This window comes from Equus przewalskii, chromosome X (genome assembly GCF_037783145.1).
Source record: "Equus przewalskii isolate Varuska chromosome X, EquPr2, whole genome shotgun sequence".
Taxonomy (NCBI): Eukaryota; Metazoa; Chordata; class Mammalia; order Perissodactyla; family Equidae; genus Equus; species Equus przewalskii.
This window is the reverse complement of record NC_091863.1, coordinates 42071138-42215316: the sequence shown is the minus strand read 5'-3', so window position 1 is coordinate 42215316 and position 144179 is coordinate 42071138. Positions and strand designations below refer to the sequence as shown.

General features: G+C 38.3%; 1 protein-coding gene across 11 annotated transcripts; it reads right to left on the bottom strand.

Annotated features, from left to right (window-relative positions):
- Nucleotides 1-71133: 71133 nt before the first annotated feature.
- Nucleotides 71134-129599, bottom strand: MAGED1 (MAGE family member D1). Of its 11 annotated transcripts, none has more exons than XM_070605337.1 (15): nt 129323-129383; nt 122839-122903; nt 111917-111998; nt 77173-77246; nt 75711-76433; nt 74408-75076; nt 74219-74282; nt 73914-73993; nt 73651-73742; nt 73344-73423; nt 73200-73242; nt 72882-72944; nt 72183-72297; nt 71549-71938; nt 71134-71344 (listed from the first exon to the last, which is right to left on the bottom strand). In XM_070605337.1, exons 4-14 carry the CDS (start codon nt 77215-77217, stop codon nt 71561-71563), a joined length of 2352 nt encoding a protein of 783 aa, XP_070461438.1. In that variant the 5' UTR covers nt 77218-77246; nt 111917-111998; nt 122839-122903; nt 129323-129383; the 3' UTR covers nt 71134-71344; nt 71549-71560. The 11 variants fall into 11 exon arrangements, with proteins under 11 accessions (XP_070461438.1, XP_070461433.1, XP_070461432.1 ...); XM_070605332.1 differs by having other exon boundaries at nt 71553-71938; XM_070605331.1 differs by lacking the exon at nt 122839-122903 and having other exon boundaries at nt 71553-71938; nt 129323-129596.
- Between the last annotated feature and the right edge of the window lie 14580 nt (nt 129600-144179).

The window sequence follows — 144179 nt, the reverse complement described above, 5'->3', positions numbered from 1 at the left end:
CACCACTGTGCTGGTCCCTAAGTTTACCCTCTTGCAATTTGTTTTCTATTCATGCTGTTTTTCTTCTTTCTCATTTTCCCATTTCATTTTTAGATAAATTGAGAGTTGCTGGTGTTACATTTTATTTCCTCTGTTAAGCTATATAAGCTATAAATCCTTATTATATTATATAGCTAATATAATTATATATACAATATTAATATATGTTAATTAATTATTATATTCTTATATATTATATATTATATATAACTCTTTGAAAATAGAAAAGATAAAAATATACCATGAAAAAAGTAATAAAAGAAGCTGAAGTATCTACACTAATATCAGAAAAAATAGACTTTAGGACAAAAAAATATTACTAGAAACAAGGAAAGATTTTTTTTTAAAGGATTTTATTGTTTTCCTTTTTCTCCCCAAAGCCCCCCGGTACATAGTTGTACATTCTTCGTTGTGGGTTCTTCTAGTTGTGGCATGTGGGACGCTGCCTCAGCGTGGTCTGATGAGCAGTGCCATGTCCACGCCCAGGATTCAAACCAATGAAACACTGGGCCGCCTGCAGCAGAGCGCACAAACTTAACCACTCGGCCACAGGGCCAGCCCCAAGGTAAGATTTTTTGAAGAAGAAGAAGATAGCCCTGAGCTAACTACTGCCAATCCTCCTCTTTTTGCTGAGGAAGACTGGCCCTGAGCTAACACCCATGTCCCTCTTCCTCTACTTTATATGTGGGACGCCTACCACAGCATGGCTTTTGCCAAGCGGTGCCATGTCTGCACCCGGGATCCGAACCTGTGAACCCTGGGCCGCCGAGAAGTAGAACTTGCGAACTTAACTGCTGCGCCACTGGGCCAGCCCAGGAAAGATGTTTTATGATAAAAGGGGCAATTCAGCAGGAAGGTATAACAATTATAAACATATGCACACCTAAAAACGGAAGGTCAAGATACATGAGGCAAACAATGACTGAAATGAAGGGAGAAGTAGATCATTCAACAATAACTTTTGATAACGGAGAGTACAATTAGACAGAAAAGTAATAAAGACATAGATGACTTAAACAACCCTCTTGCTATAGGCTGAAGGTTTGTACGCTCAGCTCCAAATTCATGTTGAAACCTAATCCTCATTATGATGATATTTGGAGGTGGGACTTTGGGAGTTGACTAGGTCGTGAGGATGTAGCCCTCAGCAATGGGATGAGTGCCCTTATAAAAGAGATCCCAAAGGGCAACTTTGCCTCTTCCACTTCATGAGGACACAGTAAGAAGACAGTCGTCTATGAACCAGGAGGCAGGCCCTCATCATACAACCATCTTGGATGTCCCAGTTTCCAAAACTGTGAGACATAAATATTTGTTGTTTAAGCCATCTAGCCCATGGCAGTTTTATTCTAGCAGCCCAAACAAGCTAAGACATCTATCTACCAATGTGACCTAAGGGAAATCTGCTGAACACTCCACCCAAGAACAGCAGATGAAACATTTTTCTCAGGTACACATGAACATTTTCCAGAGTAGGCCATGTGCCAGGCCCCAGAACATGTCTTAATAACTCTAAAAGGAAGGAAATCATACAAAGCAACTTCTACAATCACAATGGAGTTAAAATTAAAAATAAACAAAGGAAGCAATTACAAAAAATCAAACAACCAGATCAAAAAATGGGCAGGAGACATGAACACACATTTCTCCAAAGAAGGTATATAGATGGCCAATAGGCACGTGAAAAGATGTTCATCATCGCTGATCATCAGGGAAATGCAAATCAAAACTACACTAAGTTATCACCTTATACCCATTAGAATGGCAAAAATAACCAAAACAAAAAGTAACAAATGTTGGAGAGGTTGTGGAGAAAAAGGAACCCTCATACACTGCTGGTGGGAGTGCAAACTGTTGCAGCCACTATGGAAAATAGTATGGAGATTTCTCAAAAAATTGGAAATAGAAATACCATATGACCCAGCCATCCCACTGCTGGGTATCTATCCAAAGAGCTTGAAGTCAACAATTCCAAACGTTCCAATGCACCCCAGTGTTCATTGCAGCATTATTTACAATAGCCAAGATGTTGAAGCAACCTAAGTGCCCATCAACAGATGATTGGATAAAGAAGATGTGGTATGCATATACAATGGAATACTACTCAGCCATAAAAAAGGATAAAATCGTCCCATTCACAACAACATAGATGGACCTTGAGGGAACTATGTTAAGTGAAATAAGCCAGATAGAGAAGGACAATCTCTGTATGACTCCACTCATATGAGGAATTTAAACATGTAGACAAAGAGAACAGATTAGTGGTTACCAGGGAAAAGGTGGGGTGGGGGGTGGGCACAAAGGGTGAAGGGGTGCACCTACAACACGACTGACAAATGATAATGTACAACTGAAATTTCACAAGATTGTAAACTATCATAAACTCAATAAAAGTTTTTTAAAAAAGAAGCAATTACAAGTAGAATGGGAACGTATTTTGAGCTGAATAAAAATGAAAACACAGCATATAAAAACTTATGATATAGAGCTAAAGCAGTGTTTATAGATAAATATATGGTTTTCAATGCCTACATTAGAAAAGAAGAAATATCTCAGGTCAAAAATCTCAGATTACACCTCAAAAATCTTAAGACAGCAAATAAACTAAGAGTGTGCATAGGGAAAGAAATAAAAAGTAAAACAGAACCCAATGAAGTAGAAAACAGAAAAAAATGACAGAGAAAATCCATTAAATCAAAATTTGGTTCTTTGAAAATATAAACAAAATACACAAAGTGCTCGGTGGAGTAACCAAAAAGAAAGAGAAAACACAGACCACCACTTAAGAGTGAAAGTGAGACATTATCACTGACCATTCAGAAGCAAAAAGGATTAAAAGAGAACACATGAAAAACTTTAGGATAACAAATTTGACAACTCAGAGAAAATGGATAGATTATTTGAAAGCTAACATTACTAAAACTAACTCTAGAAGGAAAGAATATCTGGATATACCTATAGTAAGTAAGATATTGAATTACATCAATAAAATCTTATATAAATAAAATAAATTTATAAATCTTATATAAAAAATAAATCATACATAAATAAATATAAAATAAATCTTATAGAAATAAAGAAAGACCTTAAATAAATCTTATATGAATAAAATTTTCCCAGAAAATAAAGCCCAGATCCAGGTGGCCAATATGCTACAAACATTTCCAGGAAATGGAGGAGGAAGAAATACATCCCAAATCACTCTGTAAGACCAAATCACCCTGATAGCAAATCCAATCAAAGAGAAAACAAAGAAAAGAATACTTGAGACCAATATTACTCATGAATACAGTTGCAAACATCCTCAATAAAATATTAGCAATATAAATTCAACAGCATATAATAAAGATTATACACCATGACCAGGTAATATTTAACCTAGGAATTCAAGTTTGTTTACATTCAAAAATCGATTGATGTACAGCCCATGTTAATAGAATAAAGGACAAAACCAACTCGATCACCTCACTAGACATACAAGAAGCATTTGGCAAAATCTAACACCCATTCATAAAACGTCCTAGCAATATTTATCTTTCTCTGTCTGGTTTATTTTGTGTAACATCATAACCTCAAGGTCCATGCATGTTGTTGCAAATGGGACGAGTTTGCCTTTTTTATGGCTGAGTAGTATTCCATTGTGTGTGTGTGTGTGTGTGTGTGTGTGTGTGTGTGTGTATAGCACATCTTTTTAAAGATTTTTTATTCTTTTTTTATTGCAGTAACAACGGTTTATAACATTATATAAATTTCAGGAGCACATCGTTATATATTTTGATTTCTGTGTCGATTACATGTTCACCACCCAAAGACTGACTAAAATCCATCACCACACACGAGTCTAATCACCCTTTTTGCCCTACTCCCTCCTCACTTCCCCTCTGGTAACCACAAATCCAGGCTCTGTTTCTATGTGTTTGTTTGTGGTTGTTTTTATCTTCTACTTACGAGTGAGATCATACGGTATTTGACTCTCTCCCTCTGACATATTTCACTTAGCATAATGCCCTCTATGTCCATCCATGTTGTTGCAAATGGCTGAATTTGTTCATTTATTATGACTGAGCAGTATTCCGTTGTGTGCATACACAACATCTTTATCCACTCATCCATAGAAGGGCACTTGGGTTGCTTCTGCATCTTGGCTATTTTGAATAATGCTGTAATGAACATAGAGGTGCATAAATCTCTTTGGAGTGTTGATTTCAAATTCTTCAGATAAATCCCCAGTAGTGGGATAGCTGGATCATATGGTATTTCTATTTATAATTTTTTGAGGAATCTCCATACTGTTTTCCGTAGTGGCTGCACCAGTTTGCATTCCCACCAGCAGTGCATGAGGGTTCCCTCTTCTCCACATCCTCTCCAATATTTGTTAGTTTTTCTCTTGGCAATTATGGCCATTCTGACAGGTGTAAGCTGATATTACACTGTATTTTGATTTGCAGTTCCCTAATAATTAGTGACATTGAACACCTTTTCAAGTGTCTGTTGGCCATCTGTATATCTTCTTTGGAAAAATGTCTGTTCAGATCCTCTGCCCATTTTTTGATTGAGCCTTTTGGTTTTTTCTTGTTGAGATGCATGAGTTCTTTATATATTTTGGACATTAACTCCTTGTCAGATATACGATCTGCGACTATTTTGTCCCAGTTGGTGTGTTGTCTTTTTGTTTTGTTCACGGTTTCCTCTGCCTTGCAGAAGCTTTTTAGTCTGACGTAGTCCCATTTGTTAAATTTTCTTTTGTTTCCCTTGCCTGAGTAGACATGGTATTCGAAAAGATGCTGCTAAGACCAATGTCAAAGAGCGTACTGCTTATATTTTCTTCTAGGAGTTTTATGGTTTCAGGTATTACGTTCAAGTCTTTGATCCATTTTGAGGTAATTTTTGTGTATGGTGCAAGATAATGGTCTACCTTCATTCTTTTGCATGTGACTGTCCAGTTTTCCCAACACCATTTATTGAAGAGACTTTCCTATCTCCATTGTATGTTGATAGCTCCTTTGTCAAAGATTAGCTGTCCCTAGATGTATGGTTTTTATTTCTGGGCTTTCAATTCTGTTCCATTGACCCATGTGTTGGTTTTTGTGCCAACACCATGACATTTTGATTACTATAGCTTTGTAGTATATTTTGAAGTCAGGGATTGTGATGCCTCCAGCTTTGCTTTTTTTTTTTTTTCCTCAGGATTGCTTTGGCTATTCGAGGTCTTATGTTGTTCCATATAAGTTTTAAGGTTCTTTGTTTTATTTCTGTGAAGAATGCCATTGGGATTCTGATGGGATTGCATTGAATCTGTAGATTGCTTTAGGTGATATGGACATTTTAACTATGTTTAATCTTCCAATCCATGAGCATGGAATATCTTTCTATTTCTTTATGTCTTCTTCAATTTCTTTCAATAATGTTTTATAATTTTCAGTGTATCGGTCTGTCACCTCTTTGGTTAAATTTATTCCGAGATATTTTATTCTTTTGGTTGCGATTGCAAATGGGATTGTATTCTTGACTTCTCTTTATGCTAGTTGGTTATTAATGTATAAAAATGCAACTGATTTTTGTAATTTGATTTTGTACCCTGCAACTTTGCTGCAGTTGTTGATTCTTTCTAACAGTTTTCTGATGGATTCCTTAAGATTTTCTATCTATATAATCATGTTCTACAACCAGTGAGTTTCATTTCCTCCTTTCCAATTTGGATTCCTATCATGTCTTTTTCTTACCTGATTGCTCTGGCCAAAACCTACAGTACTATGTTGAATAGGAGAGGCAAGAGTGGGCACACTTGTCGTTTTCCTGTTTTCAGAGCTATGGCTTTTAGATATTCATCACACAGTTTGATGTTGGCTGTGGGTTTGTCATATATGGCCTTTATGTTGTTGAGGTACTTTCCTTCTATACCCATTTTATTGAGATTTTTTTAATCATAAGTCTATGTTGGATCTTGTCAAGTGCTTTCTCTGAGTCTATTGACATGATCATGTGATTTTTATTCCTCATTTTGTTGATGTGGTGTATCACATTGATTGATTTGTGGATGTTGAACCATCCCTGCATCCCTGGTATAAATCCCACTTCATCTTGGTATATGATCCTTTTAATTCATTGCTGTATTTGGTTTGCCAATATTTTGCTGAGGATTTTTGCATCTATGTTCATCAGCGATTTTGGACTGTAGTTTTCCTTCTTTGTGCTGTCTTTGCCCGGTTTTGATATCAGGGTAATGTTGGCCTCATAGAATGAGCTAGGGAGAATTCCATCTTCTTCAATTTTTCAGAATAGTTTGAGAAGGATACATATTAAATCTCTTTGAATGCTTGGTACAATTCTCCAGAGAAGGCTTCTGGTCCTGGACTTTTGTTTTTTGAGAGGTTTTTGATTACTGCTTCAATTTCATTACTTGTGATTGATCTAATCAGATTCTCTATTTCTTCTTGATTCAGTTTTGTGAGGTTATATGAGTCTAAGAATTTATCCATTTCCTCTAGGTTATCCAATTTATGGACATATGGTTTTTCATAGTATTCTCTTATAAGCCTGTGTATTTCTGTGATATCCATTGTAATTTTTCATCTTTCATTTCTAATTTTATTTATTTGAGTCTTCTCTCAAGGTTTGTCCTTTCTACTGTTGTTTTAGTCTCTATTTCATTTATTTCTGCTCTACTTTTTATTATTTCCCTCCTTCTGATGACTTTGGGCTTTGGTTGTTCTTCTTTTTCTAGTTCTGTTAGGTGTAGTTTAAGATTACTTATTTGAGATTTTTCTTGGTTGAGGCGGGACTATATTGCTATGAATTTCCCTCTTATAACTGCTTTTTCCTGCATCCCATAAGAGTTGGTATGTTGCATTTTCATTTTCATTTGTCTCCAGGTATTTTTTAATTTCTCCTCTGATTTCTTCATTGATCCAATGGGTGTTCAGCAGCATGTTTTTTAATCTCCACATATTCGTGACTTTCCCAGCTTTTTTCTTGTAGTTGATTTCTAGTTTCATAGCATTGTGGTCAGAAAAGATACTTGAGATGATTTCAGTCTTCTTAAATTTATTGAAGCTTGCCTTGTTTCTCAATATATGGTTCTTCTTTGAGAATATTCCATGTACTCTTGAGGAGAATGTGTATTCTGCTGTTTTGGGATGGAATGCTCTCTCTATATTTATTAATTACATCCGATCAATTGTTTAATTTAAATCCACTCTTTCCTTGTTGACTTCTGTCTGGATGATCTATCCAGTGATGTAAGTGGGGCGTTGAGGTCCCCTACTATTATTGTGTTGCTGTTAATTTCTCCCTTTAGGTCTGTTAATTGTTGCTTAATATACTTTGGTGCTCCTGTGTTAGTGCATATATATTCATAAGTGTTATGTCCTCTTGGTGGAAAGCCCCTTTTATCCTTCTGTACTGTGCCTCTTTGTCTCTCATCGTCTTTTTTATCTTGAAGTCTGCTTTGTCTAAGTATGGCAACACCTGCTTTCTTTTGTTTGCCATTTGCTTGGAGTATTGTCTTCCATCCCTTCACTCTGAGCTTGTTTGTCCTTAGAGCTGAGATGTGTTTCCTGGAGGCAGCATATTGTTGCATCTTGTTTTTTAATCCATCCAGCTACTCTGTTTCTTCTGATTTGAGAATTAAATCCACTTACATTTAAAGTGATTATTGATATATGAGAGCTTAGTACTGCCATTTCATCTCTTGTTTTCCAGTTGTTCTATATTTCCATTGTTTCTTTTCCTTTGTATTTCTGATTGCCATTTCATTTTGGTCGTTTTCTGTGGTGGTTTTCTCTTCTTTTATGAATTGTGGCTCTGCTCTGATTTTTTGTTTAGTGGTTACCATGAGGTTTGTATAAAAGATCTCATAGATGAGATAGTCCATTTTCTGATGGCCTCTTATGTCCATTAGCCTAAGCAGTTTCCATCATTTTTCTCTTCCACTTCTGAAATATTGTTGTCACAAATTATTCTGTTTACTGTCGTGAGTTTGTGACTAAGTTGAAGTGTTTATAGTTACTTTTGATGCTTTCCTTCCCTTTATCTTTCAAGCAATAATTAAGTATTGGCTTCATGTATTTGTAAGTCTAGTTCCTTCCCTAGGTTTGGAAAGTTCTCAGCTATTATTTCGTTGAACAAGTTCTCCACTCCTTTCTCCCTTTTTTCTCCCTCTGGAATACCTATAAGCCTTACGTTGCTTTTCCTAATTGAGTCAGATATTTCTCAAAGAATTCCTTCATTTAAAAAAAATCTTGGTTCTCTCTGCTCCTCCACCTAAAGCGTTTCTTTATTTCTATCCTCTAGATCACTAATTCTTTCCTCCATAACATCAGCTCTATTTTTTAAGGATTCCAGATAATTTTTTATCTCACTAATTGTGTTCTTCATATCCAGAATTTCTCCTTTTTCTTTTATAGTTTCAACCTCTGTGGCAAAGTATTCCTTCTTCTTCTTAATTTTATTCCTGAGCTCATTCAACTGTCTTTCTTAGTTTTCTTGTAACTCATTGAGTTTCTTTATGACACATATTTTGAATTCTATATCATTTAGTTTGTAAATTTCTGTGACTTCAGGGCTGATTTCTGGAGACTTGTCATTTTCCTTCTGTTCTGAATTATTGCTGTAGCTTCTCATGGTATTTGATGAACTAATCCTTCGCTGGTGCATTTGTGGTATAGTATCAGGTCACTGGGTGGAAGCAGAAGATGTGATTCTGATCCCACTCCACATGGTGGAAGTTGAGGGCGTACAGTGGGCACTTCCACCAGCTAGGAAAATGTTTGCATGTGGGTTCACAGCTGCAGTCATCTCTTTTTACAGTCACACCAGGGCAGGTTCCCACTTGTGGGGCCACAGTGGCACTATGGGTGCTCCTGCTGACTGGGAAAATATTTGTGTGTGCATGCTGATCAGCTGTCACCTCTTCTCATGGTTTCCCCAGCTGCTGTGCTTGGTATGTGGGACTTCTTTGCAGGGTCCAAGCCAGGGACACTCAGGATTGCAGCAGCATAGTGGGCACTTCTACCAGCTGGGAAAGCATTTGCACATAGGCTCAGTGCTGCCACCACCTCTTCTTACAGTCAAGCCAAGGTGCATTCCCATTTTCAGGGCCACAGTGGAACTATAGGCTATCCAGGCAGCCAGAATAGTGTTCTTGCATGTACACAGGGCTGCCAGGGTAGGGTAGAGGAGTGCTCACCTATGTCCACTACTTCCTGGGGGTCAGTCCATCCACCTTCAGATATGTAGCTCCATGGGTCTCTCAGGCATCCTGTTGTGCTGTGTGGGTAACCTCCATTGGTCAACGAATGTCCATTTAGTTGTAGTTCAAAGATGGAGAGATAAAGGGAACAGCTCACTCCATCATGTCACTGATGTCACTTCCTAAAATTTTTTAGGTCCACTAAAGTATAGGAAATTTAAAATTAACTGTCAGTTTCTTCTCAGGGTAGATTGGTAACTGAGTGGGAGTAGGGTGATGGGAGGATTCTTTCCAGCTTCTGGTAAATTGCAATTTTCCTAGCTCAATTCACCATGGTATCTTCTTATATGGGAGCATCCCTAATGGAGCACATGCTTTGTAAAAGCGGAAGTTAATCCCTTTTCTCTGCACTCATCACATGATTTGACAAATTTAAAGAGTTATTTCCTAGCTACCTGGCTGTCAGGAATTCTCCTTCCTTTCCATTAAGCTGTTATTATTGTTTCTATTGTTACCTCTATCAGTAAAAAACTGATTGAGATCTTCACACACACTGTGTAAATGAAATAAAACTTTCTAATGGTTGCTCTGTTCTCCAGCAATCTTATATCTCCATGAAAAGGGCCTACTGGTCCCTTGAACCTGTTCAATGTGCATGAGAATTTATAAAATCTCTTGAGTTTTGTCATATATTGACTTCATTATTTTTTGCCTCAGACTATAAAGGCAAGACAAAAGTTTCATGTATAGACACTTTGGGGTACAGAGAAAACGTAAAGAAATGTATATCATCCATAATGCCACCACTGACAGGTAATCATTTTCAACATTTTTTATATATTCTTATCAACATTTTTCTTTCTATTTTTTGCATACTTGAGATAATATATTATCCAGTATTGAATCCTGAATGATTTTTACTAGAAATTACATAATCAGGGCTTTCTCTTGTAATTGAAATTTCCTTATGAACATCATCTAATGTTTGCCAAATACTACAGTGTATGAATCTGTCATCTCTTGCTTAACAATTCCTTTATTGTTTCTAGTTTTATTTAAATAATATTACAGTGAACTTTTTGCATAAACATCTGGCCACATTTAACACATACTGCTAAATTCCTTTCACTAAGAACATATAATGGTATCATATCTCTGTATTCATGATAGTTTGAATATAAATTTTTAACTGTTGCTCATTTGATAGCTAAAGAATATCTCATTGTTGATTTAAAGAATGTTCAAATATTTATTTGGTTACATTTATATTTAATGCTTTTGTAATTACTTTAAAATTTTACTTTGTGTAATAATGTATATAAAATTCATACAATAAATAATATTGGAAAGAAAATCAAATTAAGAAAGAAATAAGCAGAAGAAAAGTAAAATAAATATTAAGAACTTAAAACACAGAAGGAATGCACTTAAGTGAACTACAGATATGACTCTAAGCTTTCTATCAGCCAACATAAAGAGGAAGATATAATCAATTTTATGGTCTATAGAGACCATAAAGTCACAACAAAACAATTGCTTTTGAGAAGTACAACTGTTCCTGCCTGATATGGTGCCTTTGTTTTGACAGTACAGTATTACAGCAAATGATATCATTAATAACAGTGATATGCTTATAGGTAAAATGGGAATGATTATACCAATGTAACTCATAAGTTTGTCATAAGAACAAAATAAGATAACATATTTAAAAAACTTAGTACAATGCCTGGCACATAGTATACACTCAATAAATATTAGCTACACTATTTTATAGTGCTTAAGAGTACTTTGCCTGGAGACAAACAGTCATGAGTTTGTCATCTCTCGCTTCTACAACTAGTTACATGGCTTTGGCCATGTTACTTTACTCTGATAATCTCCTTAATGTTAACTTGGAAAAAAATAATACATATTTCAAAATCTTAGATGTCGTCTTGAACTCTGGACATTTAGATAATCTTGATGTGTCTCTTTTCCATTTTTCAGTAATTTCTGAAACCATAGGAGAGCTTATTAACTCATGGTACCTTCTCTGAATTTGGCATCCAAGCAAATTGCCTCTGCATATTTTTTATTGTGGTAAAAAAACCTATAACATAAAATTGACCATAATAACCATTTTTAAGTATACAGTAGTGTTAAGTAAATTCACATTGTTGTGAAACAGATCTCCAGAAATTTTTCATCTTGCATAGCTCAAACTCTACATCCATTAAACAATTCTCCTTTCCCCCCTCCACCCAGCCCCTGGTAGCCACCATTCTACATTATGTTTCTATGAATTAGACTACTTTAGATACTTCATATTAGTGGAATCATAGAGTATTTGTCTTTTTGTGACTGACTTATTTGACTTAGCATGATGTCCTCAAGGTGCATCCATGTTGTAGTATGTGACATGACTTCCTTATTTTATGGCTGAATAACACAGTAGACTCCCCTTATCTGAAGTTTTGCTTTTGATGGTTTCAGTTATCCATGGACAGCCATGATCTGAAAATATTAAATGGAAAATTCTAGAAATAAACAATTCATAAGCTTTAAATTGTGCTCAGTTCTGAGAACATGATGAAATCTTGCACTGTCCTGCTCCATCCTGCCTGGGACATGAGCCATCGCTTTGTCCAGCATTTCCGTACTTTATATGCTACCTATCTGTTAGTCACTTAGTAGCCATCTCACTTATCAGATCAATTGTCTTGGTATTGAAGCCCCTGTGTTCAAATACCCCTTATTTTACCTAATAATTGCCCCAATGCACAAGAGTAGTGATGCTGGCAGTTCAAATATGCCAAAGAGAAGCTGTAAAGTGCTTTCTTTAAGTGAAAATGTGAAAGTTCTCAACTTAATAAGGAGAGAAAAAAATCATATGCTGAGGTTGCTAAGATCTACAGTGACTTTTATTACACTACAGTCATGCATCGCTTAACAATGAGGATACATTCTGAGAAATGTGTCATCAGGTGATTTCATTGTTGTGTGAACATCATAGAGTGTACTGAAGGGGAAAAAAATTTGCCGCCCCAAAATACGTCTCTTTAACATGAGGATTATCTTAGGGTGATTATTTTTAAGAAAAAATAGACTCAGAAAGTTTTTCTTATTACCACCTCCTTTAGTGCCTAAAATAATTCAGATTAAAAAACCTGTCTCGGGAAGTAAGCTAAAACCTTTAGCATATCATGAACTAGGTGGTAAATGGGGAGGAATCTAGAAAAGCCTGTTTGTTAGGCTTTGTTTCTGTGTGGCCAAACAAGCATTTGTTTTCCAAACATTTGCTCCTTTTCACCTATCTGTGAATTGCCTTCTTTTTATTCTTCGAAGTCCTTGACACTCCCCACTCCCAATATCTTCTTTTGTCTTTAGCTGAGGATGGTATTTAAGGTGAGAGCTTCAGCCATTTTGCAAGTTACTCAGTTTTCTTGGGTTTCTCCCATATATACATGTTACTAAACTTTTGCTTGTTTTTCTCTTGTTAATCTGTCTCATGTCAATTTAACTCTCAGACTAGTCAGAAGAACCTAGAAAGGTAGGGAAAAATTTCTTCCTCCCCTACAGTACTTACACAACCCTAGATGGTATAGCCTGCTACACACTAGGCTATATGATACAATCTTATGGGATCACCATTGTATATGTGGTCTATCATTGACTGAAACATCATTATGTAGTGCATGACTTTATATTGTTATAATTGCTCTATTTTATTATTAATTATTGTTAATCCCTTATTGTGCTTAATTTATAAATTAAACTTTATCATAGATATGTATGTATAGGAAAAACCCATAGTATATATAGGGTTCAGTACTACCCACAGATCCAGGCAGCCATTGGGGTCTTGGAACATAGCCCCCACAGATAGGGAGGACATACTCCATTCATTTTAAGGAGGAATAATATTTCAAAGTACTTATATATTACGTTGTATTTCTTCAATTATCTATTGATGTATAGCTGGGGTGCTTCTACCTCTTGGCTGTCATGAATAGTGTGGCTATGATCAAGGATGTCCAGAAAATTCTTTAAGACCTTGTTTTCAAATCTTTTGTACATATAGCCAGAAGTGGGAATGCAGGATCATATGGTAGTTCTAGTTTTAATTTTGTGAGGAATCACCATACTGTTTTTCATAGTGGTTGTACCATTTTATAATCCCACCAATAGCACACAAGGGTTTCAATTTTTCCACATCCTCACCAACATGTTATTATCTGTTTTCTTTGATAGGAACCATCGTAATGGGTGTGAGGTGATATCTCATTGTGGTTTTGATTTACATTTCTTAGATGATTGGTGATGTTGAGCATCTTTCAATATGTTTGTTGGTCATTTATATATCATTTTGAAAGAAATGTCTACTCAAGTCCATTGACTATTTCTTAGTCAGGCTATTTGATTTTTTTCTTGTAGGATTTCTTTATATATTCCACTTACTACTCTCCTAGCATATATATATTTGTAACTATTTTCTCCCATTCTGTAGGTTGCCTTTTCACTCTGTTGATTGTGTCCTTTGATTCACAAAAGTTTTTAAGCTTGGTGTGGTTCTGTTTGTCTATTTTTGCTTTTGTGGCCTGTGCTTGTCATATCCAAGAAATTGTTGCCAAATCCAATATCATGGAGCATTTTCCCTATATTTTCTTCTGGGAGTTTTATAGATCTGGGTCTTAAGTTTAGGTCTTTAACCAGTTTTCAGTTAATCAATTTTTATTTGATTAATTTCAGCTAAATTTTTATATGGTGTAAGATAAGGGCCCAATTTCATTTTATGCATGTGGATATCCAGTTTTCCCAATACCATTTGTAGAAGATACTCTCCTTCCCCCATTGAATAACTTTGGCACTCTTGTCAGAGATCATTTGACCATATATGTAAGGGTTTGTTTCTAGACTTTCTATTCTATTTCATTGATCTATGTCTGTCTTTAGGCCAGTATCACACTGTTTTGATCACTGTAGCTTTGTAATAAGTTTTGAAATCAGGAAGTGTGAACCCTCCAATTTTGTTCTTCTTTTTCAGGCTTATTTGGCTATTCAGGGTTTCTTGAGATTCCATATGAATGTTAAGATAATTTTTTCTATTTCTGCAAAAACGTCATTGAGATTTTGATAGGGATTGCATTGACTTTGTAAATCGTTTTGGATATGAATGACATCTTGACAATATTGTCTTCCAATCCATATCCATGGGATGTCTTTTGTTTGTGTCTTCTTTAATTCCTTTCACAATGTTTTGTAGTTTTCAGTGTACAAATCTTTTTCTCCCTTGGTTAGGTGTATTCCTAAATGTGATAGATTTTTGGTGCTCTTGTAAATGGAATTGTTTTCTTAATTTCCTTTTTGGATTGTTCTTTGTTAGTGTATAGAAATGCAACTGATTTTTGTATCCTGCAACTTTGCTTAATTCTTTTATTAGCACTAACAGTTTTTGTGGAATCTTTAGGGCTTACTACATATAAGATCATGTCATCAATGAATAATTTTATTTCTTATTTTTCAATTTGGATGCCTTTTATTTATTTATTTTCTTTTTCTTTTTTTCCTCTCCTCCCACCCCCTGCCAATTTCTCTGTCTAGAACTTGCATTACTCTGTTGAATGTGTCAGTAGTGGGCATCCTTGTCTTATTCTTGATCTTAGAGGAAAAGCTTTCAGTCTTTCACCATTAAGTATGGTGTTAGCTGTAGGCTTTTCATATATGTCTCTTATTATGTTGAGGTAGTTTACTTTTAATCCCACTTTGTTGAGTGTTTTTATCATGAAAGGATGTTGAATCTTGTCAAATGGTATTACTGGATCAATCAAGATGGTCATGTGTTTTTTGTCGTTCATTCTGTTAATGTGGTGTATTGTACCAATTGATTTTCATATTTTAAACCATCCTTGCATTCCAGGAATAAATTCCATTTGGTAATGGTGTATAACCTTTTTAATGTGCTGCTGAATATGCTTTGCTAGTATTTTGTTGGGGATTTTTGCATCAATATTCATCAGAGATATTGGCCTGTGGGTTTTTTTGTTTTTGTTTTTGTTTTTGTTTTTTTTTGGAAATATCTTTGTCTGGCTTTGGTATCAGAGTAATGCTGACCTCACAGAATGAGCTTGGAAGTGTTCCTTCCTCTTCAGTTTTTTGAAAGAGTTTGAGGAGGATTGGTGTTAATTCTTCTTTAAATGTTTGGTAAAAATCCTCTAGTGAAGCCATCTGATCTTGGGTTATTTTTGTTTGTTCACTTGTATTTGTGGAGATGGAGGATGGAGGAGATTTTTGATTACTGTTTCAATCTCCTTACCAGTTATTGGTCTGTGAAGACTTTCTATTCTTGGTGATTCAGTTTGTAGGTAGTTTGTTTCTAGCAATTAAGCTATTTCTTTTAAGTTATCCAATTTGTTAGTATACAATTGATCATAGGACTGTTTTATAAGCCTTTATATTTCTGTGGCATTGGTTGTAATGTCCTCTCTTTCGTTTCTTATTTTCATTGAGTGTTCTCTTTTTTTCCTTAGTCAATCTAACTAAAGATTTGCCAATTTTGTAGATCTTTTCAAAGAACTAACTCTTCATCATTGATTTTTCTCTGTTTTGTCTATTTTATCTCTGCTCAAGTCTTTGTGATTTCTTTCCTTCTGCTAGCTTTGGGTTTAATTTGTTTTTCTTTTTCTTGTTCCTTGAGGTGTAAAGTTAGGTTGTTTATTTAAGATCTTTCTTCTTTTTAAATGTATGCCTTTATAGCTGTAAACTTCCCACTTAGTACTACTTTCACTGCATTCCATAAGTTTTGGTATGTTATATTTTCCTTTTTTTTTTATTTTGGTGAGAAAGGTTGTCCTTGAGCTAACATCTGTCACCAATCTTCCTTTTTTTTCTCTCCCCAAAGCCCCCCAGTACATAGTTGTATATCCTAGTTGTATGTTCTTCTAGTTCCTCTATGTGGGACGCCGCCTCAGCACAGCTCAATGAGTGGTGCTAGGTCCGCACCCAGGATCCGAACCAGCAAACCTCAGACCACCAAAGCAGAATGTGTGAACTTAAGCACTCGGTCATGTGGCTGGCTCCTGGTGTGTTGTGTTTTCATTGTCATTTGTCTCAAGGTAGTTTCTAATTTCCCTCGTGACTTTTTCTTTAACTCATTGGTTGTTGAAGAGTGTGTTTCCACATATTTACGGATTCCAGTTTGCCTTCTTTTATTGGTTTCTAGCTTCTTTCCATTGTGATCAGCAAAGACACTTTGTTTCATTTCAATCTGTTAAGACTTTTTTGCGGCCTAACATGTGGTCTCTCCTGGAGAATGTTTCTCATGCACTTGAGAAGAATGTATATAATGCTGTTGTTGGATGGAGTGTTCTGTATATTGTTGTTAGGTACGATTAGAGTACAGTTTCGTTGAAGTCCTCTATTTCCTTATTGATCTTCTGTCTGATTGTTCTATTATTAAAAATAAGTATTGAGATCTCCTGCTATTATTTCATTGCCATCTATTTCTCCCTTCATTTCTGCATAAGTTTGTTTCATATATTTAGAAGCTCTGATGCTTGGTGTATAAATATTTATAATTGTTATATCTTCTTGGTGAATCGACCCTTTTATCAACATATAATGTCTTTCTTTGTCTCATGTAACAGTTTTTGACTTACAGTCTATTTCATCTGATATTAGTAAAACCACCCCTGATCTATATTGCTTACCATTTGCCTTGAATATCTTTTCCCATTCTTTCAATTTCAGCCTTTGTGTGTCCTTAGATCTAAAGTGAGTCTCTGGTAGACAGCACATAGTTAGATCCTATTATTTTATCCTATTCTGCCAATTGATGTCTTTTGATTGGGGAGTTTAGTTCATTACATTTAAAGTAATTACTGATAGGGAGGGACTTACTATTGCCATGTGGTTACTTGTTTTTTGTATGTCTTGTAGCTTTTCTTTTTACCCTCCTTTTCTTTCTTACTGACATTCTTTGTGTTTCATTGATATTTTCTAGTGACATACTTGGATTCCCTTCTCATTTGTTGTTGTGTGTATTCTACAGTTATTTTCTTTGTGGTTACCATAGGGGGACAGAAAACATCTTAAAGTTATTACAATCTATTTTAAGGTAACAACAGCTTAACTTCAATTGCATATGAAAACTCTATTCCTTTAGGGGCCAGCCTGGTGATATAGTGGTTAAGTTCTTGTGCTCCAGTTTGGTGGCCTGAAGTTCGCAGGTTTGGATCCCAGGTGTGGACCTAGCACTGCTCATCAAACCATGCATTGGTGGCATCTCACATAAAATAGAGGAATATTGCCACAGATGTTATCTCAATGACAATCTTTCTCAAGCAAAAACAGGAAGATTGGCAACAGATGTTAGCTCAGGGCCAATCTTCCTCACACACACACACACACACACACACACAACCTCTACTCCTTTACAGCTCTCTTGCCTCATTTTATGTTATTGATGTCACAAATTTTATCTTTATATATTTTGTACCCATTAACATAGATTTATTCTTATTTTTTATGTTTTTGTCATTTAAATACTATACAAGAATTAAAAGTGAATTTAGGCACTAAAATTGGAATAATACAGGTTACTATATTTGTTTATGTATTTACCTTTACTCGAGAATTTTTTATTTGTGTGTGGCTTCGTGTTGCTTCAAGTATTGTGCTTTTGTTTCAACTTGAAGGATTCCCTTTAGCATTTCTTGTGGAGCAGGGCTAGTGGTAATAAACTCTCTCAGCTTTTGTTTATCTGGGAAACTCTTAATTTTCCTTCATTTCTGAAGGACATTTTTGCCAGATACAGTATTTTTAGTTGATAGGATTCTTTTTATCTTTTAGCACTTTGAATATATCATTCCACTTTCTTCTGAACTGAAAGTTTTCTGCTGAGAAATTTGCTGATAATCTTATGGAACCTCCCTAGCATTTCATAAGCCACTTTATTTTTGCTGCTTTCAAGATTTGCTCTTTGTCTTTGACTTTTGACGGTTTGCTTATAATGTGTCTTGGTGTGGATCTCTTTGGGTTTTTCCTAGTCAGAATTTGTTAAGTTTCTTGAATTTATATGTTTATTTGTTGCCTCGGATTTGGGGATTTTTCAATCATTATTTCTTCAAATAAGCTCTCTCCCCTCTTTTCTCACTCTTCTCCTTATGAGACTCCCATAATGCATATATTGCTCTTACTGATGGTGTCTCATAAGTTTTTTAGACTCTGTTCACTTTTCTTCATTCTTTTTTCTGACTCAATGATTTCAAATGACCTGTCTTCAAGTTCATTAATTCTTTCTTTTGCTTGGTCTATTAAGCTGTTTAATCCCTTTAGTGAAATTTTTTGTTCAATTATTGTATTTTTCAGCTACAGAATTTGTTTTTTTATAGTTTCTATTGCTTTATTAATATTCTTAGGGTGTCCATGTATCACTTTTCTGCTTTTGTTTAGTTGTCATTCTGTGTTCATTTTAGCTCGAGTGCCTTTAAGACAGCTTTAAAAAATTCTTTGTAAGGCAGTTCATAGATCTCTGTTTTTTTAGGGTTGCTTTTTAAAGTTTTATTTTGTTCCTTTGATTGGACTATGTTTCCTTGTTTCTTTGTATGCATTGTGATCTTATATTGAGTTTTAGACATTTGAATAAACAACCATATCTCCCTGTCTTTATATATTTAGTTTTGTTCGGGGGAAGACCTTAACCAGTCAGTCAAGCTATAGATGCAAGGACCTCTCAAGCCTTTTCTGGGGATGTGCCTTCTCTGGGCTGTGTGTGTTCTTAACTGCCTCAAAATCCCTAAGCAGCTTGTCTCTACTTTTTCCCAGAAGCCCATAACCTCTTGCTTCCCCTGGTATTTGCCTGTGGAACTGCAGCTCTAATGTGCTCATTTAGTTTTCTGTGGCTTACAAGCTATACCACCAGTTCTGTCAGTGCTCTGGGTAAGGCAAGAGGGAAATGCATCCCTTGGTCAGTTTCCAGACAAGCCAGAAAATTTGACACATGGTCCATTGTTTTGCTTCCTTCCTAAGGGAGGAGCCCCAGTATGGAATGTTTCTCCTGGTTGTGCCTCATTATGCCAGGTATGGGGAGGGGCACAGATAGACATATAAAATGCTGTGAATTTTCTTACCCTTTTCACTGGAATCCCTTCTTGGCTTTACATTGGCCTGGGTGCTATGGCTTCTCAACTCATCTCTAGAGTTCTCACAAAGATATTGTAGTCCGTATATTGTTGTTAACTTTGTTTCTCTGTAGGGTAATGAGGGCCTGGAGCTTCCTAGTCTGCCATCTTCCTAACATCACTATCAAATTGCCTTTGTTTTGCTTCCTGTCTATTAAACTCACAACTGTGTCCTTTCACACATCCCCCTCCCAACCTCCAAAACATTCACTCAGATCAAACAGTGCATGAGATTTTGTGGAATTTATTAAAGGTCTTGGAATTGAGTGAAAGGAGTTACATCAAGCATCTAGACAGCTTTATATCGTCTCCTTGGCTTCTAGTTTACTTTTTTATCCCTCATTAAGTCTCTACCTTCATGGGACAACAAAATAAAATTCCCTTTGTCTTATGCTCTTCCGGTCCATTACTTATCCCAAGCATTTATTGAGATAGATAACTATAAAGATAAATATATAGATTAAGTAAGTAGTTTTGGAGTGCCCTGTTTGTGCCAGGTCCTTGTTCAATGTTTTCTGGAAACACAAAACAAAACACACAAATATCTCTGCCTTTGTGGACCTTATTTTCTAGTGGGGGAAATAGATTATAAACAATAAATATTAAAAATAACTAAATTACATAATACATTACAAAATAAAAGTTATGGGAAAAAAGAAAAATTGAGCAGAGTAAAGAGGATCTGGAGGGTCTGGAGGTGCTTATTTGAGAAAATTCTTCACTGTGAGGGAATTAGCCATGGAGCTATATTGTAGATGAATATTCCTGGCGCTGGAAACAGCTGACCAAATAGCTAAAGCAGGAGCAAGCAAGCATCCATAAGGAAGTCCATGTGGCATGAATGGAATGAGTGAGGGGGTGAGGCAATGAGATTAGAGAGGAGATGAATGAATCATGCTGGATCTTATAGATCACTCTAAGGATTTTAGTTTTCCTCTAAGTTTGATAAGAGATATGGAAGGGTTGTGAGCAGAGGAGGGGCAAGAAGTTTTAGCAGGATCCTTCTGGATGCTGCATGGAAAGTAGACTGTACGAGATGTGGTGGAAGCAGGGAGACCAGTGAGGATGCTATTGTAATAGTCCATTTGAGAAATGCTGGTGGTTTGAACCAGGGTCGTAACTATAGCACTAGTAAGAAGTGGTCAAATTGCAGACATATATTTTGAAGATAGAACAAAAATAGTTTCCTGACAGATTGGTTGGATGTTGGATGTGGAAAGAAAGAAAGGAGTCACGGATAAATAAACATAAGTGTAAGGAAAATATTTAAAATTATAACAGTGGTTATATTAGTGTGAAATTATATACTACTTTTATTTTGTTCTTTTCTTTCTGTATTTCCCAATTGCTTACACAGATTATGAATTGCCTCTATAGTCAGAAAAGAGTAAAAATATTTTTTAACTAAACAATATTAAATTACCTATTTTTCAAATATGGGCTTGGCAAATTTTTAAAGAGAATAGTGGACAGTGTTGGTGATAATTCAGCGAAACTGGCATTCACACATAGCTGTAGCACTATAAATTGGTACAACCATTCTGGAGAGAAATATACACATGAAAGCCTTGGAAACATCTATATAATTTCCTGAATGGTTCCACTTTTAGGAACTAACATCAAGAAAATAATCAGAGATTTACGTTAATATTCAGGAGCAAAATTACTCACTTTTCATATGCAATAACAAAAATTGGAAAACACCTAATTGTCCAACACTATGAGATTTTTAAAATACATTATGTACAATGCGAATCCACAGTTGGAATACTTTTATGCTGTTTTTGAATAATATTTTCATGGCCTTAGGGAATGGTGAGAGGAATCACTATTTAAGGAGTGACATAAGACATCCTTAGGGTTGACCCCAGAGAGCATCTGCAGATGTGAGAAGCCTGAGGACACTCTTCCCACCAAAGTGGCCAGAGTGTCATGTGGAGAAGGCAGGGCTGCATTGCTATTAAGACCTAATTAGTGACACTGTGTCCTGTGTAAAGAAGAACTGTGTAGGCAGAAGGGGGTGGTCTGCAGGGAATCTGTGGGGTCATCCAAGTAGCAGAGATGTGTCTCTTTGTGTGAAGCAGTCTAGCTATGAGACAGTGACCCAGCTGCTGAAGGAACATTGGAATTTGTGACCAAAAATTCCCTATACAGGCTATGTACACATGAAGAATCCTAACTCAAGGATTCCCGCCACTGAGCTAACCAACCAACTGCCCTTACTCTGATGCTGAAGGCTCCAAGCTGCTTGTAACTATTTTCCTTTATCGAGAGAGAAGGTATACAAGACTGAGCACCAGCCAATCAAAATGAGTCTATGTTAATGTACTGCCTTTGGTTATATATCAGTCTCCTGTGTGTCTGATTGTCATGGGTCAGCCTCTCCAGGCTGGATCTTTGCAGAGGGCCCACAACTTGAAACATGGTGACAAACAGGACTGGCCATAAGGGTAACCAGTCCAAGAAGCCATCTGCCTTTCTGAAATAGATCTCTATGAGGGAACAAGAGCTACACCAAATACGTCCTGAGCATCAAGTCAGCTCTAAGGCTAAGGAAAAGGAAGAACCTGGGGAAAACACACTAACGGGAATGGCAGTTACCTCGGTGACCACCAACTGGCTCCATGTGAGGGAGAGGTTTTGAGAAGGGCACAGCTTGTACATAGTAGCAGAATCTGTGCTGGGGTTTGTCCTCCTCTCACAGCAGCTCTGAGAGGTGGATATTAGCATCCCCATTTACAGATCAGGAAGTTGAGGCACAGATACATTGTATGACCTAGACAAGGCCACAGAGCCAGTAAATGGAAAATGCAAAATGTGGGCCTTGGGCTTCCAGACCCCAAAAGCCATGTTCCACTAGTCCCTGGGGACTGAGGCACCTTCCCCTCTTCAGTTTGAGCGACAGACCTCCCCCACCTCAATTTGGGACACTTGTCTGTCCCAAACAAGCAAAGTTTGTGTTCTCTGAGACCTAAGTTCACGTTCTGCATCAGAGAGGACACAGGTAGAGGCCCCCATCCCTACCCAGTGTCTATTCTACGTGGGTCCATCCAGGTCTGGGACTTGCTCTCTGGGGTCCACTCCCTGATCCATTTGTCAGGCCTCTTCATTGTGAGTCGCACAAACACGCTGCCCCTGAGGCCTTCCTGGTGCCTGCTGGAGCAGCCAGGACAATCAGGCACTTGTGTGTCTGAGCCAAGGCAAGCCCTGATTCAGAGTAAATGTTTGCTCAAGTTCCTTCCAGGGCTGGGGCCTGGGGCTGCTGTGGTCTTGCAGAAAGAAGCTGGGTTGGACTTCATAATTCCTGAGATGGAGTGTCAGGCTTATCTGTCACTAGCTGTGTGAGCCCACTCAGGTCACCGGACATCTCTGAGCCTGGTTTCTCAATTTGCAAAATGGGAAGCACAAGTAGCACTTACTGAGGTCCTACCCAAGGACACAAATGCCGCTAAAATTCCAAGATAACTGGAGAAACTCAAAAAGGCAGAAAATGATATACAGATGTGAGGTGACCCCAAGTGAACTGATACATTTCCAAAACCCAAGGTAGATCTTTGTACATTTCATATTTGTTCTAGCATCAGCTCTTGCCAGGAGTCTGCGTATGAAAGGAAGTCAATGCTGGGAGGAACTGCAGCATTTAGTCCCCGAGGGCCAACATCAACTCTGCCTGGCTGGATGACTTTGCTCATCTGTTGCATAGCAACCTTCCCTGTCAGCTGCATGTTTTTCCTCAGCACTTCCTCTGTAAAGTGTCTGTAGTGGATTGTGAACAGACTCAGGAAAGGAGGCATGAAATACCATTTTATATGCTTTCTTCTCCCAAATCTGTATCTCCAGTCCTAATTTGTCCTATGACTTTTACACCCATAATCCAACTGCATGCCTCACTTCTCCAAGTGGATATCTCCTGGTATTCTCAAAATTGATAAGTCCCAATTGATATTACTGACCTCTTGTAATACATTGTTCTTCTCACAATCATCATGTGTTCCCTCACCTGACTTTCTTATCTCAGTAAGTACCACCAACATGCATTCAGATTCTCAGTCTAGAAACTTATGAGCATCTCATCATCACTATCTTTCTCTCATTTTCTTTCCCATATTTGAACAATCACCGAATCCTGAATGTTCGACCTCAAATATATACCAACTTCTCTCCATTTTCACTATCCTAGACTAGGCCGCTTTTATCTCTATAACCTGGCCTACCGAAGGAGCCTCTTAAGTGCCTTCCCTACTTTGAATCTTTTTCCTACTACAGTCAGTTCTCTACATAGTAACTAGAGTAATCTTCTTAAAATGCGAATCGTATTATGACTTTTTCCCATTGGAGATTGGCTTGAATTGCCCATTGCCTTCCGTTTGCAATTAGAATAAAAGTCAAACTCCCTACCCTGGCCAAGCATTGCCTTGAGCAGGGCTTAATCTTCTCCCTCTTCTGTTTTCTTCATTTCCATTTCCCAGTCACTTCATCCAAATACTAAGAATATTCTTCAACAAAAATTCATGTTTCTTTGTCTCATGTAATATTAGGTTAAAAGCATCTTTAGAAAACAGTGCTATTTTTATTGACCTGCAACATGCAATTCTAAATAAAAATCTTTGTGATTGCTATAAAAATGCAGCTTGGTGACAAGCAGTCTAGTACCAACCCCTTATTCCAACCAAAGAGCCTCATCTAAGCTCCCCTAAATGGAGAAATTCTGGAAACCCCTTCATTCAATTCCTTCCCTGATATGGCTTCTCACTACCTTTGTCTGCAGCCTCAGTCCATGCCACTCTTCCCATCTCTTTCCATTCTCCATCTACTGTGAACTTCTTCATTCTTAGCTCAGGGCTAAAAAGAGAGAGAAAAGGACAAGCGACTCTTTACTCAACTGGCTAAGTTTTTCAGTTCTAATCTACAAGTGACATAACTTTTTTCAAGATCTTAATGAGAATGGGTTGTAACTATACCAATGCCTTATTGATGAGGAGCTCATTCCAGTGCAGATCCCTTAAGTTATTAAAAGTTCCTTGGAAAATTTGGTCACCATTACCCATTGTCCTCTCACTGGTGGCTTTCATATAGCAGTCATTTATTATCTGTGCCTCTTGGCTACCCACCTACATATGGTGGCAGCACTAGAAACACTATAGTCCTCAATCCCAACTTCTCTCAGTCACCGATGCTATAACAGTCCTAAACCCCTCTCTACTATGTAATTATCACAACGCCATCTTTCCCCAATTATCTTTCCCACTACTCAGGTAATACAGGATCAGGTCAATAAGTACATAGGCTAATCAGACATACAACTGAGGAAGGAACTATGTCTCCCACTCTTAAAGGAAATTCTAATTATTACTAATAGTGTTGATTTCTAATTTAATTGTGTATGGCCAGAGAACATACTCTTATTAAACTTTTAATATTTATAAAATCTGTAGTGATGTACACTTTTATTCCTGATATTGGTATTTTGAATTTTCTCTCTCTTTGTTCCTTGATCATTCTCACTAGGAATTTATAAATTTTATTAATCTTTTCAAAGAACAAACTTTGGAATTTATTAGTTTTCTCTATTGTTGGTCTGTTTTCTATTCTAATTGTTTCTGTTCTCTTTACTATTTCCTTCCATCTACTTACTTTGGATTCAATTTGCTCTTCTTTTGCCAGCTTTTAAAGATGGAGATTTAGGTGACTGATTTTTAAGACTTTCTGCTTTTCCAGTACAAGCATTTAAAGCTATAAATTTCCCTTTATGCATAGCTCTAGCTATATCTCACACGTTTTGATATGCTGTGATTACACAAAATTCAATTCAAAATATCTTCTAATTTCCCTTGTGATTTCATCTCTGAATAATACTTTATTTAAGAGTATGTCATTTCATTTGTAAATATTTTCAGGCATTTCTAGATGTCTCCTAGCTATTTCATGACTATTGATTTCTAATAATTATGTTACAGCAAGATAACATACTCTGTAAGATTTCCAACCTTTATTATTTATGGACAAATACGGATATATGTATATATCCAAAATATGTACGGATATTTTATGGCTCATTTTATACCCTGATGAGCATTTAATGTGACCTTGAAAATAAGATGAGTTCTGCAGTTATTAGGTGTAGCGTTTTATAAAATGTCAATTACGTTAAGGTAAATGACACTATTATTGAAATTTTATAAATCCTTACTGATTGTTTGTGCAGTTCTTCTATTAACTACTGAGAGGAGAGTGATAAAAATCATCAGTTATGACTGTGGATCTGTCTTTTTTCTCCCCTTAGAGCTGTGTGTATTCGCCTCATGAATTTTGAAGCTTTGTTTTTAGGTACATACATATTTAGCATTATTACATATCAACCCATTATCTTTATAAAATTTATCACACTAATGTGATTTTTTTTTCCTTGAAGTCCCTTTTGTCTAGTATCTGTATAGCCACAACAGGGTTCTTACGTTTACATTTTGCATGATATATCACTTTCCAGTCTTTTATTTTCAACCTATTTGAGTATTTACATTTAAGTTCATCTCTTTTTGTCAGCAAATAGTTGGGCCTTGCTTTCTTATCCTGTCTAATAATCCCCGCCTTTTTATTGGAGTGTTTAGTCTATCTCTATTTAATGTAATTATATATGTGATCATCTATCATTTGCTATTTGTTTTCTCTTTATCCTGTTCGCTTATTATTTCTCTATTTCACATTTCTAATTCATTGAGAATAATCGAACATTTTTGTATTTCATTTTAATACCTCTTTTTATTTTTAGCTATAACTTTTTGTATTACTTTTAGTAGTTACTCAAGGGTTACAATATGTGTCTTTAACTTACAATCTATTAGAGTTAATATTTACCATTTCACATAAACATAATGCATTTAAAATAGTATAATTCCATCACCCCTCTTCATTGTGTGGTTGTGGTATATATTTTATTTCAACATCCATTATAGACCCCATAGTGAATTTTTTTTGCTTTAAACACTTAGTTCTCCTTTTTATAATTAAGGGAAAATAAAAGATGGTCTTGCTGAGACTAAAAACTGAAGCACTGGTTATTTCCAGATGTAGAACAATAGGTTGCCAAAAACAAGGGACTTTAGTAACCCCGAGGCAGCCCTAGTAGCTCTCCTGTCATCTAATCATGAGATTAAAAAAAAATCTTAGATCATCCAGGAGCCAGGAGCATGGAGATGGAAAGGGATGAGGAAGTGGACTCATCTCTCATCTATTATACACATTGTTCTGCAGGGAACCGATGTCACTTACCTAGTAACTTAACTTATTTTTGCTTACTCCTTTGTATCCTAACACCTCTCACAGAGGATTTAGGAGCCTCAAGAAAACGCAAAAGATTAGAAAGACAACAAGGCCAGAAGAAATTCACATTAGAACAGAAGGACCAGACTGGGAGGCTTTTAGCTTGGAAAGTTCCTGATAAAATCTTCCATGATTGGGGTGTTGCAATGTACCCAGTTTCCCCAAAGTGCGAATATTTAAGGCCAGAGATATAATATTTCTGAAGAGACAGCCCACACAATAAAGTAAGGAAAAGTTCTATTGCTTAGCCCCCAACCCTGCTCAAAGCAGCACTACTTAGTCAGAGGGCTGCCTTTCCTTCTTGACCCAAGAACATTATTCCTCCCCACAGGTTCCAGGGCAAAAAACCAAGGAGCATTGATAATTTAGCACAAGCCAACACCAAACTGCAGCACCTGCAAAGAGGACAGAGCCATTGAAAATAAGGCATGGCCCAGGACCCTTAGGGAATAATGCATCAATGACTTAGAAAAGGATAGAGAGTTCTGTGTTGCCGTGGGTGCCAAGTAAGAGGGCGTGGTGACTCTCAGGAGAATAGGGAGAGAGATGGGACTGCTAGGCGAGTCAAAACATAGGAAGTCTTGAAAACTCACATTCCCAGAAGTTTTATCTTTATCCTGTAGGTGATAGTTGAAAGAACTTTAACAGGGCTGTGTTTTTACAAATATCATGCTAGCAGCAATTATAGGGAATGGGTAAGAGTGGTAGGTGCCCCCTCTCTCATGTAGTAAATAGCATCAACTGCTGCATTTGTCGTTGCTAAAAAAGTTTCTCTCGGGAATATTTTGAATATTTCAGGATGAAGTATCCATTCCCCTTTCTGGGACACAGGGATGTTATCAAATCCTTTCTCTCAGCAAAATTCTCACATCAGTATTTTTAGTTCATTAGATAAAAATAAATCTACTAAATAGGGAACTTACATTCAAGAGTCATGAAAATGTTAGTTTTCTGCTACATGCAAATATTATCAACTATGACAAATAAACACCAAGGTAATCTTGGTGCAAAGATGTAAGATGATGTTATATATTTCTCAAGTTATATGTTGTGTTACAACTCACCATGAGCCAGTATTGTTAGCAAAGGATGATGAGTCTTTTAGCCAAGATTTTCAGTATTCAGACAAACTGAAATGGAAAAATGTCTCCCATTATGAAACCACCTTACTATATCAATCTTAGCTTTATCATGACATCTTCCATTCCCCTTTCCTGAGCATTTATTAGTGAGTACTTAGTGTATGACCATTCCACTAGGGTTCAGATTGAGCGATGGCACCATGTGATATGGGTGTGATCTCAGTTGTGGATTTATTTTGGGATAGCAGAAGAATGCAACTTTAGCAGAGCCTATGGGAACAGAGAATTGATTTTCCAGTGTTGGGGAAACTGTTGTGTAACAGGCAGTTTAGAATGGATTATACAGACTATAGAGCAGACTCCACCTGCTCATGTGGAGGCATATTTGGCAACTGATCACCAAAGAGAAATTTATTTCATCCTATTTTGACTATACTTATATTAATAGTTGATATGAGCCTGTAAGTGTGAGATTTCTGTGCAAGGGAAAATATATATTGGAAAGTGGTAGTGATGTTGCAGGAAAAAACTTAAAATATATAAATTAGTGATGGCTGAAAGGCATTTCTCGATGTGTGTTGTATATTTCAAGGCAATTGTAAAATGCCAGGTATATAAAATAACGTTATGTGTAAGGAAAGACAATGATTAGTTAGATATGTGGGAGTAGTCTCTGGAGAAGTGCTGAAGTGTCCAATTTTGCCTGTAATTGAGACAAGTGAGAAACAGCAGAAACCAGTAAGTTGTCCTGGGATATGTTTGCCAGTTTAAACAATATAAATATCAAGGCCAAACTACTGAGAGATAAAATGATGTCCAAATGAAGACAATCTGTTTATTTTGAGAACAGATTAAGAACCAGAATTTAGGAAGCCTTGACTAGTCCTCACATCAATCAGTTCTCCCATTCAGGTTATCAGTAGATCTGTTTTTGCATCACCATGAACCCTAGGAAGGCAGAAGGGCACAGGTGACATCCTGATATAAACCCAGAAAATGAAAGCTGGTGCCAAAAAGGCCAAGTAGTATAGAATCTCATAAAAAATGAATGGAGAAGAAGCAGAAAAGAGAACAGGGAGGGAATGGTGACTCTGCAAATGGTTGAAACAACTAAGAACTGCAGAAACTTACCTTGTCTTTTCATAAATGGAGTCCACCAACCATGCTGACAAACACCAAGTGCTGACATCTGGATGAGAGCATGGCAACACCTGAGGGACCAACTATTTGAATGGGTACCTGTGACATTTCAATGTGGGTTATGAAATTTGGGTGGGTATGTTTACCATCTGCAGTAGAGTGTGAGGTTCTTGGTGAGAATCTGACAATGTGAGGCTAGAATTTGTCCAGGGTACACGAGAATGACTCAATCCTACCCTACATTGCCACTATGCCTCCTCCCAGGGCTGTCTCTAAAGGATACATGCACACGAGAACTGGAATATCATTCACTGGGCCAGTTCCCAGTACCCCTCAATGTAGAGCCTTCTGCACAGCTAGAAAATTGCTAAGTCAAAATTCAAACCACATGATATTTTTGCTAAATTACATTTTCTAATAGATTATACAATAATGTGTGGCATTTTTAAAAAGTAGCCACCAATACAAAATAACATATCATCGTTAAACAATAAGAAAATTTGGTAAAGTGCAGCATAGATAAAAATGTATGAATATAATGGAGTGCTAATTGTGCCTTCTGGACATCAATGCTGAAGCTAATCAGAAAAGACAGATCAAAGAGGGCAGAAGCACTCAAAAAAAGCAATGAAAGAGGAGGTAACTTCCTGGGAAGGGAACATCATGTGAAGATAGGAAAGTGAGCATGGCCAGTTCATGGGGCAGAAAAAAATAATGTAAAATCTTCTGATTGAGTTCAGTTGAAACACAGGCTTGGGCTCAAGAATAAGGCAGAATCTCTTTGACTCTAATTCTGCATCTTACCACAAGCTGACCCCTAATGTGCAAGGATAACAGAGCTCAAAATCTCCAGTGAGAAGACAGGAAGAGAGAGTAATGTGGCAGCGCCCAGCCTGCACACGCAGGCACTGGCTCAGCTTACCATTTCAGTATCATAAGAGAGAGAAGAGCATGGACATGACCAATGTGCATGGGCGTCACTTGACAGTGCATAGTGGTACTGCTCACAGTGCTCCGTAATCCGTCCCATTAAATCAATCTTCACTCTAAGGGAGGGGTGAGGAAAGGGCTTGGGAGAAGGGGATCTCTCCTGGGATAGGGAGCAGTTGTAAGAGAAACTCCCCACAACCCAGTGACATAGCTCTGTGATGCTTGAAAGAAAGTGATGTGATCATAGATAAATTAGGCTATGCATAAAGATTGATTTTGCTGTTAAAATCTCAAATGTATCAAGTCTGGAAAGTGTCAAAATGTGGACCTGATTACAAAAAAAAAGTGAATTCTCAAAAGTGAAGACAAAGCAGGACATTACATAATGATAAAGGGTCATTCACTGGAAGAAATTATGCTGTTGAATGCGTACGCATCAAACAACAGAGCCTCAAAATATATGAAGGAAAAACTGATAGAAATGAAAGGATAAATAGACAAATTCAAAATTATAATACAGGACTTCAACACCAAACTCTCAGTAATTGATAAAACTATGAGACAGAATATCTACAAGGATATAGAAGACCTGAACAATAGAATCAACTAATATGATGTAATTGATGTATATAGAGAGAAGATTTCACTTAACAACAGCAGAAAACACATTTTTTTCAGGAACCCATAGAACATTCAACAGGATAACCCATAACTTGGAGACTAACCTCAACAACATTAAAAGAATTCACACTACACAGAATATGTTTCCTAACAATAAAGGAATCAAATTAGTAATCAATACAAAAACAACAAAAAATCTACACATACTTACAAATCAAACAATATGCTTCCTCTACATAATCCATGGAACAAAGAACATGGCTCAAAGGAAAATTTTAAAATACATAGAACTGAAAGAGAATGAAAATTCAACACATAAACGTATGTGAGATACTGCTAGACCAGGGAAATTTATAGAACTAAATGCTTACATTAAAAAGAAGAAAGGTCTAAAATCAATGATCTAAATTTCTACCTCAAGAAACTAGAAAAAGAACAAAGTAAACACACACAAGCAGAAGGTAGGAAATAAAGATGAAAGTAGAAAACAATAATATTGAGAAGAGGAAATTTATATAGAAAATCAATGCAACAAAAAGCTGGTTCTTTGAATATATCAATAAAATTGACAAAACTTTAGGAAACCTGACAAAGATAAAAAGAGAGAAGATATATAATTTGTCAATATCAAGAATGAAATAAGAGATAACACTATAGATTCTGCAAGCATTAAAAGGATTACAGGGAATGTGACAAAGAACTGAACACTCATAAAATCCAAAATTTACAAGAAATAGACCAATTTCTCAAAAACTACAAAATATCAAAATTCAACCAAGATGAAAGAGATATATAACTATTAAAGAAAATGATTTGTAATGTAAAAACTCCTGAAAAAGGAAACTATAGGCCCAGAGGGCTTCACATGAGAACATAGCCAAATATTTAAGCAATTAGCATTGATTTTACAAAATCTCTTAAAAATAATAGAAAAATAGGAAACACTTCCAAACTAACTTTATGAGGTCGTATTACCCTGGTACTAAATTCAGACAAAGATAGTACAAAAACAGAAAACTCTACACAAATAACTTTCCTGAGAGTAGAGGCAAAAATTCTCCAAAAATATTATCAAAACAATTCCAGAGATGTATAAAAAGAATTATACGCTATGACCAAGTAGGATTTATTTCAGGTATGCAAGGCTGATGCAACATTCTGAAATCAATCAATGCAACCCATGATATCAAAAGGCTAAAAAAGAGAGAGTGACATCAGCAAGATGATGAACTAAGAATCTCTAGGCTCTCATTCCTCCACAGAAACACTTAATAAAACAAAATATATAAACCAAAATAGCTTTGTGAGAACTCTAGAAACCAATTGAGAAGTAGCAGCTACCAAGCAAACACCTAAACAAGAAAAAAACACAATCAAGATGGTAGGAAGTTACATGAATTTTGTTCACTCTTGCCCTACCTGCTCCTTGGCTCAGCAAGGCATGGTCAGGAGGAAACTGCCCAATTCCCAGTTTCTCCCTTAGGATGGAAGGAAAAGAGTGGAACTTGCTGGCAATATTCTGGCTTGTTTCAGAGACGCACAAGAGACTGGTTTCTGTCTCCTCTGACTCAGGGCACTAACAAGTATGATGACATGGTTTTGATACCAGTTTGGAGGCCACAGAGAGTAGTCGTGGGTACAATGGAGCCAAAGGGGGTCTGCAGACCCACAAACACCAGGGAGCTAGAGATTATGGGCCGAGGAATACAATGGAAAACGAAGCCTGCTGATAAGAAGCAGGGGTGAGACTTTTAATCAAATTAAGCCACTTAAAAGCAGACATATACATTGGGAAGTGGAATAAAAGTACAAGCACAAATCCAGTGAAGACATATCAGAAAAGGCTTGAGAGGACATTGAGCCTTTAAGCCAGGCTAGTCAGTGAAGCTCTTCCCCAGCACAAAGCTAGTCCATAAAGACCTTGAGAGGTGGCTATTTTTTCAAATGTCCAAATATCAACAAAATATCACAAGGCACTAAAAAAAAAAAAAAAAAAAAAAAGGAAAAGATGGCCTGTTCAAAGGGACAAAATAAATCTGTAGAATCAACCTAAAGAAATGCAGGTCTCTCACTTACTTGATAAAGAATTTAAAACAACTGTTTTAAAGATACTCAATGAGGTGAAAGAGAACACAAGACAGACAACTAAACAAAATCAGAAAATGACATCAACAAAATGAGAATATCTACAAGGAGATAAAAATTATAAAAAAGAACCAAACAAATTTTAGAGCAGAAAAATGCAATAACTGAATTGAAAAATTCACTAGAGGGGCTCTACAGCAAATTTGATCAGGCAGAAGAAAGAATCAGTGAAGACAGGTCATTTGAAATCATTGAGTTGGAAAAGCAAAAGTAAAAAGAACAAAGAAAAGTGAAGAGAGCCTAAAAGACTTATGGGAAACTATTGACTGGACAAATATATACATTATGTGAGTCCTAGGAGGAGAAGAAAGAGAGAGTAAGGGGCTGAGAGCTTATTTTTTTTAATTGGCCAAAAACTTTCCACATTGCAGGAAAGAGAGGGATATCCAAATACAAGAAGCTAAATGGGAGATCTTGTCAAGACGCTGGCACAAGTAGACTCCGAACTCATCTCCTTCCCATGAACACAACTAGGTTACAGCTATTTTTGGAAAAATTACCCTGGATAGAAACTGAAAATGGGATAAAAAGAACTTCCACAACAAGGAACAGTCCTGACTAAGGTGGAAGAGGCAGAAATTCCTGCTGGAGAAGAAAAAAGCCACCTTCGGGAGCAGTGGAGTTTCTCAGCTGACCAGACAGGAGCCACCCTAAGGTGTGCAGCCCTCCCTGGAGGATTGAGGTCCGCAGTAGGGGCTGATGCTGCTATAAGCATCTTTCAGACTCAGCACAACTGAGACAAAGGTCTTACTATCTGGTTTTGCTAGCTATTAACTCCAGCAAGGATACCCCCAGAAAACCTATCAGACGAAAGTTGAAAAGACCCAGGTCTTAAAGGGCCCACACACAAACTCACCCATCTCAGCAACCTAAAATCACCAGAGAGAAGGCTAACAGTCCTTTGGTGAAAAAAGACTCACCTGGTGGGTTCTGGGGGCATCTCAGTAAGAGGAGGAACCTCTCTAGAGACTGAAACATTGGTGGGGGCCATTGTTCTGACCTGGTCCAGGTGTGCAGACCCAGGCAGACGCCACTGAGGTTCTTCCTTTGGCCTGTTAGCCCAGGGGTTGGCCACACCCACTAGAGTGCAGATTTAATCCAGTTCAGCCAGGGCAGGCAGCCCACCCTAGGGACTGGCCCTGCCCAACAAGCCCTCAGCCTACTTGTCAGATTGCATTGACTGGATACCTTGATCCTCTACAGGCAGGAAAGGGTGTCTGACTCTGTGGGGCAGGGCCTGTGTGAGGACCAGGTGAACTGTGAGGGGCATTGGTGGAGAAGTGGGGGCCTCTGCAGTGGGATGTCAGGGTATGCTCCAGGGAGTGGAAAGTGCCCTGACCAGGACTGTGTTGACAGTGTGTCTGGTCCTGTGGAGGGTGAGGCTTATCAGCAGCAGAAGACCCATGCTTCACAAATAGCCATAAAAAGGATCAGCCTCACATTCCTGAAACAATTCCTGAAACAAAGCCTGAAACAATTGAGTGCTCCTGTGCCTAGGGCCAGCCCCACTCAGCTGCACTCCTAAGAGAACTGACAACAGTCTTTTAGGCCTGAGGCCTATAACAACTGTAAGCCCCTGAGACTAGCAGCCAGCTACACTGGGTACCTACCCAAGTAAGAGGAAAATTGCAATAGGAGTGTGCTGTTAGACTTTGTAGCCAATGGTGCTGAGGATCCCCAAACTGAATTTACAAACAGCTGGCCAGGGAAGGAAAGACTAGACTACCTGAGTACCTGCGTTAAGAGCAACCCTGCCACAGCAGAAAGACACAAGTAGCCCACAAAGGGGTCACTCCTGGATCATTTGGACTGGTGACGAGAGGGAAGCACACTACTGGGCCTCATAAGACATCTCTTACTTAAGGCCACTTTTCCAAGATCCAGAGACATAGCTGACTCACCTAATACACAGAAATAAGCACAGAAAAAGAGGCATAATGAGGAGACAAAGGAATATATTCCAAGCAAGGGAACAGGACAAAACCCCAGAAAAAGGACTAAATGAAACAGAAATAAGTGACCCACCCAACAAAGAGTTCAAACAAAATCTCCTAAGTATGCTCACAGAGATTGGGAGAAGACTGGATGAACACAGTGAGCTCATCAGCAAAGAACTGGAAAATATAAAAAAGAACCAATCATAAATGAAGAATACAATACTGGAAATGAAAAATTCACTAGAGGGACTCAATAGCAGAGCAGAGGATACAGAAGAACGGACAAGTGAGCTAGATGAATGACTAGAGGAAATCACACAAGCTGAACAGAAAAAAGAAAAAAGAATTAGACAGACTGAGAACAGTCTAAGGGAACTCTGGGACAATATCAAGCATGCTAACATTCGTAAAATAGGTGTCCCAGAAGGAGAAGAGAGACAAAGGGGCAGAAAATTTATTTGAAGAAATAATAGATGAAAATTTTCCTAACCTAAGGAAGGAATCAGACATCCAAGGACAGGATGCACAGAGAGCTCCAAACAAGATAAGCCCAAAGAGGCCAACACCAAGACACATTATAATTAAAATGTCCAAAATTGAAGATAAAGAGAGAATCCTAAAAGCAGCAAGAGAAAGGCAACAAGTGACATACAAAGGAAAGCCCATAAGGCTATCAGTGGACTTCTCAGCCGAAACCCTACAGGCAAGAAGAGAGAAAGAATAAAATACATAGGAATAAACTTAACCAACGAGGTGAAAGATCTGTATACCGAAAACTATAAAACATTGTTGAAAGAAATTGAAGAAGACACAAAGAAATGGAAAGATATTCCATGCTCTTGGATTGGAAGAATTAACATAGTTAAAATGTCCATACTTCCTAAAGCAATCTACAGATTCAATGCAATCCCTATCAAAGTTCCAACAATATTTTTCACAGAAATAAAACAAAGAATCCTAAAATTTATATGGGACAACAGACCCCAAATAGCCAAAGGATTCCTGAGGAAAAGGGACAAAGCTGGAGGTATCACACCCCTGATTTCAAAATATACTACAAAGCCATAGTAACCAAAATAGCATGGTACTAGGGCAAAAAGAGACACACAGATCAATGGAAGAGAATCAAGAGCCCAGAAATAAACCCACACATTTATGGACAGCTAATATTCGACCAGGGAGCCAAGAGCATTCAATGGAGAAAAGAGTCTCTTCAATAAATGGCGTCTGGAAAACTGGACAGCCATATGCAAAAGAATGAAAGTAGACCATTCCCTTACACCATGCACAAAAATCAACTCAAAATGGGTTAAAGACTTCAATGTAAGATCCAAAACCATAAAACTTCCAGAAGAAAACATAGGCAGTATGCTCTTTGACATCAGTCTGAGCAGCATATTTTCAAGTACCATGTCTGACTGGGCAAGGGAAAGAGAAGAAAAAATGAACAAATGGGACTACATCAAACTAAAAGCTTCTGCACAGCAAAGGAAACCATCAACAAAATGAAAAGACAACCTAACAACTTGGAGATGATATTTTCAAACCACATATCAGACAAGGGGTTAATATCCAAAATATGCAAAGAACTCATACAACTCAACAACAACAACAAAAAAAACCAACAATCCAATTAAAAAATGGGCAAAAGATCTGAACAGAGATTTCTCCAAAGAAGATATACGGATGGCCAACAGCCATATGAAAAGATGCTCAACAACATTAGCTATCAGGGAAATGCAAATGAAAACTACAATGAGGTATCACCTCACTCCAGTTCAGAATGGCTATAATTAACAAGACAGGAAACAAGTGTTGGAGAGGATGTGGAGAGAAGGGAACTCTCATACACCACTGGTGGGAGTGCAAACTGGTGCAGCCACTATGGAAAGCAGTGTGGAGTATCCTCAGAAAATTAAGAATAGGTCTACCATATGATCCAGCTATCCCACTGCTGGGTATTTTCCAAAGAACTTGAAAATGCAAAAGCACAAAGACACATGCACGCCTATGTTCATTGCAGCATTATACACAATAGCCAAGACTTGGAAGCAACCTAGGTGCCCATCAGGGGTCGATTGGATAAAGAAGATGTGGTATATATACACAATGGTATACTACTCAGCCATAAGAAATGATGAAATCCGGACATTTGTGAAACATGGACCCTTGAGGGTATTATGCTGAGTGAAGTAAGTCAGAGGGAGGAAGTCAAATACCATATGATCTCACTCATAAGTAGAAGATTAAAACAATGACAAACAAACACATAGCAATGGAGATTGTGTTGGTGATTACCATAGGGGAAGGGGAGGAGGGCAAAAGGAGTGATTAGGCTCACATGTGAGGTATTGGACTATAATTAGCTTTTGGGTGGTGAACATGATGCAATCTACACAGAACTCGAAATATATTAAGATGTACATCTGAAAGCTATATAATTTTATAATCCAATGTTACTGCAATTAAAAAAATAAAATAAAATATAAAAGGCAAAGAAAAAAGAAACTAAATGAACTTCAACTAAGATAACCTCAAAAAGACCCACTGAGACTTATTATAATTAAACTGTTGAAATTCAAAAGCAAAGAGAGAATCTTGAAAGCAGCAAGAAAAAAGTGACTCGTCACATAAAATAGAGCCTCTATAAGGTTATCAGTGGAAATCTCAGCAGAAGCCTTGCAGGCCAGAAAGGAGTGGGTTGATATATTCAAAGTGTTGAAAGAAGAAAACATGTAAGCTAAGAATACTATATCCAGGAAATTGGTCCTTCAAAAATGAAGGAGAAATTAAGACTTTCCCAGATAAACAAAAGCTGGAGTTCATTACCACTAGAAATGCCCTACAAGAAATGCCAAAGTGAATCCTTCAAGTTGAAATGAAAAGAAGCTAGCCAGTAACCTGGAGCCATAAAAAAATATAAAGTACACCAGCAAAGATATATATATTTATCTGTCCATATACGGACAAATATAAAAACCTCTACTATTGTAATTTTGGTTCATGACTTCAGTTTTAATTCTTTTATAGGATTTAAAAGATGAAAGCATAAAAAACAACTATAAACCTACGTTAATGGGTACATTATATGTAAAGATGTAATTTTTGAGATGAATAACATAAAATGAGAGTAGAGTTGTATAGTAGAGTTTTTACCATTGAAGTTAAGAAATTATCAGTTTAAAGAGACAGTTATATTTTTAAGATGTTTATATAATCCCTATGGTAATCACAAAGAAAATATCTATAGAATATACACAAGAGGAGATGAAGGTAACCCAAGAATGCCACTATAAAATATCAATGAAACATGAAGAAAGTCAGTAAGAGAGGAAGGAGAGACAAAAAATCTTCAAGACATACAAAACATAATTGACAAATGGCCAACAAGTACATGAAAAAACACTCAACATCACTAATCATCAGGGAATTGCAAATCAGAACCAAAATGAGGCATCACCTCATACCTGTTAGAATGGCTATTATCAAAAGGACAAAAGATAAAAAATGCTGGTGAGGATGTGGAGAAAAGGGAACCCTTGTGCACTGTTGGTGGGAAGGTAAATTGGTGTAGCTACTATGGAAAACAGCATGGAGGTTCCTCAAAAAATTAAAAATAGAATTACCATATGGTCCAGAAATCCCACCTCTGAGTATATATCCAAAGGAAACAGTCACTATCTCAAAGAGATATCCGTGCTCCCCTGTTCATTGCAGCACTATTCACAGTATCCAAAATGTGGAATCAAACTAAATGCCCATTGATGGATGAATGGATAGAAAAAATACAATGGAATATTATTCAACCTTAAAAAAGAAGGACATTCTGCCATTTGTGACGACATGGATGAACCTGGAGGACATTATGCTAAGTGAAATAAGCCAGACATACAAACACAAATACTGCATGATCACACTTATATGTGGAATTTAAACTAAAACATCAGATTCTTAGTAACAGAGAGTCAAATAGTGGTCACCAGGGCCTGGGGGGTGGGGGATAAGGGAAGTTGTTGAATAGAGGTTACAAACTTTCCATTATAAGATGAATAAGTTCTGGAGACCTAATGTACAGCATGGTGACTAAGGTTAATAATACTGTATAATATACCTCAAATTTCCTAAAAGAGTATATTTCCAGTGTTCTTACCACAAAAAAAGGATAACTATGTGAGGTGATGGGTATGTTAATTAGCCTGTCTGTAGTAATCATTTCACAATGTGTATGTATACCAAAACATCGTGTTGTACAACCTAAATATATATAATTTTTATTTGTCAAGCATACCTCAGTAAAGCTGGGGAAAAAAACACAATGGTCCAAAATAACTGAAGCAATCTTCAAAAAGAAGAATAAAGTTGGAGGACTCACACTTTAAATTTTTAAACTTACTACAAAGCCACAGTAATCAAGACTGTGGTGCTGGCAGAAGGATAGACATATAGATCAACAGAACAGAATTGAATTTATATTCATGTTCAATTGATTTTTTAAACTGTGCCAATACAATTCAATGGGGGAAGAATAATATTTTCAAAAAGTTATGTTTATAGAGCTAGATAGTCATATGAAACAGAATTAAATTGGACCCTTTCTTCATACGAACAAAAATTAACACAAAAAGCATCAAGAACCTAAATGTAAGAGCTGAAACAATAAAATTCTTTGAATAAAATATAAGAGTATATCTTAGTGAACTTGGTTTAGGCAATGGTTTCTTAGATATGACACCAAAACTACGTGACAAATGAAATACATGTAAATTGGGCTTCATGAAAACTGAAGACTTTCGTGCTTCAAAAGGCACCATCAAGAAAGTGAAAATCCAATCCACAGAATGGGATAAAATATTTGCAAATTGTATATCTACTAAGAGACCAGTGTGTGGAATATATAAATAACCCTTACAATTCCAAAACAAAGAAACAAGCAACCAAATTAAAAATGGGCAAAGGATTTGAATGAACATTTCTCCAAAGATGTACAAATTGCCAATAAGCACATGAAAATACGCTTAACATCATTAGTCATTAGGAAGAGCAAGTCAAAACCAAAATGGGATATAATTTTAAAGCCATTAGGATGCGTATAATAAAAAAAAATTATGGGGAATAACAAGGTTTAGTGAAGATGTGGAGAAATTTGAATTCTCATACATCATGGGTAGAAATGTAAAATGATTCATTCACTTTGCATAAAAGTTCATCAGTTCCTCAAAAAGTTAAATATAGAGTTACCATATTAACCGGCAATTCTCCTTCTAGGGATATATAATCATGAAATCTGAAAACTTTTATCCATGCAAAAACTTGTAGTCAAATATTCACAGCAGAATTATTCATAGTAGACAAAAAATGGAAACAATCCAAATGTCAATTAACGATTGAATGGGTAAACAAAATGTGGCAAATCAACACAACGGAATATTATTCAGCCCAAAAAGCAATGAAGTAATGATACGTGCTACAACATGGATGAATCTTAAAAACATTATGCTATGAGAAATAAGCCAGTCAGAAAACAGCACATATTGTATGTATCCGTTTTTATGAAACGTCCAGAATAAAGAAATCCATAAGGCAGAAACTAGTCAAGTGGTTGTCAAGGTTGGAAAGGAAGAAGGAATGGAAAATGACTGCTAATGGGTTTCCTTTTGGGGTGATAAAAATGTTTTGGAGCAAACAGTAGTGATGGATGCACAGCTTTGTGAATATACTAAAAACTACTGAATGGTACCCTATAAAATGGTGAAATGTATTATATGTGAGTTATAATTCAGAAAAATATATCTAAATCTCTAACTACCATATGACTCAGAAATTCCACTCTTGGGCATTTATCTCAGAAAATTGGAAATTTAGGCTCATGCAAAAACCTATGCATGAATCTTCATAGCATCTTTATTCATAATACCTAAAAACTGGATGTGACTCTGATGTCCTTCAATGGGTAAACAAATGGTGATACATCCACACCATGAAATACTACTCAGCAGAAAAGGGAACTAACATATATGAATCTTAAGAGCATTATTCTGAGTTTTTAAAAAGCCAAAAGCAAAATCTCACATACTTTATGAGAATCTACAGTTACCTCAAAATTTAAAAGTTTAGTTTAAAAAGTTCATTGAGGAAGATGGCAACATAAGAGGACTCTGAACTCACCTTCTCCCATGGACACAACAAATTTACAACTACTCTTGTAACAACTACCCCTGAGAGAGAACTGAAACTGGATAAAAAGAACCCCCACAACAAGAGACAGTGCTGACTGAGGTGGAAGAGGCAGAAATTCCTTTCTGGAGAGGAAAAAGCCACATTTTAGCTACAGCACTTTGGCTGGGAGCAATCTTAATGTATGAAGATTTTCCTGGAGGACTGGGGAATCTGAGAGGGAGAGCTTTGCCACAATAAGCAACTTTTGGACTCAGCACAACTGAGACAAATATCATAATATCTGGCTTTGCTAGCTATTAACAACAAGAGGGAGTACCCCCAGAAAAGCTATCAGACATAAGGGGAAAACAGCCTGCTCTTAAAGGGCCTATGCACAAATTCACCTGTTTCAGAAAGGAACTCAAAATTACCAGAAAGAAAGGTACACAGTCCTCTGGTGACGAAAGACTCGATAGGTTCTGGCTGCATCTCAGTGAGAGGTGAAACCTTCCCAGGCTGGGACTACCACCTCAGGGACTGAGATATTGTCAGCAGCCATTATTGTGACCTAGTACAGGTGTCCTGACACAGATGCTGGCAGATGGCATTGGAGTTCTTACTCTGGACTGTTAGCACATGGGTTTTCCCCACCCACTAGAGCACTGATTTAATCCATCTCAACCAGGGGAGGCAGCCCACCCTAGGAACTGGCTCCACCCAACAGCAAGCCCTCAGGCAACTTGTGGGCCCTCATAGGCAGGGTGTGTGGGACCTATGCATCAGGGTGAGTGGGTCTGCCTCTTTGTGGCAGGGCATGCTGAAGGGATAGGACTCTGTAGGTGGAGTGTGTGGGGCAAGTGGGTCCACCCCAATGGATCAGGGCATGTGCACAGGGCAAGAGTGTGTTTGCAGGGATATGGGCCTATGGGTGGTGGGGCTTGTTAGCTGCAGAAGACTCGTGCTTCTTGAATAGCCACAAAAGGGATTGGCCCCACCTTCTAACATCTGAAACAATTGTGTGCTGCCATGCCTGGGGCCAGCCACCACCCCCCCAGCTGGACTCCTGAAAGAGCTGACAACAGCTTTGCAGGCAGGAGGCCTACAGCAATGGTAGGCCTCTGAGCCTAGCAACAAGCTATGCTGAGGGCCTACTCACTTAACAGAAAAACTGCAGCAGGAATGGGTTATTAGACCTTGCAGTCAACTGTGCTGGGGCTCCCCATGCCCGATAAAGTAGCTGAAGGGACTATAGTAGCCGCATCCAGCTGAGTATTACCACCAGCCAGCCAGGGGTACAGCCTAGCCTCCCCATGCACCTGCAGCAAGAGTAACCCTGCCATAACAGAAGGGCACATGAAGACAACACTAGGGACACTCCTGGAACATTTGGAACTAGTGACAAGCACACTGCTGGGCCTCATAAGGCATCTCTTACATAAGGCCACCTCTCCAAGATCGGGAGACATAGCTGATCTACCTAATACGTAGATACAAGCACAGAGAAAGAGGCAATGTGAGGAGACAAAGGCATATGTTCCAAATAAGGGGATAGGAGAAATCCTCAGAAAAAGAACCAAACAAAGCAGAGATAAATAATCCACCTGATAAAAAGTACAAAATTTCAAGGATAAAAGCATAAGGATGCTCATTGATCTTGGGAGAAGAATGGATGAATTCAGTGATAACATCAACAAAGAATTGGAAAATATAAAAAAGAACCAATCAGAAATGAAGACTACAATAATGGAAATAAAAAATTCAATAGAAGGACTCAATAGAAGAGTAGATAATACAGAAGAACGGATCAGTGAGCTGGACAAAGACTAGAGGAAATCACTCAAGATGAACAGATAAAAAAAGAATTAAAAAATGAGGACAGTCTAAGGGAACTATGGGACAATATCAAGCACAGTAACATCTGTGTTATAGGTGTCTTAGAAGAAGAAGGGGAGACAAAGGGGCAGAAAATCTATTTGAAGAAACAATAGCTGCAAACTTTCCTAACCTAAGGAAGGAAACAGCCAGCCAGGTACAGGAAGCACAGAGAGCACCAAACAAGATAAACCCAAAGAGGCCCACACCAAGATATGTTATAATTAAAATGTCCAAAATTAAAGATAGAGAATCCTAAAAGCTGCAAGAGAAAGCCAATAAGTTACATAAAAAGGAAACCCCATAAGGCTATCAGCTGATTTCTCAACAGAAAGCCTACAGGCCAGGAGGGAGTGGCACAATATATTTAAAGTGCTGAAAGGAAAAAACCTACAGCCAAGAATACTCTACCCAGCAGGGTTATCATTCAGAATGGAAGGAGAGGTAAAGAGTTTCCCAGATAAGCAAAAACTAAAGGAGTTTATCACCAAGAAACTACCCTTACAAGAAATGTTAAAGGGACTTAAGTGGAAAAGAGAAGACCACAAATAGGAATAACAAAATTATCAAAAAAGAAAAATCACTAGTAAGGGCAAATACACAGTAAAGGTAGCAGATAAACCACCTATGAAGCTAATATGAAGGTCAAAAGACAAAAGTACTAAAATTATCTTTTTCCATGATAAGAGGGTAATGGATAAACATGCACAAAAAGAGGTTAGATATAATAGCAAAAACATAAAATGTTGGAGGAGGGGAGTAAAAGAGTAGAGCTTTTAGAAAGAGGTCAAACTAAGAGAACATCAACTTAATATAGATTGCTATATACGTAGGTTATTATATATGAACCTCGTGGTAATCACAAACCAGAAACCTATAATAAATACACAAATAATTAAGAGAAAGGAACCCAACAGTAATACTAAAGAAAGGCATCAAACCACAAGGGAAGACAGCAAGAAAGGAAAAGAGAACTACTAAAACACCCAGAAAAAAAGTAACAAAATGGCAATAAATACATTCTCATAAATAGCTACTTTAAATGTCAATGTATTAAATGCTCCAATCAAAAGGCATAGGGTGGCCAATTGGATAGAAAAACAAGACCCATGTATATGCTGCATACAAGAGAAAAACTTCAACCTAAAGACACTCACAAACTGAAAGTGAAAGGATGGAAAAAGATACTCCATGCAAATGGCAGTGAAACAAAGCTGGGGTAGCAATACTTATATCAGACAAAATAGACTTTAAAACACAAACTGTAACATGAGACAAAGAAGGGCACTACATAATGATAAAGAGAACAATCCAACAAGAGGATAGACCACTCATAAATATCTATGCACCCAACATAGGAGCATTGAAATATATAACACAATTATTAACAGACATAAAAAGAGAAATAGAGAGAAACACAATAATTGTAGAGGACATTAACACTCCACTTACACCAAAGGATGGATCATCCAAACAGAAAATCAATGAGGAAACATTGGCCTTAAATGACACATTTGACCAGATGGAGTGAGTAGATATATACAGAACATTCCATTCCAAAACCACAGAATATACATTCTTTTCAAATGCACATGGAACATTCTCCAGGATTGATCACATATTACCCCACAAAACTAGTCTCAATAAATTTAAGAAGATTGAAATAACACCAAGTATCTTTTCTCACCACAATCGTATGAAACTAGAAATCAACTACAGGCAGAAAATCAGAAAAGCCACAAATATGTGGAGATTAAACAAAATGGTAGTGAACAATAATTGTGTCAATGAAGAAATCAAAGGAGAAATAAAAAATTACCTGGAGACAAATGAAAATGAAAATATGACATGCCAAAATTAATGGGATACAGCAAAAATGGTTCTAAGCGGGAAGTTTATAGCTATACAGGCCTACCTCCGCAAACAAGAAAAATCCCAACAATAATAAACAATAATAAACAATACAACAGTGCACCTAAAGGAACTGGAAAAGGAAGAACAAACAAAGCCCAAAATCAGTAGAAGGAAAGAAATAAGAAAAATCAGAGCAGAAATAAATGAAATAGAGACCAAAAAAATAGAAAAAATTAATGAAACAAAGAGCTGGTCCTTTGAAAAGATAAATAGAATTGAAAACCTTTAGCTAGATACACCAAGAAAAAGAGAGAGAAGACTTAAATACATAAAATCAGAAATGAAAGAGGAGAAATTACAATGGACACCTTAGAAATACAAAAGATTATAAGAGACTACTATGAAAAGCTATACACCAACAAATTGGATAATCTAGAAGAAATGGATAAATTCTTAGAATAATGCAACCTTCCAAAACTGAGTCAAGAAGAAATAGAGAATTTGAATAGACCAATCACCAGTAAGAAGATTGAAACAGTCATCAAAAACCTCCCAAAAATTAAGTCCAGGACCAGACGGCTTCCCTGGTGAATTTTACCAACATTGAAAGAAGACTTACTGGCTATCCTTTTCAAACTCCTCCAAAAAAATGAAGAGGAGGAGAAGCTTCCTAACTCATTCCATGAGGCCAACATTACCCTAATACCAAAACTGGATAAGGACAACAACAAAAAAGAAAATTACAGGCAAATATCACAGATGAACATTGATGCAAAAATCGTAAATAAAATAGTAGCAAATTGAATACAACAATACATTACAAAGATCATACACCATGATCAAGTGGCATTTATTCCAGGGATGTAGGGATGGTTTAACATCCACAAATCAATTAACATGATACACCACATTAACAAAATGAAGAGTAAAAACCACATGATCATCTCAATAGATGCAGAGAAAGCATTTGACAAGATACAGCATCCATTTATGATAAAAACTTTGAATGAAATGAGTATAGAAGGAAAGTACCTCACCATAATAAAGGCCGTATGTGACAAATCCACGGCTAATATCATCTTCAACTGAGAAAAACTGAAAGCTATCCCTCTAAGAACAGGAACCAGACAAGGATGTCCACTGTCACCACTCTTATTTAACATAGCACTGGAAGTCCTAGCCCAAGCAATCAGGCAAGAAAAAGAAATAAAAGGGATACAAATTGGAAAGAAAGAAGTGAAACTGACTATTTGCAGATGACATGATTTTATACATAGAAAACCCTAAGGAATCCACCAAAAGCTTTTAGAAATAGTAAATGAATACAGTTAAGTTGCAGGATACAAAATCAACATATAGAAATCAGTTGTGTTTCTATACACTACCAATGAAGTAGCAGAAAGAGAAATTAAGAATATAATTCCATTTACAATTGCAACAAAAAGAATAAAACACCTAGGAATAAACTTAACCAAAGAGGTGAAAGACCTGTACACTGAAAACTATAAAACATTGTTGAAAGAAATTGAAGAAGACACAAAGAAATGAAAGATATTCTGTGCTCTTGGATTGGAAGAATTAACATGGTTAAAATGTCCATACTTCCTAAAGCAATCTACAGATTCAATGCAATTCCTATAAAAATTCCAATGACATTTCTTTCACAGAAATAGAACAAAGAATCCTAAAATTTATATGGAAGAACAAAAAACCCCGAATAGCCAAAGCAATCCTGAGAAAAAAAGAACAAAGCTGGAGGTATCACACTCCCTGATTTCAAAATATACTACAAAGCTATAGTAACCAAAACAGCATGGTACTGGCACAAAAACAGACACACAGATCAATGGAAGAGACTCGAGAGTCCAGAAAAAAATGCACACATCTATGGATAGCTTATTTTTTTAACAAAGGAGCCAAGAACCTACAATGGAGAAAGGAAAACCTCTTCAATAAATGGTGTCGGGAAAACTGGACAGCCATATGCAAAAGAATTAAAGTAGACCACTATTTTACAGCAGACACGAGAATTAACTCAGGGCCAGCCTGGTGGCTGAGTGGTTAGGTTTGCACGCTCTGCTTTGGCAGCCCAGGATTCACTGGTTCAGATCTTGGGCATGGATATGGCACCGCTCATCAAGTCATGCCGAGGTGGCATCTCACATGGCACAAGCAGAGGCACTCACAACTAGAATATACAGCTATATACTGGGGGCCTTTGGGGAGAAGAAGAAAAAAAAGAAGACTGGCAGCAGATGTTAGCTCAGGTGCCAATCTTTAAAAAAAATATTAACTCAAAATGGATTAAAGACTTGAATGCAAGACCTGAAACCATAAAAATTCTAGAAGAAAACATAGACGATACGTTCTTTGACATCAGTCTTAGCAGCATATTTTCAAGTACCATGTCTGAGCAGGCAAAGGAAACAATAGAAAAATAAATAAGTGGGACTACATCAAACTAAAAAGCTTCTGCACAGCAAAGGAAACCATCAGAAAAATGAAAAGACAGCCTAAAAATTGGGAGAAGATATTTTCAAACCATATATCTGATAAGGGGTTAATATCCAAAATATATAAAGAAATCATACCTCTCAACAACAACAAAACTAACAACCCAATTAAAAAATGGGCAAAAGATCTGAACATTTTTCCAAAGAAGATATACAGATGGCCAACAGGCACATGAAAAGATGTTCAAGATCACTAATATTAGGGAAAGGCAAACCAAAAGTACAATGAGATATCACCTTACACCTGTCAGAATGGCTATAATCAACAAGACAAGAAATAACAAGCACTGCAGAGGATGTGTAGAAAAGGGAACACTCCTAGATTGCTGGTGGGAGTGCAAACTGGTTCAATCATTGTGGAAAACAGAATGGAGATTCCTTAAAAAATTAAGAATAGAACTACCATGTGATCCAGCTATTCTACTGCTGGGTATTTATCCAAAGAACATGAAAACATGAATGTGTAAAGATATATGCACCCTTATGTTCATTGCGGCATTATTCACAATAGCCAAGACTTGGAAGCAACCTGGGTGCCCACCAAAGGACAAATGGATAAACAAGATGTGGTATATATATACAGTGCAATACTACTCAGCCATAGAAAAAGATGAAATCTTGCCATTTGTGACAACATGGGGGAACTTGAGGGTATTATGCTAAGCGAAATAAGTCAGAGGGAGGAAGTCAAATACCAAATGATCTCACTCATAAATAGAAGACAACAACAACATCAAACAAACACATAGAGACAGAGACTGCATTGGTAGTTACCAGAGGGGAAGGGGGGAGGAGGGGGGAGGGCCAAAATAGTAATTTGCACATGTGTATCATGATGGATGTTAATTAGTCTTTGTGTGGGGAACATCATGTAATCTACACCGAAATAAAAATATAATGATATACACCTAAAATTTATATAACGTTATAAGCCAATGTTACTTCAATAAAAATATATATAAATAATTCTGTCATACGTATTTCTATTCACTTGTGAAATAAAAGGATAGACTGGTACATGGATAGCTAGAATGAAAAATAACTAGACAGAAAGGAATTTGACAACAATAGGCTTACACCTTACGTGCTATTCAGAATCAAAAGTAATACATTAACGTTTTAGAATATAATAAAATAAATGGAAGTGAAGCAAGAAAGAGGAGAAATTTGTCTAATTATTTCTTCAACTTGGGAGATATTACTTCCTGAAAGAGTCTTCTAAGTTTGAGAAACAAAAGATTTTCAGAAACATTATGGGTTTGAAGCCATTGGATATGAATTTGTATGCTAATGCTCAACGTTTCTCAACTCATTGTGCATACAAACATGGGACTCAGACTGTAGAACATTGTAGATACTTTCATAGTATTCTGCGACCTCTGGCTTGCCCCTCTGATTATTGCTATTATATATTTAGACCAATATTGAATAGCTCCCGTCTACTTTATTTGGGGCTACAACTGAGGTGTAAAATTTTTAAATTATTTTATTTTTAAAATTGTCATACATTAAAATTTATTTTTCCCTTAGCCCTACAAGTTTTAACACACGCACTCATTTATGTAATCACTGCCCCAGTCAGGATAGAGAACAGTTCCATCATCCTCTTGTGTTCCATCATTCTCTTGTGTTATCAACCTTGGCACTATTGACACACTGGGCTGGATAATTCTTTGTTATTGGAGACTGTTCTGTTCGTTGTAGGATGCTTAGAAGCATCCCTGGCCTTCGCCCGAGAGGTGCCAGTAGCAGACCCCCCCCAGTCGTGACAAACAAAATTATCTGGAGTCATTGCCAAATGTTCCCTTGAGAGGAGACAAAATCTCCCCTAGTTACCAACTCCTGCTTTATAGTCACACCCTTTCCCCAGTCCTTGTCCTGACAATGATCATTTTGAGTTCTCTATCACTGTACTTTTATCTTTTTGAGAGTATCACATTGATAGAACAATACACTATGTAACGGAGACTGGCTTCTTTGACTAAGCATGCTTTTGAGACTCATCCAAGTTATCACATCTATCAATAGTTCACTTCTTTTTATTACTGAGTAGGTTCCATTTATTGGTTGTACCCCAAATTTTTAACCCATTTATTGGTTGAAGGACATTTGACTTGTTTCCAGATTTTGAATAGAGGAGGTAGAAACATTCATAAGCAGGTTTCTGTTTAATCGTAAATTAATTTGTCAAGGGTAAATACCCATAAGAGTGACTGCTGGGTTATGTAGCAAATTTATGTTTAACTTTATAAGAAATTTCCAAACTGGTTTACAAATTGTTTTTACTATTTTGCATTTTTATCAGCAATGTGTGAGATTTCCAGTTGCTCCATACTCTCTTCAGCATTTGTTTTTTTCATTAACTTTTTTGAAAGTTTTGAAGTAATTTTTAAATAGTTTGAAATAATTATAGATTCGTAAGAAGTTGCAAAAAATAGTACAGACGGGTATTGTGTACCAGTCACCCAATTTACCCCAATGGTTACATTTTACACACCTATAGTACAATATCAAAACCAGGATACAAAAAAAACTGTGTACACAATATGTGTACAGGAATATGTCATTTTATCACATGTATAGATTCCTGTAACCACCATGGCAATCAAGACACAAAACTATTCTATCACCACAAAGATCTCCTTTATGCAATTATGATAGATCCGTCTTTTCTGCATCTTTGACATTCTAACAGTGAATAGAGGCATCTCATCATGGTTTTGATTTGCATTTATCTAATGACTAACGATGTTGCACATCTTTTCATGTTGTCATCTGTGTATTATCCTTGTTGAAGTGTCTGTTCAAGTCTCTTGCCCATTTTTAAAATGTTTTTGTTTCCTTAGTATTGACTTTTGAGGGTTTTAAAAATACGTTCTGGATACAAGCCCTTTGTTAAATATGTGATTTGTATATTTGCTCCCAGTTTGTAGTCCGTCTTTTAATTCTCTTAACACTATCTTTTGTAAAGCAAATTTTTAAAATTATATTGAAGTCTAATTTATCAAATTTTCTTTTATAAATGATGCTTTTCCTGTTATATCTAAGAACTCTTTGCCTAATTCAAGTAACAATCCTATGTTTTTTCTATTTTACATTTACACTTAGATTTATGATCTATTTTGAGCTAGACATTATATAAGGTGAGTAGTTTAGTTCAAGGTTAATTTCATTTTGCACATGATGTCTAATTGTTCCAACACCATTTATTGAAAATACTGTCCTCTCTTTATCTGTTTTGCACTGTTGTTAAAATCAAACGTCCATATTTGTGTGGATCTATTTCTCAATTTCTGAAATCTGTATTCTGTTTCATTGATCTATGTGTCTACATATTTGCCAAAATCACGCTGTCTTGATTAATAGACTAACTGGTTCTCAGTGGGAGATGATATTGCTCCCAGGGGATATTTAGCAGTATCTGGAGGCACTTTAGTTGTCACAGTTGGAGGGGGGTTGCCGCTGACATCTATTTTGTAGCATCCAGGGATACGATAAATACCCTACAATGCACAGGATAGCCTCCCACAACAAAGAATTATCAGGCCTAAAGTCAATGGTGCTGAGATTGAGAAACCCTGCTCTCTTTATATAGTTATTCTTAAAATCAGGTTGTCTTATTTATCTAACTTCATTCTTTGTTCAAAATTATTTTAGATATTCTAGTCCCTTTCCATATTAATTTAGAATCAGCTTGTCTATTATCTACACAATATCCTGCTAAGATTTTGATAGGAATCACATTAAACCTATAGACTGGTTTGACAATGATATCTTTATTATGCTGTCTTCCAATTCATGAATATGGTTTGTCTTTCCATTAATTCAGGTATTCTTTGTTTTCTTTCATCAGTATTTTGGCATTCTCTGCACACAGATCCTGTACATGTTTTGCTAGATTTATACTTATGTGTATCAGTCAGGGTTCCACCAGGGAAACAGAACCAGCAAGAGATTTATTGCAAGAAATTGGCTTATGTGATTGTGGGGGCTGGCTAAGTGAGTGCAAAATCCACAGGGCAGGTGGTCAGAAATGACAGACTGGACCTCTCAGTACAAGCTGAAACTGCAGTCCACAAGCAATTTTCTTTCCTTCAGGGAAGCCTCAGTCCCGCTCTTTAAGTCTTTCAACTGATTGCATCAAGTCCACCCAGATTATCTAGGATAACCTCCCTTACTTAAAGTAAACTGATTATAGACTTTAACATCATCTACAAAACAACTTCACAGAGAAACTTAGATTAGTATTCGACTGAATAACTGGGGACCATAACCTAGCGATTTGACACATAAAACTGACCATCACACTAAGTACTTCTTTTTATTTTTTGAGCTAATATCAATGGTGATTTTTTAAAGTTTCCAATTATATATTGCTAGCATATAGAACTAGGGTTGATTTTTGTGTGTTTACCTTGTAACCTACAACCTCGATCACCTCATGAATTAGTTATAGGAGCTTAATTATTTTGTCTTTTTTAAAAAGAATTAATTGACATTTTCTACACAGAACAGGAACAGTTTTGTTTTTTCCTTTACAATCTGTATGCCTTTCATTTGCTTTATCGTCTTATTGCACTAGCTGAGGACTTTATAGTATGATGTTGAAAAAGAGTGGTGAGAATGGCCATCCTTGCCTTATACCAGACCTTAGGGGGAAAGCTTTAAGTCTTTAATCATTAAGCATGATGTTAGTTGCAGATTTTTTGCAGATGTCCTTTTCCGAGTTGAAGAACTTCCATTCTATTCTTTGTTTGCTGAGAGTTTTAAATATGAATGGATGTTGAATTTTGTCATGTTATTTTCTGCATATATTAATATGACAATGTTTGTTTTTCTTTTTTTAGACATATTATGGTGGAATACATTGACTGAATTTCTAATATGGATCCAAATTTTACTCTTGTAATAAACTCCAGTTGGTCATGGTATATTATCCTTTAGATGTGTTACTGTATTTGATTTGTTAATATTTAGTTGAAGTTATTTGCCTCTATGTTCATGAGGAACATTGGTGAGCTGCTTTCTATCTTTTTTAACAGTCATTTTCTGGTTTTCGTATCAGGGTAATGATGACCTAATAAAATGAGTTGTGAAGTGTTCTTTCCTATTCTCTTTTCTGCTATATGTTGTTTAAGGTTGGTGTTATTTCTTCTTTAAATGTTTAGTCGAATCGTCCTGTGAAACAATTTGGATGTGGATATTTATTTCTCATAAGATTTCTAACTGTGAATCCAGTTCCTTAATTGTTATAGAACTATTCAAGATTTTTATTTCACCTTGAATGAGTTTTGATAATTGGTGTTTTTTTAAGGAATTACCCTATTTCATCTAAGTTTTTGAATTTATGTTTGTAGAGTTGTTTGTAGTGTTTCCTTGTTATCATGTTACTGTCTGTAGGCTCTGTAGTGATATCCTCTCTTTTATTCCAGCTATTGGTATTTTTTCTTGTCTCTTTTCTCTTACCAGACTTGCTAGAGTTTGGTATTATCATTTTTATTAATCTTCTAAAAGAATGAAGTTTTGACCTCATTTGGTTTTCTCTATTCTTCCTCTTTTTAATTTTATTGATTTCTGCTCTTATTACTATTTATTTCTTTGTGCTTATTTTTGGTTTATTTGTGCCATATATTCTCTGTTCATCTTTTATTGTTTTCTACTTTCTTTTGGATTACTCAAATATATTTCTAATTACATTTTATCACCTTTGTTGGACTTTTTGTTATACTCTTTAGTTTGTTATTTTAGCAGTTGAGTATGGGCTGGAATCATGGCAAATACTACCTTGGCCAAGTGATCACCATCAGTGATAAGTCATGTTGATAGCATGTACCCTTAATTCAATATGATGGAAAAGCCACTTTACCTTTGAGATCTTCCTCCCCAAAACACATAAACCTAGTGTTCCATCACTTATGACCTTATTGAGGGTAGCACCCTCAGTTAGGAATGTCTGCTGCACTTGCCCAGGCACACATCACTCGTAGTCAGCTCCACAAACATTTCTCCCACTGGGGCCCCTATTAATAGTTCGGCCAGCTCTTGTGGTTCTTCTTATGATTGCAGGATGCACTGCAGCAAGGACCCATCAGGGAACTTTGAGGAACAAGAATTATAACTCACAGGTCCTGGAGGGTAAATGGCACACCCAAGGACCACAGGGAGGTCATGGGTAAGGAGAGAGAGAGCACATGGAATTGGGGCTCTGTCTTTATTAGCACCCAAGGGTGGGATGTCTAGAGGTTCACGGGTTCACTCTTTACTGGCTAATTTAAAGTATAAGAGTAGGAATTAGGGCACGGGAAGGAGAAGCACAGTCACTCAAGTGGTCAGTTTTCTAGGTTACCCAGTGCTGTCCGAAAGAGGGGACTTCATGAGTGGGGGTGACCTAATTCCTTGTCTGGTTGTTTTGCTGGTAGCTGTGTCATACAGCTTGAAATATGTTTATTCAAGACTGATGTCTTTTGAAATGGATGATTTGGCAATCAAAAGCTTAATGTGAAGCACTTACACTACAATCAAAAAGCTTAATGTCAGGCATTTATACTACTCCTAGTCTAACCATGAGAAAAGCATCAGACAAACCAAAATTGAAGGACATTCTACAAAATATCTGGCCAGTACTCCTCAAAACTGTCAAGATCATCAAAATCAAGTGTCAGAAACTGTCACAAACCAGAGTAGGCTAAAGAATTATAATGTATCCTGGATGGGATTCAGGAATTAAAAAAAGATATTATGGAAAAGTAGTGCAATCTGAATAAAGTATACAGGTGCGTTAAAAAATAATGCACCAATGTTGATTCCTTAGTTGTGAGAAATGTACTAAAGTAATGTAAGACTAGTTAAACATAGAAAAATATAGGTAAGAGTTATATGGAAATTCTCTGTACTATCATTGTAACTTTTCTGTAAATCTAAAATTATTCTAAAGTAAAAAGCGTATTTAAAAATTAAAGTGATCATGCATCTGATAAGCAATTAATATTCAGAATATATTCAAAACTCCTAAAACTCAGTAACAAAAAAACAAACAACCCCATTCAAAAATGGGCAAAGGACTTGAACAGACATTTCTCCAAATAAGGTATACAAATGACCAATAAGCACATGAAAAGATGCTCAACATCACTAATCATTAGGGAAATGCAAATTAGCAAATATTTTCTCATTTTCTCTGTGAGTTATATTTTCCTCCTCTTGGTAGTATCCCTTAATGCACAAAAGTTTTTAGTTTTGATGAAATCCAATTTATTTACTTTTTCTTTTGTTGTTTGTGCTTGTACTGTAATATCCAAGAAGTCATATCCAATGGCAAAATTATGCAGCCCCTTTGGAAAACAGCTGGGTGTTTCCTCAAAAAGTTAAACATAGAATTATCATATGATCCAGCAATTACACTTCTAGGTATATACCCCCAAAAATTGAAAGCAGAGACTTAAAGAGATATTTGTATATCAATGTTCATAACAGCATTATTCCTGATAGCCAATGTGAAAACACCACACATTTTCACCAACAGATGAATGAATAAACAAATGAGGTATAAACATACAATGGAATATTGTTCAGCCATGAAAAGTCATAAAGTACAGATAAATGCTACAACATGGATGAACCTTGAAAACATTATGTTAAGTTAAAGAAGCCAGACAAAGAATTGTGTTATTGTATTATTGCACCATTCCACTTTTATGAGTACCTATAATAGGCAAATTCATAGAAACGGAAAGCAAAATAGGTTATGAAGTGCCAGGGGAGGGGAGAACCTGGAGTTCAATGGGTACAGAGCTTCTGTTTGGAATGATGAAAAAGTTCTGGAAATGTACAGGCATACCTCAAAGATATTGCAGATTTTGTTCCAGACCACCGCAATAAAAAGAAGATTGCAATAAAGTGAGTCACATGAATTTTCTGGTTTCTCAGTGCATATAAAATTTATGTTTACACTATACTGTAGTCTATTAAGTGTGCAATAGCATTATGTCTAGAAAAATGTGTATACCTTAATTAAAGGTATATTTTACCACAATGAAAAATAATAAACATTTTAAGAAGGAATGAAACATTACCAGGATGTCAAGACATGAGGCTCCTGACTTCCCCTCTTCCCATGGACATACGAAATATACAAATACACATTGATCAACTCCCTCTGAGAGAAATCCAGAAACTAGTTGAGTGACTCCTACACATTGGACAACTGAGAAAGTACCTGCATTGAAATGGGTAGGAAAGGCTAAGACACAATCTAGCCGTATACCTCATCCCCATCATAATGCTTTACAATTGGGAGGGAACCCTTAATTCCCATTTTCTCCTTGAGGAGTGAAGAGTTTGGACGACACACCTAGTGCCCAACTTTTAAGGCCACAGCCCGAGGTACAGGCCCTCAAATCACCTAGCTCTGAAGGTCAACAGGGTTCAGCATTTATGAGTTCCAGAGGATCATAACGAACAAAAAAGTAGTTGTTAAATGGGCATGTGAACACATTCTGCAGCTACCCCCTCTGCAGACTCAGCACAGATGGAGCAAGAAAAAAATGTCAATCTCCCCCTTTTTCCCTGGAATGGGTGTGTGACTGCATACTTTCCTAGCTGCAGCCTGAGAGTCCAGCTTCTAATTAGCCCACATATGAGAGCTGACTGAGCCTGAAAGAGCTGGTGGACACATCCACCACCTTCTCCCTCCAGCTCACTCCAACAATAAAACTAAGTCACTACCTTCTTCCTTGAAGGAGATTGTCCACACATCTAGCACCCCAACTTTTAGCTCTGTCACCCAAGAGTTGGGCCCTCAGATCACCTAGCTTTGATAGCCAATGGGGCTTGGAATTCACGAGTCCTATAGGTCTGTATTAAACAAAGAAGCAGTTTTTGAATAGGTGCATGAGCACTTCCGGCAACTATGTCCCTGAGTTCAGGACAGAGGGAACAGGCAAAAATACCTAATTCGCAGTTTCTCCCTGGAAGAAGTTTGACTACATACTTAACCATGTTACCTAAGAGTCTTATTTCTAATCAGCCTGCGTGTGGGAACTGACTGGATCCTTCTGGGAACCAGAAGGAGCTGGTGGGCATGTCACTCACCTTCTCCTACTGGCTTGCTCCAACAGTAAAACAAAATCTCCAGCTTCTTCCTGGAAGGAACCTGTCCATACATCTAGCACTCTAACTGCTATGGGTGCTACCTGAGGAATGGGCTCCCAAATCACCTATCTCTGGGAGCTGATGGGGCTTGGCGTTCATGAGTCCCCTGGGAACACAGACGCAAAAGAGGTGGTTCTACATGAGTGCATAAGCACTCCAGTGACTATTCCCTCTGGTTCATCAGCACAGAGTGAGTAGGCACAAACAGCCACTCTTATTTTCTCCCTGATAGGGGCCAGACTGCATATCTAAGGTCCTGACTTTTCCACTTGCAGTCTGAAGGTTGAGCTTCCAATTAGTCTGCATCAGGCAGCTGAAGGAGCAGTCAGTTAGTAGTCCTTTGGGAGCCTGAACAGGAGCGTGGGCATTCCCAAGTATTGAGAAACCTATAGGTCTTGGCACATCCTAATCTACTGGGAGCCACTAAGGACAAAGATAGCAACTTGGACAAACACAAAGGTTTGTAAGGTAACCAGGAGCTCGAGCTGGGCTGATTGACAAGGTTCATCTCCTACATGAGGGCAGTCTGTCAAGACTGAGAGAGGCGGTTGTTTTATCTAATGTGCAGAAGCTGACACAGAGAGTCAGGGAAAATAAAGAAGCAGGAAAATACGTTCCAAACAAAAGAACAAGATAAATCTCCAGAAACCAACTTTAATGAAATGGATCTAAATGATTTACCCAACAGAGAATTCAAAATAATGATCACAAATATGCTTACTGAGGTCAGGAGAACAACACATGAACAAAATGAGAATTTAAACAAAGACATAGAAAATATTAAAAAATGACAAACAGAAATCAGAGCTGAAATACAATAACTGAACTGAAAAATTCAATCAAAGGAGTGAACATCTGATTAGATCAAGCAGAAGAAAGAACCAGTGAACTTGAAGATGGGGCAGTGGAAATCTTCGAATCAGCAGAACAAAAAGAAAAAAGAATAAAAAAGAGTGAAGATAGCTTAAGGGACTTATGGGACACTATCAAGTGGCACAATATATGAATTATAGGTTTCTCAGAAGGAGAAGACAGAGGGAAAGGGGCAGAAAGCTTATTTAAACCTGAGGAAAGAAGCAGATCCAGGAAACCCAAAAAATTATAAAAAATATAAATCCAAAGAGACCTACATTGAGAAACATTCTAATTAAATTGTCCAAATTTAAAGAGAAAGAATCTCAGAAGCTGCAAGAGAAAAGTGACTTGTTACATAAAAAAGAACCCCCTTAAGGCTATCAGAGGACTTTTCAGCAGAAAATTTGCAGGCCAAAAGGGAGTTGGGTGATACATACAAAGTGATGAAAGAAAAAAAATGCCAACCATGAATACTTTACCCAGCAAAGTTGTCCTTCAGAATTGAAGGAGAAATAAAGATTTTCACAAACAAAAGCTAAAAGAGTTTATCATTACTAGGCCAGCCTTACAAGAAAGGTTAAAGGGAATTCTTCAAGCTAAAATGAAAGGAAACTAATTAGCATCATAAAAATATATGAAAGTATAAACTCACTGTTAAAGGTAAATATATAGATAAATTCAAAATGGTCTAATATTGTAATGGTGGTATGAAAATCGCTTATAACTGTAGTATAAATGCTATAAGGCAAAAATATTAAAAATAACTATAGCTACAATAATTTGTTAATGGATACACTATATAAAAAAATATAAATGGTGACATCAAACAGAAAATGTGGGGACGGAGAGTAAAATGTAGAGCTTTACTATGCATTCTAAGTTAAGTTGTTAACAGCTTAAAATAGACTGTTATAACTATGAGAAGATTTATGTAAGCCTCATGGTAACTACAAAGCAAAAACCTATAGTAGATACACAAAAAATAAAGAGAAAGGAATCAAAGCATACCACTATTTAAAATCATCAAATCACAGAGGAAGAGAAGAAAAAAGGAACAAAGAAACTACAATACAGCCAGTAAAAATTAAGAAAATGGCAATAATAAGTCCATATCTATCAATAATTACTTTGAATGTAAATGGACTAAATTCTCCAGTCAAAAATACATAGAGTGACTGAATGGATAAAAAGACAAGACCCAGGAGGAGGAGTTCAAGACGGTGGTGTAGGAAGACCTTGAACTCATCTCCTCCCAAGGACACAACAAATTTATAGCTACATATGGAATAATTTTCCTCTGAAAATGACCTGAGAACTGGATGAACAGCGCCTCTACAACAAGAGATTAAAAAAGACACATTGAGAAGGGTATGAGAGGCAGCGACTTGGTCTCACCTGGGACCCCACCTCAGGCACAGTGTCCCACGATCAGGAAGGGATTACAAAAATATGGGCCTTCCCCTTGAGGAGTGAAGGGACTTTGTCACACATCAGGCACTCTGACTCTTGGGTCCAGCACTGGCAAGACAAGCCCCCAAAATGTCTGGTTTTGAAAATCAACAGGGATTAAGTCCAGGGGAAACATAGACCTGTAGGGAATGAAGAACCCACTCTTAAAGGGCTCACATGCAGACCCTCTTGCCCTGAGATCCAGCACAAAAGTAACAGTTTGAAAAGTGCCTAGACTACAAGTGAGGGAGACCCATTTACTAACCCTAAGCATCTGCTGGAGAAGCAGAAACCTGCAGTGAATTTATCCAGGCATGGAAATACTGGTGGGTGCCATTTTTGCAATTTCCTTCTATCCTACCAGTGACAGAGCTGGTGGCCACTGTTTTTTGGTGCACTTCCTCAAGCTTGCCAGCATCACTGGGTGTGCTCTGCAACCAGCTCACCCCATAGAGCAGCCAATAACCTGCTCTTAAAGGACTCATGTACGGACCCACTTACCCTGAGATCCAGTGCAAAAGCAACTGTTTGAAAAGTGCCTAGACCATAAGTGAGGGAGACCCACTTACTAATCCTAAAGAGGCTGCTGGAGAGGCAGGAACCTGCAGTGACTATATCTGGCAGACACCATTTTTGCAATCTCATTCTAACTTACTGGTAATGAAGCTGACAGGCACCATTTTTGGTCCCCTCCCTCTAGCTTGCTAGCTCTGGTGGACATGCTCTGTGCCTTGCCCACCCTGCACAGAGGCAAGAATCTGCTCTTAAAGGGTGCACTTACCAAATCATTTGTCCAGTGATCAAGTGCAAAAGCAACAGTTTGAAAAGTGCCTAGACAATAAGTGAGGGAGACCAGACAGAGCAGCAAAATTTAAAAAGAATTAAAAAATAGAAGATAACTTAAGGAACCCCTGGAACAACATGAAGCAGAGTAACATTTGCATTATAGGAATCTCAGGAGGAGAAGAGAGAAAGAAAGGGCCAGAAAAAGTTTTTGAAGAAATAGTGGCAAAAAGCTTCACTAATCTGGGAAAGGAAATAGACACCCAAGTTCAGGAAGTACAGCGAGTTCCAAAGAAGATGAACCCAAAATCTATAGGACATAGCCAAAGCATTTCTTAAAGGGAAGATCACAGCAGGGCCTACCTCAGGAAACAAGAAAAATCTCAAATAAGCAACCTAATTTTACATATAAAGAAACCAGAAAAGGAAGAATAAACAAAACCTCAAGTTATTAGAAGGAAGGAAATAGTAAAGATCAAAGTGAAAATAAAGGAACTAGAGAGTAAAAATAATAGAAAAGATGAATGAAACTAAGAGGTGGTTCTTTGAAAAGATAAATAAAGCAGATAAACCTTTACCCAGACTCATGGAAAAAAGAGACAGAGAGAGAGCCCAAATAAATAAAATCAGAAATGAAAGAGGAGAAGTTACGATCGATACCAAAGAAATACAAAAGGTCATAAAAGACTACTATGAACAATTATATGCCAATAAATTGGATAATCTAGAAGAAATAGATAAATTTATGGAAACATACAACCTACCAAATTTGAATCATGAAGGAACAGAAAAGCTGAAGGGACCAATAATAACTAAGGAGATTGAATCACTAATCAAAAACTTCTGAACAGAGAAAAGCCCAGGAGCAGGTGGCTTCACAGGTGATTTTTACCAAACATTGAAAGAAGAATTAATACCAATTCTCAAGCTTTTCCAAAAAATTGAAAAGAAGGAAACATTTCCAAACTCACTTTACAAGGCCCGCATTACTCTCCTTTACTGAAGCCAGATAAAGACACTACAAGTAAAGAAAATCATAGGCTAATATCCCTGATGAATATATTTATAAAAATTCTCAACAAAATACTAGCAAACCAAATTCAACAGCACATTCAAACGATCATACACTATGATCAAGTGGAATTTATCCCTGGGATGCAAGGATGGGTCAACATATGCAAATAAACAAATGTGATATACTACATTAATAGAATTAAAGATAAAAATCATATGATCATCTCAACAGATGCAGAAATAGCATTTGATAAAATTCAACATCCTTTTGTAATAAAAACTTTCAACAACTTGTGTATAGAAGGAATGTACCGCAACAAAATAAAGTCCATATATGACAAACCCACAGTTAACATTATACTCAATGTTGAAAATATGAAAGTTTTCCTGCTAAGATCTGTGACAACATAAGGATGCCTACTCTTACCACTCCTATTCAACATGGTACTGGAAGTCCTAGCCAGAGCAATTAGGAAAGAAAAAGAAATAAAAGTCACCCAAATCAGAAAGGAAGAAGTAAAATTGTCTCTGTTTGCAGATGACATGATGGAAAAACCTAAAGACTTCACAGAAAAACCTGTTAGAACAGGTAAATGAATATAGTATAGCTGCAGGATACAAAATCAACATACAAAAATCAGTTGTGTTTCTATACACTAACAAAAAATATCTGAACAATAAATAAAGAAAACAATCTCATTTACAATCCTATCGAAAATAATAAAATACTTAGGAATAAATTTAACCAAGGAGGTGAAAGATCTGTACACTGAATACCATGAAACACTGATAAAAAACATTGAAGACGACACAAACAAATGAAAAGATATTCCATGTTTATGGATGGGAAGAATTTGTATTGTTGAATTGCCCATACTACCTAAGGACATCTATAAATTCAGTGAAATCCACATCAATATTTCAATGGCATTTTTCAGAGAGGTAGAAAAACAATCCTAAAATTTGTATGAAACCACAAAAGACCCCAAGTAGTCAAAGCAATCCTGAGAAAGAAGAACAAAGCTGGAGGCATCACAGTTCATGATTTTGAAGTTTATTACAAAGCTATAGTAAACAAAACCATATGGTACTGGCATAGAAACAGACACATAAACCAAGAGAACAAAATCAAGAGCCCAGAAATATACCCATGCATATGTGGTCAACAAATATTTGATAAGGGAGCCAAGAATATTCAATGGGGAAAAGATAGTCTCTTTAGTAAATGGTGTTGGGAAAACTATATTCACATGCAAAAGAATGAAATTGGACCTCTATTGTACCTCACTCACAAAAATTTACTCAAAATGGATTAAAGACTTAAATGTAGGACCCAAAACTATAAAACTGCTTGAAGAAAACATAAGGAAAAAGCTCCTTGACATTGGTCTTGGCAATAATTTTTTGGATATGACACCAAAAGCACAAGCAAAAAAAGCAAAAATAAACAAATGGGATTGCATGAAACTGAAAAGCTTCCACACAGTAAAAGAAACAATCAGTAAAATGAAAAGGCAAACTACAGAATGAGAGAAAATATTTGCAAACCATCTACCTGATAAGAGGTTAATACCCAAAGTTGTATAAAGAACCTATACAACTTAATAGCAAAAAGACAATCTGATTAAAAAATGGGCAGAGGACTTGAATACACATTTTCCCAAAGAAGACATACAAATGGCCAACAGCTACATGAAAAGATGCTCAACTTCACTAATCATCAGGGAAATGCAAATCAAACCACAGTGAGATCTTACCTCACACCTATTGGAATAGCTGTTATCAAAAAGACAAGAGACAACAAGTGTTGGTGAGAATGTGAAGAAAAGGGAAACTTTGTGCACTGTTGAGGGGAATGTAAATTAGCACAGCCACTATGGAAAGCAGTATGGACGTCCCTCAAAATATTAAAAATAAAAGTAATATATGATCCAGCGATTCCAGCAAATATATACTTCTAGGTATATATCTGAAGTGAATGAAATCACTGTCTCAAAGAGATCTGCACCCTTGTGTTCATTACAGCATCATCCACAATAGCAAAGACATGGAAATAATCTAAGTGTCCATCAACAGATGAATGGATAAAGAAAATGTGATGTATATATGTATATGTATATACATATATATAAATATTATTCAGATCTACAAAAGAAGGAAATCCTGCCATTTGGGACAACATGGATGAAACTGGAGGACATTATACTAAGTGAAATAAGACAGACCCAGAAAAACAAATATTGTATGATCTTACTTATATGTGGAATACAATAAAAAAAATTTTAAAAACCCAAACCCATAGTAACAAAGAGTACAATAGTGGTTACCAGAGGCTGGGGCATGGGGAGTTATTGTTTAATGAGTACAGAGTTTCAGTTTTGCAAGATGAAAAGAGTTCTAGAGATGGATTGTGGTGATGGTTGTACAATATGAATGTACTTAATACCACTGAACTATACCCTTAAAAACTGGGTAAGATAGTAAGTTTTATGTTATGTGTATTTTGCCACAATAAAAAATAATGAAAATAAACAAATAATTTAAAATATTTTAAAAAACAAGTTTCATTTTTACTATGATGAGTGATTTCATATTGACATCTGGAAATTTTGTGTATTTCATGAATAGACTTGATATCTTATTTAAATCTCAAGTTTTAGCAGGCATCCTCCGACACTGCTCCAGTGGTTGAAAGGTGGCACTGCATCATTCCTGTTAGGTAGGAGTGGAAGTTCAGGTTCTCCACTTGGTCTCTGTTGATACCCAGAGTGCAAGAGGGACTCCTTATTACTGCTGTGCAGGGTTGGGAGTTCAGGTTCCCCATTAGGCTTCTGCTGATACCACCCTGGCTGGGAGAGGCAGCAGTGCCTTGTTTCTGCACCCTATGTGGCCTCTACTGACACATTGGGATGGTGGCCTTGTTACTGACAAGGGGTGGTGAAAGTCCCGGCTCTCTACAGGCTTTCTCTGATACAACCCAGAGGGGATGGAGGAGTGCCTCATTATTGTTGGTGGGTGTAGAATCCAGGTTCCTCACAGTGTCTCCATTGATACTGCCAGGTATGGCGGGTGGACTCCTCAGACTAGAGGTGGTGAAATTTCTGACTCTCCACTAGGTATTTCTCTGACACCACCATAATCACTAGGTGGAAGAGCTCCTCATTACTGCTGGATGGGAGTGGAGGTCCGGTCTCTTCACAGGGTCTTCATGACATGGAGATGGGGGTTGGAACTAGTTACTACCTAGATAGGATGAAAGTCCTGGCTCCCTGTGCACCTTTCTCTGACACCACCCTGGCAGGGTCAGAGTCTGGAGTATCCCTTTACACCCATGTGAAGGTAGGAATCTAGGATCTCCACTCCACCTTCACTGGGGGTGGGGGCTCAGGTGCACTGTGGTTTTATCCATGGTGTTTGGCAGTTACTGTCTAAAAGTTTTATTCCTGGAATGAATACAAATATTGTTTATTCCATATTTCTGGAAGCAAGAGTCTCCCAAATGACTTTTGAAAAGTATTTGCATTACGTGCCTTAGGACTAACAACAAAAACCAACTTAAATATTGCACTCTAAGTACTAGTTTTATTGTTGTTTTTGTTGTTGATTTTTCTTCAAGAAGTATTTGTTAAAAATTCTGAAACTAATTCTGTGTAGACTAGTATTGAGCAAAAAATAAATTATATATATAGTGGATACTGGGAGGCAGGTGCTCACTGTCAGAGAAGGGAGTTACAATTATTGAAAAGGAGAAAATTGAAATGAATCCTGTGTTGGAATGGAACTGAAGTAACAGTACAAACTCATGGTTTTTAATATGGATTTACGATAGACCAAAATGTAGACTCACACATACATACACACATATTCATCTCCCAAATCTGTCCTCTGAGAGGGCCTGGGAGCAACGATACCTCAACAGCAGTGAGCACACTTTGCACCAGATCTTGGTTTATAAACACCATTACCCATGGAAAAAAGCCAGGGTTCCATGGTGAAATGTACAATGGCTGCGGCAGGAAACACATGAGTCTGTAATATCTTGCTGTGCCAAAACGTAAGAAATGCTCAAAAACTGATGGGGATGTGTCAAATGGACTCAGGAGTCAACTTGAAGGAGCTCCCACTGACCAAATCTGTAACTATTTGCATATCTAAATAAATAATCTTAGTGAAAAATTATAATGCACTAAGTGAATAATAATCGATGAGTCAACACTGATATACATACATACATACACACATAGCTACTTATATACATTCTTGCATGAGAAGGGAAAGCAATCTCCTTACAGTAGAAAAGTTCAACAGTAGAAATGCAACTTTTAAAAAGCAGAAAGAGTGATGGAAACACAAAGTCATCTCTGGACAATAAGTATGGTAATAACCGAATGAGGCAAGAATCATCAACGGGTACTAAAACTAGTGGGTGAAAATATTGACGTCATGTGCGTGGTTGACTAACACCCCAGAAGAAAGTCTAAGCTGCTCAGGCTGGTCTTTGAAACTTTTCTTCAATCTGGCCCCAATCTACACTTGTTCCTCTTATCACCTTTGGGCTGGGCCCCCAACCCAGTCATCTGTGTCTTTCACTTGCCCCTCTATACACCAAACCAAATTATCAAACTCCACTCCTTCTGCATGTGAGTCCTTTTATAGCTTAGTGCTCTGGCAGAGACAGAGAAAGTTGGGGCCAGGCCCTGGTCTTACAGGCCATCCCAGTCCTTCCCCATTCTCATCCTACTACCACTAGTTCCACCTCCACCGGGACATCTAATTACCCACCCACAGAACCTCCCCCAGGACTCTGCTGGGAACACATTATCTCAAAGATACATGGGCTCTTAGGTGTTGTCCTAGAAGTACACATATCACTTCTATTCATTGGCAGGAAATAGTCATATGACCCCAATGAAACTACAGAGGTGGCTGGGAAATATAGAGGAACGCGTAGAAATTCAGCAAGCACTGGTTTTGGTCAAATACTGTATTTTTCTCAAATACTGCACTTTCATAGATGAGTAAACGAAGACACAGAGAGGAGAAAACACTTGCCCCAAATCAGACCACAGGGAAAGGCAGAATTAGAAGCCAGGGCTCTCTGTTGACAAAATCCAAGTTCTTTCGACAACACCCTGATGCCTCTGCCCTCCTAGAGCTCACGGTATCCCACCTCTTTTCCATGCATTCACAAGTTCTGTCACTTAAGATTTTGATTGTAAGCAATAGTGTGCTGGTAAATTGTTAACAACTGGTTCTCAAAACAAAACAAAAAAATCCCTGATTGGTAGTGCTCAACACTTTTCATGTGATAAATTATCCCACCATGGCCAATCTCAAGTTACCAATTTTACTGAAGTTAAAGGTGGGACAAGTGCACACAGGTGCAAGCTAAGCTGGCCCCAGAACATCATTGATCATAAGCAATAGGAAGTTTTTCTTGCCAATGTGAACAAATGGATTTTATTAGAAAGATGTCAGAGACTTACACAACTGGATAGAGACTGGAGAAAGTAACTTGAGAACTGGATAGGAAGCACAAAGCACAAAGACAAGAATAGTCTGATCAGGATGCTGCCCTGGGGATAAAATCACATAAACCACTTTTTTCCACTCTTGCATCAATCACTTAAGTTTCAAAGTTCAATCAAAGGGCACGTGATTGAGTAAGAGTAGGTTGCATGACTGCCCCTTGGCAATACAAGGAGAGGGAGAGGAAAAATCTGGCTTTCTCCATTTCAATAGGGGGACATGCCATTCCACAAAGACTATGTACTAGTTTTCTGTTAATGTACAACAAATGACCACACTTGAGTGGCTAAAACAATATCCATTTATTATCTCATAGTAATTTTAGGTCAGAAGTCTGGGCACGGCTTGACTGATTTCCCTGTTCAGGTAAGCCTGAAATCAAGGTGTCAGCAGGGCTACATTCTTTTCTGGAGCCTCTGTGGAAGAATCTACTTTCAAGTTCACTCAGATTGTTGGCAGAACTTCTGTCTTTGCAGCTATAGGTCTGAGGTCCTCATTTCTTTGCAGGCCATCAGCTGAAGGCCTCACTTAGTTCATAGATGCCACCCACATTCTTTGCCATATAGCTCCCTCCGTCTTCAAGTCCAGGAATGGAGAATTCCCATGCATCAAATCCCTCTAACTTTTCAAATATCTCTTGCCAGGAAGAGTGCTGTTCCCCCAAAAGTCTCACCCAATTAGGTCAGGCCCACCCAAGATGATCTCCCTATTTTCAGGCAAACTGATTTGAGACCTTACTTACATGTGGCAAATCCCTTCACAGCAGTATCTAGATTAGTGTTTGATTGAATAACTGTGAGAAGGTATACATATATATCAGGAGGTTGGGATCTTGTGGACCATCCTATAGAATTCCATCTACCACAGTTTTGTCTACTACAAAAATGGGGGAACTGTATTATCTTAAAAGGAAATTGAGTGCCATAAGGAAAGATGAATGGATACTGTCAAGACAGATATTCACTACAGTCCATTTGTTCAACATCTACACATACTTCTTGCCATCCCATGCTTTGGAAAAATGACAACATGCAACTATTGTTCGCATAAGCAAAAATGCATTCACTCATCCCCAAAGAGAGACAAACCTAAAGTTTTATCAACCGTAGCATCCAGGTCCAAGTTCAGGGACTTCAGATAGCATCCATTTTTTCTCTAGTTCAATACAAATGCTGTCTCAATATTCTGTAATAAGGTGGATAAATAAAAATTCAACTGCCACCAATTTACCACATATAAAACAGTAGGTAAAAGAAAGAAATAAAAAGGAGTACATTAAAATATGTAAATATATATACATTGTGGCAAAGAATAAAATTTGGGTAATGACCGCAGTCTTCATCTCTAAAATTTGTCACATGGTCAAAGTTAATACAAACTTATTTTCTTCACTCGTCAGGTCACGTCAGCATCTCAGCTGAATGGGTTCTTTACCTAGAGGAAAGATTGAAACATTTATCTACGTGGAGTCTGAGAAATTGGTAGCTTTGCCTTTATGGGGTTGCTGTAGTTGTTTAATAATTTTAACCACTTTGAGACATGATAAGGCACCCTAGAAGATATCCTGTTCTCCAGACACACTCCTTTCTGCCCCCAATTATGTAGCAGCAACACTACTTCCCCTTGAAAATTGAAATCAATCATCTTAGCCAGTACAAAAGCCCCCATTTTTTTCCTATTTGTCCAGGGGCGTGAGGATTCCAAAATCACCAGGTGGCTATCTCAACTTCCAAATCAGTGGAATCATTGTTGAGCAACCTTATAGAAACACGCCTTCCTTGAGTACTAAAAATTCCAAACCAATAGAGTCCAAAGTTTCAGGGACCAGAAACAAACATTTTGTGAAAGGTCTTTAGGAACAATTCTATCTTCCATCATTCAGTTCTTAGACCTAGGAATTCTGGTTAACTAGATATCATCAGCTATATTTGTGGCTGGTTCAGAACATATACCATATATTGTAGAATGACACATCTAAAACACAAAGTGCTGTCTCTCAAGTGGTGGCATAACTGTCCTCAGTACAGTTATCATTCCATTGTATAAGAATAATTGTTTTTCTGAGTCATGAGATGTGTGATAAAACCACTGAATTTCATGGGTATAAGCCAATCACCACACTTTTTTGCTTTTAAAATGAGTCCTTTGATCAGAAGCAATGCTGCACGAAACTTCACAACTGTGGACGAGGCATTCTATAAGATCACAGATGGTGGTGCTGACAGGAGTACTGCAGGCAGGGAAGGCAAATCCATACCCAGAATACTCATTTTTTCCAGAGAAATCATAAAGCCAGCTAACTCCTCCATGATATGATGCGTCCAAATTAATTAACTTACCCCCAGGGACCTGGCTGGTCCCCTTGAGACTGGCACATATCAGCAACTCATATAGTGTTGGCAAGTTGAGCATTCAGCAGTGGGGCTGCTCACATCAGCCTTTATAAAGAGAAGCCATGTTGCTGAGGCCATATGTAGCCTCTGTTCATGCAACTATGAATACTTTGTACAGGTGCCCACTGAGTGAGCACAGGAGTGGCTGAAAAAGAGGCTTGCTGACTTCCACTGAGTGGGTCATATTGCCCACCTGATTACTGAGAGCCTATTAGTGAACATTCACATCTAGGACTAACAGTCTCATACTCCTGAATAGTCCCCAAAAGTACATATACCACTTCCCTAAATCTGTTTTGTGTCCATTTTCCCAAATGTCTTCATTCAAAATGTCTGCTGATTAGGCTGAACCGGTATCCCTGGACTTGGATCTGGATGCAACAACTTATGAGGCTTTAGGTTTTTTCTCTTTGGAGAGGAGTGAATGCACTTTTGTTTGTTTGAAGAATAATTCAACCATGTTACACAGTGTCCTTACTCTGCAGGGTGCAGTGGCAAGAAGTGTGTAGATGTTGGATAAGTAAACTTTAGTGAATATTTGTTAAAATAAAAATAGTTTTTATTTTTTACTTCTTATTCTGATATAATTTAAGACTTACAAAAAAGTTGCAATAGTAAAAAGAATTCCCGTATAGACTTAACCTAGATTCTCCAATGTTAACATTTTACTGTATTTGTTTTATCCTCCTTCTGTCTGTCTGTCTCTTTCTACACACACACGTATACCATTTTTAAAATATTTTGAGAGTAAGTTACAAAAACATTCTCTTACAGAAAACAAAACCAGACTGCTAACATTGATATAATACTATTATCTAATTTATAGACCTTATTCAGTTTTTGCCAACTGTCCAAATTGCACTAGAATTTCGTGAGTAGGGAGAAGACAGACTCAAATCTCCTCTCGGGTGTGGACAGGGCAGATAACGTACTGAAGCCCAGATTAGGGTGCAATCCACAGGGATGGAGCTAAGGGGGCTTCCACAGGCATTGGGACTCTTCTGCCAGCCCAGGCTCCAATGATCCCACCCTCCTCTTTCTTCAGGCTCCTCAGAACTCCCTCGTGACCTTTCACACTGCTGGTGTTGCCATAGCCACATTGTCTAAATGAACTCTTCCTGGAACTGATCACCCTAAGGCAGTGGCCCCAGGACTCTTCCACCACTTCAGCACCTAACATAGCCCAGAGGATCCACAGGGCTCCATCATTATTATATAGATTAGATTGCTATCTCACAGACCACAAGAGTTGGGGGAGGCCCCAGAGATCATCTTCTCTCATCTCCTTCCCATTCCCGACTGAGCAACTGAGGCTCAGAGAACTCAGACTATTAGGGGCAGAGCTAGCAGAACACCCCCTTGGCTCCCCTGAGACTGGGTGTCTTCCCCACACATCACACGGCTGGTCTAAATTCCCCTCCCTACAGGGAAGTCACAATCTGCACACAGTGTGGAGGCGGGTGTGGGTGGTGATGGGTGAGGGAGGAAATGATACCTCAGGGAAGACCTGGACTTACCTTGGGGGCTTACGGATGGATGTGTTGTTCATTTCGACGGCTGCAAAGTGGAGTCCATTTACCTGAACGTGGAGGCTGTAAACACACACCGGGAGAAGCCTGAGGTAGGTGAGGGACTCCGTGACCTAAGCTGGCACATGGTGAAAGCACCCTTCCCCACAGAAAGGCCGCTCCAGTCCCAGAGCTTGTGTGTTTTGCACCAATAGGTAGAATAACCAGCACCCAGAAATGTGGAACTGGAGCCCAGACCCAAGTGAGGCACCATAGAGGTGCAGGGCTAGAGTAACCCCTGCTGAAAAGGCCTCAGACTGATTCACCCCAGACTTGTCTGAGAAGCCGAGAGGGCAAGAGGCAGTGGAAGGGCTGGGGATCCACATTACTGCCTTCTTCCTATTAATCCTGGGCTTTCTCCTCTCAGAATGTGGACATCACCCGAGAACCTGAGGAAGCCCTGGACACTGTCCCTGCTCACTACTGAGGTCTTCCCAGGAGGTTAAATTGCCTTTGCTCTTGCTTTCTTCTACCCCAGGAGCTCCTGCTTCTGCCCTTGCCCACGTGCTTAGGTACCACCAAGTATCTGAGGAAGTTATGGCCTAGGACTAATTTCATCCTCAGTGAGAGAGCTCTGCTTCTAGCAAACACCTCAGCAGTTCAACCGAGGTCCCTGTTCACAGTCACAGCCAAAAGGCTCTCTCTGCATGGAGCTGTTTTCCTTTCTCAATTCTTGTTCTCTAAGCAACAAAGTTTCCTGTTTCTCCCTGCAGGAGGGGAGAAGAGGCCATGGTGAGGCCTCCTTCACTGATCATAAGACCTTGTCTCTGTGTTGAGGCCCTGGTCCTGTGGGGGTGGTAGATGGTGAGGGTTTTCTAGAGGGAAAGGTTCCTGGGCAGCCAGAGATGAGGGGGGTCCATGGGCCTGTCCCTTTATGGGCAACGTAGCTAGGGGCATGAGATCTTCCTTCTCATACAGGAGATTTTGGCACCTGGTTCATAGTGCGCTGTGCTCCTACTCCTGCTCCCATCCTGGAGTTATTTCACTTTCCACAAGGGTAATACAACTGACACCCTGGAGTCCCAGGGACATCATCTCCAAGAGCAGTTATCTTCTCTCCCCTTCAACCACCCGCTCTCTGGACCTCATCATTACCTGGAGTTCTACTTTCTGTCTCCTAAATGCAACTGTCTGACCACCTACAGCCTCTCTCATTACTTCTTCTCTTTCAATGTCACTTCAGGACACCTAGCAGCATATCTATCACATGAGTCACTTAAGTGATATTTATTAAATAAACCATACAAGTTTTGGACCTCATTAACACTCGTGCTAATCAGTCCCTCCTTTGTTTCCCAATTCCTTAGCTGGATCTACCCACATTTCCACCTGTTGAAAGCTGATCTGCCCCTCAGGCTAAAATCGAGACCCTGTCTCTCCCATATAAAACATGTTGATCTCTCCCTAAATCTAGAAAAAACTGGGAGCACATCGAATTCACTTTGCAGTTTCAACGTTTATTTCTGATACCAAAACTCGACAGCACACAAGGGGGAAAAAAAGCAACAGACAAGGAACAGCAAATAAATTTATCTTGCATGCCACTTTCAGTCAACAGGATGTGGCTCTCTAGATAACTGTGTTTAGAAGGAATCTGAGACTTCAGCCTCACTCAGGGGAAAGACTATTGCAACTGATTAGCAATATCTGTGAACATAAGAAAGAAAAAAATGTAAACATCAATGATATATATCAAATAGTAAGGAACAACAATACCAAATAGCGCTTCTCTATTCTTCCCTCATCTCCCCACCGTGGGTTTCCTAGAACTCCCAACTCGTGCACATAATTACATTCCCATGGGCTCTATACCTCCCAGTGACCCTAACTGCCAAATCCAAAGTGACATACCTACCCAACATCTCACTCAACCCAGAAGAAACCAATGGCACCAAAGTTGGCAGCAAAGTTGGCACTGGCTGTGCCACCAGGTCCAATAATGGGGCCAGTGAAGGTCTGAGGAAATCTGGAGCGGGCATTCTGGTGGTATCTGGCCCAGAAGGTAAATGGGATTCTGGACCAGGGATCTCCAAAATCTCCTTCCTCATCCCAGGTCAGCAGCTCAAACTCAATGTCATCCCAGCTCCAGGGCCCAGATACGGCCTCATCTCCAATCCCCATGCGGGTCCTCGCCTCAGCCCGGGCCTCGGCCTCAGCTGCAGCAGCATCCAGAGCATCCAAGGCCTCATCTGCAGCCTCCATGAACTGTGCAGTCCAGTCGCGAGGGTCTCTCTTCTGAACCTGAGATAAGGAATAGAAAATAAAAGAAACCTCATAATAGTATTGGTTAATGTTTATGAAGCACCTGCTGTATATTTAATGCCCCACTTTGTCCTATTGTTTACATAATAACAACAACAAATACCAACAGTACGGTGGTACCTATCATGTGCGATACCTAAGATCTCATTCCTGCTCTGGACTTTTCCCAGCCAGTCATACCTCATCCCTTGACCCGTCAAGTCTAGAGCAGTTCTTTTATTACCTCTGCAATGAATCTCAGCACTTTCATCTTGCTAGTCTCATGGTAGGAACGGAGGCCCCAGAGGAACTCATACTCAGGAGGGTTGCTGTTGGGCACTCGTCTGTAGTCCAGGTATCTCAGAAAGAACAAAAACGTCTTTATTTCTACCCAGAATGCAGAATAATCCTAGATTTTTACACCCCAGATTTCAGGTAGCAACTCCTCCCAGACTGATTCCTAAACATAGATTATTTACTCTCTAATAATCAGGTCTTCAAATTCCTATGTGAGTGCTTCTAGACTAAGCAGTCACCTACAGCTGCAGGGTGGCTTGTGTAGGGTCATAGAAAGGACAACGCTTAATCTCACCCCCCCAGTGTCACAGCTCTAGCTCCAGGTTCTTGTAACCTTGTCACTGAGCCTCAGTGAGCACTGAGTCACTGCAATGATTACACTGCAGTGCCAAAGTCTCAGCCAGGTCCAACCTTGGAAATGTCTACTGTGGGGATAGCAGACAGGCTTCACCTGCAAGATAACTAGACTGCAGAAAAATCCAACCACAAGGAGTATGCTCAATTAATACTCCTGAGTACATATGTATTTCTGAATATATATGTATAGATATAGTCAGTGTAAGAAATGAGCATGGGAAGGGCTTTCTGAGGCTAACCAGCACACAGAACTCATGAGGACCACACAAAGCCCCTAGACATCACTTACTTTTGCTTTACAAACTCATAAGTGAGAAGTTTCCTCAGATCTCCGAGGAGGGGGTGTCTCACCCTGAAAGTAAAGAAAGGAACCCATAATCAGAGGCTATGACATTCCCCAAAGAAAAGAGCTTTCCAGGACAGAGGTCAGAGACAAGAGAACAGGCAGAGTTCAGGACTATTTCCCCATCCACCCAGGTCATATCCTTGGGCTCTGTACCTCCCCAAACTAATCCCCCTAGACCACCAGGTTGATGCAGTCCTGGGACCATCTTCTGTTGCCAAAAGATGATATAAACAGTCAAGAGATGAGAGAGCCCAATCATACCCAGGACGCAGTCCCATCTTGCGTAGTGCCTCCCAGAGGACAGCTGCGAGGGGAGGCAAGGGGAGACAAGGGACGGAAAATGAGCATGGAAATCAGCCTGTAGGTCCGGCTGTAGGTCCCCTAGCTGTAGGTCCGGCCACTCACCTTCACTAGCACGGTTGCCATTCATGAAGATGACGCCCAAAATCACTAAGAGGAGACCCAGCTTGGGTGTGTCTTTGGTCCTAAAGGAGCACAAAAAGAATATATTTTCAGCAGCCATTTGCATGAGACACCCCAGGCAGCTTACCTATCTAGCTTTCTCAGTATTCCTCAGCTATGGGATAATTCTAACCCAGCTCTGCATATGACCTGCTATGTGACCCTGAATCTTGGACTCTGACCTACTTGAAACTCCCAGAAAAAAAGGACCACTCAGAAAAGCATGTTCCACCTCCTTTTCCCATCTTACGTTCCCAGTATGCCAGCCAGGGACTCGGGGGTGCTGATGAGAATGTACAGGTGTTCTTCCTTGTCAATTTCCTTCAGTTGAATCCCAAATTTCTACAGGAAAAAGAATACAGACTATGAAATTACAAAATCTAGTACGAGCTACCCATACTCAGTTGCTCACCTCCCTGTGAGAGTTGCCCCTAAACGCCCAGTAGGAATGCCATGAAACTTTGAAATCAAGACTTTCCCCATCATTCCTGTCCCTCAGGCATGCCTTCTCACCTTCTCCAGGACAAAGCATGCACGTTCAATGATTTCTGGATAAACATCAGTGTATTCACGTATGATATCCCTCAACATTTCTGTAGGAGAAAGGGAACACCTGAGCTAAGCAGGGGCCACAGAGCCCCAACTCCTTTGCCAGCCCTGCTGAGGGGTGCACAGTCAGGGTCCTCAAGGGTGAAAAAGGAAGAATCAGTCACAGAAGGAGGGGATTGAAGGGGAGGGGACATATAAGCAGAGGGATGTCCACAGAGCATGGGGTGAGGGGAAGGGCAGAAAACCAGGAGAGGGCACTAGACGCCTACCTGAGCGCTTGATGGGCACCTTTGTGTAATCTTTAAGCATCAGGTACTTGACCAACTTATTCGCCTGGGAGGGGAAAATAAAATTATTAAAGTTGCAAGTTATTCACAGAAAACTTGGTTCAATTACAGTTGGAAGGATGACAAAAAGAGCAAGAAGAGGACAAGTGACTGGAGAGTTACAGTTCTTACTCTTTCCTGGAGAAGGGCCACATCCCGGGTCTGTGAGGCACCCAGGTTATGTGAGGCACGCGAGTTGGGAGAGGGGCGCAGGTTTGGTGAGGGTCGCAGGTTCTGCCAGTCAGGTGGAACGGGCCAATCAGTGGGGATCCAGTCAGGTGGGAGCGGCCAGTCAGTGGGAAGTGGCCAATCGGGTGGCAGCGGCCAGTCAGGTGGTAGCGGCCACTCAGGAGGGCCTTGCCAATCTGGAGGACCCTGCCATCCAGGTGAGGTCTGCCATCCAGGTGGGGTCTGCCATCCAGGTGGATTCTGCCAGGCCAGTGGGTTCGGCCAGACAACTGGACCAGGCCAGACAATGGGGTTCGGCCAGATCACTGGGTTCTGCCAGATGACTGGGTTTGGCCAGATGACTGGGTTCTGCCAAGCAACTGGGTTTTGCCAGGCTGGTGGGGTCTGCCTAGCTGGGGGGCTTTGATGTGCTGGTGGGGTCTGCCTGGTTGGCTGGTTTTGCCAGCCTGATGGGTTCTGCCAGGCCAATGGGGTCTGCCAGAGCACATTGGGGGGTGCGCCAGGTGGGTTCTGAGTGGTAACTGGAACCGGTGCAGACCTCCAGGTCCCCGCAGCCAGTGAGGCCCGCCTCTGATCCCCACTGCTGTTGTCGTCCACATTCAAGTTATTAATCTGCATCATCAGAGAGAAGGAAGTTCCAGGGTCACCAGTTGTTTCTGTGTCCTCACCCTATCTACTCCAGGAAGGCCCCCTAAAACCCTCACCTGTAGTGACAGCCTGACCCACTAGCCAATGGTCACCCTGAGTCCTGGGCTTGTCTTTCACTGTCTTCCAGGCAGGAGTTTCATCTCTGAATCAGGCCAGGAGCAACCCAAGGGTGGGGCCTGAAGCTTCTCCTCTTCCTATGTCCACCACTGGCTCTGCTTGTACCACCCTGGACAAATCACTCAAGTCACTTCACTTCTCTGGGACTCAGCTTCCTTCTCTATAAACTGGATTACTTTCAGGATTTAATGAGATAACCTCTGTGAATGTGCCTAGCCTAAGACCTAACGTATGGTGGCTACTATCAAAATGTAAACTGAATCACATACAGATTGTATACATTATGTGTCCACGTCTCATCTCCCCATTGGTCTGTGGATACTCAGAGGGCAGGAATGATCATATTCACCTTATTATCCCCCACAACCTAGCTGAATACAGGCGGTTTTATATATATAATTTGTTTTGTTTTGTTTAGAACAAATGAACAACCTCAGAGAAGAGAGAGCCCAAAGCAAAGTGGAGCTAGCAGGGATCTCACCTTGCGGGTCCTCTTGCCCCGAATTATAGTCCTTGACTCCAGATTCTGAGCCTGGGAACCATCTGCTGATGTCTGTGCAGCTGCACCATCAGATTCAGAGATACCTGGGTTGGCCTCTATGTCAGCCTGCAAAATGGCCACCTTGGCCTGGTTAACATTCTGGGTCTGGGTATCAGCTGTTGGGGCCTTAATGGTGTCATTCCAAGCCTTGAAAGCTGTCTTAGGCTGAGTGTTGGCCATCTCACCGGCATTGAGAGACTGAGAGAAATTGTAGGTGGCATTTGCTCCCCCCTTAATAGTGGCATTCCGGGCCTTAAAGGCCATCTCGGACTTGTTGGCAGTTAACTCACTGGTGGTTGCTGCCTGGGAAAAATCATAGGCAGCATTTGGGCCCTTAAGGGTGGTATTCTGGGACTTAAAGGCTGCCTTAGGTGGCGTGTTGGGCATCTCCTTGGCATGAAGAGACTGAGAGAAATCATAGGCACCATTTGAGCCTTTTGTGGTGGCATTCTGGGCCTTAAAAGCTGTGTTAGGCCTAGTGGCAGCTGCTAAAACCTGAATATCAACCATCTCACTAGCGGTTGGGGGCTGTGAACTCTGAGGACTAGAATTCTGCCCACTGGCGGCTGCTGTGGCCTGGCTGGTAGGGGGAGCCTCCGAGATCTGGATGGCTTCCATCAGGGTCTGCATAAGCAAGGTGCTGTCTTCTACGGAGGCTTCAGCCTGCAAATACAGGAGGAAAAATTAAATCTCTGCTCCTCTGAAGCGGGAGCGGGAGAGTAGGGGGAGCAACACAGGGGAGGCACAGGTGGGCAATTGTTATTGTTGCAAAAAGAGAAGGGCTGAAGCAGAGATCTAGACGGGCGAAGGGAGGGAGGTGGAGTGGTAACAAAATGTGTTGTAGCGGTGGAGTGGGGCAGGGGCTAAACGAGGGGTGGGGCGGAATGAAGAGTGGGGGTAAAGTGGAATGAAGAGGTGGGGGTGCCGACCCAGGGGTGACGTTAGAGTAGAGCGGTGCGGCGCGCGGTAGGAACTCAGCACGCGAGACGCAGCGAGGGTGCCGCCTCCAGGAGTTGAAGAGAATAAGTGGGCGGGGGGGGGGGGGGTGGGCTCCGCAGGGGGGGGGAATACAGGAGAGAGTGAGTGGAGGCGGGAGGGTGGGGGAGGGGGCGGCAGAATGCTCTACAAGCACCAGGACTATGGAAAAAAACGGTTCCTTACCCAACCCGCATTCTCTGGGCAGACTGCCCTAACTACTAACAGGGTCTCCCCTTTCTCTGAGCAGGGACTGATGGCTGAAAAGGGACGCCCCTCCCCCCCTTCAATAAACCATGGGAATCTGAAAGACGACGGAGTCTAGGCATGAAGAGGGCAAAATCAGGTCCAGGCGTATGGCGGGCAAAGGGGTCCGGGGGGGACCTGTCGGCTAGGGAAATGCTGGGGTGGGGAGTGGAGATCTCACCTGAAAGCCGAGGAGGCCCGCACCACAGTCCATTTTCTGAGCCATGGCTCCTGTCCCTCTGGCAAGAGCAGAGCCTGGGGGGTGTGGGGGAGGAGCTGAGCGTTATACTTCAGAGGGCAAATATGAAGGACCGAATGGGGGGTGGTGGTGTTTAGGGTTTGATTGTGGGGGCAGATGAGGTGCTGAATGTGAAGGGAATGGGCCGGATCGGAGTGGGAAAAGTGAATGAGTGTCCGGATGGCGGTTCTGAATCCCGAGAAGCTGCTGACAGGGAGAACCTTCAAATCGTGGTTCCGAAAGCCGATAAGAGTTCTGAATCCAGGGGGACTGGGTTGGGATTCGCATTTGGGAAATTGAATGGAGGTTTCGAATCAAGAGGAATCGTATAACAGTACAGATCGAGGTCGAGAAATCTGTGGAGATTTTGAACGATGGGAGGGGTTCAGAGAGAGAACAGGGGTTCTGAATAAGGGAGGATCGGGTGAGGGGTGTGAATCGAGGTTTGGGGAGTGGAAGGGGGATCAGAATCCAGGGTAAAGGGATCGGGATGAAAAATGGGGGGCCCGCACCAGGGGGCAAATGCCCTGTCTGGGGGCTAATTCTCACCTTGCCTCAGGCCCCAACCCCAACCCCCTCGTTGCTTCCCTTCTTCACGACTCAGAAGATCAGGATTGCAGTGCTCGGCTCTCAGCAGCCGCACCCTCTCCTTGTCCAGGAGAAAATGCCAGCGCGGCAGCTAGGACGACCCCGCCTCTTCACCTAATATACCACCCACCGCTTCAGATGGTTTTGCGCATGCGCAAGAACTGGCCGACCAAATAAGAGTCCCGTCCGCGTCCCCAACAAAAGCTTCGTCCTGTAGACTGCGGCGCGCATGTGCAGTGGGAGGCAGTCCCGCCCCTTTGCCAACACACCACCCGACCACCAACCAAGTCGACAGTATACAATGGTCCCTCCCCTTGTTCTGTATCCCCTCCCCCAACAGATGCGCTGTACCTCTAAATCCCACCCCTTGCCCCACACACCGGCCCCGTACCTTTTGCGCAGTGCGTCTCTGTTCAATCCCTCCCCTCTCGCGGCCCCTCCTCTCAGGTCGGCATGCATCTCCGCCCCCTTGCCTAGCACCACTTAGGTCGCTATTAAGGAGGTCTCTGTGTGGGGTCTCTAATTGCAACAAGTGTTACGCTCCTCCTAAGCTCATCTACTTTTGGACCAAGGAAAAGGTATGGCCAGAGAGGATATACTATTGAAGGTAGAAAGAGTCCGTGCCTGCCACGTGAATACACGATCCCCCTCCACAGCTCCCACTCATCAACATTAGCTTTTTTCCTGCCCTTTGTGCAGCTGCAGCCATGGACTATTTTGTATGTGGAGGTGAGGGGGAGGGGAGGGGAGGGGAGGGAAGGGTACGGTACAGCTTGTACATCACAGCAGGATCTGTTCCTCTCACAGCAGCCCCGGGCGGTGGATGTCAGCATCTCCATTTTACAGATCAAGATGCCGAGGCAAAGGCACACTGCGTGAACTAGACACAGCCAAAGAGCCAGTAAACAGAAAATGCAAAATGTGAGCCTGGGTATTCCTGACTCCAAAACCCATGTTGCATTAGTGCTGGCCTAGGGACTGGTGGTCCTCCACCCCCTTCAGTTTGAACAACAGTTCCACCCCACCTCTCCTGCCCTGTCAATATCTGTCCCAAATGAGCAAGGTTTGTGTTCTCTGAGACCTAAGCTCATGCTCTGCATCAGGGAGGACACAGGTAGAGGGCCCCTGGCCCCACTCCCTGCCTACTCTACACCGGTCCATCCACATGTGGGAATTGCTCCTTGAGGTCCACTCCCTGCTCCAGCTGTCAGATCTCTTTGCCATGAGTGGCACAAATACGCTGACCATGAGGCCTTCCTGGTGCCCGCTGGAGCAGCCATGACAATCAGGCACTTGTGTGTCTGAACCATGGCAAGCCCTGATTCAGAGTAAATGTTTGCCCGGGTTTCCTTCCAGGGCTGGGCCTCAATTCCTGGGAGGGAGTGCCGGACCAGTCTGTCACTAGCTGTGTGAACCCCCTCAAGTCACACCACTTCTCTGAGCCCAGCTTCTCAATATGCAACATGGGAAGCACAAGTAGCACTTACTGGGGTCCTACCCAAGGACACACATACTGCTGTAAGTCCAGAGACTCAAAAGGGTACGAAACGAAATACAGATGTGAAATGACTCAAACTGAACTGATACTTTCCAAAAACCCAAGGCAGATCTTCGTGCATTTCACATTTGCTCTGGCATCAGCTCCTGCCAGGAGTCTGCGTATGAAAGGAAGCTAATGCTAGGACAGACCGCAGCATTTGGTCCCCAAAGGCCAACATCAATTCTGCCTGGCTGGATGACTTTCCTCATCTGTTGCATAGCAACCTCCCCTGTCAGCTGCCTGTTTTTCCTCAGCACTTCCTCTGTAAAGTGTCTGCAGTGGTACGTGATCAGACTCAGAAAAGGAGGTCTGAAACACCATTTTATATGCTATCTGCTTCCATATCTGTATCTCCAGTCTTGACTTGGCCTATGAATTCTAGATCCATAATCCAACTGCATACCTCACTTTGGCAACTCGATATGTCTCGGTATTTTCAAAATTAACAGGTCCCAAACTGATTCTTTTGTGTATATCCCCTTGCTCATCAACACTGTGTTTCTCTTTTAGTCATGCCCTTCTCTTTCCATTAGAATAAAAATGGATTTTTGTTTGTTTTATTCATTGCTACAACCCCAGCACCTAGAATGATGCCTGGCATATTTTATATGCTCAAAAAATATTTGTTTAATGAATTAATGAATCCCACCATCCCACCCTGTTGCTCAAGCAAGAAACCTGAAAGGTATTCTTTTTTCTTTCCTGTGATGAATTCACTTACTTTTCCTCATTATACAAATAATGCATATTCATCATTAAAAATTCAAACATTACCTACATATTTTAATGTGTGTGTGTGTGTGTGTAAGATTCACCCTGAGCTAACATCTCTTCCTCTTTTTGCTTGAGGAAGACTGTTGCTGAGCTAACATCTGTGCCAATCTTCCTCCATTTTATGTGGAATGCTGCCACAGCACAGCCTGGCAAGCGGTGCTAGGTCTGCGCCTGGGATCCGAACCTGCGAACCCCAAGCCACCAAAACAGAGCATGCAAACTTAACCACTATGCCACTGGGCCTGCCGCATTACCCAAATATTTTAGAAATTAAATAAACATCATTCTAAATCTTACCACCTTGAGATAACTGCTATTAAGATTTTGATACTACCTTTTCATATCACATTTTGTACATATATATTCTTATATAAATGGGATATTATATATGCCATAAATATTTTAAATTGCATTCTTTTGCTTACTGCCTCCCACTCCTTTCTTTCACTTGAACCATCTTCCCGACATGCATTTTTAACAACCATTTTTATACCCGTCCATGTTCAAAAAGTCATGTGTTTTCTATTGTATTACAACATTAACATCATATTATACACACTTGAATGTGTCTGATTTCTTAGCTAATGCTATCTATCTCTGATTCATTCTTTTACACTACTGTATAGTATTCCATGGTAGAGATGTATCATAATGTATTCAACCACTTCCCCACTGATGGTCATTCACTTTTGGGTTTTTGCATATCCATGGACTACATATTTATATGGTAATGGATCTATTAGATCTCTTTTGTAAAGTACTTGTGCAAGTCTTTTACGTATTTTTCTTGTGTTGTCTGTCTGTCTTATTGAATTTTAGGACTTCTTTATACAGTCCTACAGATGCTTCTTGAAAATTCTTAGGGATAGATGTATTTCAATTTTTTTTCAAGTTTTAGTAAGGTAATACAGTGTGTATATTCTATATTACGCAATAGTTCCAACTGCAAAAGCCCCAAAGGCCAGATTTTCACTTTTTCACATTCCTTTAGCAATTAGGAGAAGATTTACCCGTGTGGCAGGGTCCTGAAGACTACCCTTCAGTTCAATGATTCGCTAGCAGGATTCACAGAACTCAGAAAAGGTGTTATGCTCATGGCTATGGTTTATTACAGTGAAAGGATACTGACTTAAATCAGCAAAGCTAAAAGGCGCATAGGACGGAGTCCAGGAGAGACCAGGCCTGAGCTTTCAGTTGTCCTCTCTCAGTGGAGCTGTACAGCCAGTGCTTAATTTTCCCAGCAAGATGTGTGACAACCAGGGAAGCTTGCCCGAGCCTTGGTTCCCCAGGATTTTACTGGGGGTCAGGTCAGGTAGACATGGAACATCTGCATGGCTGACCTTAGTTACTCGGTCTCCAGCCTGTGCAGAGGTCAAACTAATACTACAAGACCCTAGGCCCCCACTAGATATCACACTATTAACATAAAGTGGTGTAACACAAAGCCCCAGGTGAACAAAGACAGAATATTCTAAGGTCTGGGAGGTTATCTCCCAAGAGCTTGTCAAGAACTGGACCTTTCTTTGGGATGCACAGGTTTTTGGAACGCACAGGGTTGAACATCCCAGACCTGCCAAGTCAACTCTTTTACTGCACAAACAGTCACAACTCCAACTTAACACTTGGTCTGAAAGGAGTGATTCAAATATGCAATAATGGAACTCAATGCCATATCTGTGGTAGTGAGAGGAGCAGCCACAAGAAAATCCAGTTTCTAGGACTAGCATTATTGGTAGCAGGGCCAAGGGCAGCAGCCAGTATCCAGTGTTCAGTGGTGGCAGTAATGGTATCTAACCAGCTAATAATGGCATAATTCTTGAAATACAGCTGGGCCTGCTCCTCTTAGCAAATTATTTTATAAATTCTACTACTTAAAAAAATTTGAAACCTTTTTATTTTGAAATAATTATAGATACACAGGAAATTACAAAGATAGTACAGAGAAGTCCTATGTTACCCCTTTAGCTGCTTCCCTCAATAAGTACATCTATATAACTATAATGTAATATAAAAACCAAGAAATTGACATTGGGATGACAAAGGTGTATAGTTCTATGGCACTTTATCACATGTGGAAGTTGCTATAGTAATCACCAGAGCAACCAAAATACAGAACTACTCCACCATCACAAAGATTTCCCTGTACTACCCTTTTATAGTCACACTCATCTCCTTTCCCTCCACTGTCCCTAACCCTTGGCAGCCATTAATGTGTTCTCCATCTCTATAATTTCAACATTTCAAGAAGGTTATAAAATTGGAACCATACAATATGTAACATTTCGAGTGACTTTTTTTTTTAACTCAGCATAATGCTTGTGAGATACACCCAAGTCATTGTGTGTGGCAATGGTTTATTCCTTTTTTATTGCTAAGTATTATTCTGTGGTATAGATGTGCCACAGTTGGTTTAACCATTCACCCACTGAAGGACATCTGGATGGTTTCCAGTTTGGGGTTATTAGGAATAAAGCAACTATAAACATTTGTGTAAATTTCTGCCTGTGAACCTAAGTTCTCATTTCTCTGGGATAAATGCACAAGAGTGCAATTGCTGGGTTGTATAAGAGCATGCTAGTTTTATAAAAAACTGCCAAATTTTCCCAGAGTGGCTGTATCGTTTCTCCCACTTTGAAGCTTTTTTTTTCATCTTAACAGAGTCACAATGCAAAATTTTGAGGAAGTCCAATTTATTGACTTGTTTCCTTTTACAGATTGTGTTTTTTGTGCCATTTCTAAGAACTCTTCAACAAGCCCTAGGACCTGAGGATTTTATTCTATGTTATATTCTAAAAGTTTTAAAGTTTTAACTTTTATATGGAAGTCTATCCTCTATTTCAATTTCAATTTTGAATGAGATGTGAGGTTTAGGTCGAGGTTCATTTGGGAGGACGAGAGGCAGAGCTATGGATATCCATCAGATCATTCCAGCACAAATTGTTTAAAAGACAATCCTTCTATTTAATTATTTTTGCACCTTTATCAAAAATCAGTTGGTTGTACCTGTGTGAGGCTATTTCTAAGTTCTCTATTCTATTACATTGATCTATGTGTCTGTTCATCCACCAATACCACAGTCTTGATTACTGTAGCTATACAATAGTCTTCAAACTGGGTAGAATTTTATTCTTTTTCAGAATTATTTTAACTACTATTCTAGTTCTTTTGTTTTTCCATATATTTTGGAATAATCTATATCTAGAAAACATCTTGCTCTGATTTGTGTGTGTGTGTGTGAGGAAGATTGGCCCTGAGCTAACATCTGTTGCCAATCTTCCTCTTTTTTTTTTCCCTCCCCAAAGCCCCAGTACATAGTTGTATATCCTAGTTGTAGGTCATTCTAGTTCTACTATGTGGGATGCCACCACAGCATGGCTTGATGAGCAGTGTGTAGGTCCACGCCCAGGTTCTGAATCAGTGAACCCTAGGCCACCGAAGCGGAGTACACAAACTTAACCACTAGGCCACCGGGATGGCCCCTTGCTGTGATTTTGACAGCAACTGCATTCAACCTGCATGTCAATTTGGGGAGAATTAATATCTTTTTTATGTTGATTCTTCTAATCCATGAATATAATATGTCTCTCTTTTTATTTTGATCATCTTTGATTTCTTCATCAGAGATTTGTGTATTCTGCTGTTGTTGGGTAGAGTGTTCTATAAATATCAATTAGATGCTGTCAGTTGATGATGTCGAGTTCTTCTATATCCTTGCTGGTTTTCTCTCTAGTTGTTCTATCCATTGTTGAGGAATGAGTGTTGAAGTCTCCAACTATAAATGTAAATTTGTCTATATGTACTGTCATTTCTATCAGTTTTTCTTTCAGATATTTTGCATTCTCTGCTGTTTGCTGTATACACATTTAGGATTGCTGTGTCTTCTTGGTAAATCAATCCTTTGTCTCCCTCTGTCCATGGTAAATGTCTTTGCTCTGAAGTCTATATTGTTGTTAATAACACCCACTCTTGCTTTCTTTTGATTACTATTTGCATGGTATATATTTTAACATTCTTTTACTTTCAACCTACTTTTATTATTATATATGAACTGAGTTTCTTGTACACAGTATATAATTGGGTAATGTTTGTTTATTCACTCTGTCAATCTCTGCCTTTTAATTGATGTATTTAGACCATTTACATAGAATTTAATTGTTGATATATTAGGGCTTGGGCCTGCCTTTTTATTTTTTGTTTTATGTTTTTCTTTCTTTTTCATTTCTCTGTTTTCTTTTTCTTGCTTTCCTGTGAGTTAAACCTGTTTATAGAATTCTGCTATGATCTGAATGTTTGTGTCCCTCCAAAATGTATATGTTGAAATCCTAACCCACAAAGACAACAGTATTTGGGAGGCAGGCCTTTGAGAGGTGCTTAGGTTATGGGGGTAGAGCCCTTAGGAATGGGATTAGTGCCTTAAAAGCTCTAGAGAGATCTCTAGCCCCTTCTACCACATGAAGACACAGTGAATCAGGAAGAGAGCTCTCTGAATCAGGAAGAAGCCTCTTACCAAATGCAACCATGTTGGTGCCTTGATCTTGGACTTCTCAGACTCCAGAACCATGAGAAATAAATTTCTGTTGTTTATAAGCTACCCAGTCTGTGCTATTTTGTTATAGCAGCCCAAATCGACTAAGACAAATTCTATTTTGATTTATCTATAATGTTTTTGAGTGTAGACCTTTGAATAGCCTTTTGTAGTGGGTGCTATAGGTATCACATTATATATATGTAATGTATCACAGTTAACATTTTACCAGTTTAGTGAAGTATAGAAACCTTACCTCTGTTTACATGCTTTTACCATCACTTATAATTTCTATATTAAATTTACATATATAATTGTCTTAAATATTTCCTCTACATACATTGAGAACTACAGACAGTGTTATAATTCTTGCTTCAATCATCAAACATAATTTAGAGAACTCAAAAGGAAAAGGAAAGTCTGTTACATTTACCCATATTTTACTCTTTTTGTTGTTCTTACTGATAGTCTAAGATTCTTTGATTTCTCATTTCCTTTCTTTCTCGAGAACTTTCTTTAGCTATACTTTTAGGATAGGTAGGCTGGTGACAAGTTCTCCTAGTTTTCCTTCTTTGGAAAATATCTTGATTTCCTCTCCATTACTGAAGAATGTTTTCATTGGTTATATAATTCCAAGTTGGCTGTTCTTTTCTTGCAGCACATGAAAAATGTCATGGCTTCATGGTTTCTAATGACAAATCTGCTGTCACCAATTTGGTGTTCTCCTATAGGTAAAGTGTCATTTCTCTCTCTGGTGGCTTTCAAGGTTTTTAATTCTGTCTTTAGCTTTCAAAATTTTGAAAATGAAGTGTCTTGGTGTGAATTTGACAGTATTCTGTTCGGAGTTTGCTCAGCTCCTTGAAATGTATGGGATTATGCTTTTTTCCAAATTTGGTAAATTTTCAGCCACTTTTTTAGCCTTTCTTCTTTCTCTTTTCTTCTGTGACTATGATGACACCTATGTTAAATCTTTTGTACTGGTCCAACAAGTGCCTGAGGCTCTCTTATTTTTTGTCTTGTCCAGTCTATGTTTTCTATGTTGGTCAGATTGGATCATTTCTATTGTTCCATCTTCGAGTTTACTGCTTCATTTTTCTGTCATCTTATTCTGCTGTTGAACTCATCCATTGAAGGTTTTTTTTAAGTTCAGTTATTAGATTTTTCAGTTCTTAAATTTCTTTTTGATTTTTCTTTATATCTTATATTTCTTTAGAGATTTTCTATTTCTTTGTTGAGACTTTCTATTTTTCCATTTGTTCTAAGAATGCTCACAATTGCTCACCGAAACATTTTTATGATGGCTGTTTAAAAAATCCTTGTTAGATGATTCTAATATCTGTGTCATCTTGGTGTTGGTGTGCGTTAACTGTCTTTTCTCATTCAAGTGGTGATTATCATAGTTCTTGATATGACAAGTGACTTTCAATTGAATCCTGGATATTTTGAATATTATGTTATGAGGATCTGAAGCTTACTTAAATTTTCTATTTTATCACATGTGGGTAGAAGTCCGCATTCCCACTCAGTCTCCATTGACAACTGGGAGAGAGAAGCTCCTTGTTACGGAGGGCTAAGTGAGAGTTCCAGCTCCGTATTAAGCTTTTACTGATACCACCCTGACTGGGAGTGACCTGGGTGCTTAATTATATGAGGACTGTGTATCACCGTTAGTGCTGAGTGGTGATAAAAATCTTGACTCTCCACTAAGCCTTCTTTTGACAGGACCCCAATGGTTAGGAGGAGGAGCATCTCATTATCATACATTAGGAATGGAGATCCAGGCTCCCCATATGGTCTCTGACATTGTGGGGATTGGGTTGTTGCCACACTCCATTCACCCTTCTCTGACACTCTGTCAGGAGACTGGAAACCTCATTACAGCCTGGAAAGGCTGGAACTGCAGGGTCTCTAGCTGATTTTTCCCGGTATGGGTGGGGCCACAGTCTGTCCTCTGGGATTTAGCTAGAATAGAGAAGTTATTGTCTAATAATTTTTTTTGTATTGCTATGCTGTCTTTGGTTTTTGGACATAGAGCAGACTTATGTTGGGGCTTTTATTTTGGTCTGTGCCTTTTGGCGTTTTCAGTTTGCCAGCTCCTCTAGCATATGGTCTGGGATATCCGTGGCAAAAACAAAACCTAGAGAACTCACCACCATGTTGTTGCTTGGGCTCCAAGTTCCCTACAGAATATGTCATCTTATCTCCAACTTTCAGGGTCTTCTCATGTCTAGTTTATATATAATGCCCAGGATGAATATGGAAAAGTACATCTATACCATTTACCCTTCCTGCTGGAAGCAGAAGTAAAAATTACAACTATTTGGATTTCTAATGTACAATCAGACTATAAGAAAAAGAAATAATTTAATCACTTGTTTTATAAGACATATAGCACTTATGTTGTCTTATATGATTTCCTGAAACATCAAGAACAATATTGGGTAATAATCTCAATAAGTAACATCTCTTTCATTTTCCTGAAATGACCTTACCATTTTACCATTTAGAATGCTGCTATTTTATAAGTAGGTTTTGAAAATCATATTTAGTTTATTTCTCTTTCTATTTTACCTAGAGTTATTCATAATGTCTCTCTCTCCCTTATTCTCAAATCTAATTCATCACATATTCCTGTTGATTCTACCATTTTAAGTACACTTGATTTCATTCTATTCTCTCACTTTTTATCACCTTGTTAGAAGGGAGCATGAAAAGAGGGAGAAATGGAGAGAGAAAAATCAACAAGAGAAGGGTTGAAGTAGAAGAGAAGGAGGAAGTAAAGAAGAAAGAAGAAAATAGGGATAAGAGAAAGGATGAAGAAAATAGCAGTTGCAAGTAAAGGGAATTATTACGATAAGGAGAAATAAGAGAGTGGAGAAAGAATAGATACTAAGTTGATACAGAAAAAGCCGGAGAAAAGTGAATAAGGAAGAAGAATGCAGAAGGGAGAAGAGATGTAGGATAGAAGAGTGTGAGAGAGAAGTGGAAAGAGATAGAGAGTTTAAGGAGTGATGAAGAAAAAGAGGAAGGAGGGAAGAGAGGAAATAACAGGGAGAAAAGAGAAGTGTTTGAAGTAAGAAGGACAGGAACAGGAAGGAATGATGTGGACTCACACCTTACTAATAGGAGATTTCATTCTGCAGAGAGGAGAATGTTGAATGTTAGAAGTTCCTGCTTTTTTCTCCTCAAATCTCCAGCTCCCTTTACATTTGGTATCCATCAAAATGCCAGAGGTCATTTCTCACATGATGTTGCTCTTGCCCCTTTGGTTTTCAACTAGTAAGAGTCGTATGCCCCACGTTTTGCATAGATAAACTTTGGGGGGATACTCAGCACTTATCACATACTTTTTGCTGCTAGTTGTTCCTTAGGTATGGATATTATCTGACAAATTTAGGTATGCAGGAAATGTAAGTTTTCTTTTTTCTGCAATTCAACTTACATTCTAGGTCGAGTTCCCAATCTATTGAGTGGTTGAAACTCAGTCTCTAGCAGTATGGAGTTCCCCTCATCCTTTTGTTTAGAATTGTGTCTAAGTTATGAGACACATAACTTTGTATCAAAACATCAGGATGGGTAATGTCTGTTGAGTATCATATATCCATGCTGACATTCATGTCATATCTGGTTCACTAATGTCTCTCCAAGCAGGTAGCTGTTGAGCTGAGCCTCATTCTATCCCAAAGCCCCGTTGGGGTCTGACTCTCTCTGAGGGTGTCATACATCATTCACATACATGGGAAATATTCTGCTGCTCCTATCATACGCTGGGGCCTGGTCATCTCTGTGAGGCTGTCTTTGCCGATCATATTTTTCTTATACTCCCATGATACCCCGAGCTGAGGGAAACTATGTGAAGAGGCGTAAGACTCAGAATGCCTGCAGACACCACATAGCCGTTTCTATTTTGTTGTCTTGTCTGCTCCTGGCCTTACCCAGGAAGTGAGGTACATGCCACATTGCTAGAGGATCTTATAAACCTATCTGGGGTTTCTTCCCATCCTTGGAATATAGGGCTTAGGTTTCTCTTTTTGTTAGGAACCCACAATATCTACTGACTCCTTGCTTCCCTTCTGCTTTTCTTCTCAACAGAATCAATGTGTGGCTGGAGGCAAAGCCTTCAAAAAGAAGCACTAACAACAACAAAAAGCTGGACAAACTAAAAATGAATGACTTTTCTTGGACCCAACAGAGAAATGAGATTTCAGAGCAAATTATCATCCTGAAATCTTGAGGGACAGGCAAATCCAGAGTCACAGATGAGATCTGCTTTCCTGAATCACAAGCCACTAGAGCCATAAACTTGTAGAAACACCTAAAAAATAATTTTGACAAATTGCTGGAGGCTGAGTGTGGACTAGAGTGAGAGTGAGAAACTCCCAGGAATGGTAGTCTTGTGGGGAGGCACACTTTTGTGGGCTTTACTTCCAGGAATGTCACCAGGTTCTCACAGTGAAGATCCAAGAAAGACATCCTTGTGGCCCTCGCAGGAAGGGAAGCGTCCTTGTGAACATCCTCGTGAAATATACCCAGAGCATTCTCCATAAGAAAGACTCACTTTCCAGGAGGAAAGACTACCAGAGCCTTGGACCAGAACCACGGAGGAAGGACATTGTCACTCCAGCTCCTTCTAGCATTCTTTTTTCATCTAAGGTGGGGGCAGGTAGAGGGTGACTATGCGAGAAGAAGTACCTGTAAAAGTCACAGGCCAGAGTCACAGGCTCACTAAAACACTGAGATTTAACTGAAGTATTACAAAACACTCCCTTTCCCCCATATCACACCACTACATCAACAGGAGGCTCGAGGATAGTAACAGTGGTTTATAACTGAATAAACTGCAAGACAAAGACTCTCTAAGGAAGAGTGCTTAAAGAAGTTCAAAGTCAAGAGAGGAAACAAAATCAAGGACATTAGAGGAATATAAAGCCTCTGGCACCTATTGCCGAAGGAAACTTTAAACAAAGCCCAACTCCTAGCAAGATTAACATAAGTTTTCATACTAGAGACCTATCTATCTCAGTTCCTATTACCCAATACAACGCGTCCAGCTTTCAACAAAAAATTACGAGGCACATCAAAAGGTAAGCAGAAAAAGTCTGAAGAGACAAAGTAAGCATCAGACTCACATATGACAGAGCTGTTGAAATTATCAGACAGGGAACTTATACTATAATTAATATGTTAAAGGCTCTCATTAAAAAAGCAAACATGCAAGAACAGATGGGTAATGTAAGCAGAGAGATGGGAATTCTAAGAAAGAATCAAAAGAAAATGCTAGAAATAAAAACAAGTCATAACAGAAATACAGAAGGCCTTTGATGGACTCATTAGTAGACTGGACATGGCAGAAGAAAGAATCTGTGAGCTTGAAGACAGGTCGAAAGATACTGCGCAAACTGAAGTATAAACAGGAAAAGGAATAAAACCACCAGAACATTCAAGAACTGTGGGACAATTTCAAAAGATGCAACATACGCTTAACTGGAACACCAGAAAGAGAAGAAAGAGAGAACGGAATAGAGGCAACATTGCAAATAATAATGGCTAAGATTTTTCCAAAATTAATGAAGACAACAAATCACAGATCCGGGAAGCTCAGAGAATACCAAACAGGTAAATACTAAAAAATTTACAATGAAGGACATCATATTGAAACTGCAGAAAACCAAAGACAAACAGAAAATCTAGAAAGGAGCCAAAGGAAAAAAATATCTCACTTATAGTAGAATAAGGATAAGAATTACAGAAGATTTCTCCTCAGAAACCTTGGAAACAAGAACAGTGGAGCAAAATATTTAAAACGTTAAAAGAAAAAACCCACTAACCTAGATTTCTGTATCTAGAAAAGTAGCCTTTAAAAGTGAAGAAGAAATACAGACTTTCTCAGACAAAGAAACACCGAAGGAATTCATCGCCAGTAATCCGCCCTACAAGAAGTGTTAAAAGATTCTCTTCAGGTAGAAGAAAAATGATATGGGGCATAAACTTATAAAGACAGGAAGAGCATTAGAGAAAGAATAAATGAAGCTTTCTTTCAAAGGGGAAATCAAGACTGTAATTGTAGGTATTTTGAGATGCATTAATCAAAGGAAATTTATGTATACGTTTTTCCCTTGTTAACTGACTACATGCAATTCACAAGAAATATCTCAGACATAAACATATGGCAAGAATAAAAATGAAAAGATGGAACAAGTTATGGCACACAATTAATAAACAAAAGAAGATGTATTAATATCAGACCTAGTACTTTAAGGCAAAACATTATTTTAGACAAAAATTTCAGTGCATAAATGTAAATAAGACAACATAGAAATCATAATTTTGTGTAGATGTGCAAGAAGAAATAATAAAATCAAAATCACAGCATGAGATTATACTACTACTTTCTAAGTGAATGACAGAACATTCAAATGAAACAATAGGTCCTTCTTGAAACTCCTACATGGATAATATACATTGAGGCTCAGAGATAAAACATTATGGTGCTTCAAAATGAGCACTACAGAATTCTTAAATCCCTCTTCCATGTTTTTTGGACCGAAGCTAACTTGATTTTATCTTTTATTTACATATGTCTAAGAATTTTAAAAGAAATTTTAAAGTATGCCTAATAGGTGCTACATATTGTGATAAGTGCTGGGGAAATAACGATGAGCAAAAACACAACGTATTACCTGCTTTCAAAGACTAATGGATCTCAGTCTACTGTAAACAAAACTGAATCCAGTCAGACTTGCACAATTTTAAGAAATTTTACTGAGTTTTTGATGCCAATTTGCATCATGAGACCATCAAACTGACGTCTCAAGACTACATCAAATGATTTTGGCATAAACTTAAATAGATTACACCTTCCTTCATACTGTACAATCCCCTTCCAGTTAATTCCTCACTCCCATCACCACAGCACCTAACATTCCATCAATAAGTAGAAGGTTATCAGAAGAGACAAGAGGAGGAAGCCTGCAAGTAGCACTGCCAAGCACAGTTTGAGGATGTTTGTTTGCTATCTCATCAGATGCTCTTACGATATGGGTTCTTAGTATCTTGTGACATAGAAGCCCTCTGTCATTTGCACTGGGAAATCCAGAGGTACATCCAAGTGTTCTCAGAAACCTGGGATATGCTTTAGCTCCATATGTGTCCTCGGTGTTCAGCATCAATATAAAACTTATAAACCACCTAATTTGACAACCATGAAGCATTAACAACTATAACATATATGGAGCTGGACTTAGACAAGTGATCACATGCTTTAGCTTATGGCATTTCCTGTTTTCATTTTATGAAACGGTCTATACTGGGAAATGGTCTATACCAACTTCAGCATCACACACATACCCACAGGCACCATGGTAATTAATACACTCCATCTGAGACTATTTTTAGCACATAATGTTACATCACAATTATTTTGACATAACATTTTCCATGACATTAAGAAGCCTTTGCAAATTTCTTTATAACTATGTAATATTCCATGATATAAATTTACCTACTCGACTAATGAACAAAAGTGTTGTTTCCATTTATTTTTGTTCATTAGATTATCATTGTGGTGATTTTTTTCCCCACATTATCTCCAATTAATTCCTTACGGTACATTATTAGAAATGGAATTACTAGGTCAAAGGGGTATGAACATTATTCAATAATACAAAAATGCTTTCCAGAAAGACTTTTATCAGTGTTAGTAATGTAGAAGAGTTCTCATGTACCCTTGATAATATTGAGCATTTGCTTTAAAAATATCTTCCCCAGGGGCTGGCCCCGTGGCCGAGTGGTTGAGTTCGCGCGCTCCGTTGCAGGCGGCCCAGTGTTTCGTCAGTTCGAATCCTGGGCGCGGACATGGCACTGCTCATCAGATCACGCTGAGGCAGCGTCCCACATGCCACAACTAGAAGAACCCACAACGAAGAATACACAACTATGTACAGGGGGGCTTTGGGGAGAAAAAGGAAAAAATAAAATCTTTAAAAAAAAAATCTTTCCCAATTTGATAGACAAAATGATATTTAATTGATTTAAGTTGTATTTCTTTTATGATTAATGAAGGGTAACACACTTTCTGTGTTTATTAGTCATCTGTACTTCTTCTGTGAGAGTTCTTTAAATATTAAGGATATTAACCTCATGTCTATCTAACATTGTCGCAAATGTATTTTTTAGTTTGAGCTTGCCTCAGCTTTGTTTACGAATTCTTTTAAAGACTGGCACCTGAGCTAACATCTGTTGTCAATCTCCTTTTATTTATTTCTTTATTGTTTGCTGCTTCTTCTCCCCAAAGCCCCCCAGTACATAGTTGTATACTCTAGTTGTAGGTCCTTCTGGCTGTGCTATGTGGGATGCTGCCTCAGCATGGCTGGAGGAGCAGTGCCATGTCCGTGCCCAGGATCCGAACCAGTGAAACCCAGGGCCGCCGAAGCAGAGCGCGTGAACTTAACCACTCAGCCATGGGGCCGGACCCTATGAATTCTTGATCTAGGAAAAAATGTAAACCATTACTTTGTTTTCCATTGTCATTTCCTCCATTTTTATTTTTAATACCAGGGATGTCCTTCCCTATCCAAAAGTCAAATAAACTCAGAATTTCAGTTAAAACCACATAGCTGAAAAAAACCGGATGCCAAATAGCCCCATATTCTAAAGAGAACCACCAAGGAGTTCTGAACACAATCCTATAGAGTTTATGCAGGGACAGCAGACTAGTCATGCTAGTTTTTTATTTATTTTACTTATTTTATTCCTTCTCAGCCCAAATGTACTTAGAGACTAGAGAGAATCAGAGAAGAATTTACAGTGTTATGAGTCCTTGGCTTGGGAAAGAGTGTTTTCCCCTCCTTTGAGGAAGAGGGACATGCGACGCCCTTGCCAAAGCCGTGTGAGGAAGGAGCCAAAGAATCACTTATAGAGACTGGGGAAGTCTGCATGGGATAAGAACAGAAGGAAGTATTTGATCACATTTTGGATATTCAACATTTTCTCTCCAAATTGAAATTTCTGAAGATTACTCAAGTTTGACTTGCTCCTCAAGGCTTTTCTACATTGACTGCATTCCTTCCTATGGCTTCTCTTCACTATGTATTCAACTACACTGAATAACATTCGAACTCCAGTTGAAGGATCACTCATGATCACTACATTCATAGGGTTTATCTCTGCTGATGAATTTTCTGATGTTAACAACATTTGAAGCCTGGCTAAAAGTTCTTCAATGCTCTTTACGTATATTGTAATCATGAGCTTCTTTGTGACTTATGATCTCTGAAATTGGGCTGAAGCTGTGATCACATGACCTACACCATGGGCTGCCTATCCCATGTATGGGTTCATCCTCATGTCGGACAGTGTCTGAGATTAAAGCACAGTTACTCTAATACTTGCTATAGTCTTGGAAGCTCCCTGCCTGGAAGCCACTCCTGTGAGAATCTATCCCAAACCTTAAACATTTATCCTTTGAAGGGAGGTTAATCTGCTTCTTTAACTTGTCTTTTATACTCAGAAGTTTCTTAAATTCGGAGTCATCAAGAATTACCCTTGAGGCCAGCCCTGCGGCTCAGTGGTTAAATTCGCATGCTTTGCTTAGGTGGCCCAGTGTTCAGATCCTGGGCGTGGACCTACACACTTCCCAACCCACCATGCTGTAGTGGCATCCCACACAGAAGAACTAGAAGGAGTTACAACTAGGATATACAACTATGTACTGGAGCTTTGGGGAGGAAAAAAAGAGGAAGATTGGCAACAGATGTTAGCTCAGGGCCAATCTTCCTCACAAAAAAAAAGAAAAAAGGAGTTACCCTTGGAATATGTGGCCACATTCTATGTGATTCAAATTATTTCTCAAATCCATAATTCTGAATACATTTCTTGTTCTTGTTTAAGCTCTTTCTCTTCACTTCATAACAAAAATTAAAAAAATACATCTGTCACTTACACCTGATACTTGGCAGTAGTAAGGGAACCAACCAACTCAAAGGAGAAGAGAGACGGAGAGAAAAGGAAAGGAAAAGAAAGAATTATCTAAAAAGTCTCCACCATACAGCTTCCTAAGAGGCAAGCCAGGGACTGGATTTACTCTACAACCTGACAATAACACTAAAAAGGGGGGACAAAAATATGAAATAATTGTTTTCAAGATAACTGGACATCAGACAATGAAAAACAGTGATCCCTGAGAGATAGGGGAAAAATTAGGTGAGCCTTTACAACTTGGAAGAGTTTCCAGTTCATGGTGCAACGAGGGAGAATGCGGCCAGAACCCAGAGGATTTTCTTAGTTACGGTGACAGAGAAGAGATCAGAAAGACCAAGGTGGCTAGAGTTCAGAGAACAGAATACCAAAAAGGAGACAACTGCACTTAGGGAGAACTCTGGAGATCTCTGAAGGATTGCCATAAAGTATTCAGCAGAGTACTGATCAGTGAATGCATACAAGGAAATTACCCAAGGCTGGGGAAAGAACCACCTGAAAAGACTAGAGGGAACGAGTGTCAGAAGTTCAAACTGGTCTGGGGATCATGCCCATTTCCACCAACCAGAGCAGAAAAACTCATAATTCACGAGACACAGGGTATTCAGATGGGCCTTGCCTTAGTAGTCTGGGGTAAGTAGCTTTATGCAAAACACTGCTGTGATCCACCCTAACAAATTTTGAAGGCAAGACTCAAAGAAAATTTAACTGCTTCCAAATGACTGCATCTCATAATAAAGCTTAAGAAGATATTATTTAATAATACAAAAATATTTAGCACTAAAAGGTAAACACTTATGAAAATTTTCCCAAAAGGTAAAGTTCATAATGCCTGGCATCCAATAAAAAACAACCAGGCATGTGAAGAAGCAAAAACAATGTGACCCATCATGAGGAGAAAAATCAACCAATTCATACCGACCCAGTAATTACAAAGATGTTATATTTAGCAGACAAGTACATTTTAAAAAGTTGTTATAACTGTGTTCCATATGCCCCAAAAGCCAAAAAAAGAATGATCACATTAAGTAGAGAAATGAGATATATTTAATAAGGTGCAAATCATACATCTAGTGATAGAGACCATAATATTTGAAAACTACACTGGATGGAATTAAATGATAAAGGTTAGTGAACTTGAAGACATACAATAGCAAATATTCTAAATAAAATAAATTTTAAAAACAGAGCCTCAGTGCCTTTGCTCATGCTGTTTCCTCTTCTGGGAACACTTTTCCCCCATCCCAATCATCCATCCATCCTTCAATCAGTGAATTCTGAATCCGCCTTCTGGTCTCAGCTCAATCACCACTTCCCCCTTCCTTGACCTTCCTGAGGAGGTCAAACCCTCTTTAAACTTTTTCATAGAACCACGTACTTTCCCTCCACAGCACTTGTTGCAGTGTCAACTTCACAAATATTTGGGTCTGTGATTAATGTCTGTCTTCTTCACAAGACAGTAAGCTCCATGAGGACAGAGAAAACGCGTCTATTTTTGCTTACCATGATATCCCCAGCATCTCAAACTGCACCAGTCATACAGTACCCCTGCACCCTGAATCCTGTCTCTATCTGTCACCTTTGGGATTTTGATCTATTAATTACACCCTCTCTTCCATATCTTCAACCTCTCCTCCTCTGCTACCTGTATCCTATCCAATATTCTTTCTTCCTTACTAAATAAACCTTGATTTTTATTATGGGTGACAATGATCCCAGCTGTAAGCTTACATTTCCCAGACACCCTTGCAGATAGTGGTGGCCACATGTCACATTTCTGAGCAAAGGATGTAGGTGGAAACCGTTATGTAGAACTTTTGGGAAAGTTCTGTATAAAGGAGACTAGTTCTATTGATAAGGTATTTTGCCCTTTCCCCTTCCTCATCTTCCTACCTGGAACATAGAAATGATGGCTAGAGTTGCAGCAGGCATACTGCAACTACTCATAGCACCTGGAAGATAGGAGACACATGCTAAGGATTGTGGAACAATATATATATATATACATATGAGGGGCCTGAGACATTGATGAAATTGTGGAGGTCCTGGACTTCATACCACTGGATTTGTTTTCATAAGATAAAGATATCCTCTAATCATTTTAAGCACCTCATTTTCAGATCTGTTACTCATATCCAAATGCAATTCCAAATGTCCAACACAAAGCACAAAATCCCTCTCTCTCTCTGTCTCACACACACACTATCTCCTTCTGTAACACACTATCTCATTCACAAATGATTCCCTCTACGACTTAAAGATATGTCTTATAGATAATAATATGACTTATAGATATAATAACTATGATTTATGACATACAATCTCTACACACTGTCTCATTTCTCCACACTATCCAACTAACATGCACACCGTCTCTATTATTCCCATTTCTGCCCATCTACTGCCCTATCGTAAACTATAATACACACAATGTCCATACGGTACCATGACATCCACTGTCAATACAACTAGCTGTAATCAACCCCTATTATCACCCACACCATCTCCATCACTCACAGACACATCTACAATTACTCAATCCCTACACTATCACAGTGTCTAACCACACCCACTATTATATGTACAGTCCACATCCCCACCATAAAACCTTCATCATCCTCCAAAACTCCTTTTCCATATGTTCACACCATCCCCATATCATACACACTCACAACCAATATCCACATCACCTCCACTCTCACACACATGCTTTTCCCATTCCTCATCAACACTCAGAAACTCTTTGTATTTTCCCATCATACACTTTATTCAACAACCCCACTCAGATACTCCTGATTTCCATACTCCAAATCATCATGCACTTTTCCATTCTCCGTTATCACACGTGCTCACTGTACCTACCTGCCCCCACAAATAGACACATTTCTCATTTCCTTCAGCATCACACACACACAAACACACTAACTCTATCACTGCCACCATTTACCTATCTTCTACCATCACATTACACTTTCCTCATTCCACCCACTATCTATATCCTCCTATTATTACTCAAAATGCCCCATCTACATTTTCACACACATGATGATCCCAGTGTCTCGTTATCGTTGTGTCCTTTCCCACTATTATCTCTCCCTTCCCACTCTCTCACACAACCATACACATGCACATGCACAATTCTCATCTTCCACAGTATGAAATACACGTTGTCCATAGCTACCATTATAACATACATTCTGACCTTGTCCTTTCACTATCATTTGCATTGCTCCTGCCTTCATTTTCAGAGTGATTTCCTACCATCCTCCACCATTACTCACACTGTCCCTATTGTCACCATTATCACACATACCTTGCTCACATCACCCCCACTATGCCACTGTCACTCAATACTCTCTCGATCTCTGCATCAAACATACAGCCCAGATCATCTACAATTTTACACATGGTACCCATCTTCTGCAACTCCTTCTCATTTTCTCCCTTCCCTCTCCGCTTCCCTGGACTCACACTCTTTCCCAATATGTGGCTAATACACGAACCCAGACATAATGGAGAAATTTCTTACTTGAAGCCTCATTTCAGAGTTTTAGCAAGTGGAAGAACACATCGTGCTCAAGAGGTATAATATTTAGTGTTCCCATTTGTTGTGAATGGATTTCTTTTGGTACATTTGTCTTTAAGAAGCATTTCTTCATGTCTTCTTGCAGCATTTAGATAGGGTTTTTAAATATTCCATTGATATATCTTTAATATGATACTATGCAGTTAAGCTCTTTGTACTATACTTAAGTCTTCCTAAAATATCCTGACAGCTTTTTTGTTACAGCAAAACTGTGATATTTTTGGTCCTGAAGAGACAGGTTCAAGCAAATGGCAATACTGAATATATCAATGAGCTGTGTTAGAGGGTACACTAAATCTTTACTTCTCAAGTTTCCATGAGGAAGAACGTCAACTAGACTAACACTCCTGCTTTTCTGCCCAAGGAAGAGAAATCAGTTATATGAGTAGTATGTTTGGGAGAAATATCTAAGTGTTTGGCTCAGGCCCTTGCTCTCTGCTTTTCTCTCAGGGGTCTGTATGCCTCTAGAAAACATGCATCCTGACCGGCTCCTTGCCATGCAATAAGGGGCCTACTATCGGCCTGGAGTCTTGCAGCTTTTCAGCATTGCTTGCAATTGTCTGGGTAAGTCTGCCTAATTCTGAGGTCTAGTATTAGGAAATCCACACTAAAACCATCTTCTCCAATCAGCTTTATTAATAATGAAAATGATGTTTTGATCTCCATTTATCTGATTCCTAAATTTTATTTCAATTGGTTCTGAATCTAGGCAGGCAAGATAAGTGTTATTTATTAATCCCTTACAGCTCCCACACAATGTGGACCATTGAAATCACATAAATTCTCTTTACTGGCTCTATCCATGTTTTAACTCAGACAAGTTTCTAGGTGGAGTTTGTTTTTTACTAGCACTTAAGACAAACACTTCACAGCAATTAAGATTAGATCTAAACAAGGAAATTGTTATGTCCACCAGCCTCAGACTCCTGATTCCCCTGGATTAGGAAGTTCACATTCTGAAGGGGTAGAGCTACCATAGTATAGTAGGTGCTACTTAATTAACCAGGATGGTGGGGAGCAGGCACCAAGTGGATCTATCTTCTTTGGCCATACTAATAAGTCCTAGGAGGGCATAACCAAGAGAGCTCTTTCATGGGATGAGGTGGCAAATCTTTACAGGGACTATCAGACAGGAGTTTAGATATTCATTCAGATGTACGGAAGGCTTATTAAAGAAGTCAGATAAGTGAACCATTTCTTAGGGGGTAAGAAACTTTTTAATAAAAAACTAGAATTTAGTCCGATATGATCTTCTTGTTAACAAGTTCTCTGGAAATTTAGATCTAACAGTCATTTTACCTCTTTCTTTTTGCTAACTAGCTTTGTGCTAGCTTTTTGAGTCCTTACATATGAACCTAAACACTGTGCTTCTGTGCTCTCAGTGAAAGAACACCATTTCAGGCTACAATGTGTCCAAGGTGACTAGGTCCAAATATTGGAATTTTCCATTTCACCCAAGGACAATGAGTGTTGTAAAGAAATGCCAATTATTCTCTGGAAATAAAGCAGTGTGAAGATTGGAATTCACATGGGACCTCTTTCGCATAGGAACACTTTTCATACATACACACAGTTGGTATTTTAGAGTACTGGCTCAAATACATCTTTTCCAATCTCTGTCAGGGCTCACAAAGTGATCATTCATGAAAACAAACATACAAAGAAAATATGTTTGAGCAGTCAAAGAGAAACAAAACTTTTAGACAAGATATGTGAAAACCTGACTAAAGAGTAACAGGAACACCTAAGGAAAGTCAAGTACAGCACACATACACCAAAACTTTCTGAAGCTCAAAGTTTAAAAAAAAATCCAATCAAATAATAAAATGAAAAATGATGGTTACTGATAAGCCTAAACTAATGGATTATAAAATCAAGTGCAAGATTTATATCAAAGCCCTGAGCAAATGATAATAACAATTAATAAAGCAACAGGTTCAATGAGCAACAAGTTAAGACATTTAGATAGTTCCAAGACATCTACTATGGGACTACGGGTGGGTGGATGGGGAGTTAAAGGGGAAAACACAGAGGGAAAAGAGGCAATACTTAAATAAATGATAGAAGAAAATTTCCCTGAGCCAAAAAAAGAGCCCTCTGAATTCCAGACAACATTGATTCATTTATCCATTTACCCATCCATTCATTAATTTATGCCTCCATACGTTAATTTAATCGCTACATCTCATAAGGATTTATTACGTGTCTGGCACTGTTTAGGCATTTGTGATATATCAGTGAACAAAACGGATAAAAATCCTGCTTTCACGGAGCTTACATACCAAGACACCCTTAGGCATGCCCTGATCAAATTCCTGAACTCAAAGAATAAAGAACACATCTTACAAGCTTACAAATAGAGAGAAAAAGTTACTTACAATAGAAAAATTAAACTAGACAGACATAGGACTTTCATCAGTAACACCAAACTTCGTGATCTCATTCACTTATTTTCCCAGAAATGGCTTTACTCAATTTTCAGGGAAGCTGAAGTCAGTCTTTGACCTAGAACCTGTTTTCCTGGGAGACTTTATCTAACAGGGGCAATACTACCTTTTTCTCAAGCAACTAGATTTGTGCTTGCTTTCAATTTTTTCAAAACTAAACAATAAATTGTTTAGGGACACACATATAGGTGATAAAACTATAAGAAAACCAGACTGCTAAAAGTGCAGGGTAGTGTTATCTCTAGGTGGAGGCAGACAGCAGGGCGTGACTGGAGAAGGGCACTTAGGAGGCACTAAGATGCACTAATATTCTACTTCTTGTCCTGGCTGGTGGGTTTACTGGCATTATTTTATTTGTATTATTATAAATGTAAATACTAATTAGTTCATTCAACAAATAATAAGTGCCTATCATGCATCAGGCATTATTCTAGGCACTGGGGGCACAAAAATAAATAAATCAGATAAAAATCCCTGTCCTTACAGAGCTTGCAAATTATCACAGAGATAATAAGACTTTCCAGAACCTATATAAATACAAGAACATACAAACTGAAAGAGTCCACCAAGTTACAATAGATACACAAATAGCCACACATCTTCATGAAATTCCCGAATATCAGGAATAAAGTGGAAAGTCTAAAAACTTCCAAGAGTTGGGGGTAAAAATAGTCCAGATTGCAGCAGGACAGAAGGGTCTAGAAAGGAGATTTCCAGAAAATAAATTTTCTGGATAATCTGACTTACTTGAATACGTTCCAGAAAAAGACAAATGACAGATCTGGTGAAAAGGATAGGAATATACAAAAATATGCAGGTGAAAAGCAATTATTAACTTAAATGATAAAAATGTGTACAAGAAATGTAATCACAACTCACTACTTGTCTCTTTAGTGAAAAATGTTTGCATAATCATAATAAGGTAAACATTATCATTAACCAAAATGTATGCTATAATTATATTAAAAGGATAGAGAAGGGAAGTGGGAGAGAAAAAGTCAGAGTTTAATCTTCATCTCTCATGATGGGAAACGAATAGCTAATATCTAAAATAAGTAACTCAAGAAATAATAGTATAGCCATATATACTAATGGCCACATAGTTTAGAATTATTGAGATAAAAACCAAAAGAAATAGCTAATATATTTTAAAGTTGGTTACTTCAGGTATTTGAGTCTGGTGGGTGAGAAGGGGTAAATCTAAATACTGCTAATTTTTGTTACTATCTGGTTTTCAAGCCAGGTCTTAGTGTAATATAGAATATATCTAAACATTAGATATATTATACTTGCTATAATAAAAATACAAAATAAAATATTTTAATTACAAAGGGAGTAATTTAAATATAAAGAAAAGGAATACGATAAGAACTGGAATTTACTGAAATTAATATGGCTAATAGAATAGATCAAAAGAGGTGGGGAGCACATAAATGCAGAAACTGAAGGACCCTCAATGTTTGCTTTTTATCCTTTTGCAACTTTCGGGGGAGTTTTCCAAATTGCTCTTAAGTTGTAGCAATAATCAAAGGGGAGTTTTAAACTTGAGAAGAACAGGTAGAGTGGGACCAGTAACATGGGTCCCAAATAGTCAGGGACAGGCAACTGGAGACTGAAGACGGGAGGGGAAATTCATTCTAGGAAGGAAACTCAGGCTGCCACAAGAGGGCAGAACTAGAACGCAGTATTTCCTCTAGTTCTCCTATTTTCCCTGTTGCTCATTCTCAGATTTCTTTGCCCTCCTTTAAAATGTCTATATTTCTGAGATTCTGCCCCACCCTCCTTTTTTTTGCCTCACTCCACACACTCTTCTGGAGCAATCTCATTCATACCTTAATTAAAACTACCAACTCTGTGCTTGATGACTTCCAAATCTATGTGTAATCCTACTTGCTTCATAGCAGCAGAATAAATTCCTGACTGCCTACTAGATAATTCCTCTTGGACATTCCAAAGATGCTTCAGACTTTGCATGTTCAAAACTTAACTCATCATTTTTCCCCCTCAAACCTGCTCCTTATTCTGAGTTCTCCAGCTCATGGAGTGGCTTTTACATCTTATCAACCATTCAAGGCAGAAAGAAAACTGAGGACCATCCTGGATTCCTTTTTCTCCATCAGCCCCCTATATATAGTCAGCAACTGAGTTCTTTTTTTTTTTTTTAAAGATTTTATTTTTCCTTTTTCTCCCCAAAGCCCCCAGGTATGTAGTTGTATATTCTTCGTTGTGGCTCCTTCTAGTTGTGGCATGTGGGACGCTGCCTCAGCGTGGTTTGATGAGCAGTGCCATGTCCGCGCCCAGGATTCGAACCAACGAAACACTGGGCCGTCTGCAGCGGAGCGCGCAAACTTAACCACTCGGCCACGGGGCCAGCCCCACGACTGAGTTCTTAATTTCTCACATATATGTATTCTTATTTCATTCCCACTGCCTTAACTCAGGCTTCAACATCTCTCCTCTTTTGTAATAGCCTCAAATTGGTCTTCCTATACCCAGTTCTGTTTTCTCCAGTCTATCTATCTATCATACTCTCGTCCACTGGATATTTCTGAAATGCAAATCTAATCCTGTTAATCCCTTGATTAAAATCCCCAAATATCTCCCCATTGTTCTTAGTACAGCATTCAAGGCTCTCCACGATCTGGCCACTATCTCCTTCTCATTACATCCTCTCTCACTCTCAAGTTCCAACTACACTAAACTTCTTGAACATACCATAAACAAACTGTAAACACTGAGTTATTTCATATAACGTGTCTTTGCTCATACCACCACTACATGAAGTGACTCTTCTATTCCTCAGCCCCCACAGTTAACACTGACAACATCTATATACCTTTCAAGACTTAACTTAAGCATTAATTTCTTTCTGGAACTCTCCCCCATGCAGTAGAATTAACTATTTCCTCCTTTGTGTCACTAATGTACTCTTATATAGACTTTTATCAAGTACTCATATTTTGCAGTGCATATTTGTTTACATGTCTCTTCTACTAAAATCGGCTCCTCTGGAACCAGGAGCATGTCTTACTCATATTTCTACTCAAAATATCTATCACAGTGCCGTATAGAAAAGACGCTCAACAAATATTTCCGAATGAATAAAAGAGTCATCATGAGGGGGGCTGGCCCCGTGGCCAAGTGGTTAAGTTCGCGCGCTCCGCTGCAGGTGGCCCAGTGTTTCGTTGGTTCGAATCCTGGGCGCGGACATGGCACTGCTCATCAAACCATGCTGAGGCAGCGTCCCACATGCCACAACTAGAAGGACCCACAACGAAGAATATACAAGTATGTACTGGGGGGCTTTGGGGAGAAAAAGGAAAAAAATAAAATCTTTAAAAATAAAAGAGTCATCTAACAAAAATGTACAACTGAAATCTCACAAGGTTGTAATCTATCATAACATTAATAAAAAAAAAAATAAAATAAAAAAAATAAAAAAAAAATAAAAGAGTCATCATGAGAATGTAAGATATGAGGCCAGCCTGAGACCAATCTCCTATCTATGGTAGACATCAGTAATCAACCACAGTATTGTCCCCTGCACCTCAGAATCATTCTCAAGACAGCATACTATGAAAATCTATTTCAATCAGTAGGAACTGGAACAAGATATAAAATTTATTTCTCACCCTGGAATGTAGGCTGCCACAATGGAGTGCCTCAATAATAATCAGAGTCGATTTAAGAGAATTAACATGGGATTAGGCAGAGCATCTCTGAAACACTCTTTGCAACACTATGACTATAGCAACGGCACATATAACAAAACAATGTTTTAGCAAAAATTGGTGTTGGGCAGTAAATTCGGTCCCTGCGCATCCAGCACTGCCTACTGAAGAGACATCTTGTCATTGGAGGAGAAAAAACCCCATATATTGGCATTCTGATTTATACTTCAGTTTTGTCTCAATTCATTCAGAAAATGTTCATCTCTGACTAAGGATCAGACTGGAAATCTGCTAACAAGCCAATCGCTGCACCTGAGGAACCAGGTAACAGGTGCATCACACGGAGAAATGACGGATCAACTTATCTTCTTCATTCCTTCCACATCCAGATGCTCTGGGAAAGTATGGAGAAGTCTAAAAACTCCTTTCTCAAATGGAACAACAATCTACTGGAGTATTGTTTCCAAATCTTATTAACACCATAACACATATGTAAAATGAAAATATATGTACAGTACGTGGAGGTACACTGGACAAGACTGTTCACGGCCAGAAGCCTGGAGGCTCCAACCAAACTCAGCTGCCTGTGCAGTGTATTAGTTTCCTCCTATCGCCACAACAAATTACCCCAAATTTAGTGGCTTAAACTAACATAAGTTTGTTCTCTTACAGTTCTGGAAGTCAGAAATCTAAAATGGGTTCATAAGGCTCATTCCTTCTGGACGCCCTAGGGGAGAATCCATTTCATTGCTTTTTCTAGCTTCTAGAGAGTGCCTACATTTCTTGATTCATCATCCCTTTCTTCATCATCAAAGCCAGTAGCTTAGCATCTTCTTTCTTCTCTGACCCCTGCTTCTGCCCTCACATCTTCTCTCTGTAACTCTGACCCTCCTGTCTCTCTCTTATAGGGACTCTTGTGATTATACTGGGCTCACTCTAATAATTCCGGATAATCTCCACATCTCAAAATCCTTAATCACATCTGCGAAGCCCCATTTACCATTTCAGGTAGCATATCAGGCTCATATTCAGGTTCTGGAGATTAAGACACAGACATTTTTGCAGGTCCATTATTCAGCCTATCACATGCAGATGGTGCATCACATGATTCTACAGGATATCACTCACATTATGCATGTCACAGATATTTGTATTTATTCTGATAACTTTCCAGCAGGTAGTAATAAAGCATTTAGAGGAAGAGGTACCATTTTCCAATTCATAAAAAGGTACCCTATGAATTAGCAGAAGCCCCATGGTCTAAAGTGATTAATATCTCAACACAGCTGTAAAACACTGGGAGCTCTGTATTATACAGGGTTGAGGCCCTGACAGAACTAACAACAATAATAGCAAACATTCATTAAGTGTGTCTTCTGGGCCAGGCACTGTACTAGATACTTCACATCCCTCAAATCTTTACAACTTGGTACCGTATTAATATCCTGATCTAAAAAATGAACAACGTGAGACCAGAGAGATTTATTAACACAACCAAGGTCACACAGCTAGAAGGTGGTTAAGCTGGCAAATAAGCTGGTTCTAGAACCCGAATATTTTCTGCTGTACTATGCTGACTCCTTAAAGTAAGAGGGTATAAAATTTAATTTATTAGTATTTCTTATACCTTGAGTTTCTGGAAGTCACATTGACTGAGTGCCACAGCACTGAATATTTCTGTGGCAATTTCAAGTAGTAGCTCCTCCGAATACTGGGTGATAGACAAGCAAGCTATATCTATACCCATCCAGGGAGAAAATCATATCCTAGTCTCTCCACTTTTTGTGGGCTAGATTCTCTCTGTTTATTTTGGCTTGTCTGGTTATAATTCCTAAGACGACCCGCCTCTGTTTCTGAAGCTCCTAGCACATCTGTCTGTCCTCCATTCCTACTCAATCTTTTTAGAACTGGACAACTCTCCCTTAGCTCTTGATGATGAAAGTGTCCAAGCCGAGCCCAGAGCCTGTGCTCTCTATACTAGACCAAATTGCCTACACCATGAGAAGTGATTAGGGTGAACATTTGAGAATAGAATTTTGTTATTAACGAAATCCTTCAAGATTGGATTATTCAAAGGGAGTTACAAGATAAACTCTTTATAACCTTACTCCATTTTATGGAGCCCAATGTGGAGTTTCTGGGAGTATCTATCCATTTCCAAAACTGACTGAGCTCCCAAAACTCACTGCACTGAAGGGGTAATTCTGATTTCTGGAATGAATTCCTTAATGATGAATAAAGGTTAATACATTTCTGACAATTTACATATTGCCACTATAAACCTAGAACAATTAAATTGTCTGGGATTCAAATCCTGGATCTTCCAGGGATAGCTATATGACCTTGGAAAAATTCTTCCATCTCATTTCTTCACATCTAAAACAATGATGAGAGTTCTTATATATATTATATGATTGTTCCAAGAGTCAAATTATTAAACAAAGTATGTGAAGTTCTTACAGTGCTTGGCACGTGGTAGGTGTACAATTATATGCAATAAGGAGAAAGTATTTTAATTAACTTTTATTATGAATCTTTTTTCACTTCTACCAAGATCTGATTTTCTCACAAAGACCTTCTCTCATCATTACATTCATAAGATTCCCGTACTGTCCAACACTGAATAAGATTACATGCCAAATTGAAGGTCTTTCCACATTCACTGCACCTAAAAGATTTTTCTCCACTACGGACTCACTGATGTCAAATAAAGCTAATTCCTGCTGAAAGTATACTCATACTTTTTATATATACATAGAGGGTCTTGCCTTTATGAATCATTTGATGGTAGATAAGACTTAGCCTCTAATTGAAGGCTTATTCATTAGAGGGAGAGTTTCTCTCCACTATGAATTTGCAGATCATAAACAAGGATCTCATTCCATCTCCACTATGAATTATCTGATGTTCTACGAGGATTGACATCACCAAAATGCCTTTTCCACATTCATTACATCCATAAGCTTTCCTTGCACTGTGAATTCTTTCATGCTTAGCAAAGTCTGAGCTGGATCTGAAAGCCTTCCCACAGGCATTTGCAAGCATAAAGTTTTTCTCCCTTATGAACTCTCTGATGTTTAAAAAAATGTCTGAGCTTGTCCTGAAGTCTTTCCCATAGTCAATACATTCATAAGGTTTCTCTCCACTATGTATTTTCATAAGATTAAAAAGCTTGATTACCCACTGCAATTTCTCTCACATTGGGAAAGTTTTCATACCCTGTGAAATCCCTGGTGTTGAAAGAGAGTTGAGTCCTGCCTGAAGGCCTTCCTACATTTTTACAGCCATACGAATTAACAAAGTCTCAAGTGTGATTTCTCAGATGTCAAATAAGGCAGGTGTTGTGACTAAAACTTTCCTTATATTCATTACCTTCATAGTTTCTCTCTATTATGAGTACTCTGAGGCATCAACCTTGAACGCTAACAAAAGGCTTTTAGACATTAATCATACATGCAGGGCTCCTCCTCATCAGAAAATTTCCAGTGTCTCACAAATTCTAAACCCTTTACAGAGTTATAGTCCTATGAACTATATCTCCATGCTCTCATTCTTGGGGGTTTTCCTCATAAAACAGACAACTAGCTCAACCTTTTCTCAGTCAATGCACTCACAGCCTCTTTGTTTAGTAGGATTATTTTCCTAAGTGGCAGAACTGTGCCTGCAACAGATTTCCCTGGAAAAAGAAATGTATTAGAGACTTCCCTGACAAGCTTTCCTGCAGCCTATGTCGCCACATGCCAAGTCTGCTCCACAGTAGAGACTCTGATCAAATGGCCTTGGCTTCTGGATCCATAACACTCCTTGGATTTTACTTTTTCTGAAATTTCCCTCTTTGAAGTAGATCCTACTCTGAGTGATAATCTTATCACCTAAAAGGATAGACCCACATAAAGAAATAAGCAAAGAACTTGAGTAAACTATTTCCAAAAAAAGAAAATGCAAACAGATAATAAATACATAAAATATTCCAATTTATTAGTTGTCAATGAATGTAAACTGAAACAACCATGAGATAATTATTCCTCTCTCATTTTCACCAGCAGTTTATGTGAGTGCCCATTTGTTCTCCTTGCTGGTATGAATGTAGATTGGTAGAAATTTTCTGAAAAACAACTTTGCACCACGTAATTATGAGCCAGAAAATCACCTTTTTGAGCCAGAAATTACTCTTCAAGCAATCTATCCAACAAAATAGTCAGATATGCAAATAAAGATTCAGGTACAAAATGATTCATTGAAGAAATATCTTAGTGAAAAAAATGGAAACACACAAAATATCCAAAAACATGGAATTGGTTAAATAAATTGTGGTATACTCTTATGATGGAATATTATGCAGTCATCAAAAATGTTGCCAAAAATTGTTATTGACAAGGGAGATTCTCACAAGATAATTTTTAGAGAAGAAAGCAAGTATTATAAGCTGAACTGTGTCCCTTCAAAATTAATATGTTGAGGGGTCGGCCCAGTGGCATAGTGGTTAAGTTTGCATGCTCCACTTCAGGTGACCTAGGGTTAGCCAGTTCAGATCCCAGGCCTGGACCTATACACTGCTTATCAAGCCATGCTGTGGAAGGCATCCCAAATATAAAATAGAGGAAGATAGGCACAGATGTTAGCTCAGGGCTATTCTTCCTCAGCAAAAAGAGGAGGATTGGTGGCAGATGTTACTCACAGCTAATCGTCCTTAAAAAAATACATAAATTAAATAAAATAAAATTAATATGTTGAAGTAATAACCCTCAGTATATCAGAATATGACCATATTTGGAGATAGGGTCTTCAAAGAGGTAAGTTACTTGAGGTCATTGGAGTGGGCCCTAATCTGATACAACTGATTCCTTATAAAAAATTAGGTCACAGAGATACATAGAGGGAAGACCATGGGAAGACAGAGGGAGGAAAAGATAGCCACCCACAAGCCAAGGAGAGAGGCCTGAGAAGAAACCAACCCTCTAAACACCTTGGTCGTAGACTTCTAGTCCCCTGAATTGTGAGAAAATAAATTTCTACTGTTTAAGCTGCTCAGTCTGTGGTACATCATTATGGCAGTCCTAGCAAACTAATACAGCAAGATACAAGACTGCATATACTGGAAAAAAAATATATAAATTAGTTAATAGGATTTAAAACTGGGTAATGAAATGGATGACTTTTACTTATTTCCTTATAAAGTTTTGTTGTTCTCCAAAATTTTCCTGATGAGCACGTCTCACCTTCATAATATAAAATACATAAAAAAGATAAAGATACCCATAAGCAAACAGTTAAAAAAAATAGATACAAAAAATATGTGAGTTTTACTTGATGAAAAGAAGCTGCCAAAATGAGGTAGAAAGAAAATTAATCAGGAAATTAAAGCCTGCTAAGACCCAGTGATTTCATGGCTTTGTCTCATTTTTAGATGGCCTCCCAACTTAGGGAGAGAGGGACTTGGAGAAACAAAATAACGTGAGGATGAATGGTTTGTTTGGAGGGCAATATAGAGACAATGAAAGAGATTCAACTGACTAGGGAAATGGGAAAATTATCTGAACAAAGGAGGTGTTGAATGTGTAGAACTAAGAGAGAAAAGAAAAGATCTGGAAGAAGGTAGATAGCAAGAGATTCATTTTCAGGGTACTGAAGAAGGGGAAGTAATGGACAAGGGAGAAGTAACTGGGCATGCAAACAAAGGTAACCACAAAGAAAATAGGAAAAGAAGAAATTCTCTCTTTTGCTTGGTCTTACGGGATCCACCAGATGAAGAGTTTGAGAGGGGTATAAGGGTCCAGCATGTCATCCCAAAATATGCCACACTGGCATATTGATTATTTTGAATTAAACGTACCTAAGAAACAGCCAGTGCAAGAACAACACACTAACCCTCCTTTGTGACCCTGAAAGCAGGAGATAAATTCCCCATGTCAAAGATATTCTCCCTGTACCAGGTGGGTAGAAAGCATCCTTATCATCAAAGACAGGGAATTTAGGGCCAAGAAGGCTGTATAAACAAACCTTGCTAATTCTTCAACATTTACTGCTCCTAGCCCAAACTCTTCTGCCTTGCTAATTCTTCACAAATTTATTGTTTCTTTGTCTAAAAGGTATAAAAGCTGCTTGCTCTGGTCACTTCCTTGAGTCTCATATTTTTATGGGGCTCCCGCACATATGAAACTAAATTTGTTTTTCTCCTGTTAATCTGTCTTATGTCAATTTAATTATTAGACCAGCCAAAGAACCTAGAAGGGAAGAAGGAAAATTCTTCTGCCCCTAAGGTCGCCATGATAACAACTACTATAACTATGTACCACACACACTTTGCTGAAATACGTTATCTGTATTTCACATGGAAATCTTGAGAGAGGTATTATTATTCCAATTGTATAGATGAAGAAACTGATGGTCAGAGAAGGGAACTGACTTGCCCAATATTTTAGAGTTAGTAAGTAGTGGAACTGAGAGTCAACTCAAGTGTGTTTGGCTTGAAAGTTCCTGTGTTTTCCACCATGTCAAGGCGCCTATGTGGGCATTTACTGACTAAAATTCCAAAATTATCCTAACACTGTCTAACAAAGCTGTAAGTTCTCAAGTCTCTACCAGTCTCATTCTCCCTCCTTTGCTCACGTAACAGGATTTCTTCCTGGATCCCTTTGTCCTTAGTTCTTTCCAAATTTGGCTAGGAATTCATTTTGGTCTTTTGAGGTGGAAGATCCTACAGTTGAAAGTGAAATAAAAATTTGTGGTTAAAGCTGGGGTAATGTATGTCCCTAAATTCAGTTCTGAAAGGTACAGGGGGAGTGGTGGAAGAAGGTCTCTTATTTATTAGGATGTCTTAGAAACAGGCAAGGGCCTTGTGAAAGAGGCATAGAAATGCATGTGTTCCTAAGATCTAGGAAGAGGGTGTTGATCTTGAGGGAAAAAAAAACCTGACAAGAAAAACACAATGAGTCATTTACTCTACTCCTAGAAGAAAGATGTCCCATAATTCAGAAACAAAAAACACTGGAATCCAAAGAATGCAGCGCACTGAATTGGTTAAGCACATAGGCTTTAGGGTTGGACAGAGCTAGGCTCAAATCTCAAAATATTACTACTGACTTGCTAGGTGACCTTGGGCGAGCATCTTTATTTTTCAGAGCATTGGATGTTTCCTCTATAAAATAAATAGAAACTAAAACCTAATGAGAAGTTCTGAACCTAAACTTAATCTCAAAGAAAATGTAGGAAAGAGTCATATGAAATTTTCCTAGTTCTGGTAATTGACCACCAGGTTGTTTGGACAAACCCTCATGCTGAAAGCTACTAAAAAAATCTTGATGAAAAAGAAGTAACATCTACTTAAAAACAATAGAAAGACAGGACAATAAAAATATGGAAACATCAGGGTAACACCATGGGAAAAGGCGAACCTAGAGAAGTAAATAAGCAGTGAGGAAATTTCTGCCCTGAGGGCATTTTTCCTTCCCCCAAAATTTTAACTTTTATTTCAGTTGCTTTGAAAGGCAAAGGAGACAGAGATTAAGGCCCAGAACTACGCGGAGTAGGGAAACTAACAGGAGACTCTTCCTACAGTAAGCTGGGACCCCAAACGGTTACCTTCTCAGGGGGAAGATGAATGGTAAGCAGGTCATTTTGCAGCTCAGGTTGAATTACATGACTTGCCCTGGGATCCTTGAGCCTTGAATTAGAAAAAGAAAGAAATCAGCAGGATCAGCTGGTAACAGAAAAGACTTCAAACACTGGGGTTAGTAAACACAAACTATAAGATTACTTTACTATGAATAAAGAAATAAATATGCCTGAAGATATTTCCAAGCAACAGGAAACTATAACAAATGGTATATCATAATTAAACCTAATGTAACCACAGGCCCTCCAAGACTAATTAATATGTCTCCGTCTCTTATTAACAGAGTGATTAAGAATTGTCTTTCAGAAAAACTGCAAAGTCACATAGCGAGGGCTACGCAAAAGAAATCATGACCTGAAATGACCTCAGAACCAAAGATTCTCCTTCCCACGGAACCCAAGGACCAGAACAAAACCAGAACTCGAAAGTCGGACTCTTATCAGAAGTAAAGGGTCCCTTATTCAGGAAGATCCGGTGTTCCCTACCTCATCATAAATGTTTAGAACTCTGTCATAAATGTTTAAAACCTTACCATAAATGCTTGAAGCCCACCAATCAAAGCCTGTCCCACCAGCATTTCCTCATGCCAACCTGTTCTCCCTAACTTCTTAAATTTCACCCCCGATCTTGAATCAGAAAGACAGATCTGAGGGCACATGCCCCCTGTCTCCCTGCAGATGGATCTCGCAGAATAAATGCTGATTTTTCCCCACAAAGGCTGATGCCATAATTAATTGACTTGGTTACGTGCATTGGGCAGAGAACCCCAATTTTGTGCGGTAACACTAATCAAACTTTTAGAAAAAATAAAAAAACAAAACAGTACCCCAAATGAAAAACTCGAGGGATAGCTTTAATTGGCAGATTAAGAAAATAATTTGTGAATATTTAAGACAGGTCAGAGGAAATTATTAGAGCATAGTACAAAGAGACAAAAGCATAGAAAGTACAGAAAAGAATGTAAGAAACTCAGATTGCTCTCACTCATCAAGCAGGTGCCAGGGCCTTATAAAAGTGATTGCATCAAATCTTAAGAATTACTTTACAAGGCACAAAATATAGAATTCCATTGATAATAAATAAAATCCTTTGCAGCCCTTTCTTGATTTCTACAAGCAAAATTGGGCTCCAGACCTGCTTTTTCTTTAAAACTAGCTAATGAAATTCCAGAGCCGAACTTTACAAGTGCAAATCTTCACAATCAACAAAACAAAACTTAAAAAGTGAGGAAGACTCTGTACTCTCTTCCCTGCAGCCGTGGAGCGTGGAAACCATTTTGCTTCACAATTATTTCAAATAATCTAAATTTAAAAGATGTTAAATTGAGAATTTTACAAAGCATGTCAATCTTGTTCTCTTTTACAATATGGATACATAAATATTCATAACATGTTCATATATTCATGAATATCCATAAGTGTTACCAACCAGTTCTATTCTCTGTTAATATAACTCTGTCTTTGGAAGTATTATTTAAAGGCATTTTATAAGACTCCTACAACTTTAGAAATTGATGTTTGTTGTATGAAAATAACCTACAAAAGAAATATGTAATTATAATTAGGTATCTTACTTGGTAATTCATTAACTTGGTTTGGTGGATAGAATAATGGCCCTCCCAAGATGTCCATGCCCTGACCCTGTGAATATGTTACTTTACATGGCAAATGGGATTTTGCATATGTGATTAAGGATCTTGAAATGGAGAGATTATCCTAGATTATCCTGGTGGGCTCAATATAATTACAAGAGTCATTATAAAAAGGAAGCAGGAGGATCAGAGTCAGAGAAGAAGATATGACAAAGAAAGAGGTCAGGGTCAGAGAGCTGAAGATGCTATACTGTTGGATCTGAAGATGGAGAAAAGGACCATGAACCAAGGAATGCAGGAAGCCTCTAGAAACCGGAAAAAGCAAAGAAATAGTTAATCCCCCAGAGCCTCTGGAGGGAGCTCAGCCTGCCAAAACCCTGATTTTTGAACTGCTGACCTCCAGAATTGTAAGATGTAAATTTGGGTTTATTATCTATGTTTGTCCTAACTTACTACAGCAGCAATAGGAAACTAACATGTCTGCTGATAAAGCTGTAACTGACATCTCTATATTTGGAAACAGATTGATACTTCTAAGAACATTCAGAAAAATTAGGAAAGGATCGTTGGCACTTTCCTTTTCACCCACAGGCATGGATAAACAAATACAAACCCACGATTCTGCTGGATTTACTATATAACAAATACTTGAAGAGCACATATTTCTTTTAAATTAACAGCGTCATGATTTCTATTTCACCAGTGAGAAACACGAGACTGAGAAGTAACTTGCCTAAGATCCGTACACAAGAGCTAGGATTCCAATCCCTGCCAACTGGCTACAAAGTCCAGTATTTTCCCACTACATCTTGCTGCCTCTCAAACTGCTTGGGGTGTGATGAAGAAAGGCTGGAGAATCTAAATGTATTCCTCAAATGACCCACAGCTGCACAGAGACTCCGCGTTTGTGAGACGCTCTACCTTCTTTGCTTTAATTCCACGCTCACAGTAAGCAACATGCTGTTCTCCTAGTTTGACTTCCCAAGAATCCCAACACTGGAACTGACATGCCCTGGAAAGAGGATCTGAGAGTTTTGGCCACTAGAAAGACAATTAGTGTAGAATGTGTGTGCTTCTCTCTCTATATCTATCTTAGTCTCAGGAAATTAATTTGTATTTGTTTATCATCGTTTTATTTTAGCATTTAACAAATGCTGAAGACCAAATCCTGCACTGTGCTCAATTAACTGAAATGTCACCACCCAGGAAGGTTCTTCTACAAGTTCTGCTGGAATTTCCAAATAAAGGTAATTTCCTGTCTTTGATAACTTCAAAAGTATTTACACATCAAACACAGCTAATTAGAGCTTGAGGCCTCAGAAATGCTTAAGTGAAATTGTTCCAGAAAAGAAATTCTGCTTTATTTTTACAGAATGATATTTATTTATGGTGGCATAAGAACTGAAAGGGAAAAAAATTACAATTATTCATGAATTACATTAACAGACCAAAAAACACTTTGTGATAATTCATTGAGCTGTATAGCTATGATACTTTAAAGTATGTTTTACATAAAGTTTAAATAAAAATTCAATAAAATCTATAAACAAACAATTGGACCTACAGAAAGAAGCCAGCAAAGTGAACAGATCTAAAAACAATACACCAAAGTCAAGCATTCTCATACACCAGTCACAATAAATTACAAAACGTAATTTAAAAGTATTAGTGAGAGCAACAAGAACTGTCAGGTACACAGAAATACGTCTAACAAAATATGCAAGAAACCCTTACAGAGAAAATTATAAAAATTTTCCCAAAACATTAAAAATACCTAGACAAAAGGAGAGAATAACTAACTTCACTGTTGTAAAGACGCAATTTCTCTTTCTATAATCTATAAATAAAATGCAGTTCTAATCAAAATTTCAATGTTTCTTACAGACCAGGTTAAACTTATCTTAAAATTCATATGGAAAAGTAAAAGGCAAAGAATATAGTTTTGAGGGAGAAAAATAAGAAAGGGTCTTTCCCTACCAAATATTAAGATGCTTACAAAGCTATAGTAAACAGTGTAGTACTAGTATAGAAATAGTCAAATAGACCAATGGAACAGAATAGCAGCAGACACATACACATGTTACAACCTGGTATACCACAGAGACAACATTATAAATCTGTGGAGAAAGAACAGACTATTCAGTAAATAGTTCTGAAACCACTGATTAACCATTCAGAAAAAAATTAAGATCTCTACATCATACAATAAACAAAAATAAATTCCAAGTGGATCATGAACCCAATTGTGAAAAGAAAATTATAAAAGGTTTACAAGAGAGGCCGGCCCCATTACCAAGTGGTTAGAGGTCTGCGTGCTCTGCTTCAGCAGCCCAGGATTCTGGGGTTTGAATCCCAAGTTGCGACCTACTCCACTCATCAGCCATGCTGTGGAGGCATCCCACATACAAAGCAGAGGAAGACTGGCAGAGATGTTAGCCCAGGGCAAATCTTCTTGATACGCAAAATAATAATAATAACAAAACAAACTCTTTAAAAAAAGTTCTACAGGACAATATAGCAGAATACCTTTATGAAATCAAGGTAAGAAAGCATTCAAACAAGATGAACAAACATGGCATATATAGAAAATGATGATAATTTCATGGCATATAGGGGGAAATGGAAGAGGCTACCTCTCCATGAGGGCTAAGGTGTCAATATTATAGCATAAACTTGACCATTTATGAAACTATTTCTTTCTTTCTTTTTTTTGAAGATTAGCCCTGAGCTAACTGCTGCCAATCCTCTTTTCGCTGAGGAAGACTGGCCCTGAGCTAACATCCATGCCCATCTTCCTCTACTTTATATGTGGGACGCCTACCACAGCATGGCTTTTGCCAAGCGGTGCCATGTCCACACCCGGGATCTGAACTGGCGAACCCCAGGCCGCCAAAGCAGAACATGCGCACTTAACTGCTGCGCCACCTGGCTGGCCCCAAAACTATTTCTTTCTACTTACCCCTTTTCCTTACCTCTACTAGACCACAGACTGGCCTCTCAACTGACCATTTCTTCAGGTATTCCTCAAACTCAAGGCTAGATGGCATACTCAGACACCTACTATACATGGTCTAAATGACCAGTTGCTCTCTGGTCCTCACACTCAGAGGATTCTCATCCACTGTCAGATTAACTGCTACTTCCACGCAAAATTAAGTTCTTAACATGGTGCCTTCCAGGAAGCCTTCCCTAAGCCCCTAGGATGGATTAGAGATACCCTCCTCCATGTTTCTACTGACAACACCACAGCCTGGTCTCTCCTTCATCATAGTGCTCCCTGTTGCAATGTCTGTGTCTATCTCAGCCACCACATTCAGTAGAAAATACACTTAATTCAACTATATGTCCTCATTATGCAGCAAGTAGTTTAGATCACTACATTTTTACTTATTTAATTGATTAATTAATGGTTTACCTAACTTTTCTAAGGCTTCCAATCAATCCATCTTCCCTACTGGTGTCCTAGGATTTCTGACATTCTTAGACTGTGTACTTTTTCCTCTCTCACCTTCTATGACTTCCCCTTTTGTTCACTCACATTTCTTGCCTGCCAGAGCCCTGGGAAAATATTTTCCTACTAACCAAGAAGACAAATAGAGAGAATGAAAAGTAGAAAGCCACGCCCATTTCCCCCTTGAATCTATGAGTTCACTGTTCTCCTTCCCACCTGAGATCTTTCCTTTGTGACCTCTAGAATCCCCTCCTTGAAAAATAAGGTTATCCACCCGCTTCAGTGATTTATAGAATACCCCCTTCACCTCCTAGCCATAACAACGTAGTTCTTTCCTAAGCCTGCTGATTTCCCCACACCCCTGGTCCTAAAATTCCCAACTGGCAAACCACGGCACCCAGGTATCTGCACCTCTGTGTAACATACTATTAAAGCAATATCTGTCAGATGGACATTCTCAGGGGGGTTTCCACATGATATAGAACAGAGTACAACATGCTGTAAAAGGTAACAGGCTTAGTGTATTGTCCAATTGGTAATAAACAAAGATGACATGTTTTCTAGAATAACTTTGCCTTGTGAGTATGTAAGGGACTGCAGTCAGGGCATTAAACACCTTGACACTAAAAATGAAAGGATATCAAGTGAAGAGCCACAATAAATATGCCACTGTTTTCAATGGCATATTTTCAAAATTAAATTCTCAACATGCATAGAGAAAGCAAAAATAATAACAATAGTAAAAACTAAAGAAAGAGTGAACTAAAACATGAAATAAACATCTCCTAATTGTAAGTAATATTAGTGAAATAACTAAAAAATATAGGCAGGTCCATGAAGTACATTAAATACTAATTTCAGTTAAAGTTTAGAATTACTTATTATTTCATAATTAGTATTAAAATTTCAAAAATCAATAACACAGATGTATAATATTTCACATCTTCCTATAGAACATTTTGTCAATTTTCTGAAAGTTGATAAACTCATACTTTTTTTTTTTTTTTTTTTTTGGTGAGGAAGATTGGCCTTGACCTAACATCTTTTGCCAATCTTCCTCTTTTTTGGCTTGAGGAAGACTGCCCCCAAGCTAACATCCATGCCAATCTTCCTCCACTTCATATGTGAGACACCACCACAGCATGGCTTGATGAGTGCTGTGTAGGTCCAAACCCACAAACCCTGCACCACTGAGGCTGAGCACATGAATTTAACCACTATGCCACTGGGCCAGCCTCCACATATAGTTTTTAATTGCTACAAATGTACTTCTACAAAATTCAGGTAATTAATAGTGTGCCATAAACAAGCAAACATAAGAGCAGACTCTAGGAGGCAATCCAGATGCTAACGCAGCTATCCTCACTTCTAGCTGGCCACAGAAATAAACCAATCAAGGTTCTCAGTCTTTGAGACGCTCAGAAAGAAATAAACAAGCCAGGGCCCTCACTAGCAAAAGACTCCCTAAGGGATAGCTTCTGGGAAAGAAATGAACAAGCCAGCTCTCTCCTTGGAGTTGGCTAAAGACAGTTGTTCAATGACTCTCCAAAGACACAGGGTCATCTAAGCCACTATCCTAGTCTTCATACTCTGCCGTCCACAGATGCTGGGTCTAGTCCTTGATGCTTGAGTCTCAGGAAGAGATAACTGAGTCAGAGCCCATCTACAGAACCCCTGGCTAATTGGTAAGATCAACTGGCCCTTCCAAGAAAGAGGAGCATTTTAGGATGCTAATCCAGCATCCCTCATTTTCAAATGGCCTCAGAGGCTGGACAACCACACTCAATTCTGGGGCCCAATTCTTGGGCCTTGAGATTATGGGAAAGATAAGACGAAACTAAAGCTCTCCTATGAAAGCCCCTTAAAGTGGCAAAGGGAAATTGTTGCAGGAGAAATGTAAAACAGTAACCAAATCCTTCATATCCACAGCAAATCACAGGTCCTGGCTACCCCAGAAAACTCCAAGCCATAGTTTTCTGACCTCAAGACTGTAGGCAAGAAAGAACCAAGGCATGAATCCTCATGCACTTTTAGTGGTAGTTAAAATTGGTGCAATTCTTTTGGAGATCAATTTTCCATTATCTAGTAAAGTTGAAGATATGCATTAACTATTACCAAGTAATCCCTCTCCCAGATATCTGTATTAGAGAAACTCATAAACATGTGCAACACGAGACATGTACTTTAGCAGCACTGTTCACAATAGCCAAAAACTGAAAGCAATCCAAATGTTATAAACAGAATGTATAAATAGGTGTATATGTGCCCATGTGTCAGTATACACAGGCAAAGAAGTAATACCATAAAAGCCAAGTCAGGATAAATGGTTACCTTTGGCAGAGAGATAAGGGTAAAACTACCGGCTTCTGGATAACTTGCAATGTTCTATTTTTGGCCCTGGAAGGTTCTTTTATGGGTGTTCACTTTACAATTACTCATTTTAGTGTACATTTGCATTTTATGCAACTTTGGTATTTTTGTTATAACACACAATTTTAAAAATATTTTTAAAAAAAGAACTCCCTTAAAGCACTCCCAAAGAACATGTGTTCTCAACCTTTCTGAAATAAGAGATGATGTAATGTAGAAAGTATCCACTTCTTTCTGTAAAAGCTATAGGGACTGGCTATCCACATTCACTTGCAATAGGATTCTTGGAAAGGGATGTGTGGGCAAGCCAGGGTCCTACCAGCAGTACCATTTCCATTCAAGTTGCTAAGGGCAGTTGTCAAAATCCCTCCAAGTACAGGAATCAATATAGAATGCTATCTTAGCTCCCCCTACATTAAAGATTTTCACGTCTCTGGTTATTGGCAAAAGAAAAAAAAAAGCCTGTGAAGCAAACACAAAGTTAGAACGAAACTAGGGCCATCCAGGACATCTGCTGCAAAGCCGGGTAAGGGCAATCATTCGTGCTGACAATTGTTGGCCATCCTCTAAATCTTCCTCCCTGCTGTAATCATCCAGAACTACTTTTCTTCTGAATTCATAAGCTCCAATATCCTACCCTGACCACAATTTCTTGTCCGCCATTCGACCTTTTTAACATCTACTGCGAGCTTTGAAATCTCCATACAACTTCCCCTGCATCCACCCACATATTTGCACAGCTTCTCTTTCTCTGGTTTCATAGAATCCTCCTGAGAATACACATTCCCTGATGAGACTATATCCCATGGTCTATAACCTGAACAAATCTCAACAGTTACCTCAACAATCCACTTAGCCCCTCAAACTTTCCACCACCCACAGTCATCACTACCGTATTCACAAGTCTAAAACCAAACCCAATGTCTGCCTTCCTTGCTCCCATTTCTTGGCACCTGAGCACACTTGAAAAAAAGAGAAACTAAAATCACTTTATTTCCAACTCAGATAGGTGTTTATTACTGCCCATCAATTTTCTCTCATTTTCTAAAGAAGGATGCAACCCTCCTCCTTTCCTCTGGACCCTGGCCATTCCCTCTCACACTCCAGAATGCCCTTACTACGTTATTCACAGAGAATATAGGGGCACCAAGAAAGAAACTCCTTCAATCTCTTGCCTCTCCAAAACCTCAAAAACATGCCTTTCTGACCTTCAACTCTGATGTCAGAAGTGATACCTTTTCTCTTGTTCATGGTCAGTCCTTCCACATGTTCTCTACACCACATTTTTTCCACATATTGCTTCTCCAGTTATCCCTTTCTCTCCTATATCTTCAACCTCTGTTTTTATCAGCTCCTCCCCTGTAAAACACATAAACTTTTCAAATCTTTCATCCTGAAAATATACATGTACCACTTGTTATCGATTCTACTTTTCACAGACAAGCCCCTTAACATGATAGCCTACACTCATTTCATCAACACTTTCACCAATGACATTATTGGCCCCCTGCACTTTAAAATTCACCAACACTGATCCATACACACTCACTGCCCTGGTTTCCCCTAAATCCCTAATCTACCCGCACCCTCTCAGTCCACATCTTATATAATCATGTAGAGAAATTTCATACTTTATATTAAACAAAGTTTAAGACAGTAGTTTCAAAAGACAAATGCAATAGATGTTCATTAGTATACAACAGTGCCTGGCACAGAGAAACACATAAAAGGAGATATGCGTCTTCAATCATCATTACACCCTCCCAGAGATAACCGTTACAGCTACATTCTAACCTCTGGAAGAAGCTAAGCAATTGTCGTACTCTTGCTCATACTCAAATCATAATAGGAAGCGGAATTCTCAGATTATTCAAGAATATACAGCTAGGCATCAGTGCCAACTGGTGGAGCTTTGAAAAGGAAGATCACAATAAGCAAAAGTTTTAGTGTGGCCTGTTAAAGAAAAAATTATTCTAACACTTATTAAAATGGTAAGAAAGACTATATTAAGGACTATTGTGACAGGTGTCAAGACTACTGCAATAGAGGAGAGAGACTGGACTCAACTCTGAATACAGTAAAGACAGCTAGGGATCTACAGCCAAGAGCAGATTTGGGAGGAGAGTTATGGATAGAAAATTACTAAAAGGAGACATCAAGGATAGGGGGATTCTTGCTAAACCGACTTAGGATTTTTATTGAAGGCAAGGGTGATCAGATATCAAAGGTGGGGGGATTCTTGCTAAATTGACTTAGCAGGAGTCTTTCTAAAACTGTGCTGTGCGAGCCAAAGACAATGCCCAAGGACACGGTCTAGTTGAAAAGAGGACTCAGAGGAGAATGACTAAAGTTTGGTCAAGGAAAGAGTCTTTGTTAGCCCTTTCTGGCTCTTCAGCTTTCCTTGGAGAATGTTTCTCCACTGAAATATTCTCTATTTTAGACCTGTGGCAATGAGACGACCCCTGGGCATATATGCACATATAGAATTATAGACATGCAACACTATGTACATGTGTATGTACAGAATCTATTTTGTATATATATAATATATATTATACAGTCATGTGTCGCTTAACGATGGGTATACATTCTGAGAAATGTGATGTTAGGCAATTGCATTGTTGTGCGAACATCACAGTGTACTTACACAAACCTAGATGGTATAGCCTACTATACACGTAGGCTATATGGTACTAATCTTATGGGACCACCGTTGTATATGCAGTCTGCTGCTGACTGAAACGTCATTATCTGGTGCATGACTATTATTATATATATGTATATGTGTGTGTGTATATACACACACACACATATCTATATATATAAAATGTTATCTTACACTGTACCCTATATGTGTGTGGTGTATATGAGAGAGTTGTGTGTGTGTGCACATATATATAAAATAGATTAGAACATATGTAAATATATATGTATATATATGCGTGCACACACACACATATAACTCTCCAATACATACCTCTCCTGGATAGCTACACTTCTCTCCTTACTGGTCTCCTACTGCCCCACTCCCATCCAGTCACCCAGTACATCACAGAAGGGATTATGTATCTTATTTGCTTAAGACAATTACATTACTTCTCCCTCAGAGCCTGAAAGTGAAATTCCAGTTCTCTGACCTGACCTTTGGGGCTCTCAACATCCTGGCCCCTATCCACATCTCCAGTTTCGTCTCTCCTCCCCTACATAAAACTTCTATTTCAGTTTTAACTAACTACATATATGCTTTTCCTTGAGTGCATCAAGATCCCCCCACCTCTTCCAGTTTCCTCTGACTGAAACACCCTTCATAGCTCCTCTACTTTCATACCTCCTCTGCTCATCCAATATCAAGCATTCTCTCTCCTTTCCAAAGCATTTTCAGATGCCGCCTCTGTGCTCCCACAGCCTGTCACCCCCACTTGCCTATGCCCACCATAGTACTGATCATACTCTTTAGACATTGCCTATTTACTCACTCATATTCCCACCATCATGAATCTTCATCAAGAACAGGAACCAGTCAGGTTTACCTTCACATCTCCTGTACCCAGAATAAGACCAGATACATGGTAGTTAAGAATTCTATAAATTTTTGCTGAATGAATGACTACATAAACAAATGAAAGCCATGCTTAGCCAATTTTCAGTGGAATGCTGCTGGAGTCATTCAAACGTATTCAAAATAATGAGGAAAAGGGCACAACAAAAAACAGGTAGTATGACTAAAAAAGTAATAATAATGCCCTGAGCACTCACATCTTGGTTTCTAAGTACCACTCCCTACTAAAATGATACATGATTGCTCGCAAAATGATTGATTCCAGGGCTGACGCAGGAAGCGTACATGAAGAACCTGAAATATCTCGTGTCAGAAAGCAAGGAAGCCAAGATCTAATGAGACCATGTGAAGAGGATACAGGAGCCAAACAGGAAGGGTTCCTAATTTCTAAGATGACACAGTTTGAGTATCAAAAAAAAAGGATCAAAAAAGATACATATAGAATACATAAAAACCCATGAATTCCTAAAAATACCTGACTTTCTCTTTGTGAAATGTATTTCAGGATAAAAAAAGTAGCTGATAAGGTAAAGCTCTTCTTTATAAAATAATTCCAGTTAATAAATGCAGAAGGTGATAGAAATAGACCACAATCTGTCAACTAGTATTGAAATAATGAATTTAGACAATTATCTTCAACGGCTGCTAAAAGCAACAGGAAGAAGACAGGCAGGAGACACTACAATGGAAGGAGCAGGTTGCCAACATCTGAAAACACAAATCAGTCCTAGCATCAGCCAGAAAGATATCAGACATGATGAAATGCAAGAGAAAGTGCCTATCGCTGCCTGGAATGATTCTTTCTCTTAAAAAACAACTGAAACTGAATCTACTCAAGCCCCAAGCTGTAAATATCAGTGAATAGGAAACATGGGAATAGGAAAACAAAATAAATGCCACCTCAAAGAAGCAGTCATCCAAATCCATTTGTCAATAAGACAAATGACTTAGTTTCTCTAATAAATCAATAGTCTTTAAAATGGGGGGGGCAAAAGAGGGTTTTATAGGAAAAGAGACAAGAGAAAAATACATAGTGGTAATAAACTGCCCTTGTTTGGCTATAGATTTAACAAAGCTACTGTAAAAAGATATCTTTAAGACAATGATGGAAATCTGAATATGGACTGAGTATTAGATGGCACAAGGAATTATTGTTAATCTTAAGATATATATTGTCCAGTTTGGAAAGGGGCAGTTGGAGCCCTATATTGTTAATCTTATTAAGAATAATGGCTTAGTGGTTACTTAATATAATGCACTTACGAGTTAGGGATGCATAATGAGTTATTTACCTGTGTAATGACAATGTCTGGGATTGCCTTAAAATACCTCAGTGAAAAAAGTGGGTGAGGAGAAAAGATCAAGCAAAACTGGCAAAATGGTATTAATTGTGGAAGCTAGGGAATGGATACGTGCATGTTTATTTTACTATTTTCTACTTTAAATACATTTGAAAATTTTCAGTAATAGAAGAAAAGACAGAAGCCAGTGTGAAGGGGCTCCAACTGACCCCTTCCAAACTGGAAAGTTTGAGCAACAGAAGAAATAATGACTGCAATGAATTGAAAAGTACTAAATATATAAATATCCATCAGTTCAACAAAATAGAGAAAGTGACAACAATAAAATCTCAATAAATATACAAATAAATTAATCTCGGTTTGAAGATGGTTTTAAATAGCAGCTATACAAGGCTTGTGGGGGGAAAAAAGAAATTTGAAAATGAATTAGGTATTAGATGATATTAGGGAATTATTGTGAATTTTTCTTGGTAAGTAATGGTAATTAAATTATTAACAAAATGTTCCTAACATTAGATGAATGTTGAGATATTTAGGGGTGAAATGTCGTGATATGTGCTCCTCAAATTGATCTATTAAGTGGTATCTCAATTAAAATGCCAAGAAGAATTTTTGTGGAAATTGACAAGCTGATTCTAAAACATACATAGAAATTCAAAAGACCAAGAATAACCAAGGCATTATTGAAGGAAAAGAACAAAACTGTAGGACTTAATGACCATATATAAGATATATTATAAAGTTACATTAATTATGACAGTGATACTCATACAAAGAGAGAAAAATAAACCAAAGTGAACAGAATCCAGAAACAAATCTGTATATATAACCTAATCATTTGATTTATAAAAAAGATGACACCATAGAAGAGAAAGAACAATCTTATCAATAAGTGGTATTGGGTTGACTGGATGTCCATTTTGACCAAAAGAACATAGCCCTCTACCTATATCCATAACTCATACTGGCAACATACACAAAAATCAATTACAAATGAACTGTAAATATAAATGAGATTTTAAACAAAAACATAACATAAAAACTATCTTCATGACCTTGAGAAAGGTAAAGATTTTTTAACTAGGACAAACAAGGAGTAGCCACAAAGGGGAAAAGTCACGAATTGAGCAATATTAAAATTGAAATATTCAGTTCATCGAAAGACACTATTAAGAGATCAAACTCTAACTGAGATTTGCAATAAATATACCTAACAAACTATTTACATTCTTATTATACAGAAAACTCTCCTACAAATCAATAAGAAAAAGTTAGTCCGAGAGAAAAAGTGGTCAAAAGACTTAACAGGTACCTCATAAAAAGATATCCAGGCCAACAAACATATGGAAAGATGCACATATATCATCAGAGATAGGCAAATTAAAACCACAATCAGATACCATTCATAACCACTAGAATGCTTACTTTTTTTTTTTCTTAAAAAGAAAAGACAATGACAAGTGTTGGCAATATTCTCGAGCAATTGGAACTCTCAAAAATTTTTACTGGGAGTTCTTTAGTACAACCACTCTAGGAAACTGGCTGGCGGTATCTCCTAAAGCTAGTCATATACATAACCTATGATTCAGCAATTCTACTCTCAGGTATATGCTCAACAGAAACGTGTGCATATATCACCAAAAGAGATGTACTAGAATGTTCACAGTACTATTTACATGCCAAAAAATGGAAACAAGAAAAATGCCTCTTTCTTGTGATATATTCACATAATGGAATACATAGCAATGAGAATGAAGGAATTATCACAACATCTAAACAAAATCTTAAGCCAAAGAAGTCAGACTCCAAAAAATACATACTATTCTACTGTATTTTTACAAAGCCCAAAAACAGGCAAAATGATAGCAGTAATAGAAGCAGGATCGTGATTAATTTGGAGTCGAGCTGTGACTGGTAGGGGATACATTCAAGGGCTCTCAGGCGCTGATCATGTTGTTTCTTAACCTCATTGCTGGTTTACAGAGGTGTGTTTACAGAGTGAAAATGCTTTGAGGTGTACACTTATGTGCCCCTTTCTGCATGTATATAAGTTTACTTAAAAACAATGCCTGCAAATCTAAAATGGTTCAGCCAAAATATAGATCAAAAAGTAGATAAAAAATCATACCTCAATAAAAAAAAAATGGATGGCTGGATAGACAGACAGTGAGCAAGTGAGTCAACAAGTGAGCTAGTATGGCAAAAGTTAACCACTGTTGAAGCTAGGTTCAGAGTATAAAAGCATTCATTGTAACTCTACTTTAAATTTATACTTGTTTAGGGCTGGCCCGGTGGCGCAGTGGTTAAGTTCACACGTTCCGCTTCTCAGCAGCCCGGGGTTCGCCAGTTTGGGTCCCGGGTGTGGACATGGCACCGCTCAGAAAGCCATGCTGTGGTAGGCGTCCCACGTATAAAATAGAGGAAGACAGGCACAGACGTTAGCTCAGGGCCAGTCTTCCTCAGCAAAAAGAGGAAGATTGGCAGTAGTTAGCTCAAGGCTAATCCTCCTCAAAATAAATAAATAAATAAAATAAATTTATACTTGTTTAAATTTTTTATTAAAAAATGTTCAAGTAAAAAGAGTCATCATGCCTCTCAGCTCTTAATATTTATAACTAGGAAGTAATTCAAGCACCTGATATAATCTGACTTGTGAAAGGAAACTTTAAAAAATGAAATTTCTATACCCAGATTATGTCTTATAAAATAATAAAATAAAATATTCTGTATATTTTCTATTTATCATTAGTAAACAGAGAGAAACAGACAGGCAAACAGAAAGAAAGAGAGAACCACGCCACGGCTGAGTGCCTGACAGACTTTAATTCCATGAACTCCACCACCATTTAGCAAGTTACTATCCACTTCTGAGCCTTGGTTTTATCATCAGTAAGATGACCTTAGAGGGTAGTTTTTAACATTAGGGGGCAAACTATATTTAAAAGCTTATCTGTTACAGACAAGCACTGAATTCATTTCAATTTACCATACCAAATATTTACAGGCAACATATTATGAACACGCAGTGATAAGAGCAGTGAGAGAGGTAAGCAAATATGCTGTAGGATAACACACAATGCAACACAAACAGACTGAGGAAGAGCTGAAGATGGAGATCGAGATATGTCTTCCTATAGAGGCTGGCAGCTGACAATTCACCTAAATGGTAGCAAGAAGCTAGTCAGGAAGAAGAGATATAGGAAATTTATGTGGATGGATTAGACTGAGTAAGCAGAGTGCTGCATTAATACTATGAAGAAAAGTGACTGGGGGGGGGCAGTGTGGGAGGGTGTAGAAAGCAGAGTGAACAAAAAATGCAGAGAGTGACATGGATTATCCTGTTTTCCCACTAATATCTGTAGTTTGTGCCCTCACTTCCTTTAGGTTTCTGCTCAAATGTCACCTTACCAGGGAGGCCTTGTTGATCATCCTTTCTAAAATAGTACAACCCCTCCCCATCACCACCTTACTATAAATGTATTATATATACATTTATTGTCTGTCTCTCTAGTTCAAAAGACTTTGCTTTTGTTTTTATCTTCCACTGTTGTATCCTCAGTGCTTAGAACACTGGCACATAAAAGTTATTCAATAAAAAATTCTTTAATAATTGGATGGATGGATGCACAGTGAGTTGAAGCCAGGATGATGATGTTTAAATGCTGTGTAATTATGATTTGAATAGAGAATAAAGAGACATCAGCAATACCCTTCGAAAAAGTTCCTAAGTGTTTTGGTGTTATGAAATCTGCCTCATTGTTTATTCTAAAACAACTGAAAATTAAACCAGGCCTAGAAAAAAGAATCACCTCTTATTTGGGCAAGCATAACACACTAGTTACAGGAGAAGGAGGGAATAAATTGTTTGTTCAAGGAGATCCTTGGTTAAATTTTTCTTTAGAGCCTGAAAAACCCTCACCCTTATTATCAATTTAATGATTATTTTCCCTCACTTGGGTAAAGAATTGAAATAATAAATTGTGATTATAAACTAATATTCTCATAAGATAAATTACACATGACAAATGGAACAGAAAAACATATTTCACATTGCAAAAAACAGGATAAAAAAGACAAAGTTTACATTACACCAAACAGGTAATACTTGAGAAGCTACTAGGAAAAATCTTTGTCTGAAAAATCTGCCAGCTTGCCGTTCCGTGTTACCAGAGATCAAAAAAAGATTTGCATAATAAATCCAACTCGAATGAAATAAGAAATTTGTGATTGGATGTCCTATCTGTCAAGCATTTCTGCTCTATGAGAAGTTCTAAAGGGGATTAGCAAGGTTCCACCCTGTAAAGCTGACACCAGGTTACAAGCAAAACCCATTATGTTTGCTCCTCTAAAAATGTCAAGATTCAGTTCTATGCCAATATTTTTTAATGTCATGAGTAGAGGACTGAAACCAGTGCAATATCTGATGTGTAATTTTGTTTAGAGTAAAAAAATAAAATAAAAGTACATAATAATTTGAACGAGTCCCTATGTCTCTTAGGGCCCTAAAATTTCTGCTTTTTTGCGTATTTTTAAAAAGAACAAAAACAGCCTTGGCCTTGAAATTGAAGTCACACCCGATTTTGGAAAGTATCTAATTCACTGGGCTCTGCAGGACGGGGACAGGAGCGATCAGAAGCCTTCAGGGGGAGTAAAATACTGAGGTTTGAAGGGAACAGAAGGAAGAATGTGGGTTCAGAGTGTGGGAAGGGAGTTGCGAAAGTTCTGAGGCTACAAGGGGGCGGGGTGAAGGATGGGAGTAGAGGTAGGAAGGAAATCTGTGGTAGAGGGAATGATTCAGGCTCAGAAAGATCATGAAGAGGATCGGGGATAATGAGGAGAGTTGAACGACCAAAGATAAAAGGACCACAAGAGTCAGAAGGGGGAGGGGATGACGGCCTGCCATCTCCGGAGGAGTAGGAGGGCGGAAAGCACAAGCATCAGTGAGACTACCGGAACCACAAGCATCAGAAACATCCTTCATACTATGTACTCTAGGGATGAATTCTTCTTTCCACTCCACGTTAGAGCAAAGAGGAAAGCTTCCCTGGAGTGTTTCGGCGTTCACTTGCGAGAATTACCAGTCCCTTTCTTTACACTCACCTTGATGAAACAGACGGCAACACGACGACGGCGTGACCGGAAGTGCTATCGTCTTTTGTTTGGCAGAAGGTTAAGCTTCTGCGCCACACAATCCCGCCCGCTCAACTTCCCTCCAGGCAACTTCCTGTGCCTCTCTAGCAAGCTCTTGCAATCCTTTAACTCGCTGGCTCTCTCGCCAGATCAGAACCCGGATAGTGATGTAAACTAGGCTAGGAGAGGGAATCGGTGACTTTTTCCAAATCCTAGCTCTAGTCTTCCCAGGAACTGCAGCGTCTCTGACAAACCCAATGTATTCAATTTGTCACCTCGCCTTGTTGATTCAGCCTTTGAAATACCTCCCTTACCCTTAGTCCCTTAACTTTTGGATGTCAATAGTCACATGTTTACTATACTGGTTTACTGTTTTCTAGCTCACCATTTTGAAAAAAAGTTCATTTTTATTAGTGGCATACTTCGATTTCAGGATTTAAAAATCTTAAATCTAAATCATTTTTGTATTACGATGGTATCCAAAGAGTTACACATCCTATTCAAGTTTCCAAATAAATTAAGGTGAACTCATTTAGAAAGCATTCTTGTGTACTTATATACTCCCTGAGGAAATGACAACTGACAAAAACTTTCAATAATAAGAATAATCTTTACTCTGGTTAAAAGTTCAATATTGAATTACCTATTGCCACTATCTCCAGAAAGTTCTTCTGGGCCCGAAATCTATACCTCAGTTATCCTCTTTTGTGGTTATTTTCAGTCAATCCACAAGTATATACTGAGCACCTATCATGTGCCAAACACTATGCTACACAGAAGGGCATTGCACCAGGAGCCTACAGGGGGTAAAAGTGACATTTAAACATGTAAAAGTCCAGCATAAAATACGTGATTATCAATGTTTGTTCAATGAATAAATGACCAAAATGTGGTCAACGTAATGATGGGAGCCAGCACAAGGTCCTTACATTGCTGGTATTTTTATACTTAATTTCAACATTTTGACTCATATTTTGTCATTCAACCAACAGATGTTGAACAACCCACTCAGTGTAAAGTTCTGTTCCTGATATTTCCCGTATAAAGAAGAATAAGACATAGTCCTGGATTTCAAGACCCTCCAACCAGTGGGGGAAAAGAACGCATAAACAACTAGCAGCACTATAATGTGACAATAATAATCAGTAAAGAGGAGACAGCGTAGGAACTATGGCTATCACATTGATGGGTGAATACTAAAAACCTAAAATAGACCTTATCTCCTAGAGGATGCTCAATACAGACTTGTTTAATGTTGAATAAATGATTAAATGGATGAATGAAAGGGAAGGATGGCAGTGGAGTTGAAGTATAATGTGAAAAGAGCAGTGGTGAGAGATGAGGCTGGATGTAAGAAGAGGCCAGAGAAGAAAGGATCTTACATGTCATGTTATGGAGTCTAGGCTTAATTATGAGGAAAACAGGAAGTCAAAGAAGAATTTTAAGGAAGAAAGTATATAGTAATATTTCAAACCAGAATATAGAAAATGGGTTGTACTGGTGCAATCTGGAGGCAGAGAGGTTGGTTTAGAGGATATTGTGGTAATCAATGAACAAATACAGAAAATTAGGGGCTTATGCTGTTAGGAATTAATTGTATTTGGGAATTGAGCTGAAAAAAATTAGCCAATGGATTATCAGAAATCCAGAGGTGTTGAAACTTGACTATTTTCCTTGACTCTGTTCACATTCAAAACTTTTGTTAGTTCATGCAACAAATATTTACTGAGCAGTTAATATGCACCAGGCTCTGAGGATAGAGCTGTGACTAAATGGAGAAAAATTTCTGCCCTCACAGGAGTTACGTTCTTGTGTCAGATAATAAAATTTTTAAGAAAATATATGCTAGAATGTGACAAGTAGGGGCTGGCCCCGTACCCTATGGTTAAGTTCCCAGGCTCCGCTTGGGCAACCCAGGGTTTCGCTGGTTCGAATCCTGGGCACGGACATGGCACCGCTCATCAGGCCACACTGAGGCAGCGTCCTACATGCCACAACTAGAAGGACCCACAACTAAAATACGCAACTATGTACTGGGGGGCTTTGGGGAGAAGAAGGAAAAATTTTTAAAAAATAAAAATCTTTAAAAAGTGACAAGTGCTATGAAGAAATAAAGCAGGTAAGTAGGATAGCAATGTATGTGAGAGGGGGTAGGGGTTGCCATTATAGAAGGGCTCACTGAAAAGGTGATGTATGAACAACATTTATAGACTTGATCCACTTCTCTCAGTCACCAGGATCACTATCTTAGTTCAGATTCTCCATATTTCTCCCTAAATCCCAACTCCTTATCATGGTATACAAAAGCATTGGTAGCCTAATTCTGTCTCTCTCTCTCTAGCTTCATCTCTCACCACTCAGCCTCTTCCACCCTAAGTCCAAGTCTCACACAGCTGCTTATAGTTTGGAAAGTGCACTAGGATCTCAAATCTTTGTGCTGTCACGCTCTAACTCGTATTCACCCTTCATATTTTATCTCTTTCAGGACATCTTGCTGACTCTTCCTTTTACTCCTTAACCAAAACCAGACATCTGCTCCTCTTCTCTGCTTTTGCCACGTATCCTATTCTTATCATTTTTTTTTCATTCACTCAACATTTGTTGGTCAACTACTGTGTGATTGTCACCGTTCAAGGCAGTAGAGATACATGCATAAACAAAGGAATGAAAAAATCCTTGCACTTTGGAACTTACATTTTAGTGAGGAAGACATGCAATAAACAAAATAACAATAAATATGAAACTTATAAAGCAGTAGTTCTCAACTCTGGGTGCCCATTAGAATCACTAGGAGAGCTTTTGTCTTTCTTCTTCTTTTAATACCAATGCCTGATCCCCATCCCAGCCAAAATTAATCTAAAGCCCTAGGGGTGCGGCCAGGCATTTATATATATTTTTAAAGCTCCTTAAAGTGTTTCTGATGCACAGAGGAGGTTGAAAACTATTACCCTACAGGTTGTGCCTCAGGAAAAAACAAATGATCCCGGAAGGACAGTCTGAAAAGCTAGAAGGAATGGAGAGTAAACAAAATGGTAAACTTGTATTTCAATCTAAAAACAAATATGGTATGTAAAAAAACATAATAATTATGACTGAGTTCTGGGGTTGAAGAAAATGGTGATTCAAAGATTATGAACAAAACTATTATATATCTCAAGAAGAGATGGACATAAGAATTAAATTGTTTGAGAGAGAAGTTAATATATTTTTAAAGTCCAGACATTAAGTTAAATAATTGTAATAAATATTCAAGTGTTACTACTAAAATAGCAGAAGCACAGTGAGAGTAAAAAATAGAAAAGGAAAAATGCATAAATTTAAATCCATAGAGAGATAAAATGGAATAGGATAAAAAATTTCAATCATTAAAAACAGGAAGCACAGACCTACATAAACAAAAAGACATATGGATTGATGGATAGTGTTTACCCCTGGGGTAGGTGATGAGAGGCAGGGGAGGATCTCATAGCCAGAGAAAATTTATTAATGTTTATCTTGCTCTTGGCTTGAGAAATGGTCAGAAGTGTTCATTATACCATTGCTTTTATAATTTACAAATATATTATGTATATTATTTTGTATATATCATATATTACAATAAAGATACAGAGAATAATTTAAAAAAATAATTAATTACCAAAAGATGAGATAAAATGATATACAATAAAAACTTTCCATCTTATATCTGGCCCTTAGCCACCCAGTGAGTTTCTTATTCTTTCAAAGATATTTTATACATATGCAAGCAAACAATTGTATATGTATTTTTTACATTTTTACCAAACGATAGCATATGATATAAACTATTTTGCACCATGATTTTTTTCACTTAACTATATATGTACCCCTTCATTTCACCTTGGTGTGTAAAGAGATTTGTCATTTTTAAAAATTGCATGCAGTAAATTACTTTTTTGGCATGTACAGTACTGTGAATATTAGCACATGCATAGATTCATGTAACCACACTACAGCCAGAATACAGAATGATGGCTAAACCCCTCAAAGTCCCTACGATACCGTTTTAGTCACACAGTCCTCCCCGCTTCTCAAGCCTGGCAAAGACTTATCCGTTATGTTTCAATCTCGTTTCTTCTTTTCTAAAATGTCATATAAATGGAAGTATAGAATGTGTAACCTTTTGAGACAGACTTTCTTTACTTAGGATAACACTTTTGAGATTAACTTAGGTTGTTGTATGTATTGATCATTCATTAGTTTTTATCTCTGAATGGTATTTTGTTGTATGGATATATCATAAATTGTTTATCCATTCACCAATTGAAAGATATTTGGATGGTTTCCACTTTGGGAGATGATTAATTGAGCAGCTATAACATTCATAAGGAGATTTTTGTGTCAACGTAAGTTTTAATTTCTCAAAACAAATGCCTAGGAGTAAGATTGCTCATAAATGGTTATGATATGTAGATGTTTAACTGAAAAAAAACTGTGAAAACATTTTCTAAAGTGGCTGTATCATTTTGCGTTCCCACCAGCAATGTGTGAAAGTTCTAATTGCTCCACATCCTTGCCAATACTTAGTACTCATCATACTTTTCATATGTTAGCCATTCTAACAGATATGTAGCAGAATCTCTTTGTGGTTTTAGTATGCACACCGTTTGTTAAAAGGACTACCGTTTCTCCATTGAATCTGCACCTTTGTAAAAAATCAATTCACCGTTTTTGCATTGGTCTATTCCTGAACCCTCTGTTCTTTTTCACTAATCTATGTGTCATCCTTCACCAATACCACACTGTCTTGATAACTGCAGTTTTAAAGTAAATCTTAATCTCAAGTGGTGTGATTCCTTCAAATTCGTTTTTCTTTTTCAAAATTGGTTTGGCGATTCTAATTCCTTTCAGTTTTGCTATAAATTATGGAATTAGCTTTTCTATAACTACAAAAAAATCCTGTTGTGATTTTTATTGAAATTATGTTAGACCTATAGATTAATTTGGGGATAACTGTCATCTTACTATGTAGACTCTACAAATCCTTGAACACTAGATGTTTTTTCATTTCTTTTGATCTTAAATTTCTTATTTTATAGTTTTCAACATGCAGATCCTGTTTATTTTTGTTGTCGTTGTTAAATTCACACCTAATTGCTTCCCATTTTTGGAAGGGAAGTTGTATTGTTTTCTTCAATTTTGTTTTCTGCAGCTATTGTAAATGTTTTTTTTAATTTAATTAGTATTTTATAGATATCTGATTGATTTTGTGTGTTGACTTATATCCTGAGTTTTTGTTAAATTCACTTGATATTTCTAGGGGTTTTTGTTTTGTAGATTCCTTAGGAATTTTTCCTAGACAATTATGTCATCTGCGAATAAGGAAAGGTTTTTTTCCCTCTTTCCAGTTAGTATGAATTTTATTTCTTTTTCATGCCTAATTGCACTGTTCAGGACTTCCACCACAATATTGAACAGGAGTGGTGAGAAGAACCTCTTTGCCTTGTTCCAGAAGTTAGGGGGAAAGCATTCAGTTTTTCAAACCCTGGCCGAGGGGTTAAGTTGGTGCGCTCCACTTCGGCCGCCGAGGGTTTCGCCAGTTTGGATCCTGGGCGCAGACACAGTGTTGCTCTTTAGGTCATGCTGAGGTGGCGTCCCACATGCCACAGCTCGAAGGACCCATAACTAAAACATACAACTATGTACTGGGGGGATTTGGGGAGAAAAAGCAGGAAAAATATCTTATTAGAACTGATAAATGTGCTTAGAAAGTTTGTAAAGTACAAGATCAATGCACAAAAATCAATTGTACTTTTATACATTAGCATTGAACAATCTGAAAATGAAATCAAGGAAACAATTCCATTTACTACAGAATCAAAACACATAATTAGGAATAAATTTAACAAAAGAAGTTTAAAAGTTATATTCTTGGGTTACAAAACACTTAAAAGTAATTCAGGAAGACCTAAATAAACGGAAAGAAATCCCATGTTCATGACTCAGAAGACTCAGTATTGTTCAGATGACAATACTCTCCAAATTGATCTACAGATTCAATGCAATCTCCATCAAATCATACGTGGATTTTTTTGCAGAAATTGACAACGTAGCCCTAAAGTTCATATGGAAGTTCACGGGATTCACAATGGCTAAAACAATATTTAAAATAAGAACAAAGATGAAGGACACAGAATTCCTGATTTTAAAACTTTCTAAAAGCTAGAGAAATCAAGACACTGTAGTATTGGTGTAAAAGTAGACATGTAGATAAATGGAATAGAATGGAGAGTCCAGAAATAAACTCTTGCAATTATGGTGTATTGATTTTCATTGAGTGTCAAGACAATTCAATAGTTGAAAGAATAGTCTTTTCGGTGGCCCTGAGCAACTGAATATCCACATGCAAAACAATGAAACTGGAACCATGCCTTATACTATATGCAAAAATTAGCAAAAAATGGATCATAGGTCTAAATATTGGGGCTAAAGCTATACAAATCTTAGAAGAAAATATAAGAGTAAATCTTTGTGACTTTGAGTTAGGCAAAGCCCTCATATATGACGCAAATGCATAAACAACAAAATAAAAAATAATAGGTAAAGTTGTACTCATAAAAATTAAAACTTTTCACGCTTCAATGAATATCATCAAGAAAGTGAAAAAAAAGCTTTTTGGTTTCATGTAGTCCCATTCTTTATTTTTTCTTTTGTTTCCCTTGCCTGAGGAGACATGGTATTTGAAAAGTTTCTGCTAAGACCAATGTCAAAGAGCATACTGCCTATGTTTTCTTCTAGAAGTTTTATGGTTTCAGGTCTTACATTCAAGTCTTTAATCCATTTTGAGTTATTTTTTTGCATATGGTATAAGATAACAGTCTACTTTCTTTTTGCCTGTGACTGTCCAGTTTTCCTAACACCATTTATTGAAGAGACTTTCCTTTCTCCATTGTATGTTCTTGGCTTGTTTGTTGAAGATTAGCTGCCCGTAGATGTGTGGTTTTATTTCTGGGCTCTCAATTGTGTTCCATTGATCTGTTTGTCTGTTTTGTGCCAGTACCATGCTGTTTTGCTTTGTAGTATAGCTTTGTAGTATATTTTGAAATCAGAGAGAGTGATACCTCCAGCTTTGTTCTTTTTTTCTCAGAATTGCTTTGGCTGTTTGTGGTCTTTTATTGTTCCATATAAATTTTAGGATCCTTTGTTCTATTTCCATAAAAAATGTCAGAGAGCATGAAAACACTAATTCGAAAAGATATATGTACCCCTATGTTCACTGCAGCATTATTCACAATAGCCAAGACTTGGAAGCAACCAAAGTGCCCATCAACCAATGAATGGATAAAGAAAACATGGTATATATATATACAATGGAATACTACTCAACCATAAAAAAGACAGAATCATGCCATTTGCAACATGAATGGACCTTGAGGGTATTGTGCTAAGTGAAATAAGTCAGACAGAGAAAGACAAATATGGTATAATTTCACTCATATGTGGAAGATAAATGAATAAACACATAGATAAGAAGAACAGATTGGTGGTTACCAGAGGAGAAGGGGGTGGGGGAGGGCAAAAGGGGTAAAAGGGCACATATGTATGGTGATGGATGGAAACTAGACATTTCATGGTGAACATGATGCAGTCTATACAGAAGCTGAAATATAATAATGTACACTTGAAGTTTATACAATGTTACAAACCAATGTGACCTCAATAAAATAGCTATTTTAAAAAGTGGAAAGAAGACACTCTAAATGGGAAAAAAAAAGTTTGCAAATCATGTATCTGATAACAGACTTGTATATATAATACATAAAGAACTTGTAAAACTCAAAAATACAAAGAGAACTCAACTTAAAAAAATGAGCAATAGATCTAAATAGACATTCCTCTGAAGGAGATATACAAAAGGCCAGTAAGTACATGAAAAGATGCTCAACATCATGAGCCATCAGGAAAATGCATACCAAAACCATGAAGAGAGGAATTATGAATACAACCCAGCCAGTCATTCAGACTGTCCACCAGCCCATCCCCAGGGACCCAAAGACTGAGTTTTAGTGAAAGATTACAGTAACAAAAGAAGGATGCAAAACCAAAGGAAGCATAACAGTTCCCTGGGCATGGGGCCTGAGATAATTTTGGTGATGAGCAAGGTGAGAAAAACTGGGAGCAAAAGAAACCTCCCTGAGTTCTCTCAAAACCATTTAGGTGGAATTTGGCAAGGACTGTAGTTTCTGAAGACTAGGTGGGAGCAGAATCAAAGAAATATTCCTGTTTAATTATTACTTTATTTCTTGGCTGCGGAGGTCTAGGAAACAGGAAAAATTGGTAATTGGCAGACAAAAAAATCATAAACTCAGGAAAGACTACCACTGATTTTTAAATAAAGTTTTTGGCTTGCTATCTAGAGAGGAAAGATGTAAAAGAGGAAGTAAGCCATTACTTTTTCCACAGCATCATGCTGCTTTTCTTGATCAAAGTCATGGTCATAATTCCAGTAGCATAACTCACTTTCCCTAGCATCTATTGACGTTCTACCATGTGAATGATAAATAACTGGTAACAGTGCAATTGGGGTGGATTTTAGTGTCAATCTGGGAAAATCTGAATACTTAGGCCCAGTGTTGTTGGACAAAAAACATTGGCAATGATGTGGAGAAAAGGGAACCCTGGTGTGTTGTCATTGGGAATGTAAATTGGTGCAGCTACTATGAAAAACAGTATGGAGTTTCCTCAAAAAATTTAAAATAGAACTACCATATGATCCAGCAATTCCACTTCTGGGTACTTATCCAAAGAAAATAAAAACACTAATTTGAAAAGATATATGACCCTCAAGTTCACTGCAGCATTATTTACAATAGACAAGACATGCAAGCAACCTAAGTGTTTATTGATGATAAAGAAGATGGAGCACATATATATAATGGAATACTATTGAACCATAAAAACAAAGAAACTAGTGCCATTTGTGACAACATGGATGGGGCTTGAGGGCATTATGCCAAGTGAAATAAATCAGACAGAGAAAGACAAATACCATATGCTCTCACTTATATGTGGAATTTAAAAGAAAACAAAACAAACAGAAAACCAAGCTCATAGATACAGAGAACAGACTGGTAGTTGCCAGAGGCAGGGAGTAGGAGGTGGGCAAAATGGGCAAAGAGGTCAAAAGGCACAAATTTCTGATTATAAAATCAATAAGTCATGGGGATGTAATGTACAGCATAGTGACTATAGTTAATAATACTGTATTGTGTATTTGAAAGTCGCTAAGAGAGTAATCCTAAAAGTCCTCATTTCAAGAAAAAAATTTGTTTTGTAACTATGTATGGTGATGGATGTTAACTAGACTTATTGTGGTGATCATTTTGCAGTATATACAAATACTGAATCATTATGTTGTACACCTGAAATTAATATAATGTTATATGTCAATTATACCTCAATAAAAAAATAAAGTAAAAAAAATCCACTCTGTTCTGTAATAGCCACCTGTAAAAGAAAATCTGAAATGAGACTATTTCTAGAAAACAAGGATTAACAGCTGAAGTGTGACAGCAATAAAATTACATGGCTTTATCCTCAATCTACAGATTTACTGCAATCCCAATCAGAATGCCAATGACATTCTTCATGGAAACAGAGCAAAGAATCCTAAAATTAATACGGGGCAACCAAAGACCCCAAATGGCTAAGGTAGTCCTGAGAAAAAAGAACAAAGCTGAAGGTATCACAATCCCTGACTTCAAAATGTACCACAAAGCCAGAGTGATCAAAGCGGCATGGTATTGGTACAAAAACAGACACACAGATCAATGGAACAGAATTGAAAGCCGAGAAATAAAACCGCACATCTATGGGCAGCTAATCTTCGACAAAGGTGCCAAGAACATACAATGCGGAAAAGATAGTCTCTTCAATAAATGGTGTTGGGAAAACTGGACAGCCACATGCAAAAGAATGAAGGTAGACCATTATCTAACGCTATACACAAAAATAAACTCAAAATGGATCAATGACTTGAAGATAAGTCCTGAAACTATAAAACTCCTGGAAGATAATATAGGTAGTACACTATCTGACATCAAACTAAAAAGGATCTTTTTGAATACCATGTCTTCTCAGACAAGGGAAACAAAAGAAAAATAAACAAGTGGGAGTTCATCAGACTAAAGAGCTTCTGCAAGGAAAAGAAACTAGAATCAAAACAAAGAGACAACCCACAAATTGGGAGAAAATATTTGCAAATCATATATCTGACAAGGGGTTAATCTCCATAATATATAAGGAACTCACACAACTTAACAATAAAAAAACAAAGAACCAGATAAAAAAATGGGCAGTGGATATGAGCAGACATTTTTCCAAAGGGAGATATACAGATGGCCAATAAACACATGAAAAGATGTTCAACATCAGTAATCATCAGGGAAATGCATTAAAACTACATTAAGATACCACCTTACACCTTACACCTTACAGCCGTTAAAATGGCTATAATCTCTAAGACTAAAAATAACAAACGTTGGAGAGGATGTGGAGAAAAGGGAACCCTCATGCACTGCTGGTGGGAATGCAAACTGGTGCAGCCACTATGGAAAACAGTATGGAGATTCCTCAAAAAACTAAAAATTGAACTACCATACGAGCCAGCTATCCCACTATTGGGTATCTACCCAAACAACTTGAAATCAACAATCCAAAGTAGCATATGCACCCCTATGTTCATAGCAGCTCTATTCACAATAGCTAAGACATGGAAACAATCCAAGTGCCCATCAACTGGTGATTGGATAAAGAAGATGTGGTATATATATATATATACAATGGAATACTACTCAGCCATAAAAAAGACAAATTCATCCCATTTGCAATAACGTGGAAGGACCTGGAGGAAATTATGCTAAGTGAAATAAGCCAGACTGAGAAAGACAAACACCAGATGATTTCACTTGTATGTGGAATATGAACAAACACATGGACAAAGAAAACAGTTCAGTGGTTACCAGGGGAAGGGGGGTGGGGGGTGGGCACAGGGTGTGAAGGGAAGCACTTATGTGGTGACAGACAAGAAATAATGTACAACTGAAATCTCACATCAATGTAAACTATTATGAACTCAGTTTAAAAAAAAGAAAAAAAGATTACATGGCTTTATCCTGAGTATAGCATAAGTTTCCTCAAGGTCAAAATGAAAGAAAGACAAGGTAGCTAGCTTCCAATAAAACAGAGTAGTGGAGACAGATGAGGGAGCCTTCTAAGAGTGCTTGAAAATTATATATCTTGATTTGGGCAATGATTGTCCAGATATATAAGTGATTGAATCATACACATATGAGTAGTGCATATTATTGCATGTAAAGTACTTTAATTCAAGACAATAAGAAAAACCCAGATACTTTTGCTTATGGACAATAGGGAGGAAAAAACACCAGATTTATCCTCATAGCTGAGACAACCAAAAAATGTGTCAAACTGTGTGAAACATCAGTTTTCCAGTCACTATAGATCCAGAAATCCAGCAACGGAAACAAATGAGGCAAGCTCAAAGATTTCCCAGTTTGTTGCCTTCAGAGATTTTTCTGGGCTATGGTGCAGGCAAGGAGTATTGAAGAGCAGACTGATGGACTCCCTGTATTGAGAAGATGGAGCTGAGTGTCCAGAGAGACCTAAGTGGCTAGAATTTTCAGGAGAGAGTACTAAAGAGGACAAACTTCACAGAGGTAAAATTACAGAGATTCCCCTTCAGCATTTAGCTGAGGACTGATTAGAACATGCATGTGAGGAAAGTACCCAGGGCCTGGTAGAGAATCACTCGAAAGAACTAGAGCTAACAGTGTCTGGGGTGAATGCAGGGCTAGAAATAATGCTTGCTCCTACCAGCCACATTAGAAAACCTCAAAATTCATGGGGCATTCGGTAGAGTACACAGAAGGGTAGCTTTAGTAGTAGGGAATAATTAGGCCTAGATTGAGCACTATTCCAGTCCTGTAACAAAACTTAAAAGCATAACCCAAAAGGATCAAACAGTTTACAGGTACCTTAACCATGTCCTAAAACTATGTCAAGAATATTTATATGAATACAGACATGTTCAGCACTGAACAAGGTAAAATCTACATTGTCTAGCTAGTATTCAATTAAACATTACAAAGAATGCAAAAAGCATAAAAATATAAACTATATTTAGAAGAAAATTCAAACAATTGGAATTGATTCAGGACTGGTAGAGATGTTAGAATTAGCAGGCATAGACATTTAAATAGACATTATAACTGCATTCCATATGTTCAAAAAGTTAAGTAGAGACATGGAGTATATGAAAATAACCCAAATAGACATTCTGGAGATGAAAACTAGAATTTGTGTGATGGAAAATATGATAGATGAAATTAATGGCAGATTAGACATTGGAGAAAAAAAGATTAATGTGCTTGATGGCATAAACTATACAAAATGAAACACAGGGAGAAATACGAATTCTGAAAAATGACCAGAGTATCAGTGAGCTATGGGACAACTTCAAGTGACTAATGGATGAATAATTGGAGTCTCTGAAAGAGGAGAGAGGGGAAGGAGACAGAAAAAAAATGAAGAAATAATGGCTGAAATTTTAAAAATTTGTTGAAAACTGTAAACCCATAGAGCCAAGAAAAAAATAAATTCAGAGCACAAGAAAAATGAAGAAACTACACCTATGCAAATTATGATCAAATTGCTTAAAACCAGTGAAAAAGAGAAAATCATAAAAGTACCCAGAGATAAAAGACATCCAATGTATAGAATAACAAAGAGAATGATTACATCAGATTGTTCCTTGGAAACAATGCAAGCAAGAAGACAGTGGGAAAATGTCTTTAACATTCTGAAAGAAAAAAATATCTAGGTAAAATTCTATATCTGGCAAGAATATCCTTCAAAAGTGAAGATAAAATAAAGACATCTTTTAGACATACAAAAGCTGAAATAATTTATTATCAGCAGACTTGTACTACAAGAAATGTTAAAGTACTTCATGCAGAAGGAAAATGATATCAGATGGAAATATGTATCTATAGAAAGGAATAGAGAAGGCCAGAAATTGTGTGATATTGTTATTTATAGTAAGAAGTATATATTTTGTCTTCATCCACTGTTCCTGGCTCCTAAAATCCTTATAATTTCCTATATAAGTGTCATAGGGGCATCTTTTGTTATAATATTTGGTCTTTTGTCTTCAGTTCTTGAAATAGCTTCAGAGCATAAAGGTGGAATCGATGTCTTTTGTTATTCATAACAAACCCCTTTCAACCACACCTGAGATTATGTTAAGAGGTGACTTTTGGAAAGCCCCTAAGGATGGGGGCTGGTTGCCAGGGGAACCAACCTTGATTAGAGGGCTGGAACTTTCAGTCCCACCCCCTCCCAATTTCTGAGGGTGGGAGAAGGGTTGGAACTTGAGTTTAATCACCAATGGCCAAAGATTTAATCATCATTCCTATATAATGAAGCCTCCATGAAAACCCAAATGGACCAGTTCAGAGAGCTTCCAGGTTGGTGAACACCTGGAGATGGAGGAGAGTGCTGGGCTTAGAGAGCATGAAAACTCTGTGCCCCTTCCCACATACTTTGCCCTATGCATCTCTTCCATGTGACTGTTGCTGAGTTGTATCTTTTTATAATAAGCCAGTAATCTAGTAAGTAAATTTTTTCCTGAGTTCTGTGAGCTGCTCCAGCAAATTAATCAAACCCATGGAGGGAGTCATGGAAACCTCCAATTTATAGTTCATAGGTTAGAAGTACAGGTGACAAATTGGATTTATGATTGGCATCTGAAGTTGGAGGGGGAAGTCTTGTGGGACTTAGTCCTTAACCTGTGGGATCTGACACTCTCTCTAGGTAGAGAGTGTCAGCATTGAGTTAAATCGTAGGACACCTGGCTGGTGCAGAATCTTTTGGTGTGGGAAACCACTTCCCCAAATACACATACATCTGGTGTCAGAAGGGAAGTAGTGTTGTAGTAGAGAATTGATAGTGTAGGAGACACACTGAAGTGTGTTTTTCCTCTAGAAATGGTAGCAAAAAGGATAAATATATGAAAATATTTTTTCTTATTATTTAAATTTTTAAAAGAAAATTGACGTTTAAACAAAAAGTAGTAATGTATTGTGAGCTTTGTAACATATGTAAAAGTAAAATGTATGCAACAAAGGAATAAAGACCAAGAGGGGAGAATAAGCAGACTATTTTAAGAATCTTGTGTTGTATACAAAGTGGTATAATATTACTTGAAAGTAGACTACAATAAGTTAAAGACAGTACGCCATAAGTCCAAGACTGACCACTACAATACCAAAACAAAAAGTTATAAGTAATAAGCTGATAAAAGGGATAAAATGGAATCAGAAAAATACTTGACCAATGGAAAAGAAGGCAGAAAAAGAGGGGAAAAAATTACAGAGAACAGATAGGACAAATAGAAAATGAATAGAAAAATATTAAACTCAACCCAAACTGTATCGATAATGACAAAATGTAACTGGTCTGAACACCCCAATTTAAAGTCATAGATTGGATAAAAATGCAAGACACAACTATGTTCTACCTATAAGAAATACACTTTAGTTTTAAAGTCACCAATAGCATAAAAATAAAAGGTTTGATAAAGAAAAATCATGATAGCTCTAGCAGAAAGAAACCTGGAGAAGCTGGATTTGTAAGAGATAAAATAGATTTTAGGACAAAGAATATTACCACGGAAAAAGAAGAATATTTAGTAATGATAAACTGGTCAATTAAATAAGAGGACATTATAATCATAAATGTTTATGTACCTAACAACAGAACATCAAAATACATGCAGCAAAATCTAACA

What these genes read in the sequence shown, in the direction of transcription:
- MAGED1 (XM_070605327.1), bottom strand. Translation starts at nt 122,866, where the DNA reads ATGAAGATTCATGATGGTGGGAATATGA. An exon ending in TCATGATGGTGGGAATATGA is followed by an intron (nt 77,247 to 122,838) that starts GTGAGTAAATAG and finishes CACACCCCCCAG; the next exon opens with GCTCTGCTCTTGCCAGAGGG. An exon ending in CTGGCTGGCATACTGGGAAC is followed by an intron (nt 73,424 to 73,650) that starts GTAAGATGGGAA and finishes GTGCTCCTTTAG; the next exon opens with GACCAAAGACACACCCAAGC.